This window comes from Sciurus carolinensis, chromosome 6 (assembly GCF_902686445.1).
Source record: "Sciurus carolinensis chromosome 6, mSciCar1.2, whole genome shotgun sequence".
NCBI classification, from domain to species: Eukaryota; Metazoa; Chordata; class Mammalia; order Rodentia; family Sciuridae; genus Sciurus; species Sciurus carolinensis.
This window is the reverse complement of record NC_062218.1, coordinates 77,012,439-77,156,617: the sequence shown is the minus strand read 5'-3', so window position 1 is coordinate 77,156,617 and position 144,179 is coordinate 77,012,439. Positions and strand designations below refer to the sequence as shown.

The 144,179-nt window shown below is 33.4% G+C and overlaps 2 pseudogenes; one reads left to right on the top strand and one right to left on the bottom strand.

The window, feature by feature from the left end:
* Positions 1–31,665: 31,665 nt before the first annotated feature.
* LOC124986332 (ribosome biogenesis protein NSA2 homolog) lies at positions 31,666–32,491 on the bottom strand (annotated as a pseudogene).
* A 6,511-nt stretch (positions 32,492–39,002) lies between these two features.
* LOC124986331 (uncharacterized protein C11orf16-like) lies at positions 39,003–129,785 on the top strand (annotated as a pseudogene).
* Positions 129,786–144,179: the final 14,394 nt, after the last annotated feature.

The following is a 144,179-nucleotide window of genomic DNA, read 5'->3' as shown; positions in this document are numbered from 1 at the left end:
TTAAAGGTTAGCTGAATGAAATTAATATAATTAGATCATGTTCAATAAATTAAGTAAATGAAATGTTTATGTTACAAAATGTTTAAGATTTTGTAGAACACATCTACATGTACCTGTATAAAAATATGAAGACTTTGAGTGTACTCAACCCAAGGAAATGATTTTAAGATTGCAATCATGGAATAGTGTCTCCCCTCAATATGGAAATAGATAAGACAGCCCATTATTAAATTAAGTAATTTGGGAAATTAGTAGGAGCCATATTAATAAAAAACATGTTGTAAACTTAACCACAAATTGACAATGTGAAAAGTACACAAAATGAAAAAGATTAAAACTCTAAAGTTTTAAAATTTAAAGTGAGATTAAGTTAAATAATGTGCAATTCCATTCAATTTGAGTCAGAGTTTAAATTTTGTTTACCACTGGAATCTTGCAAATCTGGTGTCTTTGGACTTTATCATAGAGCTAAAATGGATTAGTTTCAATTTTTTTTTTTATTTCCTCCAACTCCTTTTTAGTCTATCATTTATTACTTTCTATGGTTCCTTTCTTTTCCTTAAAACTGATCATAAGTTATTCATCTTTGGAAATCTCATTGTGTAATCCATATTTTGTTTGGTGAGGTTTTTAAGAAATGTCTTTCAAAGTAAATCAATTATGCAATAATTATAACAATTATTATAACTGAATAATTATTACAATAATAACAACAAAAATATTTAACATTATTGCATGCTTACTTTGTGCCAGAGTTTATATAGATTGTCTCATTAGTTTTCAAACAACTCAATGGCATTCATACTATTTCTATCCCCACCCTATAGATTAGATAACTAAGGCATTAAGATTTTAAACAAATTGCCAATTAACACACAGTTAGGAAATTGTGGGGCCAGGAAATTCAATCCCAGAGGTAAGTCAAGTAATCAATTACTATAATATAAATAATATCCAGACTAAATATAATTAATTTAAGCATATCTAACTATGTAACCATTTTTGAAAAATCATCTTTAAGCTTAAAAAATTGTGTATAACAAAAACATATCAGTTTAGTTTGTTAGAGAAATGAATGAATATGTTTTAAAGCTAGAAATGTAAAGATGTAGTTGAAATTAAAAAGAAAAATGAAGTACAGATGAAGAAAATATCCTTGCAGGTCTTAAGAAGACGAAGGTAAAGACTTTCTATTCAAAAGGATTTAGAGTCAATTGTGGGATAAATTACACTGGAGTATTTTAAATTAAGGCAATTCTATGTTTTTTATATCTTGTGCTATGACATTTACAGAAAAATAAAAATTTTAGTGGCATACTAGCATTTTTACATAAAATAAATACGAAAGCCTAGTTAAGACATAAAAATTCCATGTACCACCAGAGATAAGGGAAGCATATTTAATTCATGTACTTTCAAATATGAGTACCATGGGGACATTTTTATCTGAAAGTACTTTTGTTCTATGATGCATAAGTTTATACATACTCTATTGTGGTTATATCAGCCAATTTAAAAAATTATTCTCTGACCTTAAAGTTTAAACATTTTTCACTTAATTATGCCATTAAAATGAAAAGATTTGTGTTGAATTATAAAAAATTAATAATTATTTTAAGAGTATTGGTAATGCCCCCAGTTTAAATAAGTTTACTATTGGATATTCTAAAACATATGTTTAAAACACACAGAATGTTAAAATGCCAGAATTAAAATTCTGTGGTAAACTTAAGGCAATACAGTATTAAGCAGCTCCACTACACTGCCAGCACCAGAAGGGCTCCATAATGATTTACAATCATGATAATGTTGATGGTGAGGATTTTTTCTTTAAAAAAATTGGTTGCCAAGTGAAACACCAAGAAAATATTCCTAGAGTTTTCTTTTGGTATTTTTCTATTTAGAATTAGTTAATATTCATATTCTTCTTTAATCCTGAAGTCAAGTTTATGCATAAAAAATGATGTACTCTCAAATATTTTCAGTTAAGTATATATAATATGAATAATATAATATATATAATATAAATAATAGAGATAGCAATGAACATGTGTCACACAGAGATGAAATATCATTCTGTTGATAGTTCTCATGTTACTATAACTATAGTACATAGTTACTATAGTTTTTAATAATATTGTAATAATTACTCACTTCAATATTGAAAACAAGCTAAACTGACCTATTAACTGCCCAAAGGAAGCATGCCTCTCCCTGAGCTGTGTTTACTTCATGGGAGTAGAAGTTCACTATTTAAAAATTTACCAGGTTCTTCTCTCTATGGCTCATGAAGACTTTGGCACAATGAGAGCAATAATACTTTTTGACTGTGCTAAAGTTGGGGGAAACTATAAACACTAAACCAGGATGACAGAATAAATATATATATATGTATATATATATATATATATATATATATACAATATATGTATATATATATATATATATATACATATATATATATTTTTTCCCTCTTAAGCTTTAGACAAACAGAACTAATAGAAGAAAGTGGAATCAGCCCAGAAATCAATTTTATTATTCTAATTTAATTGCCCTTTTCCTTGATGGAAATAATAATAGTTTCTGTGAACTATCTGATTATATAACTATGTTAGTAAGTTTTTCATTGATGTGACTGAAATACCTCACAGGGAAGATTTAGAGGAGAAAAAGTTTATTTTGGGCTCATGGCTTCAGGGGTCTCAGTTCATGGTTAGTCAACTGCATTCCTCTGGGCCTGGGTTGAGGCAGAACAACATGATGGAAGAGTATGGCAGAGGAAAGCTTCTAAGTTCATGACAGCTAGGAATCAGAGAGAGAGAGAGACAGAGAGACAGAGAGAGATCCCATTAATTCATTCAAATTATTAATTCACCAAGTGGATTAATACACTGATGATATTATATCTCTCATCATTTCCTGAATGTCTCATCTCTGAATCTTTTTGCATTGGGGATCATGCTTTCACAACATGAGCTTTTCAAGGGACATTTCTAGATCCAAACCACAACATTCTTTCTCTGGTCCCCCAAAGCTTATGCCCATCTCAAAATGCAAAATACATTCAGTTCATTTCCAAGAATCTCCATAATCTTAGCAATTCCAGCATAGCTCCAATTCTCCTTCAAGACCTGAGGAAAACTTTTAGTTGTGAGTCCCTATAAAAATCAAAAGCAACATATAATATATAGTGGCACAGAGTAAGCTTTCCCATTCTAAAAAAAAGGAATAGTGCCATAGAAAGAAGGGATGGGACCAAAGCAAGACCAAAATTCACCCAAACAAATATGATATATGCTTCATGTCAAGCATATGGGACAGATGGTGTTGAGATATGAGCCCCAAAGGACTTGGGCAGGCCTTGCCCTGTGGCCTTACTGGTTGCAGTTCATATGGTTTTTCTCTTGACCTGGATCTGTGCACCTCCTGCAACTTTTATTAATAGACATTACACATTCCTGTCATCTCTTGATTCAGGGGTTTCTCCATTGATATTTCAACTTTACTCTCACAGCTTCATGTATCATCTACTCAGAGACTGTCCACAAGGATTCCAACACTGTGATACCCTGCCTCTCAGGCCTTATTCTGAATTATCAGCAGAAGCCTCCGTAACTCCCTAATTCCAGCATCCTACATTCCTGCATAACTAGTTTCACATAAACAATTCCATGGTCTCCCACTAGCTCTAGGAGTAGCCAGGCCCACTTGGACCTTGGCTTCAAGGGCCTCTTAGTGCCTGAGCAGCAGAGCACAGTGACTAATCCTAGGGGAACAACTTCCTAGGTACCCCTGTGCTAGCAAGTTGCCACTGAGTTGTCTTTTAAATAAATTTTTATTTTTATACTCTTGAGCCTGCCATGATTGTGATTGTGCTGATTCTTGAGATGCTGTTAAGGTATTTTTCCTGTGGTCTCTGTAAAGTTCTTGACTTCTCTTTAATGGTAACAATCTCTTCAGCAACCATATTTTCCTTAGCCCCAGTTTTACAGATGCTTTTTCTCTTGCCAGATAGACACCTAAAAATATTCCCCTCTCTGTTTTTTCTCCTTATTGTCACATAAACATGGTTAAAACCTACAAACCATACCTATGCCATGCTTGAACATTGTGCTGACTTCAAATTGTCTCCTTGTAAGTCCATCACCTTTAAATTCAGGCTCACAGAAAATCTCAGGACATGGATCAAATATAAAAACAAATTCTTTGCCTGAATGTAACACATATGGCCTATAGTCCAATTCCTAGTAGAGCTCTTGTTCCCATCTGAAACCTCATGATCACACTCTTTATTATCCACATTCCTATCTGCATTCTGGTTTTCTGAGATCACATCAGAATTGTTCATTAAGCTCTGCTTACAGGCTGCTCTATTCTGCATCTACAATTTTTTCCAAACTCTTTCCACAAACCACTTCCAAAGACTTCTGAACCACCTGATCAGTTGATTCCATTTCTCAGTACCAATTTTTCTATTAGTTGACTTTTTTATAACTATGACCGAATACCTGGCAAAAACAACTTGGAGTATGAGAAGTTTATTTGTGACTCACTATATCAAAGGTCTCAGTCCATGGTTGTCCAATCTGATGGAACTGAGACTGAAGTGAAGCAGAACATTATGGCAGAAGGATGTGGTTGGTAAATGTAAGTCACTGGGGGAATAATCTGGAATAAATCTGTCCACAGCCTCATCCTCTTCTTATCTACTTCCTGTTTGCCATGAGCTGAGCAGTTTTCCTCCATCATACCCTTCTTCCATCATATCCTGCTTCACTTCAGGTCCAGAACAATGGCTAAACATGGACTGAAACCTCCGAAACTGTCAGCTCCAAATAAACTTTGCCACATCTAAGTTGTTCTCATCAGGTACTGTGATCACAATAATGAAAAGCTAACTGACAGTGCAATCTTCTTTATCTTTACAAATATTTTCCTGATCTCTATATACCATTCTAGTCTCTGAAAACTAATAACCATTTTATTGAATCTCTTTTAAAGGCAGTCTACTTTGTACACAAGCAGGTCATAGATAGTCTGGAGCCATGTGTGTGACTGAGTTCTATCTCTTATGCTATCTGGTATATGTTAATCTTCTCCTCTGTGAGATCCTGTTTCCTCATCTGAAATAGTTATTTATGCCTATTTTGAAAAATTATTGGGAATATGAAACAATGTACTCTTAATTACTGTTATGTATCACTAATCCATGATAGCCACTAAAGTACTAATTGGTATAAACAACACTAGAATTTTTACCAATGACATCTTCTACTAGAATGAAACTAGAAAGCGGGTCCACATTCTATTTTTCTTTGCATTCCCCACAACTTCTAACTCCATGCCTGTACAAGAAGATATACAGTAAACACAATTTGCATGAGTATGTGAACAAATGAAGCATGGAGTATCAGTGTCACTGTTCTACTTTACTTCACCTTTTGATATTTGGAGATTTTTGTAGCAGGTCTATGTGTCATCAAGTTTAAGTAGGCAGAGCAATGACACTGTTCAGGAGGATTCTGACTTATTATAGATATTCGTGTACCCAGTGCACAGTATTCCAGTGTAAAAGACATCTTATTTGAATTATCTCATTGGCTTTTAAAAAAATTATATCACTTCCTAGCATTTAAATTAAAGCTATTTGAACAAAGTTTCTAAAATTGGTTTTACTAAAACTTTCTGGAGGGAAAGGAATTTTACTTGATCTCTAATTTTGAGAAGAATCTTATAGGATGTTTGTTATTTAAGTTATGATTGTATTGAATATTTCTTATAAAGTAAAAGGATGACATATGCAATATCTTGGAAAAGGAGGATTGTCTGTTATCTTCAACCTAAAACAGCTGTATTTCTTTCTCCTCCCTTACTACTTGTCCATCCCTGAAGGGGCTAGCTCAGTGAGAGAGGAGGATCAGTCTCCAGTGGATGAAAGAGAGCAGGCACAAAAGCAATACCACTTCTTCCCTGACTACAGTCTCAGCAGGCCTGAATCTGGGAGTGGCAGAAGGAGAGAAAAGTAGAACTTATAAGTAGATACAGAGGTTTGATTTCTATACAATACTGGAAATCACAAATACTAGCTGTGTTTTGATTCAGTTATTAGACTGTGACTATAGGGTTTTAATTATGTGACCATGAAAAGAAGAGATGTGGAACCTAAGATTCCAATCAACTAACAGGAAAAGACCAACTTAACCAAGAAAAATTTCAAGTGTGGTGGGAAGCAAAAATAATGTTCCCTTTGTGGCTATACCTAGAATCATTCTGTTGATGTATTCTATGTACTGTTTAACATACCCAGACTTGTAAATATTCATATCACAAATGATGGTTTTGATCTTGTACCATTTTTCTTGTGTGATGAATATTTTCTCTATTCTCATTTAGGTTTGTGGTAAATTAAGAGCTATGCTTATTTAGTTTTAGAAATATGTAACCTGATATGATACACAAACAAAATTACAGTATTTATTGGACTCTTGGCCTAGAAATGAACTGATAAACTATCCTTAGGGATGATACTATCTGATGAGTTAATGGATGACATGCTAATGTTAAATAGTTTTTGTTCCCCAGTTATTTTAAAAATTAAAGCTTTTTGGGTGGGAGTCTAAGACTTGAGAGTGGGCTTTTGTGGATACTAGCCCTAAAACAATTTAAGAATTTTGTTAACAACATAGCAAAAATAAACCAAAACACTTAAATATAATAATATTTTTTAATACTGGGAATTGAACCTATGTCCTCATGCATGCTAAGCAAGGGCTCTATCTCTGAGCTGTATCCCCAGCCCATCAAATATGAATCTTAATTTTTGTGTCTTCTTCCTGGTGGTTCTGGGTCTATCTTTTAATAAAGATACAATCTATCCCCCTTTCATGTGAAAGCATTTAATAACTTAGTGAAGAATCATCCTTTCTTTGTCTGCTCATCTAAGTATCATATCATGTTCCCCTACTTCTGGTATGAATGCAGTGCTTTCAAGATTTGCAGTCACATACCTACATGAGGAAACAATGTCTGTTTCACTCTATTATCATTCCTTCTCCCATACCCCTTCCCCTCCTTTTACTCCCCTCTACTTAATATAAGGTAATTCTATTCTTCCCTCTCCCCACTCCCTTATTGTGAATTAGCATCTGAATATCAGGGAAATATTTTGTCTTTGGTTTTTGGGTTTGGCTTATTTTACTTAGCATGATATTCTCTAACTCCATCCATTTACTAGCAAATGCCAGAATTTCATTCTTCCTTAAAACTGAGTAATATATGGTGGAATATATGGAATAAAGAAAATGTGGCATATACACATACATATATCACATTTTCTTTATTCATTCATTTGTCAAAGGGCATCTAGGTTGGTTCATTAGTTTAGCTATTGTGAATTGAGCAGTTTATGTATAATCAGAAAAATGAGAGATTACACCCCATTTATGTACGATCTATTAAAATGTATAAATGCATTCTACTGTCATGTACAACTACTTAGAACAAATAAAAAATAAAAATTAAAAAAAAATTTACTTCATCCTTGGTGTTGCTTCCTGTGTACACTTAACTTATCCACTCTACTTTAAATGATGATATTTATGGTTTAAGATTATTGAGTTTTCTTTTTGACATATGTATTTAATAAATTTCAAATGTATATTCAATGAAGAGATTGACTTGTGATTCCTCAGTGAATTGAAATAATTGCATTTAAAAACAGTACAGCTATTTGATAAGCAGATTAAAAAATAAAGAACTTGGGGAAGAATTCAGGAAGCTGTATGTTTAACTACATGGAGGCATTGCTAGTCTAGCCAGGATATTGGGAAATCATTAAAGAAATGATAGGCTTTTTATATCCATGGGTATGTGTGTATGTATAACTGGAGCTCATAACAATCACCTGCTTCCTAATTACAAGATAAACTCTCCTTTTATGCTGGAGACACAGATACACTTACCAGAGCCTGATTCAGAATTAAGAAATATGAAGAAAGTTATTTTGAAGAGCTTCCTTCATTCCAGAATGTGTCCACTTTTCAGGGCCACATTAGTAGATGCAGAATTCCCGTGTCAGTAAGTGCAAATTCTGACCCTTCAGGCTTGGTGGTGATGGTACCCTTGGCAGCAGTATTAAATCAGGCCAGTTTTCAATGTGGTTGACGTCTTGTTCCTAGAAGCTCATTCTGAAATTCACATCCTGAGGCTGTTTGATCTATTTATTCCCATCCCCCTGTACAGAATTGAAACCTTGAGTCTTAATGGGTTAAACAATGAGCTAGAGGGGTCTTTGTACCATTTGCCTTATGGGACTCTGTCTTGGCTTTATCCTCAAGAATAAAAATAAAATTAAATCTATTTATGCCACATTTATTTTAGAATGAAATACTGACTCAGAATTATCTTATTTTTTGTAATCGTGTATGAATATATGTCTGCATATGTCTCAAATCAGTGGGAGTGAGTTTTCCTTTTGAGTATCTATGTTTTTCTTTATTACAGCTTGGCATCTCTAATCCAAATAATCCAAAATTCAAAATGCTCTCAGTCCCCAAATTTTTTGAGTACTTACATGATGCCACAAGTAGAATTCTCTCTCATGAAATTTTGTTTCACATACAAAATTGTTAAAAATATCATACAAAGTTATCTTCAGGCTATATGTCTAAGGTGTATATGAAACATAAGAGAATTTCATGTTTAGACTGGGATCCCATCCCCAGGATATTGAATTGTGTATATGCAAGTATTTTAAAATTTGAAAGAAATCTGGAACACAAAATAGTTCGGACTCCAAGCATTTTGGAAAAGGGATACTAAACCTGGAAATGAGTATCAATTAATTTCTTAAAAATTAAAGTCTGACTATTAGTATTAAATTAAGAAAAGTTTTGCAAAACATTTTCAAAAAAATATGTTTTACAGTTTATTTAAAAGCTAAGACTTGCTTATCTGCGATGTCAATGTCATTGTCGAAAAACAACTGTTTATAGCAGGATAAAACAAAATAATAGAGTTTTGAAAGCATTTTCAGTATTTATTAAAATCTATCTAATTTTTATTAAACTGATTTATTTTAAAAGATCCACAATCATGTAAAATGCTATAATGCTATCTTAACCCTATAGTTTCTTATTTTGACAGGAAGAAGGGTTCACAATACAAATTACTGACTGAAAATCATAATGTTAATATCAAGAATATATTATATTTTTTCCTTACAGAAGAAAGCCACTGAAAAGCTACATAAGTATTAATAAAATGTCTGAATTCAAAAGCCATGCTGTATTGAACAATTAATGGGTGTTTATAAAATTTCATGTTTGAAGAAAGTTTGCTTTTTCTGCATAGTAAAATTTATGACCAGATATATTCAGCACTGTAATAAACCTGCTTTAAAATTCCTGCACAAAATTGACATTCAACCATGTTCTAACAGTTCAGATACTGGCAAGGTCTACAAAGATGCCACTGGAAAATATATATAGTGCATAATTTTCATTTCTTTGCTGTCAGGGTAACATGTGTGCTTCATATGCTTTAGTGAAGTCTAGCAGTACAAATGTGTCAAAAAATCATAAAAATTTGTCTTCTATGACTAACATATAGGATTTAGGACCCTAGTATTTGGGATATTTATCTCTAAGGAGGAAAAAAGAATTTATTCTTGGACAAATATATATACCTTGTGTTTAACACATTTCCCCTATAGGATTTAATGTAACAAGCTGAAGTTGCCACATTCCTTGCATTGTGTGTGTGTGTGTGTGTGTGTGTGTGTGTGTGTGTGTTTTATTACCCCCACAGTAATAGCCTGAAATTTAACATAAAGCTTTATGCTTAGGGATTTCAAGAATGGTATCAAGCAGGAAAAAAAAAAGTGTATTAATTAAACTTATGACCCAGGAAAGGAAATTATCTTCTTCTAAATTTGTCTTGTAACTACTAAGGTGTTTGCCACAGGAGATAAATGCAACAGATTATATTAGTCTGGATTCTTTTATTGCAGGTGACAGAAAACAAACCCCATTTAGTTGAAATAGAAATTTAGTAACTCCCACAAATGGGAAGTTGACGTTAGAGACTGATAGGACTAAAGTTCTGTCTATTCCTATTATTCCTGTGCTTGTTTCTTCTTTCCTCTGCTGGACTTTATATTTCACACTTTTTTTTCCCATATAGTATGCAGAAAAGCAATAGCTATAAAGTGCTGCCAATCTTGGAAGTCCAGTAGAAAGAGTCTATACTAATAAATGGTGTACTTTCACCGTTTTCTGAATTACAAAGACATCCACAGTCCTGACTTTGATATATTAGAATATGCTACCTTTGCAATTAGACCTCCTTCTAAAACTGGGGCAGAAAGAACACTGAAACCTTATACTACAATTTACAGGACAGATACTTATGAATGATGGGCATAGTGATTATTATCAGTTTTATGTTCAATTTCTTCTTGATCTAATGGTCTTTTGCTGTGGCTCAGATTTCTTACCAAATTTCTCATATATTTTGCCTATGTTATTAAAGGTATGATTAGTAATAAACTATTATTAGTAATAAACTTTATCATTACATACATCTTATTTTGAAATATGTTTGCCTAGATAATCTTTATAAAAAGATCATATGGGTTATTTTTTTTCTTTTCCCCTCCCCCACACCCGTCCATGTACAAATAGAGAAACAACATGTATCCCATTTGTATACAATAAAAAAAAAAGATCATATGGGTTATTAAATAACTCTTTATTTTTTATTTGAATTTTATTTTTTCATAATTTTATTATTGTTCTTTTCCTTTGCTCAGGTTTTTTCTTTCTTGAATCACTTTCAAATTTTATAGTCAGGTCCAGGTAGTTCTTCCTTTTTGAAATACATTTTTTCCAAAATTCTCAATGTAAAGCACACATCTATGGAATGAATAGTATTTATACCCCTGTTTTATTTTTGTTACATGATTAAAGAAGTTTTAATCTGGAGAAAAATGTCACCTATAGTTAACATTAATTTAAGGATGCAACATATATTTTAATTCACATAATTAAAAAATAGCTGCAAAAGTCAAATACAATATTTACAATCCTTCCTGTTTGCATATTTATAAGTTCATTTTGCAGCACTGAATGAGTTACTTTAATGACCTGAGTGTAGGACTATTGAATACGCTCATGATAGCAGTTTTTGATTTTTTAAGGTAATATATAAGTAGGGAGTGAAATAAAGGATTATAAGAAATACAATTCTACTTTTTACTCAGTCATTCCATTCAAATAATGTTTTCAGAAATGAGGTCCCAGAACCATGTGTGTTGGTTCACCATTGTAATCCAGAGAGGCTAAGGCAAGAGCTGTGCAAATTTGAGATCACTTAGCAAGACCCTGTCTCCAAATTCAAAATGAAAAGAAAGACACCCTCGGAAATTCTCATGGTCAAAACAAAAGTTTTTGTGATATCAAGATGTTATTTGCCGAACTCTTCTGTTCACAAGTGTGTTACCCTACTACATGGTAGAGGATAACATCATTGCTCTGAGGCATAAATGTGTACTAATATACTCTTGTCTTTACAAATATTTCTAAAATAGTTAGACTAAGATATTACTTTAGGTACAAATTAAGATAGATATGTTTTCAGAGATTAATTCTTGCTAATCATACCTTGATTTTACTAGTCAGCTTTGATTATACTTGCTTTAATCTCTGTATCATGTCATCTCCCCCAAATAATAATTTTGAAATCTTGTAGTTTTCTTTACACTTATGTAAAAACACTAAAAGTCTACTTTGTTATCTTGTTTTGAAGTATTATAAAAACTTTATTCAAAATTTTTCTAAGTTTATCTAAAATAGTTATTACTTTAGAACTTTTAATATTGTGTTTAAAATAAAAGATTGCAATATATTTGTCTTATATTTTAAAATGGATCATTTACTTAACATAAGAGGTTAGAAGATACACCAGAGAGTTACCTAACTCATGGAGGGAGAAAAAAATTCAGAAGAAACTAGTGAAATTATACACAAGAACTAGAAATATGGTGGAATTTGTATTTTGGGGGGGATTATAGATTCCAAGACATCATCAGTGTATTGTGTCTCATGCAGCAGAATGTTTTTGAATAGTACTATGGTATTGGTTATGATGTGGTGCAATATTGAGATCATATAGAATTTTAAAAATACATTTCAATATTTTAAATATAGACATCATACGATCTTGTTACAGCCTTTCAAACTGGAAATGAACTACTGACGCATTTTAGAGGCTTAGTTATTATATTGTTTTTGCTGAAGAACTGCATGCAGAATTTTTAAAAATCTTGTAGAGTTGACATTGCTCAATCCCTGCTAGATGAGAAGTCAGTAAAAGAAGTCACTGCAGTGCAGTGCCACTTTCCAATGAATCAGTAACTCATTGAGTTAAAGATTCAACTGCAAACATGAAGACTGTATGCTTGTTCCTTCCCTCTCCCTCTCTCTCTCTCCATTGTGTCTTCAAAGGAACACATCTCTAAATGTGGCTAGTCTCCAATATCAATGTCAACTAATCATTAGGTATGACTCTTCATGAAAATGCTTGGTGACAAACACGAAAGGAATTAATAGGTCAAAATGTTAAATAAGCTTTGTGAATCTCATGGTTGATGGTAGCTATGTTTACAACAGTGCAAATGCGATGGTAGGTGAACTGCTGTTGCTTCAGTGGAATTCAAGGTGGTAGCAAGACACTATGCATGCTGCCTTCTCTTCATCTTGGCAGCTCAATCACAGAAAAATAAATCCTGCTTTTCTTAAGAATTTCCCTCATAAGTAAAATAATTCATTTTTAATAGCTAAATTCTTGAGTACAGACTTTTGTATGTTTGACAAAACAGGAAGTATAGAATGTGGTTTGCTACATACCAAAGTACAGTAGTTGTGTTCCAGACAAACCCTTGTTCAATGGAGGTGTGAGCTGGAATAGTAGATACTTTTCTCATGGAACGCAATCTTTTACTTAAAAGAATAGTAAGACAGAGGAACTATGGTTATTTAAACTTAGTCAATAAGCAGATACTTTCTCAAAAATAAATCGTCACTTTGTTAAGAGTGTTAAGAATTTTTCATACCCAAAGGCAAAATATCTACATTAGACCTACTGGTGACTTCTCAAATTTTTTATATGCTTTGGAAATTTCACCACATACAGATGCAACTTTTCCTTCTTCCATTTGGGACTTCTTCATGCATCATTCATCACTGCAATCACCTTTTCCCACCAATGATCACCTCCTTAAGTTCATATAGATTTCAAACTAAGAAAAAGGCACATCCCATCAATAACTTCATCTTTCAGCTTTAATAAAATGGTCAATAATACATGCATGTAAACACAATGACAGTTTTATTCATTATCAATTATAGTTAGTCATGAAATGAGAAAAAGTATAGCAACATTCCTCTGCTGGTAAGTAAGTAAGTGGATCAATATTTGTTTAAATAGGATTTTATATCCTTCAACTATTTTCTCAAACAATAACAATTCTCTAGATCCTAATAACAAAAGAACAACAATGATGATCTTGTTGTTGTCATTATTGGTAGATAAAGCACTTACTTATGAAGTAAAATGCTTTATGATGTATTTTATGAAGGTGCAGACAAGACAAATGACTTGATAGTCGTTCCCTTATTAGTTCTTTCACATCACTGACTCTATAAAAGCAACTGGGGTGGCAGTCACCCAATAGGCATGTGAGTAGAAGTTCCTTCTGCTACCCTCTACCCCTACCCTAGTTAAGCCACAGCAGTCTCAAAAACAAAACAAAACAAAAAATCAAACTAAAAGTCAGAAAACCATAACAATGTGAACTTTTGAGTGATCGATTTAGAAAATGAAGAATATATTCAATATGACACTTAAGATAAATATCAAGAAATGACAAAGTGGGCCTGAGTTTCATTTGACTTCCAGCATTATTTTTACACAGGAGATTACCAAATCCACATATTCCAATTAAATTTAAACTAGATCTACATTTTTTTTTGCAGTCTACTGATTGCAAAAAACTTTACTCATTCTCTAAATACAGATGGTTGAAAACTTTTTTCTTTTTCATATTACTTCAGAACAGCATTTCATTACAGTCACATCTAAAAACTACCTTTTGCTCTTCAGGAAACCTGGAACAGAGTTAAACATTTATGGGAAGGGGAGTTCTAGTTCAGGCTTTATTAATAATTAATACCCATTCATGGGACTAAATGTTTTATTCTACACGTTTTTAATAATAGTAATGAGCAAGGATTGCAAGCAGATTGTTATAGCTGTTCACTTAAGATGTTTCCATTAACTTTAATAATGCTCTAATGCCTATGACACCATCACATTTAGCTATATAGACTGAATTTCTTATGAGAAATCACCTTCGAGGTTTCAGAGATAAAATGAAGCTACATAATTTAATTATATGTTAACATGGTCTTATCTTCACAGTAAAAATATGTTGGTGGTTGACTAGAATGGTGGACTATGGAAATCGTTAGCCAACAATTATGGACATGTGCTATGTGTCTGAAATTTTTTACATTGGCTCATTAAATTTCCACACAGTTTGGATACTTTGTACATCACACATTCCTTAAATCACCCATTATCTGCTCTGTGTCATTTATCATATTATTAATCTTCTTTGACCCAGAGTTTATTTGTTTAAAAATCTGGAGTAATTTGGAATCATCAGGACATGCAATACTGTAATCAATCAGATTAAAGAACCCTCAAAATAGTAATTATGGAGCAATCAGAAAATAATTTTTAAAAGCAAGTATGGTTAGAATTCTATAAGAGATGAAGCAGAATCTAGCTCCCCCCCAATAAAATAGAATATTATTAAACATGATCATTAAAATAAAAATTTGGAAATTATGGGGTAAACAAACAAGTACAAAATATTTCTCCAACACACACAAAAACTATAGGAAATAGGATGTAGAATCATAGAAAAAGACATAAAAAGCATTAGAAATAGGATACAGAAGATGAAAAACCACCCTCATAAATGATGAGAAAATAGCATTAATGAGAATATTGAAAGTCATAAAGCTTAAAATTTTCCCAGAACTAAAGGAAGGAAGATGCATACCTTATATTGGAAAAGTATAACATATGGAAAATAAAATGAACATCAAAATGACTTTTATAAATCAAGTTAGTGAGGATAAGAATTCCAATTGAAAAATGAACCAAAGGCATTGATCAACAACAGAACAAATTATCTTCAATGAACCATTGTCAGTTTCCTCAGTATAAAAGAAAAGAAATTAACTATCAAGTTATTTTTTTCAACTACTTGAAAGGTACAGTATTTATAAGTGTGTTCGAAAGGTGACACTTATTGATTATAAACTTTATTTCATTCTATTTAATAAAATCTTTAAAAAGTCATATAAGAAAAGAATCTGAAATCGAATTTATACACACACACACACACACACACACTCACACACATGCAGTCATGAGTTGCTTAATGATGGGAGACATTCTGAGAAATGGTAGATAATTTTGTCATTGTGCAAACAGGTTTCATTAATATTGAAGATTTTCCCTGGCAAGTAATTTTCCTCTACAATGAGCTTATCTACAGTTTCCAAAATTTCTTCAGCAGCCATCAGATTAACATTCTGAGACTAATCACTCACTTTCACATTATATAATAATAAAGATTCTAGAATCACTAAAATCACCTGGAGTCTGCCATAAGTTCAGTATCTGCTTCTGGTGCAGTCTTTTCTTTCAACACTGCAAACACCATTTTAGCTTTGGCCAAAGTCCTTGGGGTGATGAAAGGGATACATTTCAGGGTCTGGTTTTCAATTTGGGTCATTAAAAGGTTTTCCACATCTGACATAGGCCCTCTTGGATTTGTGTTAGTCTCATCAACTTCAGTGAAGCAGATCCTTCAACAACTTTTGTGATTTTGCCCTTGTTCTTCAAGATGGTAGCTATGGTGGAATGGGACATGTCTGACTGATGAGCAATAACCATCACTGATTTTCCACCTTTATAGTTTTTGAATGATCTATCAAAATGTATATGCATTATACTGTCATGCACAACAAATTAGAACAAATAAAAAATTAAAAATTAAAGAAAACAGTGAAAAAAAGGTGTAGTAGAGTAAATACAAAAATCAGTCATATAGTCAGTTTTTATCATTATCAAGAATTATGTACTATGCATACTTTATATGTGCTCTACTTTTTTATGACTGGTAGCACAGTAGATTTTTTACACCCATGCTACCATAGACAGGTGCATAATATGTTACACTACTAGTATAATGGCAATGATAGGTGATAGATTAGTTTTTCACCTCCTTTGTAATGTTATTGGACTAGCATCATCTGCATAGTCTATCACTGACCATAAATAATATCATTAAGGGGAGGATAACTGCATGTGTGTTCATTATATTTGTACAAAGAGGATTTCAACAAGAAAAGGACTGGTTAAATAGGTAAATTATGGTATGCTGTATCTACAAAACAGAATCAACATTAACTAGGCGTGGTGGCACATGCCTGTATCCCAGTGGCTCAGAAGGCTAAGGCAGGAGGACTGCAAGTTCTTAGCCAGCTTCAGCAACCTAGCAAGGGCCTAAGCAACTTAAAGAGTTGCTAAGGACTGGGAATGTGACTCAGTGCTTGAGGGTTCCTGGGTTCAATCCTGGTACCAAAAATAAAAGGGAGAACCAACATTAAAAACAATTCCAAGAGAATATCCAGTGATAAATAAAATAATCAAGATATACTCTTAAAAGACAGGTTGCAATATATTTATATAATCCCAACTTTTAATCATTTAAAATATGGATTTAGATATGTGAATTTGTGTGTGTATGGCTCTATGTGTGTATATAATAATACATATTCTGCTGAGAAGAAAAGTATAATGAAATGATAAAGTTCAATTGTTCAAATCTTCCTATATTGGCTTTCAGAAAGGACCATATTTAACTTAAAAATTATTTTCCCAATATTTTTATATTTAATTGGAATATTAACAAATGAACAGTTCTAATGTGGACATTTAAAAGATGATGCATGAACATATGCTCTTACTCAGCTATATTGAATTCTTTATAAATAAGAAATATATTTTTCTGGATTAAAATATTACAGCAGAATGCTTTTAATAAAGTCAGAATGGTCTGTGATTAATCATTTTCTTGAGTCTTCACACATTCAGAGTTTATTTCCATTTCTGATTATAAAGACATTTCTTTTCCCTGATTAAAGGAATAGGAAAGAAAAAGGGAAAAAACAGAGGAGGGGGATAAATGGTGAGCTAAAGGACAGATTGAGTGTATGTATTTTAATCTGGCAGTTGTCTTGTGTAATTTTTTTGCCAAAAGACTGCTAATTTCATACAAAAATTTAAATATTGCAGCAGTCACCCAACTTAAACATTTGGCAAATAGTTATTCTATTTTAAAAATAAAAAATATTTCTCAAGCGCTTCTGTTTTCAAAATACTGTCTTACACTATTCTTTATGTTTGTTTGATCATTCTCTTGGAGAAAATCTTTCTTCTCTAAATTTGAGAACACACACATCCATCACAACCATTCGAAATATTTTGGTTTATTGAATTAGATAAAAGTGAAAAGGGCCATCCTTTTCATCTTCCTTTCTTCTTGCCCTCCCCTCTCTCCCTTCCTCCTTCTCTCCCCCTTCCTTCCTTCCTTCCTTCCTTCCTTCCTTCCTTCCTTCCTTCTTTCCTTCTTTCCTTCCTTCCTTCCTTCCTTCCTATTTAATTGAACATATCCACAATGTTTCAAACCACATAGAAGGTATACAAAAAAATAAAATATTATTAGGGTGTATAATATATTTCTAGCAGGAAAACTTGAGAAAAAAATGATAAAGTTATTTTATATTTGCCTCAATTTAACAAAAACAAACTGAAACCCACTTTTCACAGGAACATGGAAGCTCTCACTTTTAGATGTGAATTATCCCAAGGGAATATTTGCTAGATTCACACGGCTTCAGGCACCATGTTCTCAATCCCATGAGTGCCTTTTGTTATTTCTTCTGTCCTCAAACTGACATTAGAGAAAGATTTTTTCTTTTAATGAAAAATGAAGCTGGAGTGTTGAAATTATACAATCTGCTCTGCTCCATTTGACTGCATTACTGTCAAATTTAAAATAGTTTCTAGAATTCCTAAGAAAAATTCTTAAAGTATGACTTCAGAGAATTAATATAGACTAATAGGCATGTTTGTTATTTTTCCATTTAAACAAAGGAACATATCTTTTAATTTAGGAGGAAGGAAAATATTTATGTGAAAGTTTACCAAAACTTGGATTAATTGCAGCCTGAGACATTAGAAGGAGGAAATGATATAGAGATTAACTGTGGGATATTAAAAATGTCAGTTGGATATTTTTTCATTCTCAATCACATGCCCTTTAAAAATATGTAATGTTAAGAAATACACAGGAAATTCCTCCCACCACTGAATGATATTACTTTTGACCAGTTAGCTTATTTTCTAAGAACTCTACATTAAGGCTGCATTTTCACAGACTATGCTAATAATCACAACTGTTTCACCATTACGGATCAAAAGGATCGTTTAATTCACCTTTACTATAAAGCTATCATAACTATCAACAGACTACGAAACTTTGAAAGAAAAATGACTGTGTTATAATCAAATGTATTTAGAAGCAAATGCTGCTTCTTTAAGCCCCAGGGACCCTCAGTTGCATTGGCCTCCCAAGGTTAATAGAAGAACCTTGTAATATGGTCCCTTGGTCATACAGTTTTACAAAATTTGGTAAAAGCAGGACAATGTATTAATCAGGAAGACTGCTCTCTCCTTTTACTCTGACCTTCCCTTCATCATAGTTAGTATTGAGTTAGAGCATTTGTCACTTGGTAAGAGAAAGTAGAATTATAGAAAACATTATTTTTGGCTTAATGAACACATGTAAGTACTTTAAAATCACTTCTGTGTATAGTTCAACTATTTCTAGTTGTTCCAATGGGACCCAAAGGTTTAGGAGGCAGAGGTTAGTCATATGGTGGTATAAACATGTTCTACACACGCAGAACTAAAGGCATGTCAGTATTAGAAGACAAAAAAAAATGTTTAACATGCATGGAGGGAAAAATCTAGACTCTAGAAAAACATTCTAAATCACAACTCATATACAAAAGATAGTTTTAAAAGATTTTCCACAGTGTGATGGCAATTATAAAAACTCAAATAACATTTCCTATAATGAATTTCAATAAACTTTCCTAGACTCTCAATGATAATAAATAAATAATTTATCAAATATTTTAGGAAAAGTAGTGAATTATCTTTCCATCTCTCTATAGAAGAGAAGATGAAGTTGTTTCATATGAAGAAACAAAGAGTTTAGTGCCTAACAATTTTTAAAATGCTTTATAGGAGTAGATTAAGAAGTTATAATTAGTATAAGAAATTGGTGGAATGAGACAGACATCATTACCCTATGTACATGTGTGATTACATGAATGGTATGAATCTACATCGTGTACAACCATAGAAACAAAATGATGTACCCCATTTGTGTACAATGAATCAAAATGCAGTCTGTAAAAAATTAAAAGATCAATAAAAAAAGAAATTATATTATTTGTCTGGATATTTTGAAGTTTGAAATGTTTATCACCTTCTTGCATTTTGTAATTATTTGCAACTTTCATTCTAAATTAATATTTCCTTTTATGCTTAAATTTATATTTTTTTTCCATTTTAAGATTCCTAATTTTAGGAGCTCTGGGCTTTACAAAAACTATATTCTTCCTGAATATCAAGTAGGGAATTTTATTCAAATACTAATTATCAGATTTGGAGGACAATCCAAAATGCTCTAGTGTTTTCAACTTGCACTTCTTGGACGTGGATACATTTAAACAATTCCTCAGATATCACACACAAAGAAGAAAAAAACTCATTGTAAGTCTTTCCTGATGCCCACTTTCACTGAATAGCTACTCAGTTCTCAAGTTCCCTATTGAAAAAAATTCTTCCAAGGCTTAAGAAAGTATGAAAATATTTGTATTAATTTTTAATTGCTACTCTAAAAAATTACCAACCTTAGCAATCTAAAACAAAATGCATTTCTTATCTCAGTTTCTGTGTGTTAGGAAGTGAGAGATATTTTAGATCAACTGGTGGCAAGAGGATGAAATAAATTAAATAACAGGGCTCTTATCTGAAAGCCTTAGGGGGAATCTGCCTCTAAGCTTATTAATGTTGTTGGTAGAATTTAGTTCTGGGTTATAGGACTAGATTCCCCTCTTCTTGGTGACTGGTGACTGGGAGTGGTCCTCAGTTTTTAGAGGCTATCACATTCCTTGACTTCTTATTATAACTTCCTTCTTCAATGCCAGCAATGAGGTGGAATCTTTCTCATATTTAAATCTTTTTAATGTTTTGTTCTCATCTTTCTGTTTTTCCTTTCCACTGTAGCTCACCGATGAACACTTCTGCCTTTCTTTTCTATGTTTAAGGAGTCGTATGATTACAATGGAGAAGCAAATTATTTGTTAGAAAATAAATCATGTATAATCATGTATAATCTATGTATTTTTTAAGGTCAGATGACTAGTAAACTTCATTTCATTTACAAAGTCCCATCACAGAAAGAACCTAAATTTGTGTTTAATTGAAACAAGAAATGGAAGTCTTTTTGGGAAACAAACACGGTTAGAATACTGCTAACCATTGCACTAATAACCCAAAGTTATGATATTAAAATTGGGAAGTGTATTCAACTTGTTGGCTTAGGATCAGACTTCCTTAACAGGACTCCCATAGCACAAGAAATAAAAGCAAGAATCAACAATTGGGATAGATTCAAACTAAAAAGCTTTCTCTCAGCAAAGGAAACTATCAGTAATTTGAAGAGAGAGCCTACAGAGTGGGAGAATATCTTTGCCACTCATACTTTAGATAGAGCGCTAATTTCCAGAATCTATAAAGAACTCAAAAAACTACACCAAGAATACAAATAATCCAATCAACAAATGGGCTAAGGAAATGAACAGACGCTTCACAGAAAAAGATGTACAAGCAATCAACAGATATATGAAAAAATGTTCAACATCTCTAGTAATAAGAGAAATGCAAATCAAAACTACCCTAAGATTCCATTTCACCCCAATTAGAATGGCGATTATCAAGAACACAAGCAACAATAGGTGTTGGTGAGGATTTGGGGAAAAAGGTACACTCATATATTGCTGGTGGGGTTGCAAATTAGTGCAGTCACTCTGGAAAGCAGTGTGGAGATTCCTCAGAAATCCCAGCTATCCCACTCCTTGGCCTATACCCAAAGGACTTAAAATCAGCATATTACAGACATACAGCCACATCAATGTTCATTGCTGCTCAATTCACCATAGCCAGATTGTGGAACCAACCTAGATGCCCTTCAGTTGATGAATGGATAAAGAAACTGTGGTATATATATACAATGGAATATTATTCAGCCATAAAGAATGATAAAATTATGGCATTTGCAGGCAAATGGATGAAATTGGAAAATATAGTGCTAAGTGAGATAAGCCAATCAAAAAACTAAAGGACGAATGATCTCGCTGATAAGCGGATGAGGACATATAATGGGGGGTGTGAGGGGTTAGCGTTAGGGTTAGGGTTAGGTTTAGGATTAGGGTTAAGGAGGGTGGCAAGAATGGAGGAAGGAAGGACTGTATAGAGGAAAAAGAGGGGTGGGAGGGGTGGGGGGGAGGAAAAAATAACAGAATGAATCAAACAACATTACCCTATGTAAATTTATGATTACACAAATGGTATGCCTTGACTCCATGTACAAACAGAGAAACAACATGTATCCCATTTGTTTACAACAACAACAACAAAAAAGAACCACTGAAGTAGTGGAAAAAAAATAAAATTGGGAAGTTTAGAATAAAGTAATTTATCCATAAATTGGGAAGTTTAGAAAAATGTGGCTTATTCAAAGACTTATTCATAATTTTTTCATTATATTAATGCATACTTAAGACTACATTTAAAAAAAATATTGCATTGTTACATCATCTGCTTAGGAAAAAATACATGGAAGCTTATCCAATTTTCACAAGTTGTTATGTTACCCTCTAATCAATAGTATAAACTATTACTGTTTCAATGCTTAAAAAGAATTTGAACTTCAGTTACACTGCTTCTGTCAAAATTGCTATCCAAATGATACTTGAAGGATGGGCAAAGTATTGAGCTCTTTCTTCTGAAGAATCAGTCTTTTCTGGAAAGGAACCCATAGTAAATAGTTAAGACTTTTGTGGTATTTGGTCTCTGTTGCAACCACTGCTTCCTGCCCTTGTAGCATGAAAAACAAGAGGGATCATAGGTAAATGAATGCATATAAAAATGTTCCAATAAAACTTTATTAAGAAAAATAGGTAGTGCACAAGATTTAGTTCATAGAAGGAAAGGGGTCAGGTTAGTGTGCAGATCCTGGTATGGAGATTCGTATCCTATATCTGGGTACTTAATTTTTGTGGCTACCCCAACCACATTACTTTTCAATGCCATACAGAAAGGTCTCCATTCATTTTCCATTGATGGTGACTATAAAAGATGAGACTATATATTTAGAAACCTCATAGCTTTTCCAAAACTTTCACTGTGCGTTATATTGACAATGACCTAAATATATTATCCACATACAAATATCCTTCAAAATTCAGTGTCGGGAATGTGTGTGTGTGTGTGTGTGTGTGTGTGTGTGTGTGTGTGTGTTTTCTCATTTTGAATTAATAAGCTTTACTTTGTCGACTAATAAAATCACATATCCTGTTGTATTTCCTTTGTTTGAATTTAGTTTATAAGCAATCTGGATTCAAAATGGCATATCATGTTTATACTTACATGTGTAAGGTTTTAAGCATATTTATTTCCCCTTATGTTCTTTAAATTTTGTACTAATAGCATTTATGGTTTTAAAATCTTCCTAAAATCCCTGGATATAACTTACAAATAAATATATAAAGTAGATTTTGAATTTAATAATATATAATTGGTCTCCCTGAAATGCAAATATTGGTGCTCATATTTTATGATGTCAACTAGTTACTCTTCTGTATTCTCTGATTAATTAATTTACTGCAAGCCCTAATATTGGTGGAATTTATCTTCTTTGTATTTAAACTTCTACAAAAAGTAAAGGCTATGTCTATGGTGTTATCTCTATTAAATTTTAATAAACTTTATATTGCTTTATATCATATAGGTCAGTTTCTCAACTTGACACTACAACATTGTGGACCAGAAAATTTGCTGAGGCAATCTGCCTTCCACAGATGTTAGCAGCATCTCTATGTTTAGCAGCATCTTTAGCCTCTGCCCACTAGATGCCAGCAGCACCCTCACTAACTTATGACAACCAAAATATCTCTAGAAATTTAAAAGTCCTCTTGGGGGGCTAGTTGGAAACTATGAATTCATACAGGAAAATGCATGAACTATGAATTAGCAACATGGTTAAATATCCATACTGTAATGGACCAGTTCAATGAATGATCAACACAAATCAAGAAACACACCACTGCCAGCATACCTTAGAGTCCCTCCTGCCCCTCCCATCTCTACCTACCCAAAAGGTCAATGCTTTTATGACTTTTAAGGCTGTGGACGGGGTTTCTGTTCTGCACTGTGTATAAGTGGATTTACACAGAATTTACTTTTGTTACTCTTGATCAACAGTACTCTTACAAGATTCATTCACGTTGATCTAACAATAATTCTTCCATTTTTACTGCCATATAACATAATTTGTTGATTCATTTAAATATTGAGGAATATTTTGGTCTTGTTTAGTTTTATTTGTGAGAATGCTTTAGTCCAATGAAATTTCTTCTAATTCAGATTTCCAGTTTGTGTCATTTTTCTCAAAGATTGAATTTTAAGGAATTCGTACATTTTTCTTTTATTTTCCAATGTATTTTTTCAAAATATTATCTTTCTGCCTTTTTATTACTGTGCAATCTATAATTATTCCCCCCCTTGCTGATAATAGGAAATTGTACTTTTTACACACCCCTTGAACCACTGTGCAAGTGATTATCATTTTACATTACTCTTTTCAAAATAACTTTTGCTTTGGTTGATTCCCACTAAAATACATTCAGTATTAATATGATTAATTCATTCTCTTGTTTTGATAGGATTCATTCATTCTCTTATTAATTTTTCTTTTGATATTTTTTTCTGACTTCACCTCATATATGTGTATATGCTTTATCCATCTGTATTTCACTGCCTTTCAACCTTATTTTTAAAAATGTTTCATGATATGCTTTTAAAGTTTATAAACTTTCATTTAGATCCAGATGTAGCTTTGTTCTACAACTTTGTTATCTCATATTTCATCAAGATTCTCATTAAATTGCTATCATTACTTTTTTTAAACATTTTGTACTTGAGTATATTTACAAATATTTAGAAGCATCCTAATATTTTATCATTTTTTACCTTACTTTACCAAAAATATGAATATATATGAATGAATTTCTTTGAATTTTGATGACTTTTTATAGACTAACATATTGTGAATTTTGGGCAAAATTTGATGTGAAGTTGTTTAATAACAGGTTCTACAAATTGCTGTACAATTGTAAATAAGGTCAGATTATTTAATTCTGTGCATAGGTGCAATTTGTGCTTGTTAACACATTTTTGTTTTGTTTTGGAAGAAGTTTGAATGTTTTCTACCTTGGTTATGAATTTGTCTATTACTCTTTCTAATTTTGACTTTTTAAAATATATTTTTAGTCATGTCATTAATTACATATATACTAGAATGGTTTTATTTGCATGATGAATTGTTCTTTCAATCATTATGAAATTACTATCTTAACATCTGGTAATGCTCTTAAGTTTACTTTTTTATGACATTAACATATTAGCAAGAGTTTTCTTTAGATTTTTTTTTATATTCTCATTTCAGTGCTTTTTCATCCTTACATTTAGTGTTTATCTGTTAAAACATAATTAGACTTTTTATTTTAATTCAGTCAGAACATTTTGTCATTTAATTAATGTATTTGTCATTTATATTTAATGTAATTATTAATGTATTTGCATTTATACCATAATCCCACTATTTATTTTCCATTTGTCCATCTAGTTATAGTTGCTTTTCTTTCTCTCTTTAGCTTAGCTTAAGTAATTTTTATTATTTTTTCTCTTCTCAACATATTACTTATACATTATTTTCACATGTTAAAACATTTATCAATTATTTATTATTATCTACTATAAAGTAATAATACTGTTTATCCGAGATTATATTGAAATTAGAATACATTAACTCTACTTACTGCCATTTCAATATTTTATTGTTGTTTTCATGGATTTTAATTCTTCATATACTTTGAACTTAAGATAATATTAAAAGTATTATTTTGTACAGTCAATATCCACTGCACCCATATATTTACATTCTTCATTGTCATTTTTTCTGAATTTATGTGTTTCTATTTGGAAGAATTTTCCTGCTACTTGAAAATTTTCATGTGGATTTTCTGCTGACAACTTCTCTCAATTTTTGTTTGACAATATCTTTTTTTAAATTTTATGTTCCAAGGATAGTTTCACTAGGTATAGAATTCTAGTTTGACAATCATTTTCCTTTAGTTCCTTAAAGATGGTGTTCCTTTGATTCCTGGCCCCTATCATTTCTATGGAGAGGTCAACTAACTGTTACAGTCTTACTGGTGCTCCTTTACAGATAACAGGTCATTTTCCCTCCAGGTTCTTTGGTTGTTCCACTTTTTCTTAATTTCTTCAAATCTTGTTCCTTAAGCCACTTTGAATCCTACCTTGTGTTTCCAGTTCCTGAGACTGATAACACACACACACACACACACACACACGTGCGCGTGCACACACACACACACACACACACACACACGAATTAGCAAATACCTCTGGAGAAATACCACTCTCAAAAGGCCAGCACTTAAAAAAAAATGATTTCTTTCTGTCTGGATTTATTAATCCAGTAGCGCTAGTTGCCTTAGGAGTTTGTACTTTGTACGTGTCTTTTTAAATTTATTTTATCTAGATATTTGGTTGCATTGGTTAAAAAAAAATGTGTTTCCTCAACATTTCTGGCACTTAAAACTTAAATTTAAAAAGTATTATAGATTAAAAAATAGATAAAATTTTCTCTTTTATTTCTTGATGTCATTTACAAGTTTAGGAACTTAAACTATCAGTGGGTGATGATGCAAAGTTCATTGGGAATTACAGTTCTTGCTACATCAATAAACCTTAGGACCTGTATTAATCATATAACTCCAAGTTTTGAAGTCAACAAATGCATCATTGAATACCAGTGGCTTAAGACAACAAGGTGTTTCCTTTTCTTTCTTTTTTAATTTTTTAAAAACTTTTATTTTTACAGACTGCATTTTGATTCATTGTACACAAATGAGGTACAGCTTTTACTTTCTCTGGTTGTACACGATGTACGTTCATACCATTCGTGTAATCACACATGTATATAGGGTAATGACGTCTGTCTCATTCCACTATCTTTCCTTCTCCCACCCCTCTCCCCCAATTTCCCTCTACACAATCCAAAGTTCCTCCATTCTTTTTTTACTCCCCGTACTCCCCTGGTATATATCATCATCCACTTTTTCCCACCATGTTAAGTCCATTACATGTTGGTAGACCCTCCAGGACAACTGCTTCAAGATATTACTAGAATGTAGGTCACTGTATGTTGCGATGGTACCAAGTACTCACAGAAATTCCAGGCCCCTCAAAGTAGGTGATAACACAGGGTGAATCACTCTAACTCTCTTTCCAATTTTTCTGTGCAGCTTTCAATCCATTAGTCAGAACTAGGTACATAGCCCTGGGCTAACTGCAAGGCATGCTAGAAAACATTGAGTGAACACAGAATATTTTGTGACCATTGGTATCTATGCTATAGTAATCACTTGTGATATACAGAGAAGAACTGCAAAATACATTAATTGCATCAATCATCTGCATAAAAAATATTACAATGAGGATAGGGACTTTATGAATACTGAAAATAATCAGTGGAAATTCTAATGAATCAGATAAAACAAGATAAATCTGATCATTTATATTGGAGGAAATATTATCAAACAAAAAAAAACTAAGAAGAATGTCAAGTCATTGTTTTCTAAAATGTTGCTGGGATTATGGATTAAGAATTTACAATATAATGTATCCTTAGAAATATTTTGTTCAATAGTAAGTAATTCTTAGAAAAATGGTTAATGGAATCCCTTGTTCTTCACTTTTTCCAACAATCTTTTATAAGATAGTGAGACATTGTGGCATTTTTGATGTTTCTGTAAAGAGAATATTGAATCAGAGTAGAATGCAAATTGAGAAAATGGCATTGAGTTGCTGGTAGTCTTCAGATTGACTCTGAGAAAAACAACATGGAAAACTACTAGTCTAATGGAATATTAAAAAATATTTGTGAGGACAATAAGGAAGTAAATTCTTTTTTATTCAGTTTTTTATGTAACAAGCTGCAGGTGTTGCTAAGTAGCCAGAAACATGCCACTCACTAAATGATATCAATGCATGTTTTCAAAGAGGAAGTAAATGATAATAATGAATTTAATCATCAATTCATTGCAGTCACGTTGTTTGTAAATGAAGAAAATGCTTAGTTATTGGTAGGCAGGGTTTGTAACTTGTGTTCTAAACATTTTTAAAAAATTAGTGGTAATTCCACACTAATTTACTCATATTGGCACCATAATTTCCCTTGTGAATGAATAGGAGAATGATTTCCTAACTTTTTTTTTCTTTTTTTGATGCTGGGGAATTGAACCCAAGGGCAATTTACCACTAACTGAAATCCAGTTTTGTTTTGTTTTGTTTTGTTTTTAAAGACAGAGTCTTACTAAGTTGCCTGAGAATCTCACTAAATTGCTGAGGCTAAAGGCTAAAGTAGAACTCACCTGCCTCAGCCTCCTGAGTCGCTATGATTATAGGTTATGTGCCATGACACCCAGCTTCATCTCAACTCTTGATTTAGGGAAATTTATTTTGAATTACGATAGAGTAAAATTATCTAAAGCATGTATAAATAAAATATATGCCCTTTGCAACAATAATATATTCTAGCCTAAATCTGTTGGATTGGTTCCATGCTTTTATTTCTATATCATAGAGCAGGGTGGATTTTCATCTCTCAGCAAAGGAATGGGGTTTATAATATCCTATATCTTAAACCAAAGTTCTTTAATGAGTACATTTTTAAGGCACAGAGAGATCTTTTCAGAGAAACTTAAATTGAATAACTTGGTTATTCAATCATTTTATTTAATTTTCTATTAAGTAGCAAAAAGCATTAATTGCAGGCGCATAAGCTGGTTGAGAGAATATTGCTTCTTACAAAGGTATTTTAAAATTATGCCTTTAGAAAAATCTTTGAAACACTACATACAAATTTATACAAATAGACTATTTGCCAAACATATGTGTGTGTATATATATATGTACATATACATATATATTGTATTCATGTAAAACCAAGGGCAAGCATAACTTACACTTGAAATGAAGTTAGTATGTATGTGTTAAAAAAAATAAATATATATACACATATATATATGATCAGACTTACTAACAAAGTAATAGTTGAATGATTATTTCTTTGCAAAGTCTGTACTATGTTATCTGTATGTAGGTTTATAAATACACATTTTTAACTCCTAAAATAAATTTACAAATGCTAAGTGTAATATGATGTGTAAACCTTCTAACATATTATATTATGAAAACTGAATACCTTTTTAGAACTTACAAAAATAAATCTCTTGTTAAACATGAGACTGGCACCTAAAATGTAAAGGGATAATCAGGGTCATAATTGAAAGAGTGTAATAAAAGTGTCATGTCATTTTTCATATCATAATATAGGTTCCCTGTATACTCTACTCCCACAAATACATAAAACCAGAGTTGGCTCAGAATGTTCTACCATTCCTTAATTGTTACTCTGGTCACATTTCCCACCCTTAATCCTATTCTTTGAATCTTTAAAAAAAATCTGCTGAACACTAATTATTTAACCTTGCCTCCTACCTACTTTCCCTCTTTATTCTGAGGTTTCTTAAGGGCTATAATGAGCTGTCCCCACACAAACAGGCCAAATTAGTGGATAATTACTGCTGGGCCTGTGAATGTTCTCACTCCTCCTTTCTTACAGTTTCACAACATTACCAGAATGGTCTGTCGCCTCCCTACCAATTAGGAACAATTACTACTTTATAACATTAGTGGTGGCAGGCTTATTATGCTGGGGGATATGTAAAAGTAAGATGGGGTTGGGGAGAAAGGCATGGCCAAAAGGGGTCATTGTCATTTGAGGAGCTTCAGTGCTTTATACTAATAGTTTTCCCAGTATTACAGCTGCAAAGGTTTATATTAACTCTATTAGATGAAAGTGAGCATCATATGTACCCAAGGTTGTGTTTTTCTTCTTTTGCACAGAATAATATCTCATTTTGATGGCTTCCATTTTCAAAATAGTGGAAATGGTTCTGTATCAATCTGGGAAGAAAAAAGGTATATTTAGTTTTTTGTTTCTTAGTAAAGATGACTTTTATTTATTTATTTATTTTTGGTTGAGTATTTTTTTTTTATTCCTGGCATCTGCATTTAGTTTCCTAAGATACATCAAGGATGTCATTGAAAAGGAAGGTACTGTGACCCAGAAGATTAGCAAATATTCCATTCTAATTTGTATTTAAATAGGAGAGTTTAGGTCAAGATAAATCTATGTCAAATATTCAGAATGAAGCATTTTTAAAGATTTTAAGATGATTACATGTCAACTTTTCACTTTCTGTGGGTCTAATAGACTCATTCACCTTAGTTTCTCTATTCTGAAATTATTTTTTTCTAATGGAAGTTTTATTAATTATGTGAGAATTTTTGTGAGGATAGGAGTGATGCTTCTTTTGGAGGAATATGAATGAAGTCAGGGTGTCCCATGCCAGTAAAAAGTCTTAGTTGATGTTATATAGGGATGATTTATTTACTTAGAACTTATTTTAGGAATTCATTAAAGAGTGAAGCATAATAATGAATCTGGCCTTACTGTTTTTTTGGCTCCTGCTAGAGTCCCTATTGCATAGCCACAGAATACAATCCTAATGCTTTTCCTTAGATGGTATCTTAATTAGTCTAACAAGAAACTATTCTGGTTACCATTGATGGGAAAAAATGTTCACATGGAGTTGGTAACCAATGATGCCAATAGTGTCAGGTGCATCATTATTGATTTTGTTATTAAAATTATTATTACTAATATTATTATTATGGAATAAAGACACTAGCTTTGTCAAACTTAGGATTGCCATTTTGTTTGAGTGAAGAGAATGGAAAAATGAACTTCATAAAGTAAAATAAAGGTTAGATGGAAAGATTGGTTAAGAAGTCATTAAAAATGAGGATAAAAATGTAAGTATATTGAGGTAAAAGAATATAGAGTGGACTCATTCTCTCAGTTAATTAGATAGTAAAGATTATCTCTCATTTAGAAAATTGCAACAGACATTCTTGAAGAAAAAGAAAAAGTAGTATAAAGGATCTACTATTGATTGACAAGCAACTTAAAATACCAAATCAATATTAACTCTTTTTTTCTGGAACTAATTGACAATTCAGTTGTTCAATAACAACGTCAAAGAAAATAGTATGTTCTTTATAATGCATAATGAATAATTAGTAGATCAACTGCAGTTTTTATATTTTGATTGTGTCTGAACACATCAAATGCCCATGATCACAATATTGTCTCTTTAAATAGAACCAAAGTTTGATTGAGTCAAGAGTTCATTATGATGGAGTTAGTAAACAAGTTGTATACTTTATGCCATATGAAATAATGATAATAAATACGACAAGAAAAATACAAATTTCAGCCAGAAGAATCACAGGATTGGTTTTATAAATGACAAGGTTTTGGTGTCTTGGCCAAATATCAATATAATGCATTTGATTTTGCAAAGTTAGGCATATTTTATTGTGAAAATTCTGGACTAGTAACCATTGTAGGTTACCAAAAACTATCTTACTAACCTTTAAAATACAAGGTTAAATTTGGAGACATGTTTAAAAAAAATAAAAAGCAGAAAATTTCAAATTAAAAAACCACATTTTTTTACCTTAGAAAGTGCAATATCTATTATTTATGGCAACTTATTGTCTTAGCGACTCAAGTCTTTTTTGCCACCAACATGTGTTATTTCATCACTTTCTTAATTTAAAAATATTTAAAGCATCTACTGGAAAGAAATACCTACTTATAATCACACAAAGACCTGTACATATTCATAGTAACTTTAATTATAATAGCTCAAAATGGAAAATGACTCAAACATCCTTCAGTGTGTTGATTAAACAAACCACAGTACATCCATCTCATGGGATTTTACTCGACAATAAAAAGGATCTATTCTTTTTTAAAAGTTTTTTAAAAACAGTTTTATGAATAGTTCTCAATGAATGCAGATATGTAAGGCTGTTTGGTAGGATTTGGACACATCCTAATGGTGGTTTTCTTCATTGCTTTGTAGTCTTCATAGGCATGTACAACTGCTGTCAAACCAGTAAGACTGCATTTATGGCTCCATCATTTTCAGGATTGTTGGTAACCTGGGCATATTTCTCCCAAATAACTTTGCTTCCTTGTGTCATAAGGCCCAACTAACTCATATTGTACCTTTGATAAAAACACCCAAAGTTGTATATAGTGGGCATGAGGAATTGTTTTTCACACCAAGTATTGTAAGACAGAAGGTAGCTTTCAGTTCAGAATGTGTTACATGGACCTTCTTGAAACATAAGCCCATTGGCCTAATGAATGTTTCATGTTTAGTTGGTTTGCTCTGCTCATAAAGCCATCTCCAACAAAGAAGACTTTAGTACCCATTGTCTTCCCATGCCTTCTTTTTTCTCTTTCCTGATCAAATCACTTTTAATACCTGTTTGTCTGTAGGCAGGAACTTTGGGAACGGGTTTTCCCATTTTCCTGCTTTCTCTTTTCATTTTTGTTTAATGTGGTTGGAAAGTACCTTTGCTTGGATTTGTCCCTCTCTGTCTAGGAGGTAGGGAGGTAATGCCACCTGTGGAGTTTTTTCTTCTTTCCTTTGATGTTTCTCTTTTCATGTATCTTGATAGTCTTTTTCATTTTTTTTTTCTTCTTTGAATGTTCATGAGCCTCCTAACTTTCCTTCTTTCTCTTTTTCTCATTGTAATCAAAACCATATCCACGTAATTTATGGTGTAATTCAGTATGTTCATTTGTAATATGGTGATAGCCATAGCCTGGTATTCTCCAAGGTGGGTAGAAGCTCTCAATTTTCCAGTAATAAAGACCCACTAAAAAAGAATCTATTCTTGATATATTATACAAATTTTGATGCATCTAAAGAGAATTCCATTAAATGAAAAAATCCAATCTCAAATGGTTAACTCTTATATGATTCTATTTGTATCACATTAATGACATGACAAAATTATGGAGATGAACAGGATATTGGTTGCCAAGAATTGAGAAGGTTTACAGAGAAAGATAAGGCCATGGTCATGAAACAGTAGTGCAAAGTTCAAAAACTGTTCTGTATCTTTACTATGGTGATGATCATGGAAATCTACAAATGGGTATAATTTCAAAGAATCAAATCCATAAAAATTTGGTGAGATCTGAATAAGGTCAATTTATTTCATTGATACCAATTTGCTAGTTGTGATATTATGCTATTGTTATTCAAAATATTACCACAGAATGGTGCACAGAATTTTTTCTGCAATATTTCTTACAAATGTATATAAATCTTAAAATTATCTAAAAAAATAGACAAAGATACTGTTCATATCCAAGTGAGAAAGAGATCAGTTCTAGCTGAGAGACTGGAAAAGAGTAACAGAGGATGTAGTATTTGAGTGAGTCACAGAAATTGAGTATCATCTTTTCAAGTGATCTCTCAGATGGAGATATTAATGAATGAACTATTTCTAATGAAATGCTTTGACTTATTCTCTTCTCTTTACCTGCAATAGGGATAAAGAAACTGTGGCATATATATATAAAATGGAATATTACTCAGTCATAAAGAATGATAAAATTATGGCATTTGCAAGCAAATGGACGAAATTGGAGAATATCATGCTAAGTGAGATAAGCCAATCTCAAAAAACCAAAGGAAGAATGATCTCGCTGATAAGTGGATGATGATACATAATGGGGCGTGGGAGGGGTTAGTTTTAGGGTTAGAGTGAGGGTTAGGGAGGGGGGCAAGAATGGGGAAGGAAGGACTGTATAGAGGGAAAAGAGGGAAGGGAGGGGTGGGGGGAAGGAGAAAAAATAACAGAATGAATCAACCAACATCACCCTATGTAAACGTATGATTACACAAATGGTATGCCTTTACTCTATGTACAAACAGAGAAAGAACATGTATCCCATTTGTTCACAATAAAAAAAAAAGAAATAGTTCATTCATTATTTTAATGAATATTTACTGAGAATTACCAGATATCTGGTACTTTGTATAGGATTTGGGAATAAAAACTAAACAAAAGCATATATTCATGGAAATAATTTTCTGTATCTATGGTGTATATTAGTGGAAAGTATATCTTCCTGTTCTTATTATTGTAGAGATATATGTCAAAAATCATTATTATGGATAATAATCCAGAAAGGTATCATTTAAGAGAATTTCAATCAGTTATACAGTAAAATTTCAGGAGAAAGGAAGTGATAAATCTAATTCTGATGATTTAAATGATACATGGTATAAAAATTAAAGTTAGGGGCTGGGGATGTAGCTCAGTGACAGAGTGCTTGGTTAGCATATGGGATGCCCTGGGTTTGATAAATGTCAGAAGTTTATGCTATTGGCACACAATTTATATCAGGAACTGAACTAAATTCTGTATTCAATGCTAAGCAGTGAGTGCATACCTGTTGCAAAACTAATTTTCTAGTAGATGGAAAAAAATACAAAGAGCATGTAGATAAATTAGATAATTGCTGAATGTGATAGCGTTTGCAAGGAAAACTACACTGAATAATGTGCTAGAGTAATTGATGGTAGTGTTCAATAAAGCACTAGGGTAACCAGATGAAACTTCTCAGAACAAACTACCTTTTAACTAAAATTTGGGAAAAAAAGTAGTCAGCCATTGGAAATGGACTAGGAAGACATTCTAGCCTGAATTAAAGCAAATGTCAAGGCCTAAAGTAGAAAACCCCTTGGCATATTAGAATAGAATACAGGCTTCTGTCCAGCATAGTGAGGAAGTGGGAGAGAGATACAGGATGAAGTTAAAGAGGGGTAAGCAGGGACAAATTTTGTAAAGTATTTTCTATCTTGGTAAGAGTTTGATTTTTTTTTAATTTAAGTAAGAGGAAATAACTTATAGGTAAATTATGTAATATTTTCTCTTATTAAAATTGTTTTGGGGGCTGGAGTTGTAGCTCATTGGTAGAGTACATAAAAATAAATAAGTAAAATTAAGGTACTGTGTTCACCTACAACTAAAAAATATTTTTTTAAAAATTATTTTGAGCCAATAAAAAAAATTGCCCTGGCTTTTTTTTAATGGAATCAAATTAGAAGGGTCAAGAAGGAAAATGGAAATTTCAGTGAATTCAACAATACCCTGATGAGAGGAGAAGAAAGGTAGTGATGATGATGTAGAGAGAAATGGAAACCTCTAGATATATTTGGAATTAGCATTAACAGGGTTTGTTGGTGGCTTGTGGGCTTGGAATGACAAAGGAAGTGAGGAGTCAAAGATGGCGTCAGAATTTTTGGCTAAAGTAACAAAATGAGAGTTCATTTTGTTTCTAAGATATAGGGGGTGATGGAGGAGGAGCCTGCTTTGAGTAATTTAGTATTGGAAATTCAAACATTTAAATTGAGTAGGCAATTGGATACATTAGAAGTCAAGAGAGATTGGGAGTAAAGTTTGATAGTCATCAGCATAGAATGACTCTTAAAGGGTCCTGAGCTTGTAAGGAGAGAGTGTGGATAAAGAACAAAAGAGACTCCAGGTAGAAGTTGGTTAGAAAAGAAAGAAAACAGAGAATGTAGAATACTAGATGGAAAATCCAGATGGTAAGAGATCAGAGATGCCAAGAGAGGAAGGAGAAGCCAAGGAGAACATAACAGTTGTGAAATATCAAGTAAAATAGGGATGCAGAAGTGTTACTTTTTTTGATAAAATGGAAGCCACTTTTTATTTTGATGACATAATTTCAGAATGATAGAGACAACAGAAACAAGATTCTGAGAACTGAACAATCAATAGGAGATGAAGAAGTAGAATATGTACTTCAAAGAGGAACAGAAAAATGGACCAATTTTAAGTAACACATAGGACTTTTGATATAAATTTTTAAAATAAATGCAAGATATGATGATGCCAGAAGAGAAGAGATAAATAAAATAAAGGATGGAATCTATAAAGCGTAAGTAGAAAAAAGAATGGTTCTTTACATTCTATTAGGAATGGATGTAACATTTAGTGAGACAGATCTTTGATATTTTTGATGAAGCTTGAATCAAACAGCAGTTAGAAGTAAAGAGATGGGATCACCAAGAGTTAAAAAATAGAAGAAAATATGAAATAACACAATGAGTGGGGTAGTGAAGTTAGTAAGGAAAAGAAAATAAGTAAATTATGTAATATTCTGTGTTATTAAAAATTGCTCTGAACTAATAAAAAAATTGCCCTGACTTTCCTAATGGAATCAAATTAGAGGATGCAAGAAGAAAAATAGAAATGGAAGCCTCTTATTCTGTGTGGAATTAGAATTAACAGGGTTTGCTGGTGATCTGTTCTTCATGTCCATTTCAGCATTACAGTCATGAATATGACCAGTCAACTTGGAGTCATTTTCTCTCAGTTATGGTTAGTGGGAGGATATGCACTGTGAGATTAGATGTTAAAGGGAGGATAAAAAGCAAAGCAGGTGAAAATATTTACCTCAAATAATTATAATAGTAATAAATACAACTTCATAAGATGAGACAGAAAGGGACTAATAGAGAAAGACAAAATCCTAGGGTCAATGATTTGGAGACCTTAATGTGTTGCAATAAGGTTACGTGATACGAAAGGATAAGAGCAATCACAGAAAACAGAAATGAAAAATTTTCAAGTGTGGCAAATTGCTGTTGCTGACAAATCTAAGTGATCTTGGAAGAGAGTTCAGGGCAGTTCTTGAGATGTCCTTGGACCCACCCAGTTTCCCCCTTTTTTGACTGTAGTTCTCCAGAATAAATGTATTATGGGCAGGGAATGCATCATCTTATGATAAGAGGGGAGGTGGCTGGAATAGGCTAAGTTATGTTCTAGATCCTTTCCCTTCCCCAAAAGGACATCTTTCAACACTTTGACCCAGTGTGTAATGTGACCCCAGCGTGTAACCCAGGATGGACTGCCTTTCAGAGTTCCTCATCTGCTGTACAAATGGGTATGCACAAGCAGCTCTCTTGGGGCCTGACTCACAATGCATCTTAGGCTTTTTGCTGTTTTCCACCTATTTGTTAGTAATACATCAGCTTCATGTATCATGTTGTATATGAATATATTATTTCACTGGATTCAGATGAATTTAACCAGTGCACAGTGAATTCATCTCCTAGAGAACATCTGAGATATGAATATAGGAAAAGATTACAGTACAGTCAAATATCAAGTAGCCAAGAGGTACTTTGTTTATTCATAAACAAAATTAGCATAAAGGAATATAACACAACCATGTAAAATGGGAATCTTACAAGATTTTGTGTTGCTGAGCTTCTAAAGCCTTATCTTAAAACCCAGTTGTTTGGTCCAATTTGAATAAACATTGTTAAACTGATAAATATGGAATAAGGAAGCACTTGTTCCTACTGTAATATTTTCTGAGGCCCCTGCCTTGTTCTATAAGCTCTGCTCTCTTTTCTCCTTGACAAATACAAGTGCAATGAAGTCCATTAGGGAGCCTAAACTTACAGAATAAATTCTCTCTACTTAATTTTTCATCTCTACACCATCACGAGTTTTCTGATGTGCCCTACTTGCTTGTTTGTTGCTCCTCATAGTGAGATATATTTTCATATATAAAACACACAATTTTATTTCCCCTAACATTTCCAAAAGACTTGCTCCTTTTCAACTTGATCATTAATCCTTACAGTATCTAGTACCTAGATGTACAGAGGAAAGACCATGTGAAGGTATAGGGAGAAGATGGCCCTATCTAGTCAAGGAGAGGATACTCAAAGGAAACCTGCCCTGCTGATACTTTTATCTCAAAAAGAGATAAAAGAGATAAAAGTAACTACTAACTTATAGAATTGTGAAAAAATGAATTTTTGTTTATTTTTAAGCCACTCACTTGTGATCCTTGGTAATTGCAGTCCAAGGAAACTTATGTACTTCCCTTGTCTCTAAATGACCACAACCATTGGCATTAGGAAGGCAGCCAGAATACAAAACGGGGAAGCTAGAGTCAAAGTGTCATCAGTCAAGGGATCTTGCATTATGAGGGTGAAATGAAGGTGAAGGACTGCAGAGGAGAATGCTGATCACATCAGAGGCCGGGTAGACAGTTATCTCTCAGGATCATGTCATTCCCCTCCTCTGGTACCATGAGGCTACTACAGAGTCCCCCAGAATGCAAACATAGTTAGGATGGGGGAAGGCCATGATTGGTTGATGCATTCCATGACCCTAGAGGAATGACAATTTGATATAGTTGATAACTTAAATAGAGGTACTTTGAATTAGGCAGAGGGAAGTGAAAAGAGTAGAGGAGGTATGAAGGTAGGAAGGATAGTAGAATGCATCTGACATTATTACCCTATGTACATATATGACTATATGACTGTTGTGGTTCTACATCATGTACGACCAGAAGAATGAGAAGCTATACTCCATTTATATGATGTGTCAAAATGCATTCTACTGTCATGTGTAACTAATTAGAACAACAACAACAACAACAAAACCATACAAATCTTTCATTATTCAGAGCTGTAACCTGAAATTTTGAGATATGTTAGCTTGATTTTGAAGATCAGAGCCACTTTGGAACTAAAAACCACAAGGTACTATGACCAGCTGGACTTCATTGCTGAGGTACAAGAAGAGAGGTTGAGGCCAAGATTCTCTGATAGCACAGGCTCTATAACTACAGAATTTGGGCCCCATTCCTGATCACAGAAACCATGCTTCACTTATAGGGCAACATATAAACTCTACAATCTCAGCACAAGGGCCCTTTTCCCAGAGTCTGATATTTAGTGTGGCTATATCCTTAACTGCCTAGAATCCGATGGACGATAAGGTCTGAACACTGTATGACTCTCGAGTTTCCTGTTCATGAACACTGTTTCCAGCCTGTATGCAGTTGGTTAGGTTATATCTCCTCATATATTTGTCTCTCCTCCCCTACTACCCTGATGATTACTTGAAGCATACCTGGACTTACTGTGGAGTTTGGAGACTAAATCTAGGGCAGCCCTAGTGCTGTCCTACAGCCATTCATTTCCTCCACCCGGGCTGTACTCCGGTGAGCAGTTTCTGGTTCAATCTCAAGATTCCTCTAGCTTCCTATTCTGCTCATAGTGATTTGATATTTAGTTTGTCTCATGACTTTTTCAGTATAATTCTCTGCACAAAATCCTGCATATGAAACCTTTGTATAAGATAGTAGTTTTCCCATGAAAAATTTCTAATTCAAATGGGAAGGACTTGGGACTAAAGAAAGGGTGGAATTTCTTCTGGTTTGGGGAAAGCATGAAGTGTGAAAGAGGAGTCCAAAAACAAATGTAGCTAAGAATGGACATCCCTTTAATCCTGCTTGACGTGAGAAGATCTGCTTTGGGAAAAGTAGCTCCAACAAGGCTGACCTCAGGCTGCCAACACATGACAACATGTCATCCCTGAGTGAAGTCACAGAGGAAGGTAAACTGCTCATGACTTCACTCCCTTTGTCGTGTGACCTTAAGCACACTGCCATACAGAAATTCAAAGCATTAAATGATGGAGAACAATGATTGCTAAGGTAAATTTTATGTTCTACACATGGTCTTTCTCATCAGAAATTTATGAGGTCTGCATTATATTAGTTGGCATTACATTATGATTCTAAGTAAGCACAGCAAGAATTCAAAACCTTAGAAATATTAGGCATTATGCCCAAATATTTCCCAGCAAATGCCCACCAGGGTCGTGGCATGGATTTAGTTTCCCTGATTCTAATCCCACATTCTTAACTCCTGTGTTACACTGCCACCCAAGGAAAGCGACAATGAACCTCAATTTTCACATCTACAGAGTTGGGGGTGGGAGATCGGACCTTAAGTGCTCTAGCATTTCTAGCACTACCATGTTATCGTTTTCCAGAAGATTTACAAGCTACATTATTCCCATTTAAAACACCTGCAAAAGCACTATTTGTAGACTTGCCATATGTTTTCAGCAGAAAGCTTACACTTATTTCCCTGTGGAGTAATGTGCTAAGAACTTTCTTTTTTGTAGGTTGGTGTTTATGATGAAGTATTTCATATAATTTTATGTTTTTAATATGTCACATTAAATCTTGGGAAAATCATGGATAAAAAGAGAACAAATAGGTTTGTAAGTGGACTAAATCTAATTGCCTTCTGTTCTAGTTTTGCACACGCCTAAGAAGAAAACTATGATTTTTACAATGCATAAGGGTCTACAAATATTTTCAAGCATTGAAATTATTCATGTTAGTGATTATTATAGCACTTCAGACTGAAATCAAATTCACCAAAGTTTGAAAAAATAGATTTGTAAATAATTTCAGTCCTATGAAAATATGTTTTTCCAATATTTACAACACTTTAATAGCAGTTTTATTTTTAGGTTCCTTTTAAAAATCTAAATCAAATATTTAGAGAATCACAAATGTTATTTGTTTTAAATGCCTTTACTAGTTCTTTGGAATTCTTCCCTCTCTATATCTGAAATTTTCTGTATAAGAAAAAATTGGATATGGAGGTAGATAGATTCATGGATGCTAAACTTTGTCTTTGTTATTCCTGGTCAATGCTTTTAAATTGGTCATAGATACTAGTACACTGAGGAGTTATAAGCTCATCGAGTGAAGTAATCCTACTCCATGAAACCATTTAATCCTACTCCATGAAATCATGCTATCTATCTGTTCATGCTTAGGTAATGACAAAAGTACTCTAATAACTTTTAATAATGAAGAAACAAACTCTCAGTACATTGAGAACCAGTGCTGGGTAATAGAAAGGCTTTATATCTGCACTGTTCAATAAAGTAGTTATTGAAATGATTATTCAATAAAGTTATTGGGCACTTGAAATCTGGCTAGTATCACTTTTGAACTCGATTTTTAATCTTATTCAACTTTAGTTATTTTGAATTTTAATTTAAATAATTGTATGTGGCGAGTAGCTACCATATTGCCTAGCACAGGTTTAGACATGTGATTGTCAAAACTTTTAAGTGGAACAATGGTGGCCAGGAGCTCTGGAACAGTGAAAATGGGAAAATATTTTTTCAAAAGATACAAACTTTCACACTTCCATAGGGATTTATTGTATAGTGACCCCTGTCCCCTCCGACAGGGAATATATTCCAAGACCCCTGAGGAGGCCTGAAACCTATATATAATGTTTTTTTTTCTTACATACATACCACCATATTAAAAATTTGGCATGGTAGAGATTAAGCAAACAAATAATAATGGAACAATTATAATCATGTACTGTAATAAATTTATATGAATGTGGCCTCTTTCTCAAAAGAGTAAAGACAAATATTGTTTTCAAAACATGGTGGGTAAGAAACTGTGTAAAATGAAATGACAGGTAGTTGAGGACTAATATACAGCATGGTGGCTATGGTTAATAATTCTGTACTGTTTACATGCAATTTCATGAGTGAAGATTTTTAAGTGTAGACACACACAGTGGTAACTGTGGGCCATGAGGGATGTGTTGCTTGCCCTTTGTAATCAGTACACAGTGTATATGTATAGTGAGTTAACATGTTATACTCCTTGAATGTATACAGTACTTATTTGTCAGTTGAATACTTTTTAATAAAAATACTGTCCCATTTACCCCATGGGGCCCTTTGAGATTGCAGTCCTGAGGCAAGCATGCAGGATGCAGTTGACCTCCCATTTAGCTCAGTAAGGTGGCCAGATTCAACCATCTTCACACATCATCAAGGGACCCACCTTCAGAGGCGTTAGGCTGAGGTGGAGCCGGGGAGAAGTACATGAAGGAGGAGAGGCAAAATAGAGCACCTGTTACCTCTGACAGTGAGCAATGCTTCTAATAGATTCTTCTGAGTTTGTTGATTAGAGTTGCCTCCTTAGAGTGCTGCTGAAAAGTTTCTATGGTGTTCTCGTGAGAGAAAACTGGGTTTATTTCAGCCAGTTACTTGTGTTCCTTCTCTTTTCCTTTGTAATCCAGTTGTCATCCCTTTCTAGTCTTTTTTGGGGCATCACCTTGCCTCTCCAGATTGTCTTCTTGTAGAGGACTCGAACTGGTTCTGAACCTTTCACCTACTTCACTGTGGTCCATGAGAAACAGGCATGTGCTCTCTTTCCTTGTAAAACATGGCTAGTGCCTAATGCAACCCAGGCCACTCTGTTCTATTTTCTTACTTCTGATTTATGAGCAACACTCATGTATCCTTGTCCTTATCTCAAATGGAAATGCAGAAAGTTTCCAAAGTTACTGTTTTCCCCCAGTGCCCCCCAAACACTTATTCCCACAGATGAGTATGCATTCTTCTCATATATATGTATGTTAAAGCATGGAATCAGCTCCAGGATCTGATCACCTCAGACTCCAAGGATCACAAGTCAAACTCTTCCAGCATGAGGGAGAGGACATCTGACCTCTGCTGTGGTTGGCAAGGTTGGGAGTTACTTCAAATTGACAGTTCCTTGACAGAACTCTCCTGATAACGTCCCATGCCTTTATTATTGGGCTCTTTGCTTCTTCATAGGTTGGAGGTGACGAGTCAACTCATCTAAGGAACTAGGCCACTTCCTTAGCAAATGATCCAGTTATTTTCTTTGTAAGGTTGGAGCAATGACACAAAGCCTTCAGCTGCAACTGGAAGAGAGAAGGTCCCGTTTAAAATACTTATATATGCAGTCACATCAGACACTCTTTATTCTTAGTATTTCATAGAAGTTATTTCATATCAACCCTATATGGTATATTATTAGTATACCCAATTTAAAAGTGAGGAAACTAGGTAAACTAAATTAGTTAACTTGCTACAATTACCTAGGTTAGGAAAAGTGGCAGGTCTAGGATTAAATATCTAAAAACCAAGTGTTTCTTTCTCTTCATTCACTCTCTTGTACTACCTTTCCCAGGTCAATTACTTTAAGTATCAATTTCTAAATCTGCAAGGAGTAAGACTGAGAGTGTATATGCATATACACACATATACACTCATACATTTTTATACAATTCATAGTTATTCCTCCTATAATTCTGTATATTTTAAATTCTACTGCTTCTTAGAATCAATATGCATACCTGCTGTAATAAAGTAGTACCTTCATTTTCCAAAACTACCATTAAAGAATTAATGTTATATTTAACATTTTGGTGTCTTAGAATCCAATACAGAGAAGATAATTGAGTCACTCAGAAAAATTTATTAATACCAGTGCACATGGACCCATCCCTAATGCAGAAAGCTATCAAGGATCATCTAACAGGTAAACAGTCTTATAAGAGTTAATAGCTCATTGTATATATTCTTAGGATTTGAGTTATAAACAAAACCGTGAAAACCTTGAAAGTTTTTTTTTTTTTTTTTTTTACACATCGCACCTTTGAAAATATAGTTTTGAGAATTTGAAAGGGAAAAAATTAAAACAAGTTTTTACAGAGTATAAGTAATTTGTCTTCCTCATTAATCTATTGATTAATTTTGCTAGTCAGTCAATGGTCCTAAACACTATGTAAGGGGAAAGAAGGTTCAAACTCCTTAAAAGGTCTGTCTGAAAATTGATGTTTGACCAGGAGAGATAGATGTGAACACCTCTTACATTTTTCATATTTATTTTAATTTTACCCTAGATACAGTTACCAGTTCATTAATTTTACTTTAACTAGCTGACTTTAAGAATGTAAGAAATGCAGAAACCTCTTTACTTTAAATGCATGTGTACTGTTGCTACAAGAAAAATAAATCTACATGCAAGTACTTAAATGTTGATACTATAAACATGTCAGGATGCATGAAGTTGATTTCACATCTCTATCATGAGCACATCATGTTCTATGGGTATGATAAATTTATTAGGTGCATGCATATAGAACTTTATAAGTGAAATAATGAAGTGCCTCATTTTACATATGAGACCTAAGGAAGTTATGTGATTCTCTTGAGTGCCTTTGCCAGTTGGTAGGAAAGCCAAAACTGATGCATTTAGAAGTCCTTTTTAGAGAGAGCATTTTGAGATGTCCAAGAACATAAATGATTTTTAGTTTCTGGAATACTTTCCATCTATAGCCTATATCACTTAATCATTTATATTTTCTTTTCTTTTCTTTTTTTTTTTTTTTTTTTGGAAGTGATGGATGTTTATTACCTGGATATGGTGATTGTAAGAGGAATGTATACATATGTCCAAACTCACAAAATTTCGTATACTAATTAGTTGCAGAGTTGTTTTGTTTTGTTTTTTGGTACTGGAGATTGAACCTAGTGGTGCTTAACCACTGATCTGCATCCCCAGCCCTGTTTTACATTTTATTTAGAGTCGGGGCTCACTGAGTTGCTTAATGCCTCACTAAGTTGCTGAGGCTGGCCCTGAACTCGTGATCCTAACGCCTCTGCCTCCCAAGCTGCTGGAATTACAGGCAGGTGCAGTATTTTGACCTCAATAAACCTGGGAAATAATATAGAAATTCCACTTACACTAATAACTAGAAAGATACAAAGCAATAGTGAGTTGGGATATACACAAAAATGTTCATTGTGCTTTTGTTTAAAATAGGTACCATGAAATAAAGCCAAGTCTCATCAAAAGTGGATTGTTTGAGTACATGAGGATGGGACTGTACAATTCTTTGCCATGCACTCTCATGAAGGTCATGGATTTCAAGGTGTTTGTGTTGGTTTGCTAGGGCTGCCATAATGAGGTTCCATCAACCAGGAGGCTTAAAAGAACAGAAACCTGCCATCACTCTGTTCTGAAGTCTGGAAGTCTGACATCATGCAGGGTCTGCTCTCTTTGCATTCTGTAGGGGGTCCCCCCATCCTTGCCTCTTCCAGTTCTGGGTGATCCCCAGTAATCCTGGGTGTTCCTTGGCTTGTCATTGTGTCATCCCACCATCTTCACATGGCATGTGTGTCTCTGCCTCCAGTGTGTCTCTCTCCTCTTCTCAAAAGGAAATAAATCATACTGGATTAAGGGCCCAGTCTAGCCCACTTTGACTTTATCTCAACTAATTATGTTGCATTGACCTTATTTTCAAGGAAGTTCCCATGCTTAGGTACTGAGGCTTAGGACTTCAGTGTTATCTTTTTGGGGAACACAATTTGATGCATAAGAGCATGGAAAGAGACCTATGACAGCTAGGCATGGTAACATACCCTGCAACCCCTGGTACTCCAGAGACTGAGGCAGGAGGATGGCAAATTAGAGGACAGCCTCAGCAACCTAGTGAGACCCTGTCTTAAAACAAAATAATGTAAAATAAAATGCTGGGGACATACCCCAGTGGAAAAGCATTTACCTAGCATGCATGAGATTCTTGGTTCTACCCCGACTACTCCTCCCACCAATAAAAAGATAGAATAAAAAGATAGTTATGAAATATTCTTCAGTAGAAAGAACTAGACAGAAGATACTATCTTGGACTGGGGATGTAGTTCCAGTGGTGGAGTGCTAACCTTGCATGTTCATAGCCCTGGGTTTGATCCCAGGTTCCACTTGAAATTATTTTTGTTGTTTGCGAAGACATCTTTTTTTAGGACCAGGGATTGAATCCAAGGGTGCTTAACCACTGAGCCTCATTCCCATCCCTTTTAAAATTTATTTATTTATTTATTTTTCACATTTTCTTATTTGTTCTAATCAGTCGTACGTGACAGTAGATAGAATGCATTTGTGCACTTTGATGTAGCAAACATAAATGGGGGTACAATTTCTCATTTTTCTGAGTGTACATGAATATTCACATCGGCCATGCAGTCATATATCTACAAAGGTAATAATGTCTGTTTCATTCTACTGTTTTTCCTACCCGCACTTCCCTCTACATAATCTAAAGTAACTCCATTTTTCCCTAGCACCCCCTCTTTATTTTAAGGAATTAGCATCTGCATATGAGAGAAAACATTTGGCCTTTGGTTTTTTGGGATTGGTTTGTTTCACTTAGCATTATATTCTCCAACTCCATCCATTTCCTGGCAAATGCCATAATTTCATTCTTTTTTGAACCTAAGTAATATTACATTGTATATATATTTCACATTTTCTTTATCCTTGAAGGGCACCTATGTTGGTTCCATAGTTTACCTACTGTGAATTGAGCTTCTATAAACATTGACATATCCACTTCACTGTAGTATGTTGATTTTAAATCCTTTGGGTATAAACCGAGGAGTGTGATGACTAGGTCAAATGTTGGTTCTATTCCACGTTTTCTGAGGAATCTTCATGCTACTTTTTATAGTGGTTGCACCAATTTGCAGTTCCACCAGAAATGTATGAGTGTATCTTTTCCCTCACATCCTTGCCAATATATATTGTTGCCTGCATTCTTGATGATTACCATTCTGACTGGAGTGAGATGAAATCTTAGTTTTAATTTGCATTTCTCTAATTGCTAGAGATGTTGAACATTTTTTCACATATTTGTTGATCAGTTGTATTTCTTCTTCTGTGAAGTGTCTGTTCAGTTCCTTAGCCCATTTATTGATTGGGTTATTTAGGGTTTTTTGGTGTTAAGTTTTCCGAGTTCTTTATATACCCTAGAAATTAATGCTTTATCTGAGGTACATGTGGTAAAGATTTTCTCCCAATCTGTAGGTTCTCTCTTCACATTATTTATTGTTTCTTTTGCTGAGAAGAAGCTTTTTATTTTGAATTCATCCCATTTATTGATTCTTGATTTTACTTCTTGTACTTTAGGGATCTTATTAAGGAAGTCAGATTCTAGACCGATATGGTGAAGATTTGGGACTACTTTTTCTTCTAATAGTCTCAGGGTCTCTGTTCTAGTGCCTAAGTCTTTGATCCACATTGTGTTGAGTTTCATACATGGTGAAAGATAGAGGTTTAATTTCATTTTGTTACATGAGGTTTACCATTTTTTCCAGCACCATTTGCTTTCCCCCAGAGAATGTTTTTGGCACCTTTGTCTAGTATAAGATAACTGTATTTGTGTAGGTTTGTCTCTGTGTCTTCTGTTCTTTTCCATTGGTCTATGTGCCTGTTTTGGTACCAATACCATGCTGTTTTTGTTACTATAGCTCTGTAGTATAGTATAATGTCTGGTATTATTATGCTTCCTGCTTCACTTTTCTTGCTAAGGATTTTTTTTGGTTATTCTGGGTCTCCTATTTTTCCAAGTGAATTTCATGATTGCTTTTTCTAGTTTTATGAAGAATGCATGGGAATTTTAATCAGATTTGCATAAAATTTGTATAATGCTTTTGGTAATATGGCCATTTTGACAAGATTAATTCTGCCTATCCAGGACCATGGGAGGTCTTTCTATCTTCTAAGTTCTTCTTCAATTTCTTTCTTTAGTGTTCTGTAATTTTCATTGTAGAGGTCTATCTTATATTTTCTTTTAGCAGAACATAAGTAATTAGCACAGCCAAACCACACAAATCAATTTGGTAGTCAACATAAGTTGTATCCTATGAGTAAATATGATTGATCATATTTGTAAATAAACATCTATGCACCTTAGCTGCTTCCACATGGGGGTTACATGATCAGCAACACAATAAATAATAACTTTTCCTCACAGTCTTATCTCCTCCCTTCCAGTCCAACTGATATTTGTCTTAACCTCAATTTTTCTCATATCTTGGTCGAATCAAACCCCAGCTTTCATCCAGTGACCTAACCTCTGATAACACACTATTAGGAGATCATTTCACACATTCTGCAAAGTGATTCCATTTCTCCCATGCAAAAAGTTACCATGGCTATGTAGAGGTGTGGACCTTCATCATCCCTACATATCTCTTCTCCTTGAGTTTTGCTGCAGAGATAATTCATTCTATTTAATGAATGGCAAGTGAGGGATTATCATAATTTTACCCATGACTTATTGGCTAGTTGTCTAATTTTCTTTCTATTCAAAGAAAAATGTAAAACATGTGCTCAGTATACAGAGAAGTTGTCTACTGAGATAGGGAGATGTTCTGCAGCCGAGAAGACAGAGGAAATAAAAAAGTTGATGAGAATTTCACTTGCTCCATATCATAAAATTATTTATTAAAAACTTACTAAAGATAAAATATACTGGAATCTAGAATTTCACAATGTAGTTTCCTCTTAAAAGTAATTGTAATTTTTAGAATTTTAAAATGGTTGGTTTTTGGAAATACCACACTCCAAATTCATACATTTAATGTTTTTCCATCTGATAAAGAATGAGTATCTCTGGGTGGCAGGAACTGGAAATATGAAGAGGAATAAGAAAGAGACACTGACCTCAGGAGGGTCACTGTATAAAAGAAATAATGCAGGATAAAACTATAGCTCTGTCTCTATGATTTGATGAATTTAAATTTTCTATTATTTATCATAGAACTGGAGAAATTTAAAACTGAGAAAGTCCTCACAGGTAATCTATTATACTGACCACTTCATGTTACAAATATGTGTCCCAGAAATTAAAATTTCAGTTTTATAGTTATTAAATTTCTTCCACATGACAAACACAAAGAGCAGAGAATTTCATACATCTTGCTTTATTAATTTTCATCATTTCAAAACATGGAATCAGTGCTGTGCCAAAAGGAAGATTTGGGATTACTTTTTCTTCTAGTATGCTAGAAGAAAAAGGAGCACAGGAAACCATCTTCCCTAGGTTTTCAGAGTGTGGGATTTTTACTGGTGAAGATGCATTGAAACTGAATCTGGAGGGTTGAGTAGGAATTTTCATCAAAGAAAAAAAGGTGATCATGATATTTCGGGTTGAAAAAAATAACAAATGTAGAAAATCCAGAGGTAATGAGACCTTGTGAGTCAGAGAAACTTACAGATGTTGCTTACTTTGATAATGTAGGGGCTCCTGTGATGGGATAGAGATATCAGTAGGGCTCATGTTGTTCTGGGAAATGAAGGTCTAGCAGAAGTGTCAAAGCAAGGGGGTGACAGGTCCATATTTCTTTCAAATTTTCACTTTATAAAGTGAATGGAAGGGAGAGAACGTGGAGGGAAGAGAGACACACTGCAAGTAACTGCAGTCTCCAAGTGAATGATGACAGGGTCCTAAGCATGATTAGTGAGAGTGAGGATGAGGAAAAAAGACAGGATTTCACAGCTCCTTAGGAGGTTAAATTGGAAGTACTTGGTAGCTGAAGGGAAGTATCATGTGTGGAAAAGTGCGGAAAGGATAACTCCAGATGTCTTACTTGTTTAGGTAATCGGGGGCGATGCAGGTTTTAAAAAGACAGGAGGTTGTCTACTAGATGATAGTGTAAATTTGAACAAAATGTAGAACATCCAAGAAATATGGAAGAGGCAATTAATTAAATGGCTCTAAATCTCAGGAGAGATTTGTGCTGACCTGTCTGGAACACTCATCTCAGATATCTAATCTCATCCAACACCTATTCATTGTTTAAAATTTAAATCACGTATTACTCCCTTTTATGCCTGGGTTAACTTTATCTCATGTTTACCATAGCAACGATGTTAGTCACACCTTTTACTACATTTTTCAATTATTTATTTTCTTTTTAAAAAGTTAATATGCATTTTTCCCCCCATTTTATTCAATCCCTTGAAGATAGTAACATGCTTGCTCTCTTAGGCCATCCTAAGTGTTTAGGCATCCTAACATGTCTAGATGCATGATAGGCAAACACAACAAATGCTTGTTAGATTGAAACTTTACTGAGTAAAGCAAAGATTTGTTTAGTGATGTAAGTAATAGAATTTAGGTTGGAGCCAGATTGTTCAGGGCCTTATATGCTAATTCAAGGGTTTGGATTTATCGTTTTCATTTTGACTACCATGCTAATTGTTAATGTGTAAAGGGGTTATTTTACAATGATTTATGTGCATTTTACTGGACATTTATTCCTATACTCATGAATGTCAGATATGAATTATGTGTAACCTTGAAAGTTACCATGTTACATATTTGAATGGATAATGATAAGACAAGGCACTGGATTTCATCTTCTTTTGCTAAGCTAATGTCACCTTTCTTCAGTGTCTTCAATAATGGTGCAGAAAGGAAAGAGTTTTAATTCTTGTTTGCTACTCTGAAAATTGGGCTGTATTTTGGATTAGCAAATTAATTTATGCACACACATATATATAAAACTTCTAAACTATTAAACTAATAAATATGTCCTACTCGATATGTAAAATCCTGTTATCTTTTGATCTTACATTAGATTTCATATGTTTAAACTTGGTTTAACATGCACATACCTATTTCAGATAGGTCCCTTAATCAGAAGTAAACTGTACTCCTCTAATAAAATCTTCACCAAAAGCACTAATTATAATGATTACTTATCAAACTTAGAACAGATGTGTTTTAAAAGATCCACTCCACGGTTTTGTTTGAAAAATTCTGTTAATTTTATTCTAAGTAAGGCAAGGGTTTACAATTCTAATTGAGAAATTCACAATGATTATGAGCTAATTTGATAGATTGCCAAATGAATATTAATTTTGATACTTGTGAAATGTATTATTTCCATGTTTAATTGAAGGAATGATAACAGACCATTGTAGCAATCCCATTATTGCAAGTAGTATGCATCGTGAATTAATCACATGGATGATAATAACTTGTTACTATCTAAAGCTCCATTTTGATATGTAAAACTCCTAACAAAGTGATTTTATTTCTAGCATCCCTAAAATAAAAAGAAAATGTAGTAGTCTATTTTAAATATTGAAATAGTCATCGTTGTTTATATAAACTATACAGAAATGTAAATATAGACAATAGTATCTTAAGAGTTTTATTATCATAATTTCTCAAATCATTTTCAGACTTATTTTAAATATGAAAGTTGGTTAATACAAGTGCTATGACATGCTACAGCTGTCTAAAACAGTGGCACCTGGCCACACTGAAATGTGGTTGGATCTGCTGAGTCACTACATTTATAATTTTACTTAATTTTAAACATATGATTTTATTAGTTACCTCTGGCTAGTGATTACGCCATTGGACAGCACAAATTCATAGATTTACAACCATATTTCCAAAATGTATGAAAGTTATCTTCATTGCATTTGTTTTACATAACACTTTTGAGCTTATTTTAAACATAAAACTTCTAAATTTTTCCAAGTAATATTATGTTTTCAAACTTAAGTAGTGACAGTATTCATTTTTTAGATTTTACTTCTATAAAACAGCCTACAGCATTATTGTTCTTAACTGGGATCAGCACCTAAAAGATAAAACTTTGATATATAATCTTTATATTTGTGTTAATCCCTTTTTAGCAGCATTAAAAGACCAATTACTGTTTATGTTTAGTATGCTCATTTCTTAATATTTAAAGACTTTCTCAAGCTTGCTAATTGTCAAGATTAAATACTAGGCTCTTAACTTCTCACTCTTTTTTGCTGGAGTAAACTAACGGTGACCTGGAACAGACTGAAAATTCCTCCAAAAAGAAAACTGAATAAATTCCTACAAAACTAAAGAATACTGTCAACTCCTTCTGCTACCTAGAAAGAGGCACAACGTATTTTGATGCTGCACTCCACAAAATAATGCCTGGTTATCCTCTGGAGTTATCAGGACCTGAACCCCAATGTATGCATAAGGGTGAAAAGGTCTGTTCTTGATATTTTGTTAGGATGAAATAATATCCAAATTATTCACCCTTTAAAATTATTTCAAAAGTAGACTCATTCTTTTGCAGCAATACAGGCAAGAGTATGTGACAGTCTGGATGTGGTGAGAAAGATAAGACTTCTAAATACCAAATCATTATAATTCTCTGAGGTAGTGATATCTGGGACAATTTACATACACATACTTGAATAGTGCTTAAAATTACTGCCTGATTCTGTTACACCTTTTCTTAAGAGGCTTCAATTAGGGCTGGGGAGATAGCTCAGCTGGTAGAGTGCTTGCCTTATAAGCACAAGGCCCTGAGTTCGATCCCAAGTACCACACACAAAAAAAAAAAAAAAAAAAAAAAGGCTTCAATTACCAGTTCTCCATGTCCTTGTACAAGGATCTTCAGAACCTTTGAACATGAAATTCTGGTTAGGAAAAGACTACCAAAAGGATACCCATATGTATATTTATCTCTAAATTTTAGACATTTAGTTACAAAATGTATAAACTATATTTTAAGTTATATTTGTTTATCATATGACTTTTGTGTTTGGAGAAAAATGCTTTTCCAACCTCTTTCATTTTCCTCTTCAACAGTTTATCATTTTCACAATTCATTTTGGGGGATCACTGTCTTAGAGAATGAAGTTGAAACATTGCTTCCCTATTTTCTAGTACCAGAATTAGGGCTTTTCCCCTTCTTTCCTACTAATTTTCTACTACTGATTTCCAAGGTCTCTCCACTGTGCCAGATAGTTTCAAATGCTTTTTGTTTGAGTTGAATTTCTTTTATGTAGTTTTTACCCCAACATTTTAATTATAAAAACATCTTTAATAAAAGATGTAAATAGAAAAAATATTGATAATCCTCAACAAGTTAATTTCATCACAAATATAATTTGAGTGGTGTATAAAGCCTCCTTCACTACCAGTATGGAAGTATTTGAAGTTGTAAACATGCTCTGAACCTTTAAAAAGTTTTTGTCAATATTTATTCCTTCTCGTCCAACAATCCTTTCTCTCCTTTGATTTTTCTTCCTCTTTCATTTTTAATTCTGATGTATGTATATTTACTTCCTCAAAATTTAAAAATCAGTGTTCTAATGGTGCATATACAAGGCAAGAGAAATTAAATTCCAAGTAGATTGGCTTGGCATGTTCTCACATCATAGAGTCACAAAAATTTATACAATGGCTAGGGAAAATAATATGCTAAAATCTGAGAATACTAGGATGTAAACACTGTATTGTAGGTTGTGTTGATTATTATGTGATAGTTGTGGTTAGAACAAGAAATGTGAGTAATTGTTAGGTTTCAGTGATTGAAACTAGAAGATAAAAACAACAGATTAGCACTTTAGAAATAATAAAAATCCCTAGGTAGACTGCTTCTAGGGTCTATGAATGGGGTGGGAACACCAAAAAGTATGTCAGTGTCTTCATGTAGAAGAATTTTTTTCTCATTTTTGCTCTTTAAAAGTTAAGCACTTAAAGGAAATACTTCGACTATGAAGAGTGATACATGACAACAAATTTAGATTTCATATTACTGAATTCATTAAACTCACTTTGTTTCTATTTAATGATGTTTGACAAGCATTAGTAATTTTCCTTAAAACTAGTAGCATAATTTTATTGAAAATTTTACATGTTGATTTACTATGTGAGGTATTGTTTAAATTAAGGCTTCTACAGGCTTCTTTTATTCAAACACACACAACTTAATATCAGTACCTAGGAAAATAGATCTATCCAGTTCCTCTGTTTATTTCTGTTCAAATTCTGTAACATTCCACCGTGTTATTTCCTCAGTTTCAAACTTACTCTCACCTGCTTCAGTTCCAAATTCATTTCTGTCCAACGGCTCCCTCCCGGTGCTTCACAGTGCAGCCAGTGTCCACTTTGCTGACTTCTCTGATCATTGCATGCCGGAGGTATTTACTCTCCTGTGAGTTAGTCTGACACTCACCATATATTATTTTGACATTACACCCCAGCATTTAGTGGAATGCCTGTCACACAGAAAATCATATGTATTTGGGGAATCAATGAGTGAACGAATACATAGAATATTCATATGGTGTTCATTAGGGTTTGTACTGTCTATTTCCTCATGGTTACAGACAGATATTTTGACCATTCTTTTACAATAAAACTAGACGGAGGACAAGGATTATTCCTGTATACTTTTCAATCATTGTGTTCCTCACTTCGCCAGGATAAAAGAAGTACAAACAAACTAGTTAAATTGAATTATATCCACTCATCTCACTCTGTAATGAAGTAATTAGGGCTGAGGGATTCCAAAGTCAGTTAAAAATATTTTGAGTCCAGAATATTTCCTGAGCCCTGGTTCAGCTCCCATTTACTTATTCAAAAAAGAGTTATGAATTCTTACCTTCTGCCTACCATTTTCAAAATTGAAATTATTGAAGTCTATGTAGGTAGTAATTTAATTTCCTCTTTATTATCAATCCACAGTCTGCATTAACTCTCCTAAGTTAAAGTAAGCATTGTAGGAAGATATATTCAGTATCCTATTCAGCACAATGAAAAAATTTATTTGGGATAATTAGTTTTAATATTTCAGAATTAAAAAAATTCTTAATGAAGCTTATATTACATAAATCTGAGTCAGATGAAACTTTATTAAAGTTTATTTTAATTATGAAATTTATTGTAATATCAATTTTTCCTTAAAATAATAATTTTAAAGGGTAAAAGAAATAGATCCTAGCAACTTTTTAAAGAGAATATATCTGTTAATAAAGTTTCTCTCTAGATCTTTTTGAGAAAATGTGTCTCTTAAAGTGATGATTAATTTAGGTGGTAACAATTAATAAACTAAACATTGAAAAGTGGCAGAGACCTTAAAAATGTCAAGGAAACAGTGGGAAACTTTATCCCTTTTATGGTTTGGATGTGAGGTGTCCCCCAAGAAGGTTCAGATTTTAAAAATGATTGTGTTGTGAGAGTCTCAATCCAAATCACTGAATTAATCCCCTGAAAGGGATTCATTGAGAAATAATTGAAGTGGTAAGGTGGGACTGGAGGATGTGGGCAGTAGGGTGTGGTTTTGGTGTATATATTTGTATCTGAAAAGTGGAGTCTCTCTCTACTTCCTGAGGATGTGAGCGCTTCCTTCTGCCACGCTCTTCCGCCATGATGTTCTGCCTCATCTCAAACCCCAAGGAATGGGACAGCCCTTCTATGGACTAAGACCCCTGAAACTGTGAGCCCTCAAATAAACTTTTCCTCCTCTATAGTTGTACTGGTCAGGTCATTTAGTCAGCAGCAAAAAAGCTGACTAAAACAATCCCTCAAAGAAATGAGGAGGATCTGTCGCAGAGTGGTAACATCTGGATAGGGATTCAAAGGGAAGAAGGTTTGGTCTAAATGTCCTAACACAGGCTCCAGATTTGATGTTTGGGTACCCACCAATTATCTTTTTGCAACACAGTGAATCCTTGAGAATAATGTACAGTTCTTACTCATCTGCACATTTGCAATATCAGGCTCTAAACAAATAAATATGGGATGAAAGATTGAATGGACAATAATATTCAATAGCATAAAGTTTTCATTTCCATAGGATCAGTTTAATTTAGTCTGTATATGCTCAACCTAATGAGTACATTTAAGTAACATTAAAAGTAAATGATGTTTATTGTGTCAACTTCAAATGCAGAGTATAAGCATAACATAACATTATACTATGTGAGCATACATGTTATACTAGAATTTTGACCTAAGATAATGTTCTTGTGGTTGTTGTATCACCATCTTATAAATATTTGAATTATTTGTTCAGATTAAAATAAGGGTAAAATATGGGTAATAGTTCTATATGTATACTTTAGATTTGTGTTTGAACATGTTGCCATATTCCTTAGACAAATAAAATCCAAAGTAGTTTAAAGTAAGAATCACTACCAGAAAAATAAAATAAAACAACAAAACATGGGTGTAAAAAAGGAAAGGCGATATTTTGGAGGTAAATCTTTCAGGGTTTCCCCAAAGGAGAACCAAATGGATTGGTCTAACAATGATAAATCAAAATACAGACTAATAGTCCTCTTATTAGAATCGTGGTGAGACAAGTAATGTTACTCATGAAGCACACTTTAAACAGGACTGGGTAAAGAACTTAAATAAACCTCAGGAACTACAAGTTATGTGAGAAAATTTCTATCTCAGTTATTCTGTTCGTTACCTTTGAATGTCCCCTCCTTTTCAACATAGGCTCATATTATTTTCCAACATATTATGTTTCAACTACTAACAGCATTTACATATTTAAGGAGATGCATATAGCTAGAAGTATCCAAATTGAACTATTGGTCTTAAGTGACCAATAAAAGCCTTTTACCTATCACTGAAAGCTATAAATAATGTGCAAAATCATCCAGGTTTAGACAAGTCTCAGAAAGTTGTTATCCAGCTACTTTTGCCTATAAACAAAAAGTGAAAGAAAGAAAAAGAAAGAAAGAAAGAAAGAAACTCCTTCAAACACTGCATTAACACAACTTGTCCTCTTCTTAAATAATTTTTATTTAGAAATCTATTAAAAGCCAGAAAAAATGCAGTGGAAAAATTTTAGTGAATTCAGATCCAATCTCTTTTAATTTCCCCTGCTATAATCTTCCATCCTGGAACCACTGGTAATTATTCTAGATGTATTGGACATTCTGTTATAATTTTTAAATCAACTACTATATGCACAGCTAGGCAAACTGGGGTTTGGAGGGGGCATAGAAATCTATATTACATGGAGTAATATATACATATATTATTGATATGTATTGCATGGAATTCTAAGTTTCTATATATTGATATACATTACATGAAATTCTAAGTTTATGAGTTCCTTAATTTTTTTTCTTCAACTTCCCTGTCAATGCTTTTATTATAATTTAATGTGAATTCAGATAATTCCTTTAACAAATGAGCATGTCGATTTTAAACTTATGAAATACCAGGGATTTGGCATCTATACAGGAGCCTCTCTGCTGCTGGTTTACTTCCCTGCCTTAATCAGTCCACCTCCATCAACAAGCCTTTTTAGAGAGTCAGTGACCCATCCATAGGTGCACTCAAGCTGCATGCAGCACTATTGTTTAACACTGTGAAATCCTGCCTGCCAGACGGTACCATAGGGAAATGGCATCACTGGCAGGTGGCTGGTTTTCCTTGATGTTTCGATACCTATTTCTGGCAAAGATGCTTTCCCCTTCTGATTTTGCTACTCCCTCTCCCTTACAAAAAGCTGTCTTCCCAAGAGCCTTCCCCTAGTGTCAGGGACCAGAGTTCATTTCTGTCAGTTCTCAGGTTGATAGCCCATCACAGAGTAATGTCCAAACATGGGGAATTGTGATAATTAAACTTCTTTTTTTCTTTGCACAGAATAACTAATTGTAAAAATTGGCAGTCTGCCTGCCATTTGAAAGTGAAGAAAACATCTTGTTTTAACATCTGAGCAGGGATTTTTTTTTGTAATCTGTAAACAATTGGACCATATGTAGTGTGATGGGAAACATGAAGGCTGTGATGGAACATCATTGAGGAACCTTGTGTTTAATCACTGTTCTTTGATTCACTGAAATAGAAATTAGCTTTTAAGTTCTGGGTTTTATCATGTTTTAAAGAGACCATTTTCCTTAAAATATCAGACAGCATTAACAATTTACCAAGTCATAACTGAGAGAGAGGCAAAGGCATTCTGATTTTTTTTAAATGTAAATGTGTTTTTAAGACACCTAAACAGGTAACAGATGTAGCCGTGGGCTTTCATAGCCTTTGTTTTGGCCTGCAGTCACTTCTATGACACAAAGACTCTCCACACAATATGGTTCCACTCTGAGAAGGTGAATTTCTTTTCTAAATAAATTCTGTTGTTGAAACTGAAGCCAAACAAACAAACAAACAACAACAATACAAAAAAATCCCACCACTGATTAAGTTAAAATCTTAAACTAGATGATGGTACTCTCTGCTAATTCCACTCTTCCCCATGTTATTGTGCACAGCGTGGACAAGCTAGTGGATATTTTTAAAGGTAATCAGGAGATAACTTGAAGTTTTCTTACCTTGTGAAGGATTCTTACATATCAAGACTAAATTTCTTTGTATTTAGTTGATAACTTAAAGGAAAACAAAATGACCAAGAGAATTTTGAAATGATCCCTGAAAGCACCCAGAAACCACTCCCAACAGGGGAACTTACGCAAGAGATCTTATTAAGCAGACAGGCAGAGTGTCTCCCTGAAGGGTGATAGAGAGAGAGAGAAAATGAGAGAGAGAGAGAGAGAGAGAGAGAGAGAGAGAGAGAGAGGTGGGGGGAGGGAGAGAGAGCACAAGAGAGAGTGAGAGAGAGAGTGAAAGCCAGGAGGAGAGAGAAAATGGCAGGGGAGCCATTCTTAAGTAGTGGAATTTTGCGGGCTAATAACATCGGACCAATGGCTGGCGAGGAGGTTCAGCGGGCTAACAGTCTGGACCAATGACTGACTAGGAGGTTTGTGGGCTTGCAATCTGGGTTGTAAAGTGGTGTAGGGGAGAGAGAATAATGGGGGCAGCAAAAGCAGATTACTTATGCCAGTAATCACAATGGCAGCAATCCCTAGCACCTACGAAGACAGGCACAGAGTTAGGTTCTCTGGCTGTCTTGACGTTGTGTGTTTGGGTTCTCAGAAACTAATTTTATCTTATTGTGCCTTGATGTACTTCTCTCAAAAATTAGTTAAATCAGATAATTGATCTTAAAAGGCAGCAGGAATAAGAGGAAAATCAGAATCATCTGAAGAACTTTTGCAAAACACTGTTGGGGAGAATGTCTCCTTCAACCTCCAGCTTCTCTACCTTCCTGTTGGCAATCCAGTATTGCCAGTTGGAAGTATGTCCTCCTGGAGAACACTGGCCTGATAACTCTCAAGAATAGCCTGTTGGACTCTATTGAAGATTAAAAAGCATCTCATTTTTGGATGTACTGAATCTCATATTTTTCACTCTAGGCCCCAGCTGTTTTTGACTTGATAAAGTTTGGATTGTTTTATTTTCAATAATTTTAAGATTTTTTTTGTGTGTGTGTGTCACTATCCCACATTAAATTTAAGTAGGAAGAACACATGTACCGACATTCTGCCGTAAATTCCTTTATGCCTCAACTGTCTCCCAACTTCAGTCTATTTTGGAAAACTGTACTTACAGGTCTCAGTCAGCAAGCTGAAAATGACAAAGGAGCCCTCCACTTCTCTGCTGTAAAAGTTGTACTTACCTTGTTTTCATGAAACCAACCTCCGTTTCCAAGGAAACAAGAACAAAAAGGCAGTTGGCAGCTAGCATCTGGGACTTAGAAGAACTCTCACATGTCAATTTCAACTGCTGGCTGCCGGCTCAAACCTAAAAAATGTGGGGTATTAAAATCACCTTCAGACTTTTAACACAGAAAAGAATATTAAACAAGTACTTTTTTATTCTTAATTTAAAAATAATTGAGCTTAATAGAAAACCATTTAAAATACCCTGGAAAGAATATAACAAATCAAATGCCTTTTAATTGTTAGAAATAATACAAATTCAAGGTTTATTTTAAAACAGTTGGAACATGTATTTTAGGAATATTTTCTTAAATTTACATCATTCCTTTTTTTCCCATTCTCTGTTTTTTACTTTAATTATGTTGACTTCTTCCTTTTTATTGCTTTCTTTCTTGTAACTTCTAACTACTACTACTACTACTACTACTACTGCTACTACTAATATTGCTACTACAAATTTTCCTCCCTCCTCCTCCTTTTCCTCTTCCTCCTCTCCTCCTCCTCTTCCTTCTCCTTCTTCTTCTTCTTCTCCCCCTTCCTCCTCCTCCTTCTTCTTCTCTCATGTGAAAATTTACTTTTTGCAAAAAATATACCTCTTCATGTGCAAAAGATATGTTTTGTTTTACCCACAAAGTTTTGCAGTCTTTTTTCTTAATTAATCTAATACATTGATGTTTTCTCTTAAAGGTAAAATTTTGTGATTTTAAGCTAGATACCCACATGACACTGTCTTCCTCTTTTCAGTAGTTACTGTTTGCTTTGCATGGTTATGTACTTAATAGTTCTTTACCGTCCTTACCATTCCATATAGTTTACTGGCCTTTTCGCTTCATTGTTCCTAGATTCATTTTAGCTTATGGGACTCCTGCTAGAAGATGAACCTGGATGGAATGCAAGATTTGCACAGGGAAGCAGTGAGAGCTAAGATAGAGATATACATATTTTTTAAATTGAAAGCAGAAACTTATGGAAATACATTAGTCATTTAGACATCCCTAGAAATTGATTAAATTATTGTTGTTTCAAACTGATTCTTAAAAATCTTGGGTTATATTATTTTAAATTATTATGTTATTTGATTAACATCTTGAAGTTAAAAATGTTTTAGAAATCCCCTCCTTGACTGTTGTCATTTAATAGTATATCAGTGACTTTGAACTTCAAGACATGTGTGGATAGACATTAATTGATGATGTATTGTGGAAATTATGCAGTAATTTGTCACATTTGTAATGTGAACTTAGTACTTTTTTTACTGGTAGTCTATTTTCAATGGGTTATATATAAATGAAAACTGTATACTTCTGGAAATTGTTTCCATGTCAGATTTTGTATTAGATAATCCTTTCTTTTCCCCAAAATAAAACTATAGGAAATATCAAGGTAAATTTATGAAAGAACATTTTTATTGTAACTTCTCCTAATTTCTCTATCCCCAAATATGTATTTATGAAATTCTTGATTTTTTTCTTTACTTGGTACAGCATCCTAAAAATATATTTTTCATGTATGAATTCAGATATTGTTTAATATTTTCCCTTTTAGGGAGTTAGGCAAAAAGGATTCTCATGTTTAGTACCTATTACTATTCTAAGAGAAAAAAATTTCACAAGAAGAGAAATTATTAGTACTTACTTGAAGACCATAATAAGGCTATGCAACTGATAGTTTATAAATAATTGATGCATTAAAAATGATAAAATTGATCTGCCATGTTTGAGAAACATCTAAAGTAGGAAAAATATGGCAAAATATTCTTCAAAATTTGGCCAAATTATAAGTTGAAATCGAATCTCAACATTATTGTTTTAGTTTTAATGTAGTTAAGATGTAATTCAGATAACATAAAGTCATCATTTAAAATGTACTCTTGATATTTTAGAATATTCACAACATTGTACAACCTGAACCACTAAGAGGAACATTTTTCTCATCCAAAGAGGAAGACTCACACCCCATACCATTACCAGCTACTATCCATCCTTTCCCTCCATTCTCTGGCAATGGCATACATACTCTGACTTTATAGATTCACCTATTCTAGACACTTTGTATAAATAGTACCCTATAACATGTGACCTCTGTATTTGATATGTTTGAGGGTCATCCATGTTGCAGCACATATCAGTACTTCGTTCCTTTTTATTTTCCTTAATATTACATTGAATAAATATAACACATTTTAGTTATTCATTTATCAGTTAATGGAAATTTTCTCTTAGTTCTATTCATTGGCAATTAGAAATAATGCTGCAATGAACATTAATGTGTATTGTGTGTATAAACATATGTTTTGACTTTCTTGGGTATATACATAGGAGTGAAATTGCTAAGGCCATATGGTGATTCCAAAATATTATTTTAACTAAAATAATACAATGTCTTTATGATGTTGAGAATGAGGCAGAAGGCAAAAGAATATAGAATATTGTTCATAAAAGTTATTTTTAGGAACTCATCGTCAACAACAAGAATAAGCAAATACATAAGTCAAGTGTATTTGTTGTTAGTAGAGTGATGTTTCTGTTTGTGTTTTTGCTTTTATTTCTGTGAAATTTTAGTAACAAAGAATTTAGTGTGACATATTACTCAGATATCAAACATGTTAATTCTGTACTAAATTTCAAGAAAATATACAAGTGTAGCCTGCAAACATCTAGATGAATTAGAAATGAGGATAGAGTGAAACCCTGTAATCATTACATAAAGACAGTCTCTAACTTACAATTACTTGTCTAATGATTTTTTAAAACTTTTTGATGGTGCAAAAGCAGTCACATTCAGTAGAAAACATGCTCCAGAATTTAAAACTTGATCTTTCTTGGGCTAGTGATAAACATTAAAATATTCTCTTGCTTTCTGCAGATGGTAAGCAGCAGTAGTGAGCCAGGGTTGCCAGTCACGTGATCATGAGGGTACACAACCTAGGCTCCTCAGTGTGCTGTGCTGACAAGTGCAATGTTCAGCAAGTTAGGTACATTAAAGGGCACTTTCAGTCACTTTTAAGCCATTTTTAACTTATTATATTCCTTTTTGGATACAAACCATTGTAAGTCAAGGAGCATCTATATTAATATCTGAAGCCACAAAATCCCTCTATGTTCTACAATTCTTTTTTAACATGCCTATTTAATATTAAGTGCTTCACATTTACCCATTTCATTGAAAGAATGATTTTAGCCTCATCTCTTTACACATTTGCATAATTTTCTGAGAAAATTACGACATGTACCTGAGAGTGGAATTTCAGATCTACTAATCATTTTCTTTAGATTGTTCTCTTTTGTTCTTGCTTCTGTTTATTTCTGTGTGTTTTAATATGTATTTTAAAGCATATATATAATAAACACACATATGTACATATTCCACACATGTATGTGTATGTGTGTGCTTGTGTGCATATATTCTCCCTTTTTTTAATTAGGAAAACTTTTTTATATGAGTATGTTTATTCTGTGATGATATTTACCTGTGCTCAAAAATTAACTTCCATTTTTACAAAAAAAATTGCAATTCTTTAATGGTACTATATGCACTTTACCACCAAGATCCATCCCCAGTCCTTTTTATTTTATTTTGAGACAGAATCTTCATAGGTTGCCCAGACTGGCCTTGAACTTTCTATCCTCCTGCCTCAGCCTCCTGAATTACTGGGATTACAGGCATGGGCTACCATGTCCAGTTAAATTGCAATTTTTTACAAAAATATTATTCTCATTTAATTTTCCATTCTTGAAAAGTGATGGCAATAAAGTCACACGTAAATCATCAGTTCAACTGGATCTTTCTTATCTTTTCTAATGAACTTTTACTAAACATTTCTTATTATCATTTATTTTGCAAAATATGTATTAATGAAAGAAGTTAAAATAACAGACTTTTTTTTGGCAAGGCTGATAATCAAGCCCAACTCCTCACATATGCTGGGCCAGTACTACTGAGCTGTATCCCCAACCTAGATGCTATATTTTAAAAACAGAAACAAAAAGTAGGTGTATAGATTATCTAATGCTATGTCAACCTCTGAGAAAGAACAGCCTTCTTTCAAAAAATTTGTTTCTCCATGTTCATCATTGTCTTTTTTTCCCCCTGATAATGCTCATTCTTTCTCCAATGTCTCCCACTGTCTTTCACTTACACATTCCTTTCCAATCATCCAATGACCCTTCAACATGCTTTCCTGTTTAAATACTTTTTCAGCTGGTCAAATTCAGATCACTTAATCTTTCTTACTCATCATCTTACTAATATTTACTGAGTTCTTAATATGTCCTTGACACTTTGGGAGGAATTTCAGAATACAGAACAAACATAGAGTATTCCCAAAAGTCCAAAATGTCTTTCTATAAATGTAGTATTTCTATAAATGTAGTATTACCAAAATGGGAGAAAATACAGATGCAATATATATAATAAGAAAAATGAGAAATTACACTCGACTTATGTATGATCAATCAAAATGTATAAATGCATTCTACTGCCATGTACAACAAATTATAATAAATCAAAAAATTTTTAAAAATACATTACCATATGTACATGTATGAATACACGAATGGTATGAATCTACATTGTGCACAACCATAGAAATGAAAAGATGTACCCCATTTGTGTACAATGAATCAAAATGCAATCTTTAAAAATAAAATAATAATTTTTAAAATTTTTTAAAAATAAAAAGTAAAAATATAAAGACATGAAACATGAGTTTCTAAAGATAAATAAGTGATATATATGAACTTGATCAAAACAAGGCTATTTCATGGAAGAAGGGTAAAATCAGATTAGTAAATCTTAAGAAGGTGTCTGTCTTTACCTGTCTTACGATATATCTTTGGAGATGTTCTGTTTTACTAAATTTTGTCAACTAAAACCTCATCAAGGGTTAAGGGCACTGAAAAACCAAAAAACATAGAGAAAGAAGAGGAGGTTACTGAAGTGGGAGGAGAACATCTAACATAAGTTAACCCATTATGGAGTGTAAGACATTCCAATGGCTACAAAACGTTTCTGTAAGATTTGAGTTATATTGGTAACAAAATATTTGAACAGTCAGTATTCCAAATGATGTGAATTTAACCTTGACCATTATACAGATCAAGCTCTTAAATTTTAAGTCAATGGAAAAGAAGAGGTGAAGTAGCCCAAAGTCTAAGAAGAATGTGTTGTATGGATACAAGCACAAGCACTGTGAAAGAGCAAGGAAGAGTTGCAAAACAAATAAGTGAGTTTGAAGAAAAGACTGGAGCAAGAAAATCAGGCAAAAAAGAACTGATGAGTTTCTGGAAGGCCAGTTAATATTGTACCTAATGAGTTCAAATTTTAAACTGTATTCAATCATGAAGCTTTCCTTGGATCCTGATAATCAAATAAGTGGCATGTGAAACATCCAATACAAGAATGGATATGCAGAAGGCTATTTTATATAAACCATTGCAAATTATAATATGACAGAAACATGAGAGACAGATTTGGAGCTCATCTATGAAGAAGTATTAATTGAATCATGTTAGGTGCCTTCATAAAGCTTGAGTCTGCTAAGTTTTCTTATCTTTCCATGCATGTTCAAGTCTTATTAAACTGCCTGGATTCCTGCAGTAACAATCTGATGCCATCTTTATCTTTAGAATATGTACTACTTTTGTCTTTCAAATGCTCACTAAATAGAAGTTTAGAGACAGGTATCTACACTGTTTAATATGGGGAGTTCATATCTATGTAATTCCAGTATTCCCATTTTAAAGATCCTTGATGGAGCACCACAAAACACTTTTTGTTGTATATCACTTAATCTTGCTATAATGAGTGTGATAGGGATGACCATTTTTTTGAGGTCTGAGAAATCAAGTGTCTTGTTCAGTCACACAGTTTATTCAAGCACAGTGAAAACTAGAACTAAGGTAATAACTCTGAATTTTTCAATGCAGAAGGTTCCCTACACTACTTGAGTGCTTGGATGAGCCCAATACATAGTGGGAATGGAACATTCCTCTCTTGAGAGAATGTTAGAGAGATGTGCATGCAATAGGCAAAACTAGCATGGAGAGGAGGATTTCCCACCCCAAAATCATGAACAAAGACAGGAAAACACTTTCATACTTACAAATTTTAATGATATATTATCTGTTGCTTACTTTCTGTGCCTAAGGACTAGTGTATGTCATATATATTTCTCATTAAATCTCCCAATAACTTTGTGGCAAAATAAAGTATGAGATCACTCATATTTTATGCTTTATCATTTTAAGATATAATTTTATCTTAATAGATTTTCTGAAGAGCAAAACAATTCCAAATTAACTTAATATTATCCAACTTAACTAAAAAATTGTGTAAAAAAAGTGTATCTTAAAACATCAACATATGACTATTATGACATATTTATAACCCAGTAATGTGTATGTATATAACTATGTATACACACATACATACGAAAGCATCATATTTGCTCATTAGAACATTAATTCACTTTGAGATAAAGTCATTAAGAAGGTAAGGGATTATTGCTGACTGGTGATTTCAGGCTGGTTTTAAATTTAATTCAGCAAATAGTTCCCATTGCTTTAATCCAGACACATTCTGGTTTGTCTTCTGTCTATTATACAAGGAACTAGCTAACCCTGAATAACTATTTATGAGAGATCAGAGGAGAAAGCAGAAAAAAGAAACTAAAAAGTGCTTAGTTATACTATTTTGATATAAACAACTTTCAAGTGTTTCTGGTGAAAAGAATTATTTGAAATTCAAAGTACTTTCATAATTCCATTTTAGACATCAGTTTGAAACACAGATCTCACCAAATCTTTAGTTTCAGTAATGCAAACTTGTAAAATTGACTGATTTGAACCATACCTATATTCTGCCCATCAGATGTTGAAGGTGCTAATGAACTGTGAAATGACCAAAGGCAGACCACCAGAGGAAAAGAAGAGAAGTCATAGACCCTGGTCACTAAATAACAGGAAATTTAACTATCTTAAGCATCTATCTAGTACACGTATTTTCTATCGAAATTTGTTAGAAATGTAGCTCAAATCTATTTTCTTAGGCTCTGAAGGCTAGGTTCATTTCATTGACCATAGCTGAAAACATCTTCCTCAATGTGGGGATTTAGAGTGGAAAATATGGACATTTTTTCCATGAAACAAGATCATTATTTATTATAAGAAGTAGAAGTGTATTTTGCAAGTAATCATATTCCAAATTACAGAAAATATCTCTACATGGGTGTATATCTATTCTGTACTGAGGTTACAGATACTTAGGCCAACTCTTTTCTTAAACACACAAAACTTTTTATAGTATTAATTTTTATTATTTTCTGTGATCCTATTGATACACATAGAAATTTTAGTAGAGTTATTGATCCATGATTGATTTCAAAGTTTATCAGTTTGTGTTTGGAAAATAAAATTTAAATTTGTTGGTATACATGTGTGTCAGTAAGCACACATGTGCGTGAGTACAGGTGTGTGTGTGTGTGAGTAGATTTTATTATGATACCTAGAACCACTGAAGTCAAAAGAAAGGAACCTGGTAAATTGTTTAAAATTTTTACTCTATATAATAAATGTAAATATGGATATTTTAAAAGGAGCCTTTGGCAGGGAGTTATTTCTTTCTATTTTATTGATTCAGGAATCATTCACATGAAACTAAAACTTACAATTTTGGGATAAAATTCTGATGCTGATAAACTACTTTGCAACATTCTGTTCTGATTGTTCCCCATTCTGATTCTGGTTTTCAGTTGCTTTTATTTATTTATTTTTTATTTTGCTCTCAAACAGAACCACTGATTTTTTGTTTGTTTCTGCATGTCTTCATCATTTTGCACCCTATGAAAAATAAAATAAAAGAAGGACATGTACTCTTCTCATTTTGTTTATAAGATTTCAAGGGTTTTTTTTTTATCTTAACTATTTGAAAATAATTTACATTATTCTTTATTAGGATCTTTAGTAGTAAAAGAAATAGAACATGCAAATTAAATTGTAGATGATCTAAATATTCTAGTCTGATATTGCAGATGTTTGTTATTGTAGGAATACAAGAAAATAATTTCATCAACTGCTGCAAAAAATTTCAGAAACCTAATGTTATGAGCTTTATTTCAATAGTCCAGAAACTCACTTTTAAATAGTAATGTTTTATTTGTGTTATTGATGCCATGTAAAAAATGATATTTATTTTTAAATGTATTCCTGTTAAATTCTTATCCTAAGTTATTGTTTTTTCTCCAAACTTTCCAGGGAATCTGTTCTTTCCCCCTGTCCAACAGTCTAAATATTGGCTGGTTTATTGTAGCACTAGTCACTGGAATTTTTTTTCCCTTTTAGTTCTGTTAATATTACCTTACCACACTATACTATACTCTTTCACTTTCCTTAGCTTTGATATTTCTTCCTTTCTTTGGAATATTATCTTATTAGTAGCTATACTATAAACAATCCCTTCAAATTAAAGCATGTTCCCCACCTAGGCATTTTTGTATTGTTATTATTATTACTACTTCCACTACTGTGTATCTGTTCCCATTCTTGCTGTCATTTCAATGAAGTGGAGGACTGTCAAACCCATCTATGAGACCAAAGATGTGTACCTTTGTGTGATTTGCCTCCCTGGCCATATCTAATTTTCCTTGAAACTTGGGCATGTGTTATATTCAGGTGAGTTTCATGTGAGTGCACGGTCTGTAAGATTGCATATACTTAGGGCTTGAGGATGCCCTTTTGGAATACACATCACCCCAAAGGGATGAGTTAGAGAGCACAAAGTTAAGAGATTAATGCAGAATACAAAAAGGAAATGGAATGAATAGTGAACTAATGATTCTGCAGTTCCTGTGGGTACTGATGTTTCATTTCATTTATGAAGACTGCTATCTTCACTAACAAATATTGCATTGCATTTTTTTTATTGTAAACAAATGGGATACATGTTGTTTCTCTGTTTGTACATAAAGGCATACCATTTGTGTAATCATAAATTTACATAGGGTGATGTTGGTTGATTCATTCTGTTATTTTTCCCTTCCCCCCACCCCTCCCATCTCTCTTTTCCCTCTATACAGTCCTTCCTTCCCCCATTCTTGCCCCCCTCCCTAACCCTCACTCTAACCCTAAAACTAACCCCTCCCACGCCCCATTATGTATCATCATCCACTTATCAGCGAGATCATTCTTCCTTTGGTTTTTTGAGATTGGCTTATCTCACTTAGCATGATATTCTCCAATTTCATCCATTTGCCTGCAAATGCCATAATTTTATCATTCTTTAAGGCTGAGTAATATTCCATTGTATATATATGAGGACCCCGGTATTTTATTTTATTAATTTTATTAATTTTATTAATTTGTTTCATGTAAGCTACTTCACAATGACTTCTGTTTCTGCACACATTCAGAATTTAATTTTATTTTTATAACTTGTGAGTCATCTGGTTTTAAATTTCTCCTTGAACATTTCCAAAGTTTTATGAAAAACTTGATTTTTTACGAGGGATTATTTTAGGGGTGATGAAACTTTTCTTTGTCTTAATTATTGTCTAAACTCAGAGAACTATACACTACAAGGAGTGAATTTTAGTTTACCTAAAAAGTGTAAGTTTTAATGATACTGAATATACTACTGTATACTTTTTTAATGTCTATATCTTATATCTGAGAGGCCAAAGAAATATGAAGTCAGAATTATCAAAGTCTATTTTTTGCTTTAGAATATAAGATTCATAAAGACAGGTGAATTTTCTTATGTTTTATCCTGATATCTACTACCTTATAAGTACTGAAGAAATGTTCAAAGAATGAATGAATGAATTATTAAACATTATTAGGTTCATAATTATGCTCACAAATATTAAATGCTTGATTTCATCGTTTAAAATATTAAACACAATTTTGAAGAATGTATACAGTTTAGCATACATTGCAAGCTATAAAGATATACAGTAGATATAGATATGAGTGTCCATTTATTTATTGACTGATCTTAAAGATGCTAACCATGACTGACTTCACAATGTGGTTTAGAAAACCACTCCTGGGGCTGGGGTTGTAGTGCAGTGGTAGAGTGCTTGCCTAGCATGTGTGAGGCACTATGGTTCTCAGCACTGCATATAAATAAATAAAATAAAAGTCTATCAGCAACTAAAAACGTATATACATAAATTTTAAAAAAAGAAAACTACTCTTACCAATTTATATTTTTTCATCATAATTTCCTTGCTACATATTCAATGTGTATTAACATATTAACCAGCTCTTACAACATGCATCAGATAATGCACTTCTCCTAAGGAACTGGAATAAGACGGGATGTCAGGTTCATGCTTCAGAAATCTTGATAGTACAAGTTAATGTTCATCTAAGTAGGAATCCAGTCCTACTCACTTATGTAATATTCGTGTGCCATCTTATTTATACCCCACCATGAAGATACAAAATATCTTGATGAAAAGTCAGAATGATTGATTTAGACATACATTATGTGTCAGTTCTAGATTATAAATTATAGTGTGAATTATAAGTGTCAGTTCTAGATTCAAATCTTTCTTTTAACTGTAAACTGTCAATTTTTGCTGCTCTCCATGGTCAGGCAATGCATGATCTGTCCCCAAAATCATTCTAATATGAAGGCATTCGCTCAATATGCCTCTGGCTATAATCTATTTCTTTTGTTAAAAGTGTTTCATTTTAAGATTAGCCCTTCCAGGAAGACTTCATGTTTCCTCAGTCTAGGTTCTTATTTCACTTATTTTTTAGTTTAATCACACACTGCATTACATGCAATAAATGCCTACCACATGTAGGAGAAACTATTCTCTGTGAATGCATAGATAGACTGCTAATTCATTTGTTAAGGAATCATTTCATTGGTTTGCCTTGGTTTCCCAGCTTTAGGCCCTGATTACAGATATTAATATGGAGGTTTACATTTCTTTTAATACACTTCATTTCTATTAGAACTTTTAGGTTCATAACAAAATTGAGTGGAAAATGCAGAGTTCCTCTTTCCTCCCACCTCCTTCCACCCACCACAAGTATGACCTCCTCCATCCACACGCTCCATCAGGGTGGGATATTTGTTATAACTCCTGAACCTACGCTGACATATCCTTATCACTTAGCCTATAGTGTACCCTGACTTCACTCTGTTTGTTATATATTCTATGGGTTTGGACAAATCTATAATACTGCCTTAGTCAATAAGTCAATAGTTACATGTTATTTGAAACATATCAGAGTATAGACAGAAATAGCACTTCAACCCTCAACGTATAGTGAATGGGTATGATTCTGAACAAGAAGAAAGAGAAGATGCAAATCAGTCAGAAAGCTTACAATATGAACTATTTAAGGAGCAACTGTGCTGGACCTCTAGTATTTTCTTTGACTCTGATATCTGATATGTGAATATCAAGATTCATGGATATGCACTCTCAGGGACGACACTGTATGTCAGCCAGCTTTACCAGTATACTAACTTCTTGGCTTCCACCTGAGTTAGTAAGGTCATTTATTTTTGTATGTTAAATATAAAAAGAAAAAAAAAACCCTAAGTCTCAGCAAAGATGCCTCAATTAATTTAAAATGCACAGTAATGGGCTCTAAAATAACAACTACATTTTAACCACTAAGTTCATTAAACATTTTCCCAAACTCATAACCATTATTTTGCTTAGTCAGATGTTTTCTCAAAGGAGAGTTCATTCATTTTAACTGCTTAAAGTACATGATGAATGAAGCAATTTGCTTTTTTATTTACATTTTACCACTGATAATATTTTATTAAAAATATCATCACAGAAGAGCTCACTGTGACTTTAATCAGTTCTCCCTTTCTATAACAATGCTTTGTTTTACATTGAAAAGTTTGGAGTTATATTTGTGAATGATACAGAATAAGATATTCCTGAAAATTATTAGAATGCCGTGTTAAAAATGCATTTAAGTCCATTGCTTAGTACAAATATAAGCACAAATACAAATTAGAAAACTCTCTCAAATAATAATCATTTTTTCAGAGGTAACCAAGAAATATAGTATTTAGAATAAAGAGAAATTGTACTGTATTTGAAAGAGTTATGACAGTGATTTTTTTTATTTATTTAAAGTTTATTTGAGAGAAGATAAATTGCAACTGACCATCTGAGACCTCTAAAGCACTTTTCAAGTATTACTCTTATTTACAATTCTAAAATAACAATAACCTTACATTTTCTTCTTTTCATTCAGTAGTGTTCACAAAACAGGTTCATATTGGGACTTACCTCCTAATCCCTTAATACTAACATCAATTTTTGTTACCACCCACAACACTCATAAAATCTGGAAAATACACATTTTGTTATTACTTGCAAATAATTGAAATAATAGTTAAGTGACTAACTAAAAAAAGAAAAAACAGGCTATTATGAATGGAATATTCTTAAGCTACATTTTGGATACTGCTCATATTAGATTTTTTTATATATTACCCTCAACTTCCTATTAATTTGAATATATTGAGATGACTTCTTGAATTTTTCCAGGTAAATAATTTTTTCACATATATTACCTGTCATTTGTTTAAATTCTCTTACTGAATGGGGTAAGCCTTTAAGTACAACCTAAAAACTTTGAAGTGGGTAGCCCTCTTTTTTTTCTGCATTTAATGGTAATCCTTATATTGTATCTTAACTAAAAATAATGCATGCTGGAGATTTGGTGAATAACTTATAAGTCAACAAAATTTTCTTTGTACTTCTAGTTTGCTAAGAATTATTTTTCACTTAAAGAATAAGTATTGTGTTTTGTCGACTTCTTTTGTAAGATTTTATTAAGGTGATTATAATTGTTCTTTAATCTGTTTGAGCGTATTAATAAATTTTCTTATATTTACTGAGATAATGCCATCATAATACCATAATTGTTATCCTTTTAATAAACAATAGTATCAGTTTAATAGTGTATTTCAATTGATAATATTACATCAAGGATTTTTATATCTGTCTTCACATGAAATTACCTTTTCTTGAGTATTTTTCTTGCTTAGCTTTTAAATTAACATTATTATATTTTTACAAAATTTTCTGAATTATTTAAGACTTTCTGTCTCTGTCTTTCTCTAGCTCTTTGTCTCTCTCATTCTTTGCTCTAGAAAATTACTGAGTAGAGAATTATTTGTTCATTGACATTTTGGGTAAAACTAAACCACTGGGCTTGGCGTCATTGATAGGTATATATCTTTGACTGCTATGTATTATTGTCTATTATTATTGACCTATTAGAATTTGTATTCCTTGAGTCTGAGAATTTCAGGTTTCCTAGAAAGCAATTCATTCTTCTTTATGTTCAAATGTATTTACATAAAGTTATAATATAAAGTTGTGCTCATTAGTCTTTTAGTTTTTGAAATCTCTGAACCTATAAACACTCCTTTATTCCCTAGATCACTTATTTAGACTTCCCAGAACTTCATCTTGTTTAATGATCTTTTCAGAGAATTACCTTTGAATTTTATTGATAAATTCTAACTGTATTCTGTGTCTATTTTATATAACAAATTTATTTGAATTTATTTTACTATTTTTCTAGATGTGTTATTATAAAACAATTAAAATAAACTTTAGCTTTTAAATATTTTCAAAATTATAAATATTCTCTATGCCCTGCTTGTCCACACATCACAAGTTTTCAATCATAATATTCTCAATTATCAGTTATTTCCAAATATTTATAATTTTAGTTTTAATTTTCTGTATAATTCTCAAATTATTTAATTTTCCCCCTTAACATGGAAATAATTGTGAGATACAGATCCAAGATTTTTTGCTAATTACTAATTTTGTTACTTATGATTATTGAATTCAATAGTTGATTCCCAACTTTTGAACCTATTAAGATTTCCTTGCAATATACAGAAATCCAAACATGTGAAATGTCAATGTATTGGAGGAAAATATATATACCTGTTGAGTACAATTCTATTTATTTTCTATTACCTATTAGGTTTAGATTATTAATTGTTCTGACTTACATACTTCATATATTTTACTTTTAAGATCATAAATTTCTATGTAGGATTTTCATTTTTAATTTGTAGTCCCATCACATTTAAGTTTTATGTTGTGAAGATACTATTAGGGTATTAATTTTTTTTTATTTCCATATATTCTTGATGGGTTGCGACATAAATATGAAGTGTGCATCTTTATTAATTTTTATTAATTTGTCTATATTTTACTTTTTTAAGAAATTGATATTACTGTATGATATTTTGTGCAGCATGCATATGAATCTTTTTGTGATACTTTACCGCGTTCTGATCCTTTTTTGCTTTGAAGTAGGATAATTATGCAGTTAGACTATTCTAGTTTTTCCATGGTAACTGCTTTTGTTTTTACCTATTACTATTATGGCACAACCCAAACATTAATTTATAAAACATGTAGTTGATTCTATGTTTATATGCGTTATATTTGGTATTAGTAAGAGTTCTCCAGAGAAATACCAATAAGGGGTGTGTGTGTGTATGTATGTATGTGTGTGTGTGTGGGGAGAGAGAGAGAGAGAGAGAGACAGACAGACAGACAGACAGACAGTAAAGGAACTAGTTCATATAACTACAAATGCTGAGAAATCTCAAGATCAGCTGTTGTCAATCTGGAGACAAGCTGATGTTTCAGGTTGAGTCTGAAGGCTGGAAAAAAACAGCATCCCATTTCAAAGCAATCAGGTGGGAGGATTTGTCTTTTACCTATACAAGGATTAGACTTTATTTCCTGTTCATGCCTTTATCTGACAGATTCAGGGTATATATCCCTTGAATGTTCATTAATTCTTTTTTATATACTGAGTCACTTTAAATATGTAAAATACTATTGACAAAGTTGTTGAACATTTGAATGGTCATAGGTGTTAAGAAAACATTGATAACAGACTTTCAGTATCTGGTGTTCAGTCACTGAATGGATTTTCCTTACAGTGGTCGCTCATTTTTGAAACATATAGAGAGATATAATTTGACAAAGATAATTGTATTTAACACTTTATTAAGCTTTTAATAGGTAACATAGTCTATGACTTATATAGTCATAAATTTCTAAATTATTTATGTATGTGTCTAAATCAGACAGATGATACAACCTCATCCCACACAGACTAAATAAACACACTATTGTTTAAGGAGACTTTCATGTGTTTGTAAATCTCTTAATATGCTTGTTTCATTTACATGGACCCCAAATTAATCTCAAGGAATTCGGTATATCATATACTACCTCTCTAAAATCTCAGGAATATAATTACAGCACCTACCTCAAGAACTAAAGGTTATATTGTCTAATGAAAAGTATGAAACACTGAAGAATTACATTCATGAATTTACACTCATTTCATTGATGAAAAGGTGGTTAAAACTAGTTGTATACAAGAAAAACTAAATGGATAAGACATAAAAATATGTTCACATCTAAAAAATTTTCTCAAACCTATGTAAAATTTGCAGTGAGGTTATCTCCGCCATCTAATTACACACCATGTAGAGAGTAATGCATAAGAAAGAAAAGAAGAGGGAGGAAGGGACACTGATTTCTTAACCCATTGGGTCAAAATTAACAAATATTGCTTCCACTCATATTTTCATTGGCACGAAATAAGTACATAACCAAGGTTTTGAAGGCAAAATTCTGTCTCCCATGCCTAGATGGACACATTCATTGACTATATTATATTACATAGCAAAAGGACCTAGGCATGATTAATTTAGGACCTTCATGTGGTGAGATTATACTGGATTACCCAGGTAAACCCTATCTAATCACATAGGTCCTTAAAATAGGAGAACATTTCTGGCTGTGGTCAGAGAGAGATGTGATGATAGACAAGAGATGGGAAACTGAAATGCTGCCTGTTTTGAAGATGAAGGAAGAGGGTCACAAACTGAGAAATATAGGAAGCCTGCAGCAGTTGGGAAAAACACAGAAACAGATTCTCACCTAGGGTCTCAAAAAAAGAAGAGAGTAAGGGCTGAGGAGATAGCTCAGTCGGTAGAATGCTTGCCTTGCAAACACAAGGCCCTGGGTTCCATCCCCAGCACCAAAAAAAAAAAAAAAAAAAAAAAGAAGAGAGCACACTTCGACTTTTTTTCCCATATAATTATTTTTTTACTTTAAAAATTTTTTTTTATTTTTACAGATGTATCCCAACTATTTTTAAAGACTGCATTTTGATTCATTGTACACAAATGGGGTACAACTTTTCATTTCTATGGTTGTGCACGATGTAGATTTATATCATTTGTGTAATCATACATGAACATAGGGTAGTGATGTCTGTCTCATTCCACCATTTTTCATACCCATTCATTTCTCCTATTGTAATCTAAAGTTCCTCCATTGTTCTCTCACCCCCCACCCCCACACCCCCAATATATATCATCATCCACTTATCAGGGAAAACATTTGGCCTTTGGTTTTTTGGGGTTGGCTTATTTCACTTAGCATAATTTTCTTCAATTCCATCCATTTATCTGCAAATACCATAATATTATTATTCTTTGTGGCTGAGTAATATTCTGTTGTGCATATATACCACATTTTCTTTATCCATTCATCTGTTGAAGGGCATCTAGGTTGGTTCCACAATCTAGCTATTGTGAATTGAGCTGATATCAACATTAATGTTGCTGTGTTACTGTATTATGCTAATTTTAAGTCCTTTGGGTATAAACTGAGGAGTGGGGTAACTGGGTCAAAAGGTGGGTTCATCCCAAGTTAGAGAATTCTCCACACTGCCATAGAGTGGTTGCACCAATTTGTAACTCCACCAGTAATGTAAAAGTGTGCCTTTTCCCTCACATCTATGCCAACATCTATTATTGTTTGTGGTCTTGATAATAGCCATTCTAACTGGAGTAGGATGAAATCTTAGAGTTGTTTTAATTTGCATTTCTTTAATTACTAGAGATGTTGAACACTTTTTCATATATTTATTAATCGCCTGTATGTCTTCTTCTGTAAAGTTTCTGTCCAGTTCCTTGGCCCATTTATTGATTGGGTTCTTTGTATTTTTGGTGTAAAGTTTTGTCAGTTCTTTATAAATTTTGGAGATAAGTGCTCTATCTGAAGTGCGTGTGGAAAAGATTTTCTCCCAGTCTGTAGACTCTCTTTTCACGTTATTGGTTGTATCCTTTGCTGAGAAAAAACTTTATAATTTGAGTTCATCTCATTTATTGATTCTTGCTTTGATTTCTTGTGTTTGGGGAGTCTTGTTAAGGAAGTCTGATTCTAAGTCAACATAATGAAGATTCAGGCCTACTTCGTCTTCTAGTAGGTGCAGGGTCTCTGGTCTAATTCCTAAGTACTTGATCCATTTGGGTTGAGTTTTGTGCAAGGTGAGAGATAGAGGTTTAATTTCATTTTACTGCATATGGATTTCCAGTTTTCCCAGCATCATTTGTTGAACAGGTGTTTTTTGTCCATTTTGATTCATTGTACACAAATGGGGTACAACTATTGTTTCTCTGGTTGTACAGAAAGTAGAGTCATACCATTTGCATAATTATACATGTACATAGGGTAATGATGTTTGTCCCATTATATGATTTTTTCCTTCCCCTCAGCCCTGCCCTCCCCTCATTTTCCTCTATACAATTCATCCTTCCTCCATTCTTGCCTCCCTCCCATCCCCTGTTATGTATCATCTATCTCAGTGAACCACTAAAAGAACTGTATTGTAATAATCTTATAGTGCTTTATCATACTGTTTAAAGTAATTTGTTACAACAGCAATAGAAAACTAAAATAACAGATATTCTCAGTCTTAGTACTACTGTTATTTTGGGTTAGAAAGTTTTTGTTGTAAGCACCTATCCTGTGAATTTTATCAGTATCCCTAATGTAGACCCATAGGTGCCAGTTACAACCACCTTCTCCCTTCTTGTGACAATTTAAATCTTTCCAGGAATTAGCAAATATCTTTGGGGATCAAAATCACCCAAGATTAAGACCCATTAATATAACCAAATGTATGTGCGTTGGTTAGGGAGGGGTAAGGGGAGGATTTCGTGGCCAGCTGGTCACACTTGACTTTACAAAAACCCTATACTATGGAAGGATCATGAACAGGACTTTCTACAGCTGCTGCAAATGTGGTCAACAGATAGCTTTCAGCCACCAGTCCTTTTCTAGGGATTGTATGTCCTGCAGAGAAATGCTGTGCTTAAGGTTGTGCCTATCTGGGCACTCTTCAATCCCATGGCTGTACAAAGTATTAAAGGTTGGTTATTTGGACTTTTAAAAAATCTTTTCCAAGGTGGTCCCCAAAGCAATTTGAAAAGCATAATTTCATCTGGATCCACTGTTAAGCAAATTCCCTTAAAAGCATTTTGTTCTAGAACAAGATTCTTCAAGTGCAGTCTTTAGACCAGGCACATTAGTATTACCTGAAAACATACAAATACAAAGTCTTTGAGCCCCATTTACTGATTCAAAAACTCTAGAGGTAGAGCCAGCCACGTGTCTGAACATGCCCACCAGATATTTTTAATGTTGATAAAAGTTTGAGAATCGCTAGAGTAAGCTGGAGTTAACTATTGTAGCTTCAACTACTTCTGTAAAACTAGTGAACCATATGAATATTTCTAAGACTGAGACATATGGGAATCTTTTTAATAAGAATTTAGATCTGACCTTCTGATAAATTAATTCCTTATTGTCCTTCTAAGAAATACAGTGTTTAAGAATGTGGCATGCCTAGGTTGACCAAGAGCTGCCACTTAGTGGTAAAACTACAAATAACTAACACAATTTCATTAGTCAAATACATCCCCAGATAAGTGGTTTGAATTGGGGGATGTTCTTGTGCTTTATAGATACACTGATATCTAGGAATTCAAGAGCCTTATTTTCTAAACGTTTAGTCATGGCAGCAGGTGAAGATGAATGGATAGATTTAGGGAGTTCAATATAATATCAGCACATAAAAATCTCAGCAGAAAAAAAGACAAATGGGAAATTAAATTATTAGTAGTATCAACATTAGTGTTTACCCAATTGGCATTTTTAAAGTCCCAAAATGTGTCATATATAAAATTTAAAAAAAATGTTTTAAAAATGTCCTGTGGATTAATTTTCACTCTTTATCTTCTATAAAAATAGCCACTAAAGATAACACTAAAATAATACAATGTCTAATGAAGAAAATTTGATCTAGTTTTGATCTTATTCACTTGGAGGTATTTTCAGATAGTAGAGCAGTTCCTAACCTTCTGACCTACATTACATTAAAAAGAACATTCAACACTGTTTTCTCCACTAATGCAAGTTTATCAAAGTCAAACTGATAGAATTGTAATTTTTAAAAATGTAGACTACTCAAGAAGTGTGTGGAAAAGAGCATAAATTTAGGGTGGGAGGAAGGTCAAGTTCCAATTCTGTTTTATGGACAAGTCAATCTAACATAGTAACCCTCTAAAAGCTCTACTGTGAAATAAAGATAACATTATCTATTTTATAATAAATAAATGTCCACAAAAGGTAATAAATATTAGTTTACATCTGTAATAATATTGAAAATTGAGATCATCGATTCCCAAATGCAGTAAACAAACTGATCTATATTTCTCATTTCAGTCTAAATATTCCTCTTTCTTCCAAAGAAGTGGCTCAGAAATCCAAGCTACTGAAGCCAGAATTGGGACAGGAAGTGTAGAAATAGGGGATTGGGTCAAATGGAGGAAATGGAGGCCATATGAAAGTCCTCTGCCTCTGGAAGTTGGAGACTGCCCCTGGGAGAATGGAATGTCAAGGATCTTCGGAGCTCATTGATTACTAAATTTACCTGCCCTTATCAAGAACTGCAGGCAAGGAGCTGCTAATTAATGCCCCTTGGACCCTTACCTGCCTGAATCATTTTGGCCCTCTCCCTGCCCCTGCTTCTCACCTGCAAAACTGGACCTAGTCACATAGGCAAGAAGGAGAGAAAAGTGGAGAGAGAAGTGGAGAACAAAAGAGACCTTAACCTATAAAAGATGTAGGACATGTGTGCTCACTTCTTAGGATTCTACAACACCAGCCATGACCCCCTTCTCCCTCCTGGGAGAAGTCTGTGTTATTACTACTTTTAAATAAAACCTGCTTAATATGCTTCCCTGATATGCTTCTCTAGGTTCAAACTTCAACATTAGAGGAAGCAGAACTCCTCACCAGTAAATGGCGGTATCACTACTACCACCCTAATATGGCCACACTTGTGTCTATCTGGCAAAAATAGAGAAAGACTTCAGATTATGGCCACAATGTGGTTGTATACCTCATCCTAAAGTGACACAAGTCATCAGTTTATTCCACATCACTTTGATCAAAACTAGTTACAACACAGTGCAGACAGAGTATACGAAATGCCTCTGGCTTGATCGCCAAAGCAGGGTTGGAGGGAGTCAGTTCACCATCGCTGCCCCAATTTAGCAGCCCCCTTTCCCCATTTTCCTATTTTTAGTTTTCTTAGTGGCGAAATGAGAATGTTGTATTGAACAGTTTCAAAATTAAAATCCTGTGTTTTATTAAATAATCCTCTTGTTATTTTCTCTCATTTTCTAATTTTCATTCTTCCTTATCAGTCCTAAGGCCAGAGTTTATACTTCTTCTCAGGATATTCCTGGAAGCTAAATATCCATTAACCTATACAGAAACATCAGAAGGCAGTCAAAAATATTACATATTATTACTGAATATATATATTTTCTTAGGATCAATAAGAACTAAAGTTATTTTTTTGTTTGAAGTTGAGGATCGATCCAGGGCCTCAAGCACACTAAACTAGTACTCTAAAACTGAAATAGCCCCAGCACCGACCTAAGTTTATTTTAGAATAAACAGCACTTATTTTTAAAGATGAGTTTTAATTAGATAAATACTAGTGTTTATTGAGAAATTATTTTTGGAGAGCAGAGTGAATTTTGTTAAGATTCTTATTTCAAAACAAGTAAATAACCACTTGGTCCAAATGATGAGCCCTAACCAAAACATTCATTTTGTAGCAGAAACAGAAAGGGAATCAGCTAGAAGACAGTATCATACATTTCTGAGCAATCTACATTATGTAGTTTGTAAGCACGTTAGATTTATTTTTCTAAAATAAATAAGTAAAATAATTTAAAAGATAAATTTAGGAGAAAGTTGAAGTGTATTGGAACTGGATACTTAAAAAATTTAAATTGAAAGCTTTGAAGTTAGGTTTTGCTTAGTATTTTCTCAAGAACTTATGGTAGAATAGGCTGGAAAAATATTCAAACCTGCTAAGGAAAACATTAAAATTAGGCAAATTAAAGTCAATATCTGAATATATTTTCTGCCAGTAATTAATTATAGTATTTTGTCAAACACAAAAATATCAACATGCCAAATCTTCAAGAAAAATAAGATTCAAACACTATTTATATCTATTTCTGGAATCTGGGTCCAAGTAATTAGCTGTGGGAAAACCACGTACACATACATACACACACACACACACACACACACACACACACTCTCACAGCACCAATACATAAATTACATTCAGGGTAAACCATGCCAAATAAAGATGAAGAGTGATCTGAACAAGAATTCCAACAATAAATGAAAATCGCATGAGGTAATAAGATTTAAAAGGTCTTAACAGTTCCACATGGGAGTTAAATACAGCATCTGTAGCATGAAGGAGTATAATTATTTATATATAAATGGTCTGATTACACACAAAGATACCATAAGTAAATTTCTACATTATGCTGCAAATGTCATGCAAGAAATACAACTGTCTGATTGATATGCAAAATGTTTGCCAGGATGGTGACAGCCAAAGTAAGTTCAAAGTCACAGGAAATGTTGTCATCAGCCTAGTGTAAAAATGTACAATTACTTGCAATTCTCTTTCTGTTTAAAGGTGACTACTACTATCTTTTCCCTAGGCTACTTGTTCACTGTACCTTATTATCATTACAAAGTATAAAAATGGATTAGCTTTTCCATATTGTGTTCATATTGGGAAGGGCATGTTTGAGACAGCTCACTGACAAGGTTTTTGAAAAAAGCATTTATTCCTCCACTAAAAATTACTAGGCAGCTTGTTTTTGAGAATAAAAATCTCTAAATATATGCTTGCAAATTCCTCTTTCCTGATAATTCATTTAATATAAAGAAATCAGAGAGAAGTGAGCAGTATCTAATTAATATCTTCTAATGCCCAACTAATGTCAAGCATGACTCCAATTTATAACTGAACTATATTTTTACATTGAAAAATTCAATTACATTTACTGACAGACTTTGAAATGCCACATTATTTATATTGGCAAACTTTGCAGGCTCACAGTATATTTATTAACATTCTTTCCACAGAATAAAACATATATACAATACAGATCACTGCATTCTTCATTTTTTAATCTTTCAAAGTGATATGTATATCTACCAGAGCAGCAAGGGGCTGCATCCGCCTAAGAGAGCCAAAAGACCAAATAGAGGCAGACGTTAATGTGCCCTTCCTTTTAATTCTCCAGGCAAAGCAAGGTAACCTTGACATTTCACTATCCTCTCTGGTTTCTGCTTCCATTTCTCATTCTCTTTCTCTAGTGCCTCCCCCTCAGCCCCTCCCCAGTCCATTCCTGTTCCTACATGCATGCAGAACAACCACAGGGCCTCCGTGCACACATCAACAATTTTGAGCTGTGAAGAGGTTCAATTGCCACATTGGTGACTCAGTTGCAATGCACAAATCATTTACTAGGATAGCTTGAGGACATGACAATGACAGAGAGACATCTGTTGGGTAGGTGGGAGGGGAAAAAAGGGGGTTATTCACAGCTGGTGCATTAGTCCTGCTAGCCACTAGGCCACCACAGTGTCCTAGTCCTCCAGCTTCCTTCCCCCTCTTTCTGCATGCGCCCTGCTGTCAGCTGCCAAAAGATATCTGTTCTCACCCTTTGCTGAATGAAAAGGTGCTAATGCATGACTTCAGGATATGTCAGAACATACAGTACTTACAAGTGTTTGGAGATGCAGCCAACCTGACCAAGAGGAAAAGAAATGAATAACTGAAGAGCGATTTTCTTGCAAAGGAGAGGGAAAAAATAGTCAATCGCTATTCCTTTTTTTTTTTTTTTTTTTTAACTGTACGTGGGGTAGGGGCTAGGGTGATTTGGAGGGGAACTTTCTTAGCCATCTCTCCATTGCTCTCTTGGTACAGGGTATCTGATCTTTTTTGCAATCCTTAATACCTAAGAAAAAAGATTTCCTGAAAAGTGGTTTCAATCTATTTTTCTGCAAGCTGATTTTAGCAAATGTATCAATTGGCATAAAAATTAAATAATTATTTGAACACTCCAGGAATACTAGTTTACATTTTACCCTTCTCTCTTTTTTTTAACTTTTCTAAGAAGGGAGAGATGGAATTACAGAAAAGAACTGAAAGAGACATTCCACTCTGCCTGTGATAGTTATGATCAGATGACCCACTGTTATATATTGCATAAATACTTATCTCTTCTTAGACAACACCCAGTATATTGAACCATTCACTCACCTTTAAGAAAAAGTCATTCCCCTTTGAAATGGTGAAACCTGGACCATTCCTTTAACATCCAGAATCCACATCCAAATCTTCAGGCCGATTTTTTAAAATCTGAAAATCCAGGTGAGAGTGAAGATTTATTCAAACAACCTAAGTTACAATGCTGAATCCTCGTTATGAACAATGACAAATATGCTACTAGGAGAGCAATTTTTCACACAAAAAAGTCACAGATCTAAAATGCAAAACACAATTTATAAAACCATATGTGGCGTAAGTGAGATGATTTTTTTTATTGGGCAACAACGCCTGCCAATGCCAGCACCACAGCAAGAAATATCCTGGAAAGTCTACGCTCTCAGTCCTTGACAGACAATTCTGAATCATAATCTCAAATTACTTACTAGTTTTTGCCAATTCTCATAATATTCTTATAGCTCAGGTGATAGAAAAAAAATAAGTCTGAAGAATTTAAATGAGAAGTCAAATCAAGCAGATTAACTGAGATCAGATTATTTCTTTTAAATGATATTACATAGTCATCTATTTTAAATTTTCTAGGAAAAAGTGAAATTGTCTCATCAGAAATTATAAGCCTGACATTAAAAAATCTTGTAAGAGTTAAACTGTAACCTTAAAGAAGTATAATATTGGGTATAGAATGCCATGTTTTAATTCTGTATTTAAAAAATTAAAGTAAGACCATCAAATTTATTCAGTTTTGTTTTGATTTGCTTTCTAATACTTATTTCTAATTCATTGGGAATTTTAAATTTCTGTATAACTTTTCATATCTAAAGTGATAATAAATGTGGTGCTATTGTGCATCTATATATTATGCAAAACTACAATTAACTCATGTAAAGAAATGTGGACCTGTTAGGAGGATTTATATAAACTAGAAAAATAGATATTTTAATAATTTGGATGTAATATGAAATTGGCAAAATTGATGGTTGCTATTATTATTTTTAGAAATTTCTCAGAAATGCATTTTCCACAAAACTTATACCTTAAATAATGACTAATTTTAACCTTATTTTTAGTTAAATTTATTTTTAACTTTTTAACTGTTACATGAAAAAATTAAAATTGTATTTATTAATAGAGGAAGGTGATTTTTGATACATGTATATTATATCATATAATGTTTAGATCAAGTTAAAAATATCTATCTCCTCCAACATTTTTTAACAGTGAAAATACTTCCTTCCAGGTTTTTAAAATATATAGTTCATTATTGTTATCTATAGCTGTTCTACTGTACAATAGCATATCAGAACTTCTTGCTGCAAAGTAAACTGTACCTGCCCATTGATCATCCTCCCACACCTCCTACTTTCCCTAACCTCTGACAACTACCATTCTACTCTGAAATTCTACAAGATCAACATTTTTAGGTTGCACATATGAATAAGATCATATAACACTTGTCTTTTTGTGCCTGGTTTGTTTTGCTTACTATTAACACTCTCTAGTTACATCCATGTTTGCCTTATGACATGCCTTAATTCTTTTGTAGGGTTGAATAGTATTCCAAAATGCATATATTCCACATTTTCTTTATCCACTCATCAGTTGATGGCCACTCAGGTTGTTCCATTTCTAGTGGAACATTTCTTGTGTCTGGAGCTGTAATAAATGTGGAAGAGCATATATCTTGAACATATTGATTGCATTTCCTTTGAGTATATACTCAGTAGTAAGATTGTGGAATTTACGACAGTTCTGTTTTGTTTTTTTTTTTTACTTTTGAAGAAACTCTATACTGTTTCACATAATGTTTATACTAATTCATATTCCCATTAATAATGTACATGGGTTCCCTATTCTCCATATCCATGTAAGCACCTGTTGTTTTCTTTTCTTCATTTTGTATTTTCAATAATAGCAATTCTAACTGGCGTGTGGTGATGATCTCACTGTATTTTTGATTTGCATTTCCCTCATGATTAGTTATCCTTTTTGGCCATTTACATGTGTTCTTTTAGGAAATGTCTATTTAGGTCTGTTGTCTATATTAATCAGATTATTTATGTACTTATTTATTGGTTTTTATTGAATTGTTTCAATTCTTTACATTTTTGGATATTTAAAAAAACTTGAATGCCCTCACCACCAGACTTTAAAATACCCTACAAAGCTTTAGTAACCAAAACATCATGGCATTAACACAAAAACAAACAGAGAAATCAGTGCAACAAAATAGAAAGTCTAGAAATCAGTCCACACATGTATAGCCAACTGATTTTTTTTTTTTTTTTACAAAGATAACGAGACTACAAAATGGGGAAAGGACAGTTTCTTCAATAAATAGTTCTGAGAAAATCATGTCCACATGTCAAGGAATGATATAGATCCCAATCTCTCGCCAGTTACAAAAATCAGCTCAAAATGAAGTAAAGACTTAAGTATGTAAAGTAAAGACTTAAGTATGTAAAGTAAAGACTTAGAGGAAATGCTTCAGGACTGTGGATCATACAAGGATTTTAAAAAAAAGAAGACTGAGACTACAAACAATAAAAGTAATAATAGAGAAATGGGGTTACATCACATACAAATAGCTTCTACTTAGTAAAGAAAGCAAGTAAGAGTGAAGAGACAAACTAAAAAATGGGAGAAAATACTTGCTAACTATGCAACCGGTAAGGGGGTAATATCCTGAAAGCTTAATGATCTTGTCATTTTTTAAAAATTCCTCTTTGTATAGCAAAGGTGCTCAATTCCCATGCCTTATAAGAATTGGATGATACAGCCTCATAGTTATTTTTATCAATATAATTTTGAGAATATTCAAATGAATCAAAGTAATCACTGAAACAATGTAATTGGAATATACATAAACAAACCAGAATGAAAATTTTGCTAATTACCTTCAGCGGGTTATATTGGAGAAAAAAACAGAGTATTACAAAAAGAATACAAAACAAAAAAATGGGGCACACCTTAGTGTAACAATTGTACAGTCAGACATTTGAAGTGAAATGATATACGGTCAACACTTCTAGCACTGTTTTTATCCAACTTATTACACAAAAAATGTAGAATATTTATTCATTCATCCATTTATTAACTCATCTTCTATGAGTATTGTTTCTTGATCAAACAAAAGTGTACTACTTCCTACTACTGGAAAAGGAGATTACTGGAAACATAAAGCTGAAAACCATTGCATAAGAGGCATTAACAGAATTTTAAACATCATTGCTGAGTAAGAAAGCCAAGAGAGTGTTTTCAGGTATGACAGTTTTGCTTGATCCTTTAGAACATGTGCCATACCAAAAAACTCTAAGGAAAATCGGCCCCCTCAATAGGCCTTGCTGGAGCGGGGTGAGCCAAGCTAGTCATGTGACCACACTCTTTCTCCTGAGGCACAAATGCTTAGACTAAATGGTAATATGAATTGATCTGGTAAATTCTGGGAAGTATAAGGTCAAATGAACACTTTGTGAGAGAGAACTGAAAAAGGGCTTCCCACAAATTCATTGAGTACAAGTCATAATGATCTATGAATAAACTAAAACTAAGGGACAACTGGAACCGTGAGATGGAGAAAATAAACGGACTAACGGGAGATGAAACTACTTGGTACAGGAAAGGGAAGACACATAGAGGTGAACCCTAAGAGATTATCAGGACACAACTAGAGATGACCTGTTAGTGTGATGATTCATGATCATGTACTGAGGTCCGTCAAGAAGCCCTGGACCCAGCCCCAGTTATGGTGATTCCTGGTCATCTTAGGTTTTATTTTTGTTTATTTATTTGTTTATTTATTTATTTATTCATTTATTCATTCATCGTTTGTTTAAATTTTTTTGTCTTTTCTATAGGACCTCCAGCAATTCTAGATAATGTGGCAATATTTCTTCATATCTTTTGTAAACTCCTCTTTTGAACAAACTAATAAGTCCTACCTCCTCATATCTAAAAGAACCTCATTAAAACACCTGTTAAAATAGATAGCACAGCTGTTGTATACATTAACTTTGAATGATCTTCTAATTCTCCTTTTTATCTCCATCTCACTAGATGTTCATTAGGTTTTTTGCTTATTTATTATTATTATTATTATTATTATTATTATTATTATTTTTGCAGTACTAGGGATTGAACCTAGGACTTTGGATTATGCTATGCAAGACATCTGCCCCTCAGCTATAACCCTAGTCTTAGATAGTCACTTTCTTTTCTATGAAAGATGATGTGCAGTTCTTACAACTCCTTCACATAATGGATTATGCCTTCAAATTTTCCCTGTGTTCAGTGACAGGATAGGAAAACTGTTCCACCTTTAGTCATTAAGGAAGGGCTTTTCTGCTGCAAAGCAAGCTGACACTTTCTTTTCCCTTCCTGTACACTTTCTCCTCTTGATCTTTTTATCTAAACCATTCATTCTCCTTGCTCACAGTCAACCTGATTTCCTTTTTATATGCAACCTTCAAGTTAACTAAGAACGAAACTAATTAATTAGCATGCTTGATTTTCAATCTTTAGTGTCTTCCAACGAAATATAACTGGCATTGATATATGAAGAGGTAGATATATTAACCATCTCTATGTGCTGTTGAATCCTTTTATATTAATTACCACTCTACCTTATGTTTTATTCATATATGAAAATTGTTTGCATTAGCACATATTTCCCAATAAAATTATAAATAATGAAGGACAGAAATGCCTTATTATGCCAAGCAAAACCTATTGCTACATTAACTTCCTTTAGTTGCAAAGTTAGTAGTTAATAGCAACAGTTATGACACTAGCTCTTTCAAAGATGTAAAGTATGTACTAAGAAAATTCAAAATGTTTTTGCAATAGCACGAAATTTCAGATTTTGATTTGCAATTCTGAAAGATGATCACTGGCCCTCCAACAAAAGGTTTTGGAGTTTGTGACTGTAATACCAGGAAATAAATTACAGAGAACATCATTTAGAACATAGATAATTTATAGATAAGAGTTTACAAACTAACATAATGTAGAAATGTCAATGATCAAGCTATATTTTTCCTTTTTTTGTGTGAGAATATAACTATGAAATCTCCAAAATTCAGAACTTTAGAACCAAAGGTAAGTTCTTGAATATTTTTCCTTTTTAGAGAAAAAAGACCAGCACTTTTACAATCTTGACATTTTCACACCTTATATAAAGCGCACACTATGTGCTTTTATATAAATTCTGATTGACAAATTAATGTAACGGTCTTGTTCTCTGCCTTTCAGTATGAAGTATAAATCCTGTAGTTATCCAAAGGTAATACCTCACCATTATTGAGTCTTTCTGTGGTATGTTACAGCAACAGAAGTAAGACTTAATGTCTTTGATCCATTTTGAGTGACTTTTATACAGGGTGAGAGCTAGAAGGCTAGTTTGAATCTTTTGCAAATGGATATCTAGTTTTCCTAGCATCATTTTTTGAATAAACCTTCTTTCCTCATGGGTTTGTTTTTGGTGCTTTTCAAGAATCAGTTGACTGTTGATGTGTGGGTTTATTTCCATTGTGTCCCATTGGTCAATGTGTTTGTCTTTATGCTAGTACCATGCTATTTTTGTTACTAAGTCTCTGTAGCATGTTTTGATATCAGGTTTTGTGAAGCCTCCAGCATTGCTCTTTTGCTCAGAATTTCTTTGGCTATTCAGTATTACCCTCCTGAGAATTTTAGAGTTTGTTTTTCCTAGTTCTGTGAAGAATGTCTTTGATATTTTGATAGATATTTCATTGAATTTGTAGATCACTTTGAGTATAACTGTCATTTTAAAGATATTGATTGTCTAATTCATGAACATGTGTTTTTTTCCCTACTTTCTAGTGACTTCAATTTCTTTATTCATTGTCTTATACTTTTAATTATACAGGTCTTTCACATTCTAAGTTAGGTCTATTCCTAGGTGGTCTACATATTTATTTTGTGAATATCAGAATTACTTTCTTTGAAAAATTGTTTTGGATGTGTACAAATGTCATAATACTACTGACTTGCATATGTTAATTCTGAATCCTGCTACTTTACTGAATTTGTCAGGTCTAAAAGTCTTTTGGTGGACTCTGGAGATTTTTATATATCATCAGCATATAGGGATAATTTGACTTCCTCCTTTCCTCTTTGTATACCTAATATTTATTTCTTCTTCCAAATTGCTTCAACTGGAAGTCATACTACTATGTATTGAATAGGAGTGGTAAGATCTTGCCACTGACCTTACAGAAAATGTCAGTTTTTTCCCCATAGGGAATGATGTTGATTGTGATTGTAATATATAAACTTTACTATTTTGCTTATGGTTCTAGTATAGCTGATTCATTTAGAGCTTTTACCATATAAGGATGTTGAATTTTATCAAAGGCATTTTCTGTATCTATTGAAACTATAATGTTATTTTTGTCTTTGATTCTACTATTTGCTGTATCACATTTACTGATTTGCATGTAATGAATGATCTTTGCATACCCTGGAGTGAAGCCAATTTATCATGGTATAAGTTCTTTTTAATGTGATATTGAATTTAATTTGCAAGTAAGTGTTTCTTTTGTATTTTTTTTTTTTTTGTTGTTGTTGTTGTTGTTTTTGTTTTTGGTACTTGTGGTTGATTCCAGGAGTGCTTAACCACTGAGTAACATCCCTAGTCCTTTTTTATATTTTATTTAGATACAGGGTCTTGCTAAGTTGCTTTAAGCCCTTACTCAGTTGCTGAGGCTGGCTTTGAACTTGTGATCCTCCTGCCTCAGCCTCCCGAGCCTCTGGGATTACAGGCATGTGCCACCATGCCCAGCTTTGCAAATATTTATTGAGAATTTTTGTATCTATGTTCATTGGGGATATTGGTCTTTTCTCTCCCTCTTTCTTTCTCTCTCTCTCTCTCTCTTTTCATTTTTTTTTTGTTTGTTTGTTTTATCATGTTTTGGTAGGAGGATAATATTGGATTTGTAGAATGAGTTTGGAAGATTTCTGTTCCTTTCTATTTGTTGAATAATTTGAGGAATATTGGTGTTAGTCTTCCTTAAAAGCCTAATAAAATACAGAAGTGAATCCATAGATCCTAGGATATTCTTCGTTGGGAGGCTTTTAAATACAGATTTAATTTTATTACTTGTTTTTGATCGATTTAAGTTTTTAACATTCTCTTGGTTCAATTTTGTTAGGTCACATGTGCCCAGAAATTGGTCCTTTTTTCTAGATTTTCCAATTTATTAGTATATGTTTCTTCAAAATATTTCTTAATTCTTTGCATTTCAGTGATGTCTGCTGTGATGTTTATCTCCTTTTTAATTCATTTCGCTTGTATCTTATTATTTATTTCCCACTAGTTTCAGTTTTGTTTGTTTGCTTGTTTCCTAAGACCTTGAGTTGCATCATTAGGTTATTTTTATCTCACTTTTATGAGGTTACCTATTGCTATAAACTTTCCTCTTAGTACTGCTTTTGCTATATTTCCATTTTCATTTAATTCAAGGAATTTTTAAATTTCCCATCTGAATTCAACAACCCACTGTTCATTTACTAGTGTATAGCTCAAACTTCTTTTGTTTGTAAAAATTTCTGCAAGTTTTTTTTTGTATTGATATGAGTTTCATTACACTGTGATAAAATAAGATGCAAGAGATGTTTTCAATTTTTTATAATCTGTTAAGATTTTCTTTGTGGCCTAATATATTTTCTATTTAGAGAAAAGTTCCATGTTCCAATGAAAGAACATGTATCCTGCAGCTATTGGAAGGAATAATCTGTAATTTTCAGTTAAGCCAGTTTGATCCATATAGTAATTTGTTTATTCTTTAATTGAGTTTTTTGGTCTACATGTTATATTTATTGGTAAGAATGGTATATTGAAGTCATCCACTATTATTTTATTGGGGCCTATTTCTCTTTCTAGTAGTATTTGCTTCATAAAATGGGGTGTTCTCTCATTTGCATGTATGTATATATCACCAAATAAATATAACTTTCAATTTTAAAAAATTTTATATGTGTATATGTTTTACATATATATTTTAAATACATATAAGATATAAACTTTTGTATTTTGTATTTTATTTGGAGATTGGGCTTCATTAAATTCTCGAGTCTGGCCTCAGATTTTCAATACTCCTACCTCAGATTCCCAAGTTGCTAGAATTATAGGCATGTGTCACTGAAATCAGCTAGGATGTGTATTTTGTATTCTTGATGAACTGTTTCCTTGACCAATATATAGCAACTTTCTTTGTCTCTTCTGACTTATTTTGGCTTAAAATTTATTTTTCAGGTGTGAGTATAGCCACTTCTGCTTGCTTTCAGATTCCATTTGCTTGGAATATTTTCCATTATTTACTTTAAGTCAGGGATTTTTGTTGGTATTCTGGTTTTTTTGTTGTTGTTGTTTTTGTACCAGGTATTGAACACAGGGACAGGTAACCACTGTCCCACATACCCAGGCGTTTTTATTTTTTATTTTTGAGAGGGGATTTTGCTAAGTTGCTGAGGGTCTTGCTAAATTGCTGTGGCTGACATTGAATTCATGATCCTCCTGCTTCAGCCTCTCAAGCCTCTACAATTACAGACATGTGCCACTATGCCTGGCTAGTCATATTTTATTTTTGTAGGTGAGGTGAGTTTCTTTCAAGAAGCATACTTTCTGGTACTGTTTTTCTAATCCATTTTGTCAGTCTGCATCTTCTAATTGAAGAATTAAGATCATTTACATTCATGGTTATTATTAAAAGGTATGTACTTCTTCCTGTCTTTTTTGTTATTCTGCTTGTTTTGAATATTCTATGTTCATGTCTTGCTCTTATTCATCTTATGAATATGATGATTTACTTTTCTGAAAATATTTCTTATGATTTAGAAACTAAGTGTCCCTCAAGAGCTCACATGCGAGACAATGCAAGAACATTCAGAGGTGCAATGATTGGATTATGAGAGCCTTAATCCAAATATCAAATTAATCCCCTGATAGGGATTAACTAGATGGTAAATGTTGGCAGGTAGGGTGTGTCTGAAACAAGTGGTTCCGTAGGGTCATGGCTTTGGGGTTTCTATTTTGTGGTTGTTGAAAGAGGTATATGCTTTCTGATATGATGTCTTGAACCATTTCCATATACCACACTTTTCTGCCAAAATGTTCTGCCTTATCTTGAGCCCCAGGAATGGAGCCAGCTGTCTATGGACTGAGACCTTCAAAACTGAGGTGCCAAATAAACTTTTCCTCCTCTAAAATTGTTCTTGTCAAGTCTTTTAGTCACAGCAGTGAAAATGCTGACCAAAATAATGTTTGATTCTTTCATATTTCTCATTTGTGTGTTTACTCTTCCAGGAGAATTTCTTTCTTTCATGTAGTTTTATCATTGCTATCTTTCCTCTTCTAGGTATAAAGGTTCTTTTAAATATATTCTATAATGCTGGTTTGGTTTCATGAATTCCCTGTCTATGTTTATCTTGGAAGGTCTTTATTCTATTGGGAAGGATATTGTTGTTTGGTCGGCAGTTATTTTTTTCATGGCTTGGTATATATCATTTGTGTTCTTTTGATCTTTAGAATTTCTGTAGAGAAAGAAATTTTAGTTGAATGATTTTAATATTCCTTTACATTATTTATATAATTTACATTAAATTATATAAATGTATACAAATGTAAATGTAAATCATAGGTTCCTAACCTTCGACCTGTAACTCTTGGCCCTCATCTATTCTGATTATGCATAAGTTGGTTCTTTTAATGGTGTTCCAGAGATCTTGTATGTTTTGTTCATTCTTTTTTTCTTTTTTTAACTTTCTGAATGTGATTTCATTCGACTTCTCTTTAAACTGACATTTTTGTTTCACTTTATTTATTGTATTTGCAAGGCTCTCGGTTATTTTTAGTATAACTTATTTAACTTGACATTTTCAAGATTTCTTTTATAATTTCTCCAAATATCTATTCCTTCATTGAATTTCTCATTCATACCCTTCATTTTCTTCCTTAATTCATTCAATTGTGTATCTGTATTCTCCTCAAATTCATCAAAGTTTTATAAAATAATTATTTTGAAGTCTTTGTTCAGCATTGTCTTCATTTTGATAACCTGGGAATATGTATGGAATTATAAAGATTACAAGATGTCATATTGCCCTGTTTTTTAATCTATATTTATTGTGATTATAGGCTAAGGTTTGTTCATCTCTTCCACTTTAATGTGGGTGCCTTCTTAAAAGATGACTCAATTGGACTTCATAGGGTATACCCCCTAGTGCTTCTTTGGCTTTAATTAGTGGGTTTGAAATAATACATACTGTATTTGGAACCTGAGCAACCCCTTTTCTCTGTAGGTCATGGAACAATTGGGGCTGTCTGGTAATTTATGATGTGGTATAGACAGCGTATATAGGGAGTACTCTCTCTGGTTAGTTTTATGAGAGGTGTGGAAGCTCCAACTAAGTGGTGGGAGTTTCCATGAGCACTACTGATTTTGGCACTATTACTTGAAAATGATTCCAATTTACCATTTCAATCATGGTGAAAGGCCTAAAGATTTTATTCTCTATTTAGTCACTAATGTAGATCCTGGTAATTCACATGGAGAGATGAGGGTTCAGAGGTCTCCCTTAGTGACACTTCCATCCACTCTTGTCAGTGATAGCTGATCTGATAGAATATGGGTTCAAGCTATGCTGAGGAGTTTGTGTGGTGTCCACAGAGGTGTGATATTGCTGTTACTGTGGGGCTGATTGTCTAGGAGTCCCTCAGTTTGGCATCCTTGTGAATGTATCATTGGATGGAGTTTTTTGTTCTCTACAATCTTTTGTTTTTTAATATATTTTTTAGTTGTAGGTAGATGTAATACCTTTATTTTATTTTTATGTGGTGCTGAGGATCAAATCCAGGGCCTTACACATCTAAGTGAGCGCTCCACCACAGTCAAGTTCTCCACAATCTTTAGTTGAATGGGAACTAAATTGTCACTGGAGGATTCTTCTCAGCAGGCCTGGGAGTGTGTGTACTCAGTGGCACAACTCATACTTTATGTGCTCCAAGTCTCAGGATCAATTGCAAAAAGTAAAATAGCAACATAAGCAACAACAATAATGATAAGAAAGGAGAGGAAAGAAGATATGGAACAAAATTAAAAGATAAACAAATTAAAAGAGAATCAAGAATTTTTTCCAGAGGTATAAATAATTAAACAACAGGCAGTAACAAAAAGTACAACAGAGAAAGTAAAAGATGTAGAAGATAATAAAAAGATTTTTAAAAAAGTAAAGATATGTAGGTGTTCAGAGACGAGTTTGCTGAGGGTGAGGACGGACGATGCCTACCCTTACCCAGCACGCTTACCCAGGCATCGGAGATCGAGCTCTGAAGGCACAGATCTAATTTTATTTAGGGTTGCACAGGACATACATAGACACATTATCCAATCAGGTTAACACGCTTGTTAAAGTATAACAGAGTCAGCCTATAGGTGAACTATACCTCGAGGGTCCAGGTAGTGTAAACAAACCAAGCATGACTAAGCAATTCTGTCCAGCAACAGGTCTGAGACAAAGGACTTGGGGAATGGAAAGCTCCAGCACTCGGCATGAGGCAAGGCAGCGCGGACGAGCTCACATCACAGCTTTCTGGAATGCATGTCAGAAGGAGGCCTCCCCTCAGCTCAAACTCAGGCTCAGTAACTGCAGAGACCTTCATTCCATGGCGAGTCTTTACCATTACCTCAGTTTCTCTGTTCAGACTGTTTGGCGTACTTAGAACATGGTGTCAGTGACTGCTGTCAGATAAGCTTGAGGAATGTTCCCTACAAAGATAACAGGAGAAAACAAAAAAGGAGAAAAAAGAAGAAAGAAAAAAATAACTAGTTTTGTGCCCAAAGGCTCGAGACCCCACAAGGACCACCAGAGACCACGATCAATGCAAGCAGCAAAGAGTCATTTATTAGCAAGTTCAAACCTGGTCCTCTGCGTCCTTAACCAGTGACGCTAAGAGAGGCCCCGAGCCCTCGTTAGCAGGGTTTTTATAATGAAAGGCAAGCAGTTTTACAGTGTTCTTTTAATTGGTTAACATTTGAACAGCTAAACATTAGTCCTCCTCTGGTTGGGTCCGGCCAATCTATTTGATTCTCATTGGGTCCTGCCAGAACTGAACCGTCCTAGTGGAAGAAGGGAGGAGGGAAGGGGTGAACTATGCAGGAGATGAGTCGGGGCTAAGCCCCGTTCCGTCCTTGACGGATAAGGTCTCCAGGCAACCGCACATTCCTTGGACAAATATCTCTTAACAACCTTGGTAAGCACAGGAGCCCAGTAGTCCTGTTTGTCCTTGAGACAGTTAGCAGCACAGATACCACCCTGCTCTCAACACTAGAAGGGTTAAATAAGCCAGTCACCAGAGCACACTTGTAATCCCAGTGACTCAGGAGGCTGAGGCAGGAGGATCACAAGTTCAAAACCAGTCTCAGCAATTTATCAAGGCCCTGTCTCAAAGTAAAAAATAAAAATGGGCTGGGGATGTGGCTCCGTGGTTAAGCACCCTGGGTTCGATCCCTGGTAATCAAAACAACAAAAAGAGAGAAAGATAAAGAGAAATGAAAAGGGAAAAAAATAGAGTGATGGCTAGAAGTTATTTACTCCCTAATTCTCTAATTCTTTTCATTGTGGTGCTTACCAGATGAGTGACAGAAGTAATTTTTTTCTGCAGCATTTTACAGTTCCTCCCAGCTGCTTTGCATGTGGGAAAGAGATTATATGGAACGTGGAGTTCACCAGGCCACAGTTTTCTCCATAGTCTCTTAGGATAAGCACCTGAGTGTAGAGTTTAAGTTTGCACTGCATCACTTTAATAGGTTAGCCCCAAATGCTGAACTCACTAAGCAGTTTCTTTCCAGAGCAAGACAAACACTGGGGTGCATCCTTGTGTTCCACTGTAGGTGGAGAGAGGCAACAAGCCTGTGAAGATCTGTGCAGGGAAGAGAGATGGAAATTTCTCTGCTATTTGCCTCCTACTAACCTGGAGTACCCAAAGTTAGATCAAATATACCTATAGACCCAAAGTTAGATCAAATAGACCTATAAAATCATAGGTCTGTTTTTTCCCTTAGGTTCTAATAGCAGATCCCCTGAACCACCAATTTTATAGAAAGCACCTTCTGCCCTAATACTATCCATTTGCAGTCCAACCTCCCCACTGCATACGATTCTCAGTACATTTGTGGTAGTCTTTCCTCTCAGTTGAAACCATTTCTTGGGATGACAACCCACTGAGCAACTGCAGAAAAGAGGCCACGGGCTCTTGGAGATAAAAAATGTAGGGTCTTCTGATAAGACCTTTCTCAAGATGATTTCCACTTATAGCACTATGTGCATACTCTGAAAAATAGAAAACTTCTTGTCCAGTGCCAGCTTGCTATATAGATTTTATGTCTCTTGTTTGTTTAGACTATGTTTGCAAAGTGATAGATGCTGTGCTCATGGAGATCAAAGAGACTTATTCTCTTTCACCTATATTTTGGTATAGTACTTCCCCTCCCCTGCTATGCTGCTGAGTGCTTGATGTTGGGGCATTCTTACTATTCTAATATCTAATATTTCTGAGTTTCTCCTGTTCACTGATTACTACTGAACTCTACTGCTTTTCTATGTCCCTCTGACTCATTGTACAGTTATATAGTTATTGTTCAGGTTGTATCTTTTGGAGAAGTAGGCAAGCACTGAGTGCCTCTAATCAGTCATCTTCTCTTGTGCTCTGCACTATGTTGATACTGAAATTTAGTTTAATCAACTGACCTTACTTCTTAAGGTTAGTTTTCCCTTGGGGTTTTAAATACCAAGTGTATTTCCTATTCATGGCAAAAATGGATCAAAAGAAAACAGTAAAAGACTAGCTTGACTAGGTAGACCCAGATTGTGATAGAAACCTAGCTGTCCTCTCTGGACTTTGAATAAATAACTTTTTTTTTTTTAAATCTTCAAAAAAATTATTTGTTCCTTTTAGATATAGATGACAATAGAGTATTGAATATTATATATTCATGGACTATAACTTATTCTAATTAGGATCTCCTTCTTATGGTTGTACATGATGCAGAGTTTCACTGGTCCTGTATTCATATATGAGCATAGGAAAGTTATGTCTGACTCATTCTACTGCCTCTCCTATTCCAATCTTCCTTCCCTTGTCTTCTTTCCCCTGTGTCTAATTCACTGAAATTCTATTCTTCTGATCCCCCACCTTGTTGTGTGTTAGCATCTGCATATCATATCAGAAAACATTCAATCTTTGTTTTGTTAGGATTGGCTTATTTCATTTAGCATGATAGTCTCCAAATCTGTCCGTTTTGAGTAAATAACTCTTTGGGGGAAACTCAATAAATATTGTAAAGTGTTTTGAAACAATAAGGGGCATGTAAAGAGAAGGCAAGGCATTATCTGATGCAAATGTGAATGGATCATGATCCATGCACATAATTGGATTTAGATGTGTGCAAACAGAGCTAATGGGTATGGCACAAGAGACTAGCAAGGGAAGCATGACTGTAAAAATGATGAAATTCTATGACATTGATCATTTTTCTATTTCACAATTCTAGAGTAGCTGTAATAGGTGAACAAATGTGGATTTTCCTGCAAATATTGAGGATGGTGCCCTTCACATTCTATGATATTCTAAAACTACAGAGAAACATATCAAGTCATTGAAAAATTCTAGAAAATATCAGATATTTTATTTAACTACTTCAGTTTTCCTTTATTGATTATTTCTTATTTGCAATTGGAAGAATGAGTTAACTCTCATCCTTTCAAGAATAAAAGCCACTATGCCAAAAATTAAGTGACAAAAGGCAAATAGGCAAAAAATCTAATTTCAATACTGACAGAAATACAGAAAAGTATCAATAATTTTTATTTATTTATTTATTTATTTTGTGTGTTGCTGGTAATTGAACCCAGGACCTTGTGCTTGTTAGGCAAGCACTCCACCAACTGAGCCATATCCCCAGCCCATCAATAAATATTTTTTAATTTTAAAATACTTTGAATTAGAGTATACTTTGGATTAGAGAGGAATACATTTGGTAAAACTGATTTTTTTTATGAATGATTTTAGCTTTTAAGTAGGAGGAACAAATTAATTTCTAACTTAAGAGACTGATGATTTTATGGCATATTTACAAAGGAAAACTATGAACAAGGTGTATAAAATTTGATTTTTGAATAATTGTTCATAATGAGGATTGGGTAATACTGTCCATTCTGAAGACACATGCGATTTGGATTGGGACTCTGCCTCACATAATAATCAAAATTAAAAATGTATGTTTATTAAATACATTATTAAGTTGTATACAAATTTTAAAAAATCTAATAAATAAATGGGTCATCTCACAAACTGAAAATATTTTGTTGTACAGGATAGTCTATTATACTGAAAACAGTAGATTTTGATGATTCTTATGAATAGTTTAGATGCTAAGGTAGTTTACACATTTTATTTTCAACTGAAAAGTATGGAAGAAAAAAGCTCACTGGAGCATGAGTTCCCGATAATACATTTACCAAATACAAACTCACAAAGTGTAAATAAACAAATAAAAAAGTATGTGTGGGAGTGCGACAAGTGAAATGAAAAATTTCAATAGACGTTAAAGTCCTCAATATAGAATTGTATTAAGATTTGATATTGACAAATATCCATTATATCCACTGATAACAAGTTCTCAAGACCAGGGTCTTATGTGTTTAGTCCTTATAGAGTCTCATAGACCATTTTGCTGACCATAGTCATTCAATATATATTTACTAAATAAATTTTAGGTTGTATTCAAATTTGGTTACTTTAATCTTGTTAGAAATAAATGGGTCATCCCATAGACTGAAAATCATTAGTTTTACAGGATAATGTATTATAATATAGCCTATGGCATTTTTTTTAGTTTAATACTCTTTTATTGCATTAGGTTTTTTGTGTATGTTTTTCATGTCAATAGACACATTTTTGCAACAAAACACTTTCATTGGCATTTTGTAACAATAAATTTCATAAAAAAGCATTCTTATAAAGTGCTAATTTATTTAGGCTACAACTGGAGTAATTATCTATGAATGGTTTCTATGCAAGAAGATTGAATTATTTGTATTAATTATTTGTAATCAGGTATTGGTGAAGGGTAAAAGGAACCTGGAATAATTTAAGTGAAGACTGAAACCCTACTTAACAGTAAGTTAAAATCAATGAAGAAAGTGGTAAGTCATTTTTAAAATTTTATGGCCGAGAAAAAAGAATAATAGGACTATTCTTAACAGAATATTCTGGATATGAGATTTATATTTCTGATTACATCACAAATTGCTGGCAAAACAAATCCTGAAATTAATGTGTGGATAATTCATAATAAAGACTTTGATGCTTTGTTATTATAGTAGCAGTCTTCTTTCATGTTATATTTAATGAAAATTTGCCCCTTTTATCTAAAGCTGTGAGGCTAAAGTACCAGTCTATCATTACTGACTTGGCAAGGAAATTACAGCGAGATGAAACTTCTTTTCCAGGTCTGTCTTTCAATTATCATGGTTCAGCATGGGGTACTCGCTGCCTGCACCTAGAAGCTCCAACTAGGCCTTGAGTCTATACTCTCCCCACTGCAGCTACTTCCTGCACTGGTCTATTCATACCCCTGAGCATCAATGCACTGCTTGTGCAGAACACAGCCAGTCCACTCCCTGTGAAAAGTTGTGCAGCCACTGGTAAGCTGCACTATTCCTGTGGTACCCACACTTTTTTCAAAAAAATCTAAAGTGCAGCGTTGGGATAAAGGGATTCCCCAAGTCCTTAGCTCCTTTCTTGTATTCTTCTAAATGTGGATAGCAACTGTCTTTTCAATCTGCTGCATCTGGGTCCCCTGAAATCCTTTATTCTCTCTCTCTCAGTAGTTAACCAACTTGTACCAGTAAATAATTCTTTATATTAAATTGACCCTGTTGTGAAAACCATTGTAGTTTCAACCACCTGATTGGACGCTGACTGATCTAAACATTTAATAACTGGCTCAGGTTTGCTAAAACTTTCTGTGATGTATCTCAATTTATTGATGGAGTTCAAACTATATTTTGTTGTATCTTTATTGATCTATCTGATCTGATGAATTACATGACAATGTTTAATTAGCAATACTTGTCTGTGCAAAAGTCATAGAAACAGGGAGTATCAGAATTAAAAAAAAACTTCTATAATTTGATTTCATTATATCATCCTGAGCATATATGGAATGCAAAAACGCTATTGCTATTTAAAACGTGGCTATCGTTTCTACAGCACCCATCCTTACTTACCCACCAACTATTGGTCAAATTCTTTCTTTGGAACCAACATTTGGAGTCTCTTATTCACAGTATACATAGAAAATGATTACTTTCTGCTTGCTACCTTAGCAGAATAATTGGAACAAATACATTTTAAGACTCACTCCAAGTGGTTCATTTGCAAGTATAAGTAAGTTGCTCGATGGATTTGGAAGTGTATCTTTTGTATGGCCAACTGTTCTTTTCTTAAAGTTAGTAAAGTTTCACAACTTTGAGGTTTGTGAAAAGGGAAAACTGTAATTTTAGCAGACAGTGTTGTTCTTAGGCGTGGACAAACTTGGGTTCTTGCCCAGCCTCCCAACTGTAGGATTGTGCTTCTCTAAAGCTTGCCAGGGCCTCTGTTTTCTGCTAATAGACCACAAGTTTTCTTGTGCGTTTTCTATTGTAAAGGATGATAAAAACAGATTCTTACAGAAAACTCAGTAGAAATGTACACTGCTTATACCAGAAACACTGAAAAAAAAATTCTTATTTTAGTATTCATGGCATTTTTCTTTTTTTTTCTTTTTGTCTTTTTGGCAGAAAACAGAAGCACAGGCTGGCTCGGCTGGCACCTCAGCTCAAAAAAAAAAAAAAAAAAAATGGAAAGAAAGAAAGAAAAAGAAAAATCAGAAGAATCAAAAGAAAGGAAATCGAGGCACAGATGCCAGATGGTGCCAATCATTCTCAAAGCCTCCACGATGAAAGGTTCGATTTAATACTCAGGGACTGAGCAGTATCCCTTTGATGAAAGGTTTTCTTTAAAGACCACTTCTTCATTTTAGGTTAGAGAAAGGAGACAGGTTGGGAAAGACTTTTCGAAAAAAAAAAAAAAAAAAAAAAGGTTAAGTCATCCAGAAGGAAAAGAACTTCATGGGGAAAAAAAACAAAAAACAAAAAACAAACAACAACAACAACAACAAAATAAATTTTTAAAAAAAGGAAAAAAATCAGGTAATCTGAAATTCTGTGGATAATTACTCTAAGTGAATGGTGGAAAAATATTTCTGGTCTAAGACCATTTTTTTATTCTTTTAGGTAGATTTCCAGCAAAGTATCTATGAAAATAACAGCTGTATTAGGCAATTTGAATAATTAACACTTCAAAAAGTTTAAAATACCTAAAGACCAGAGTAGACTATCGTAATCATTATTGATGTCTTATCATAGAAGTAAAATATATATCAATGAGTCCCAGATAATTATGTGAAAGGAATACTTGGCCTACTTAACACCCTTGAATAGTATTGAATGAAAGATTTTTGTCATGACTCTCAAAATATTTGCATTCAATTTCAAAATAATAGCAAGCAAGCACCAAAGCAGAGTATATCTCTTTATAAACATTTACTAAATTATTACAAAACAGTAAAATTGGGGCTTACTTATTAGTAAGTTAGCAACTGTATCAGCCATAATAATACAATAAATTATTGTCAGTAATATTTGATTTCTATAGAGCAGGTACGCCTTTTCAACTTTAGGAGCCTCTTGAAATCTGTCATTTCTGAGAATCAGAATGGATTTGTGATTTTCTACAAGTTCTCCAAAGAGATAGCTTTCTTTTTGAGGAAAGTTTTCAGGGCAGATTAGAAAACATTAAAGAGGACTGCTAGGAAAAATGATGTTGAATGTAAGTGAATCATAGGCTTTATGAACATATTCAATTTATTTAAAATATCCTTCATCTAGATACCTTTCCATCCTCTACCATACATACTTCATCTGAGTCTAGCACTGAAAAACAGTGTTCTCCTCCTTCACATACCTTCCCCAGCATCTAGCCCTCAGGATGTCCACTTTAGCCTTTAGAAGGATATGTTTCCCTCTAAAATTCCCATCTAAAAGCACCTGTTCAGTCAGTCCGGTTTCTATTGGTGTTTGTTAAATTGCAGTGATAGCTGTGATACAAGCTTCCCTGACTAAATCCATCCTACTGACTTAGTATTGCTGATTTTCATGTTCTCAGAGGTACAGTGAAGATAATTTACCTACAATCATGTTTCTTATCAAGGGAATATCAAACTCAGGAGGATAACAAGAGAGATTTGGGTAGAGTAAGGATCTTCTATCAATATTAAATTGCAGTTTCCCTAGTATCTGTTGGGGATTTGTTCCAGGATCCTACAAATACCAAGATTCTCAAAAGCTCAAGTTTCTTATATGAAATGGCATAGTATTCCACATAGCTTATGTAGCCCTCCTATACATTTTGATTCCTCTTTAGATTACTTACAATGACTAATGTAAATGTGAGTGTTTTTTATTGTTTAGGGAATGATAATAAAATAAAAAATATATAACTTTGAGATTTTTTTTCCTTTATTTCTTGGTTTCCTTTCCTTTAATATTGTCAATCCATGGTTGGTTGAATCTGAGGATGTGGAGCCTTTAGATACAGATATCTAACTGTGTATCACTCTGGGTCATACCTCATATATATGAGAGCAATATAGGTGGCATAAACTAGGGAGGATGGATTAAGGAGATTGTGGTAAACCACAAAACTAAAACTATTTCATTTCAATCAATCATTACCATACAGAATTAAGAAAAAGTATTAAATTAAAAGATATTGCTATTTATTAAAAAAAAGTCAGAAGTCTGTATTCCCTAGTGATTCTCCCAATTTTTAATGTTGACTTATTTTAGAATTAACCAGTTGAAAATTGATCAAAATATATCTGAAGACTGAATACCATAATTTTGTTTAGGAAAAGAGGTCAACATGAAAGACACTTCTGGGAAAAGGTTAAGGATATGAGCATTGAATGTAAGATGGGTCAATTAAATGAAGAGCATAAAGAAAGACCTCCAAAGTCCCCCAGAGGAAAATAGATTAGGTTTGCGTCACCACAGTGCTATTCAGTAACAAAGCAGTTGGCAATATTTAGGAACTTAACAGGTCTCAAAAAAATTTAAAAACAAATGGCTAATTAAGAATTAATATTTTATTATTATTTTATTATATTATTATATTATTATTTTATTATTATAAAACTTTTATAATAAATAATGATTAAATAGATTACAATATTTTATTAAAAACCAAAGAACTTTTATACACACTATCCACTCACCTAAAGGTTTCTACATGATTTAGAACTAGTAAAAAGAGAAGAAAAGGTTTTCTGTTTGTTCTTGTTGCCTAATTGTTTTTTATAGCATCAACAGAGAGGAACTAACAGGTCAGTTTTACTCTTCACAGGTACTTGTATGGCACCAAGGCATACAATGAAGATGTCCTTCTTACAATATTGCTTTTCATCTTGACACTTTTTTCTGTTATCAAATTAAAGTTTACATTTGTTAATCTAATTTCTATAGTAATACTTACTAAAGAGGCAATAGATGGAAAGGTTGAGGTAAAGCCAAAAGGGTGAAATACAGAGATCATAGAAACAGTATGAACACATTATCCAATATGAGACAAGAAAATGGATTATTTAATGTCACTGTCTATTAACCTAGCAGTTAAAATAGGACCAAAATATACATAAAAATGAAATAAAACAATTAGGTAACACTTTAAATGGTTCATTATTATTAATTCATTTAGTATTCATTGTAACTGTGCTGGCCATAATGAATTCATTTGATATTAATGGGAACGTTCAGCAGCAATTTCATTATAATGCAGTTTTAATTCATGTGCCATTAAAGTAAAGCAATGCCAAAATTTATATTTATTTTTTGAATACTGTACATGATCACTAATTTTTAGAAGCATTATGACTCTAATTGTATTTCTTTAAATTGGGGCAAATAGCCCAGATTTAAGACACATTGCAATGTCTGCTTTGTACACTAATAATGTTAAAGTTGATGGAGGTTCATGTAACTACAATGTTCTACCACATTTGAAAAATACAGAGGTTAATGGTTACTATATTTGTCGCATGTCAATATTTACTAATATTTAACTGTTTCATGCTACTGAAATTTTTTAACAGATTGCCATTAATATTACAAAAACTAAGGTGTTTTGGACTTTATATCTTTCACTTTTGTGAAAAGTTAAGGCTAAATTATATACATTGGGCATTTTATGGGAACAAACAGATTTTAATCATTTCTAAAAATATTTCATTCATACCAAAAATTATTATAAAAATTTAATATTTTTTGTGAATGGCACTAGATTATTTATGAGAGATATTGGGGAAAACCTATAGAGAATTTCTCTCTAGATTTGCAACCATAAGGTTTTAATTAAGAACTTCAAAATGGCAGCAAAAATGTATACTCAGTAGCATATTTACGATTACTTTCTCCAGGGGCAACTTGTAAACAATTTTGCTTAACTGCATGAGAACTAATGACAACAGACAAAAAACTAAAATCCACAGGCCAATTAATAGGCCCACTAAAAGATCACTGGACACTTAAGGCAGTAATTCAGCTAGGCATCAAAAAATAGCTGACCTACAAATTCCCTATTTGAAATTTTGTGCATTAATAAATTGTTCACAGGCTAGATAGCCTAAAGATATATGTGTGTACAATTTGCTCTTTTATTCATTATTGTGGAAATAATTAATTGGAATAGTTATTTTAAAATGACAATAGAAACTTTGTTCTCTCTCTAAACTCCACTACAAATTAAAAATTGTTTAGAAGCAGCTTTTATAAATTAGCATTGCTATTTTTTTACTGCTGAAAATAAATCATAAAAATTAATTAATAAATGTCTCATGAAAATGTAAAGTAATTCGTTAAGCTATTACAAGCTAATAATATTTTAAAGGATTTATCCTACTTTTTTCATTCTTTCTTTTTCAGTTTTCTTTTTTTCTCTCCTTTTTTGATATGATACAATGTAGCCCAGAGTTTTCCTCAAACTCCTGGACTCAAGGGATCATCCCATTTAGCCTCCAGTAGCTGGGACTGCAAGTGTGTACCGCCATACCCAGCACACCTTACTATCTGAAATAGTTAAAATATTAGTCTAAATATGTGAAATAGAAGCTTTAAGACACAGACTGTAAGGGAATCAGAATAATTATCTCTTAAAGAAAAACCAAGAATGTCCATGTTTGTTCAGCTTGCTGTGTGGGGGAAGTTTCTGCACCATATATGGGAAGGACAATCAAATGGGGCTCAGCCAGCCCTCTGAGTTGAGGACATAAACCTTATAATTCAGAGTCAAGGTAGTCAGACTTCACAGAGCAAAATACTATTCATGAGACAATTGGAGAGAGACACAGAAAGAAAGAGATGGACAAAAAAAAAAAAAAAAAAAAAAAAAAAGAGCCAGAGACAGACCCAAAAATCTACCTAGGGAGGGTCCCTGTGAACCTTCACTTGAATATCAACCAGTATATCTGTGTGAAAAAACTACTCAAGAAAGGAAAAACAATTCAGTTTCAGTGAGCTGTGGAATGATTTAAATGTATGAAGTTGGAGTCCCAGAGGAAGGAGAAGGGAGAGAAATTAAAAACATATATATATTTAAATCATTATGAAAATTAAGGAATATTATAAATCCATGGATATGAGCAGTTCAATGAACACAAGAAAGATATGAAGGAAACCATACAAAGGAAAATGATTGTCATATTTATTAAAGTCAATGATAAAGGGTAATTCTTAAAAGTAATAATAAGAAAGATATACCGAGGGACAGCAGATTTTTGTTACAAAAAATGAAAGCTAGAAGAGAGTGGAGAATATGCTTAAAGTACTATAACAAAACAAAACACTATGGACCCCAAATTTATACCCAGCTAAATACATTTCAGAAACAAAAGGAAAATACTCAGATATACAAAATATTTTAAAACTATTTAGCTTCTACTATGTAAAATTTTAAAGAAGATATTTTAGTAAATATTTTAGAAAATAATGGTATATTAAATCTAGTAATATTATAGACTCAGAAAATCAAGGGTCGAATATTTTCTCTCATGTGGAAACAGCAAAATAAAGGAAAGATGGCAATGTAGGGGCAGGGAAGATCTGATAAAATAAACATAGGGAAGGTTAGAAGAATAGAAGGAGGAGAGGGAGGGAGGAAGGAAAGGAAAAGGGAAGAAATATGGAATAATTTTAGCACAATTATTATATATTACATATATGTAGAAAGTAATAGTCCAAAATATTCCTCAGAAAACTTGCAATGGAACCACCATTTGACCAACTATCCCACTCCTCAGTTTATACCCAAAGGACTTAAAATCAGTATACTACAGTGAAGCAGCCACATCAATCTTTATAGCAGCTCCATTCACAATAGCTAAACTATGGAATCAACCTTGGTTCCTTCAACAGATGAATGGATAAAGAAAATGTAGTGCATATACACAATGGAATATTACTCAGCCTTAAAGAAGAATGAAATTATGGCATTAGATGAAAAATGGATGGAACTGGAGAATATTATGCTGAGTGAATAAGCCAATTCCAAAAAAAAAAAAAAAAAGCAAAAAGAGGCCAAATGTTTTCTCTGCTATGTGGATGCTAATTTACAATGGTGGTGGGGGAAGGGGAAACTATACACAACTGGTATGATTCTATATCATGTACAATCAGAAGAATGAAAAATTATACCCCATTTATGTATGATGTGTCAAAATGCATTCTATTGTCATGTCTAACTAATTAGAACAAACAAAATATTTCAGTGAAGTAAATAAATAATTGCATGAAAGGAGATCAATAGAGTAGAGGAATGAGTATAAGGGGAGGGAGGAGGAGAGGGAAGGAGAAAATGGGGATTGAAATAAAATCCCTTACATGTATGATTTTGTTTAGTGAACCCAACAACTATGTAAGACTATACTACTCTAAATCTACTTATACAAACCTATAAATAACATTTGCATTTGAATGTATGTAAATATATGTAAACATTTTTATCTTATTTTTAACTTTTTAAAAGATAATAGACTCTTGGTCTGGGGTTTTGGCTCAGTAGTAGAGCACTTGCCTAGCATATGTGAGGCACTGGGTTTCATTCTCAGCACCACATAAAAATAAATACATAAAATAAAGGCCCAATCACAACTAAAAAAATTTAAAAGAAAAAAATGATAACAGACTCTTAAAGCAAAAACACTCAAGTACCTTTGAAATTTACAGGACTATAGAATAAAGAAATGTCCATGATAGCACTAAAGATAGGAGCTGGTAAATGGAAGTACATTACTTTAAAAGAACAAGAAAAGGGTTATAGCTAGTTGTTTTAGTCATTTTTATTCTCTGCTATGACTAAAGGATCCAACCAGAACAATTGTAAAGGAGGAAAGGTTTATTTGAGGACTCACGGTTACAGAAGTCTCAGTCCATAGAAGACCTGCTCCATTCCCTGGGGTTGAAGAAAAGGCTGAACATCATGGTGGAAGAGTGTGGCAAAGGGAAACAGCTCACATTGTGATCAGGAAGCAGAGAGAGTCTCCACTCAACAGATACAAACGTATAGCCATGCCCACCTCCTCCAGCTACACCCTACCACTTCGGTTAACACTCAGTTGATCCCTATCAGGGGATTAAATCACAGATTGGTTAAAACTTTCACAACCCAATGATTTCTCCTCTGAACCTTCTTGCATTGTGTCACACATGAGCTTTTGGGGGACACCTCATATCCAAACCATAACACTAATAATTTAACAAAGGATATAAAGTGGAATCATACAAAATAATGAACAGAATGATGAAAAAAAGAAGTTAATAAATAACAAAAGCATGAGAAAATAATAGACAAATATTAAGCTGGTAGATTTAATCTCAACTAATATCAATAATTATATTAACTATAAGTTGCCCAAAGAACCCAACTAAAAGGCAGATATTTTCAGATTTTGTTAAAGAAAACCCACCAACATTGCTGAATAGATTAAAAGTAAAATTACATAAAATAATATTCTATGCTAACACAAAGAAGCTGGAGTGGCAATATAAATGATACAAAAGACAGAATTCAATGCAGAGAACATTACCAAATGGGAAAGGGTCAATTTATTAAGAGCTCACAAAATTATGTTTATCCACTTGTCGAGATTCCAGATACACGAGGAAAAATCTGATAACTCTTCAATATATCTGAGAAAATCTAAATCTTTAGGAACCATACAATATATAATTTGGAGATGATTTTTTTTTTTGGTACTGCAGATTGAATTTAGGGGCACTCGACCACTGAGTCACATTCACAGCCCTATTTTTTATTCTATTGTTGTTTAGAGATAGGGTGTCACTGAATTGCCTAGTGTATTGCCATTGCTGAGGCTAGCTTTGAACTTGTGATCCTCCTGTCTCAGTCTCCCGAGCTACTGGGAATACAGGTGTGGGCCAACACCCGACTTGGAGATGATTTTTTTTTTGTAGTTAATGCTCATATGGCAAAATAAAATGACCTCAAGTTTATTACCTCGGTTTCCACTTGGGGAAACTGAACAGGGGGTACAGGTGGGGAAAGGAGAGAGTCAGAGAGAGAGTTGGGGGGAGGGAAGGGAGAGAAATTGAATGAAATACAAAGTATTCAAAAGAAAGGAGGCAATAGAGATGAAAGTGGAAATAAGATTAAACTTTAGAGAAAAGTAAAGAAACTGCTAAATTTGGTTCTTTGGGAAGATCTCTAAAATTTATAAATCTCAAAAATAAAACTCATAAAGCTGAGTACAGTGGCATATGTCTATAATTTCAGTAGCTCAGGAGGCTGAGACAGGAGGATCACAAGTTCAAAGCCAGACTTGGCGAAAGCGAGGTGCTAAGCAATTCAGTGAGACCCTGTCTCTAAACAAAATACAAAATAGGACTGGGGTTGCGGCTTAGCGATTGAGCACCCCTGAGTTCAATCCCCAGTACCTTCCCTGCCCACCCCCCCAACAAAAGAGACTTATCAAGGTAAAAGAAGACAAATTACCAATAATATGAAGGAAAGATATGACATACCTTGAGACCTGAACAATATTAAAAGACAGGGAGATATTATGAACACCATAAGCAACTCTATGCTGTGATGTGTTGGATGGAAATGTATCAATTCCACAAAAACTTCTTCAGAAAATTTAAAATGATGCCAGCATTACCCTAGTGCCAGCACCAAGCAAAAACATTAGAAAAAAGGAGAGTGATCACAAACCTGCTTCATGAAAATAGATGCAAAATTTATGATGAACTTTTAATAGCACTAAAAAGACTAATACTATTCCAATAATGCAAAACTGATTCAACATTCCAAGTCAATCAATGTAATATACTCTATTAGAAGTTAAAACAGGTGAGCAAAGTTGAACCCCAAAATCTATTCCTCTGAAAAAAATCTCTTCTCTGAGAAAACCACAGAGTAGAAAGTAGCATTGTTAAGTGATGAAACTTGAAGTCTGCAGCTAATCCTATAGTTAATGGTAAACAATCAAATACTTCACAGGATCACGACAAGGTAAAGGTGCAGACTAGCAGCAATTATATTAAACATTCAGTTCTTTACAAACATTTCCCCATTAGCTATTAATGACTATATTAAATTTTAAGTGCTAGTGATGAAAAAATTTGAACTAGCTAAACTAAAAGTCATTTTTTCTTGAGTAAAATGAATGTGAAGTATTATTGTTGTTGTATATTTCTGTGTACAACAATTGAGATAAGAGTCCTCAAATCTGCCCTAAATCAGCTATGTTTATGTATTTAATCCCAGGATTTAGCACAAGGATGGGAACAAAAGCAGGATGGAGCAGGCTTAGCAGCTGTTATATGATTATCAATGATTTTCCATTGTCAGTAGGATGATAATGGTAAGAAGTATCTTTCCTTTCCTCCATTTCCACTTCCAGTCCTATTGTTACAGATTATGGTAGAAATACTATTCCAGACTTAACATAACTGAAACAGGGCAATTTATTCCATCCTTTCTCAATTCAACTTGACTTCCTTTCTCAAAAAATGGCACTACCATGTGTACAATTTGTTCCTACTGTCCATCCAATTCATTGCTCAAACCCCATACTTGAAAGTTACCTCTCATTCTTTTTATTTCCTTCACCTCTGATATTTTGTGCAATAGTAAGTACTGTCTTCAAATTAACAAATTTGCAGAAATTAGCTTGGAATCCAATTAGTTTTTACTGTGTCTTAAGCCTAGGCCTTGATACTACCATCTTTTGCCTGGACTAATCAGCAGTTCTCTCTTATTTCCAAGAAATTTATATGTGGCTAATAAGAACAATTTCTAGTAGCAAGCTACAGTGATTTTAAATCATGGATTGGTTCATATTATGTAGTTGGTTAAAAACCATAATGGCGGTCAACAAGTGGAGACACCTCTGACCACTAGCAGGGAATATACACCACCTGAGGGTCACCAACCCTAGAGAGGCAGCTTCTTTGTGGAGCTCTGCATTATCAACCTCCTCCAAGACTTCAGGCTACTGAAGGATAAGAGGGGATATACTAGCAATCTTCAGGGACATTATAAGTTGAGAGAGGAAATCTGCAATACCTTAATGACCCACTGACTCCTGAACAATATGAGAAAACAAGGGAAGAAAATGCCCCAAACAAATCTAGATGTTACATCAATAGAATCCAATGACAGCATGGCAGAAGAAATGACAGAAAGGGAGTTCAGAATGTACATAATTAAAATGATTAGGGAAGCAAACGATGAGATGAAAGAGCAAATGCAGGCATTGAACGATCGCACCAATCAACAGTTAACAGAGCAAATTCAGGAAGCAAAAGATCATTTCAATAAAAAGTTAGAGATATTGAAAAAAAACCAAACAGAAATCCTTTAAATGAAGGAAACAATAAACCAAATTAAGAACTCCATAGAAAGCATAACCAATAGGATAGAACAGCTGGAAGACAGAACTTCAGATATTGAAGACAAAATATTTAACCTCGAAAACAAAGTTGAACAAACAAAGAAGATGGTAAGAAATCATGAACAGAATCTCCAAGAACTATGGGATATCATGAAAAGACCAAATTTGAGAATTATTGGGATTGAGGAAGGCTTAGAGAAATAAACCAAAGGAATGAACAATCTATTTGAAGAAATAATATCAGAAAATTTCCCAAATCTGAAGAATGAAATAGAAAATCAAGTCCAAGAGGCTTATAGGACTCCAAATACACAAAATTACAACAGACCCACACCAAGTCACATTATAATGAAAATACCTAACATACAAAATAAAGACAGAATTTTAAAGGCTGTGAGAGAAAAGAACCAAATTACATTCAGAGGGAAGCCAATACGGATATCAGCAGATTTTTCAATTCAGACCCTAAAAGCTAGAAGGGCCTGGAACAACATTTTTCAAGCTCTGAAAGAAAATGGATGCCAACCAAGAATCTTATACCCAGCAAAACTTACCTTCAAATTTGACAATGAAATAAAATCATTCCATGATAAACAAAAGCTAAAAGAATTTACAAAAAGAAAGCCAGCATTACAGAACATTCTCAGCAAAATATTTCATGAGGAAGAGATGAAAAACAAAGAAGCAAATCAGCAAAGGGAGGAATTATCCTAAAGGAACTGTCAAATAAAGGAGGAACCAAGATGTGTCAAAATTTTTAAATATGAACCAAATGACCGGGAATACAAATCATATCTCAATAATAACCCTGAATGTTAATGGCCTGAATTCATCAATCAAAAGACATAGACTGGCAGATTGGATTAAAAAGAAAGATCCAACAATATGTTGCCTGCAAGAGACTCACCTCATAGAAAGAGATACCCATAGACTAAAGGTGAAAAGATGGGGAAAAACATACCATGCACATGGACTCAGCAAAAAAGCTGGAGTATCCATCCTCATTTCAGATAATGTGGACTTCAAGCCAATGTTAGTCAGAAGGGATAAAGAAGGACATTTCATACTGCTTAAGGGAAGCATAAATCAGCAAGATATAACAATCATAAACATCTATGCCCCAAACAGTGTCTCATCCATGTATGTTAAACAAATCCTTCTCAATTTTAGAAACCAAATAGACCATAACACAATAATACTAGGTGATTTTAACATGCCTCTTTCACCACTGGACAGATCTTCCAAACAAAAATTGAACAAAGAAACCATAGATCTCAATAACACATCAATAATTCAGACTTAACAGACATTTATAGAATATACCATCCAACCAAGAGCGAGTACACTTTCTTCTCAGCAGCACATGGATCCTTCTCTAAAATAGACCATATATTATGCCACAAAGCTAATGTCAGCAAATACAAGAAGATAGAGACACTACCTTGTATTCTATCAGATCATAATGGATTGAAGTTAGAAATAAATGAAAGAGTAAAAAACAGAAACTACTCCAACACCTGGAGATTAAACAATATGCTACTATATGATGAATGGATAACAGAAGATATTAGGAAGGAAATTAAAAAATTCTTAGAGGTAAACGAGAACAAAGAAACATCATATCAAAATCTCTGGGACACTATGAAAGCAGTACTTAGAGGAAGATTTATTTCATGGAGCGCATTTAATAAAAGAAGTAAAACTCAAAAAATAAATGACCTAACACTACAGCTCAAAACCCTAGAAAAAGAAGAACAGACCAACACCAAAAGTAGTAGAAGACAGGAAATAGTTAAACTGAGAGCTGAAATCAACGAAATGGAAACGAAAGAAACAATACAAAAAATTGACAAAATAAACAGTTGGTTCTTCGAAAAAATAAACAAAATTGATAAACCTTTAGCCACACTAACAAAGAGAAGACGAGAGAAAACCCAAATTACTAAAATTCAGAATGAACAAGGAAATATCACAACAGACATCAGTGAAATACAAAACATAATTAGAAGCTATTTTGAAAATCTATACTCCAACAAAATAGAAAATTTTGAAGACATCAACAGGTTTCTAGAGACATATGAATTGCCTAAACTGAACGAGGGGGACATACACAATTTAAATAGACCAATTTCAAGTAATGAAATAGAAGAAGTCATCAAAAGCCTTCCAACAAAGAAAAGTCCAGGACCAGATGGGTTCTCAGCCGAGTTCTACAAAACTTTTAAAGAAGAGCTCATTCCAATACTTCTCAAAGTATTCCAGAAAATAGAAGAGGAGGGAACTCTCCCAAACTCATTCTATGAAGCCAATATTACCCTGATTCCTAAACCAGACAGAGACACATCAAGGAAAGAAAATTTCAGACCAATATCCTTAATGAACATCGATGCAAAAATTCTCAACAAAATTTTAGCAAACCACATACAAAAATATCTTAAAAAGATAGTGCACCACGATCAAGTGGGTTTTATCCCAGGGATGCAAGGTTGGTTCAACATCAGGAAATCAATAAATGTAATTCACCATATCAATAGACTTAAAGTCAAGAATCACATGATTATTTCGATAGATGCAGAAAAAGCATTTGATAAAATACAGCACCCCTTCATGCTCAAAACACTAGAAAAAATAGGGATAGTGGGAACATTCCTTAACATTGTAAAGGCCATCTACGCTAAACCCATGGCTAATATCATTCTAAATGCTGAAAAACTGAATGCATTCCCTCTAAAAACTGGAACAAGGTAGGGATGCCCTCTTTCACCACTTCTATTCAATATCATCCTTGAAACTCTAGCCAGAGCAATTAGACAGACCAAAGAAATTAAAGGGATACAAATAGGAAAAGAAGAACTCAAACTATCCCTATTTGCTGATGATATGATTGTATACTTAGAGGAACCAGAAAATTCCACCAGAAAACTTTTAGATCTCATAAGTGAATTCAGGAAAGTAGCGGGATATAAGATCAATGCACATAAATCTAAGGCATTTTTATACATAAGCAATGAATCTTCAGAAAGAGAAATTAGGAAAACTACCCATTCACAATAGCTTCAAAAAAAATAAAGTATTTGGGAATCAATCTCACAAAAGAGGTGAAAGACCTCTACAATGAGAACTACAGAACACTAAAGAAAGAAATTCAAGAACACCTTAGAAGATGGAAAGATCTCCCATGTTCTTGGATAGGAAGAATTAATATTGTCAAAATGGCCAGACTACCAAAAGTGTTATTATTCAATGCAATTCCAATTAAAATCCCAATGATGTACCTTACAGAAATAGAGCAAGCAATTATGAAATTCATCTGGAAGAATAAAAAACCCAGAATAGCTAAAGCAATCCTTGGCAGAAAGAGTGAAGCAGGGGGTATCGCAATACCAGATCTTCAACTCTACTACAAAGCAATAGTAACAAAAATGGCATGGTATTGGTACCAAAATAGAAAGGTGGATCAATGGTACAGAATAGAGGATACGGACAAAAACCCAAATAAATACAATTTTCTCATACTAGACAAAGGGGCCAAAAATATGCAATGGAAAAAGATAGCCTCTTCAACAAATGGTGCTGGGAGAATTGGAAATCCATATGCAACAGAATGAAACTAAACCCATATCTCTCACCATGCACAAAACTAAACTCAAAATGGATTAAGGATCTCGGAATCAGACCAGAGACCTTGCATCTTATAGAAGAAAAAGTAGGCCCAGAGCTTCAACATGTCGGCTTACGACCAGACCTCCTCAACAGGACTCCCATAGCACAAGAAATAAAAGCAAGAATTAATAACTGGGATAGATTCAAACTAAAAAACTTTCTCTCAGCAAAGGAAACTATCAGCAATGCGAAGAAAGAGCCTACAGAGTGGGAGAAAATCTTTGCCAATCATACTTCAGATAGAGCGCTAATCTCCAGAATCTATAAAGAACTCAAAAAACTCTACACCAAGAATGTAAATAATCCAATTGACAAATGGGCTAAAGAAATGAATAGACACTTCACAGAAGAAGATATACAAGCAATCAACAAACATATGGAAAAATGTTCAACATCTCTAGTAATAAGAGAAATGCAAATCAAAACCACCCTAAGATTCCATCTCACCCCAATTAGAATGGCAATTATCAAGAATACAAGCAACAACAGGTGTTGGTGAGGATGTGGGGAGAAAGGTACACTCTTACATTGCTGGTGGGGCTGCAAATTAGTGCAGCCACTCTGGAAAGCAGTGTGGAGATTCCTTAGAAAACTTGGAATGGAACCACCATTTGACCCAGCTATCCCACTCCTTGGCCTATACCCAAAGGACTTAAAATCAGCATATTACAGAGATACAGCCACATCAATGTTCATAGCTGCTCAGTTCACAATAGCCAGATTGTGGAACCAACCTAGATGTCCTTCAATTGATGAATGGATAAAGAAAATGTGGTATATATATATACAATGGAATATTACTCAGCCATAAAGAATGATAAAATTATGGCATTTGCAGACAAATGGATGAAACTGGAGAATATCATGCTAAGTGAGATAAGCCAATCTCAAAAACCAAAGGAAGAATGATATCGCTAATAAGTGGATGATGACACATAACGGGGGGTGGGAAGGGTTAGTGTTGGGGTTGGAGTTGGGTTTAGGGAGGGGGGCAGGAATGGAGGAAGGAAGGACTGTATAGAGGGAGGGGAGGGGTGGAAGGGGTGGGGGGGAAGGGAAAAAATGGCAGAAAGAATCAAACAACATTACCCTATGTAAATTTATGATTACACAAATGGTATGCCTTTACTCCATGTACAGAGAAACAACATGTATCCTATTTGTTTACAATAAAAAAAAAAAAAAAAAAACCATAATGGCTTCCCATTTCTACCAGAAAAAACTTTAAACTTCAGGATGGGTCGTAATACTGTACATGATTTAAACTTGTTCCTGTTTCTTAGTTTTCATGTTTCTGTTCCTTTACCCATTACCCATCCACATAGACTTGCTTTCTGTTTTAAAACGTGTGCTTTTCCCTATTTCATACTCTGTATGTTTTATCTCTATTCTGCTTAGAAAGTTCTCTGTGCTTCCATCCTGGTCTGATTTAGGACCACTTCCATGACACTTTTCTTGAATAACCTGACTAAAGCAGAATCTCCCACTCAAACTACCTCTCCCTGTGATATTATCACTGTCCCCCCAGCATTTAATGTTTGCCTCTCTCTCCTTAATACTACTGAAATGCAAAATCTCAATCTCTCTTCTCCAACAGTCTATTTTCAGCACCTAGATCAGTGATTGGCATTTAGTAAACTCCCTATAATGAGTGAACAATAAGTCCTGAACAAATGAGTGAGTGACTTAGTAAAATGCCTATTTACTATTGGCCATTATTGTATCATTTATCAACTTGGATTGAAATGTATTGGTGACACAACAAACTATTTGAATCTTGTTTTGATGATTTCTTTTATTTTTTTTTTCACTTTTCATACAGTTTTCTGTGATGGATTAACCTCTATGAGGTCAGTGTTGGCTCTTGATTATTGATCTTCAGGCAGGATCTACACTTTTATAACACCTCAAGAATAAGGGTCAGTGGGACAGTTCTCTAGACAAATCAAATAAAATTGATTTGTATCTTTCACCCTCCTTTTAGAAAATGTAGTTTAATGATTTCATATTTTATGCACATATATTGACTATTCATTACATGAAGCTGATACTTTATAACTTGAAAATTATAGAAGTCCAAACATCATTTGTGTAAGATGTCTTTGTGTTCTGTTTGCAAAAGATAAAGCACACTGGCATGAAGGTGAGTTACCCCACTCTACCATGATAGTTTGGCAACTACTGAAATGAGGTAACAAATGAGTTAGAAAACAGATAAACCTCCAATTAAGGACATTTAAATGTAATCTCACATATAGCTATACAATATGAAGGCAATTTATTAAGAAAAATCTAAATAATTGCACTGTGCCTCCTCTTAGGGGAATACTATTTCAAAGGAATGGATGATCAGCCTAGAGCTGCATTTCCCAATGTGCAAATATTAATAGGTATGACTAGGGCATAGAGCTCAAGGCCCAAAATAAAAAGTTTCTAATTACCAAAGCACATGGCTTCTAAGCTTCAGAGCTATACTTTAAAAAGTCCTGAAGTCAAAAAGTCCTAAAAAAGTCACTACCTTGCATTTGTCCCTCTTCCTTCATTCTCTATCCCTTTACTGGGTCTACTGCTATAGGAAACAAAATTGACATTGATCTTCAATATGTCTCCTGCATTCAAGGTCAATTATCACAAAATATAAATTGACACATTTTGGTAGGAGTCTTCTGATGTAAAGTTTAAAAGGTTATATTAAAGATACCAAATAATTCATTTCCTTAGCAAACATCTTGTAGTCCATTTGTCTGGGGAGTTCTAAGTAAAATTGTATGTTTGAGTGGACCTGACAATTGTGTCCCTTGTCTGTTTCCAGATGGAAGTGGATTAACTTTCCATGTAGATACGTATTGTGATCTGGCAATTACCAGTATAGTAGGCATCACTTTCCTATTTCTTCTTTTAAAATAAACATTTTATCTGTTTATAAAAGAGAGGAATCCTCTCCTTCACCCTAGTCTGAAGAAAACTTTAATCACTGTGCTATTAAAAACTCTACCAATGATATGTACTTTTAAAATGTAAACGTGTTTCTCACTGATAACATTTAGAAAAAGTATAAAATTGTTGTTGAATCCCAGTCATAATGTATGTTCAACAACCATGGTTACAAGTATGAAATGAATGAGAAAATAGCCCTTTTCATTCTTTAAGAAATACATATGCTCAAATTTTAAAATTTTATCTATAATAATAAAAATACTATAAATATTAATGTTTTTTCATCAAATATGTAGTAGCAATGATTGTAAAGATAACTTAAGCTAAATGAAAAGGTTAACTCTTGGAGGATTAATATCAGGTAAAATTTAAAGAGAATAATATGGTATGTACATTTATTTCAGAGAAGTATGATAAACTGATCAAAAATGTTCCCAGCCATAAAATATATGTTATTTTAAGGTAATATTTTGTGAGAAAGTGAAATGAAAAATACAAGTTCTAGGAGAATTCTCAGAATTCTTAGGAATTATGCAACATTTCCAACTGTAATGAAGAGTTGTCTTCATATATTTAAGTAGATGATTTTCAGTATCAAATTGCTATAATATTTATATCCTGAAGGATACTTTAGGGTCAGAATATAGCAACTTTCTTTCAAAATGTTGATATTTTAAATTTTCTTGAAATTATATCTCTTGTAACTATTTAAACATCATGAACTTTTTATTTGTCAACTTAAAAATATGTGAGTTAATATATGTTATTTTTCAGTTCCTCTGGAGATATAAGCAAAGTATCTGAAAAGATACTTTTTTTTTTGAAAGATTGTGTTTTGAATTCACAATTCCTTTCTCTATTGGTAAATATTTAAAGAAACACATGAGACTCAATATTGCATTTATTCTAGAAATATCATTGACAGTTCACTTGATCATATGATACAAAGCTCTGTTGAAAATTTTTTTCAGTGTATGTGTCAAAAATATCTGGAAATTTTCTGTAGCACTATTTGTTAATTAGTAGATTATTTCACTTGTAGTTTGCATAGTGTGATTGTAAATCAGATGCAACACTAATTTTCTACTGTGTTAATGTTACACAAACTTTTTCTTATTTTTGTAAATGAGGATAATATGATGAATATTTAGATACTTCAATATAAAGATAATAATTTTTTGAAAATATGGCATTTTAGAATATCAGTGCAAATTTTTCATTCTGGAGCGATGACAGCAGGATCATAGAATAGGAAGGCTAAGATCTTCTTTTCTCCCACAGAGGCAATGATTCAACAATACACAGACCAGTTCCTCTGTGAGAAATTCCCATAACAGTTATTAGGTTCCTGCAGGACAGGCAATGCTTTATTCATTGAAGATTTTGGCAGAATTCATGGCACCCTCTTCACCATAGGTCCTTCCCTAAGAACAGCTACACATAATTGAGTAAAAGCTTCCAGCTCTAGGTTTTTACTTAAACATGAAAGGAAAGACTGGATCATCTTTTCCACTGTCTGATTTCAGGAAACATTCCTAGGGACTGATTACTACCTGACCTGTTTTTTAGTTACCCAGTATACACTAGATCCCAAGGAACTTCTGAAAACCAAAAAGAGCTGCTCAGCACATTACTGCTTTAGGGGATCTGTAGTTCAGCTGACAAACACTAGAGGGAACAAAAGAACATGAGTGCATAGAAAAAAGAAACCAGAAACTGTTCTAATTAGGAATATACATACAGAGTTCCAGAAAAGAGACACTCAACAGGAAAGACCCCAAATCCTTAGCCATTTAGACTGGAAAATACCTTTTGCTTGTAGCTATAACACAGAGAGATGACTACTTCTTCATATTTGTGGATTCCAACACAAAGTTTGGAAAGAAACATGAAGAAACAGGGAAAAGTGGTCCAATCAAAGGCACAAATTAAATTTCCAGAAAATTACCAAAATCAAATGGGGTTTATGGATTGCCTGACAAATAATTCTAAATTGCCATCATAAAGATCATACAACCATAGAAATGAAAAGTTGTACCCCATTTGTGTACAATTAATCAAAATGCAATCTATAAAAATTAAAATTAAAATAAAAAATAAAAAAGCTCAGAAAAATTATGCCTGAGCAAAATGAGAATTTTAAACAGAATATATATATATATATATATATATATATATATGTATGTATATATGAATCAAACTGAAATTTTGGAAATGAAAATATAATAACCATCCTGAAAAATCCACTGGACATTTCAACAATAAACATAATCAAGCAGAAGAAAGAATCAGTGAACTAAAAGGGCATTTAAAATTATCCAATAATGGAGAAAACAGAATGAAAAAGAGTAAGGAAACCTAAAGGATTCATGGGACACTACAAAGTAGACCAATGTATGTATTATAAGAGTAACAGAAAAGGAATAGAGACAAAAAATAACAACTTATTTAAAGGAATAATGGCCAAAACTTTCTAAATCTAGGGCAAGAAATGTGCATTACAAACTAAGAAGTACAAAGATTTCAAATAAAATGAATCTTAATAAGTACATGACAAGACAGGTAATAATCAGTGCCAAAGACAAGAGCAAATTCTTTAAAGCGCCAAGAAAAATGTGACTCATCCATACAAGGGAGCTCCTATGCTACTATGTATAAACTTATCACAAAAATTTTCAATACCAGAAAGGATTAAGATGATCTGTTTGCAATGATAAATGAAAAATATCTCAAATTAAGAATACTATTTACAACAAAACTGTCCTTTAAAACTTATGCACAGACAAGTCTTTCCAAGAAAAATGAAAGCTATGGAAATTCAACACTAGACCTAAATAACAAGAAGTGTTCATTCAAGTTGAAATGAAGAGACACTAAATATAAGAAAGCATGTAAGTGTATAAAATATACTAATAAAATTACTTATGTGTGTGTATTTGTTTGATTTTGAAATGAAGTTCCAGAATGGTATCAATCTGCTGGGCTCAAGTGATCCTCCTGCCTCAGCTTCCCAAATAGCAGGATTACAGACATATGGAAAAAAGGAGAGAGAAGAATGCAGAATGATGTTATCCTGCAATGGTGATGCCTAAACCACTTAAAGTTCTGATATAGAAGTTAAAAGACAAAGGTAGAATAACTAAGTATATTAATAGTTATCTAAGTATATTAATAGTTATGCAACATAAAAAGGTATGATTTGTGATTTCAGTGGTCTATAACATACCAGTAGAAGAGGAATGAAAGTACAGAATTTTAATATTCAATTGACGTTAGGTTTTTGTCATCTTAAAGTTTAACATTTGTAAGATACTTTAAGGCCCCATAAGTGGCAAAAAGAAAATACCTATTGATGATATCAAAAAGGTAAGAAAGTAATCAAAGTAGGTCACTATAAAATTAGTGAAGCAAAACAGATAGCAAGAGAGTAAAATAAAGACTTTCCAAAAAAAAAAAAAAAAAACTTACAAAACAAAAAGAAAATAACTAACAAAGTGGAAATAAAAAATGCTTCCCTATAATTATTTTAAATATAAATGGATTGAACTTACCAGTCACAAAACAGAGTGGCAGAATGGATTTAAAATTCAAAGGCCCTGCTATTTCCAGGAGACTTATTTTACCTTTAAACATATACATAAGCTGAAAGTAAAAGAATAAAAAGAGGATGTTCCATGCAAATATGTAACCAAAAGAGACTAAAGATAGTCATGCTTATATCATGCAATACAGACTTTATGGCAAAAGCTTTCATGTAAGAAAAAGAAGAACATCATATAATGATGAAAGGAATAATTCACTAGGATGATGACAATTATAAATATATATGCACACTACCTCAAAGCACCTGAGTTTATGAAGTAAATAGAGAACTAGAATAGAGAAATAGAAAGGCACACCATAATACTAAGAATAGAGTTACTTTATATTAGGTAGAAGGGAGTGAAGGGAAGGGAAGAGTATGGGGGTAGGAAGGATAGTAGAGTGAAACAGACATTAATACCTCAGGTACATATATGACTGCATGACTGATGTGATCCAGCAATATGTATAATCAGAAAAATGAGAGATTATACTACATTGATGTGTAATCTATCAAAATGTATAAGTACATTTTACTGCCATGTACAACAAATTAGAATAAATAAAAAAATTAAGAAAAAGAATAATTTTACTGATTGATAGAACGTCCAGAAAGAAGACCAATATGGAGATGAAAAACTTGAAAAACACTACAAACATTAGGGATCTAACATCTGGAGTATACCACCTAACATGGTTTGAATACACTCTTCATAGTACACATAGAACATTATCCATAATAGATAACACATTAGGTCACAGCACAAATCAGTAGGATTTAAATCATACTAAGTGCTTTTTTTTTTCCCCAAACATAATAAAATAAACCTAGAAATTACCAGGAAAAGGAAGATTGGAAAATTCACAAATTAAACAACATATATTAACGGGTCCAAAAAGTCAAAAGGAAAACTAGGAAACATTGAGACAAAGAGAAATAAAACACAACATACCAAAGCATAAGTAATTCTGTAAAAGCAGTACTAAAGGAGAAGCTTAGAGTAATAAAGACATACATTTAGGAAAAAATGGAAGACCTCAAAGAAACAACATAACTATATACCTCAAGGAATGAGAAAAATAAAACTAAGCCTACAATTATCAGAAGGAAGAAAAAAATAAATAAAATTTAAAAAGTATAGGAAAATATCTAGAAAACAGTTTTTCAAAAGAACAAAATTTGCAAATCTTTAGCTAGATTTATTAGAAAGAGAAATTTTTCAATGAAAATCAATGAGGAAGAAGGAAACAGTAAAAAATGATGAAATTAAAAGAACTTCAGCAGGGCACAGGCTTGTAATCCCAGAGGATCAGGACTCTGAGGCAGAAGGATCCCGAATTCAAAGCCAGACTAAACAACCTAGCGAGGCCCTAAGCAACTTAGAAAGAACTTGTCTCAAACTTTAAAAAATAAATAAATAAACAAATAGAAGTGCTGGGAATGTGGCTCAGTACTTAAGTATCCTTGGGTTCCATCCCGGTACAAAATACACAAAGAAACTTAAGAATAAAATTTATCAAAGATGTTAAATACTTTGATGCTGAAGGCTGTAATATATTGCTGAATAAAATGAAAGATGATGCAAGAAATAGAACAACCTCCTGTGTTCATGGGTTTGAAGATATATTAATAATATTTCCATTAATTTTCCAACATGACCTCTAGTACATATTTTGCATAAACAAAAAATAATCTTAAAATGCGTATGGAGTCATAAAGAACTCCAAGCAGCAAAAACAATCTTAAAAAAGAACTGAACTGAAAGATTTATACTTTTTGTTTCAAAACATATTAAAACAATCATAGCAGTCAGATTATGGCACTTTCATGAAGATAGACAGAAAAATCAGTTAAGAAGAGCAAAGACCTCAGAAATAAATCCATGCCTACTCAGTCAACTGATGTTTGGTAAAAATGCCAAAACTGGAATAGGGAAAGGATAGTCTCTTCAAAAAAGGGTGTTGGAAAACTTTGATATCTACACGAAAAAAAGAAAAAATGAAAGATAGTAAAGAAAATGGACCTTTTTCTTTCACCATACCCCATAAATAAAAAATGAATGAAAAACTTAAGTGCAACACTGAAAACTATAAAATTACTGGATCATAGGGATAAACCTCTTTGATACTGGTCTTGGCAAAGATTCTTTGCTTTTTGATATGACTTTGAAAACACAGAAGATAAAAACAAAGATAGACAAGTTAGCCTAAGTTAAAATAAAAACTTCTGCACAGGATAGTGAATCATTAGCAGAATGAAGAGGAAATTTGCTAAGTGGAGAAAACAATTGCAAACCATATTTCTGACAAGGGGTCAATATCTAAAACATCTAAAGAACTCTTACAACTCAACAGGAAAGAAACCCAATATCCCAAGTAAAGAAAGGGCAAAGGATTGAATAGATATTCTTTTAAAAAATAAATGCGGATGACCAATAGGTAAATGGAAAGATGCTCAACTTTACAAATCTTGAAGGAAATGCAAATCGAAACCACAGTGAATTGTCAACTCACAATTATTAGGCTTGGCATTATCAAAGCAAATGGAAATAAGTGTTACCTAGAATGAGAAGAAAATGGAGCCCTCGTGCAGTGCTGGTAGAAACATACTTAACATCCAACAAACCTCCTTCTAAATATTAATCCAAAAGAATTAAATTAAGATTTCTAAGAGGTATGTGAACTTCCGTTTTTATTGCAGCATTATCTATAATAGCCAAAAATAGAAACAACCTAAAAGTTCATACAAAGATGACTGGGTCAAGGAATTGTTATGTATTCATTCTTGGAGGGAGTATTATTCAGCTACTGAAGAACAAGGAAATCCTGTTCCAAGCTACCACATGAACAAATTGTGAGGACATTATGCTAAGGGAATTAATCCTGTCACAGATAAATTTTGCATGATTAGATTTACACACGTTATTTTTTAATAGTCAAACTAAGGGAAGCAGAAAGTAAGATGGTAGTTTTTAGGGGCTGGGGATGGCGTAATATGGAGTGGCTATTCAATCAATAAATATTTTCAGTCATGAATAATTAAAAAAGTTCTAGAGATTTGCTGTACAGTGCTATGCATACAATCAACAGTATTGTACCATATATTTAAAATTTGTTAATAAGTTAGATCTCACATTATTTGTTTATTATCATAATTGGACACAAAAATACCAGTACCCAGAAATACTAGTTTATATACCTTTTTATAACTCTATTTTTATAATGAAGGTCCAAGTCATGAGGAACATGAAGTAAGACAAAAAAATCTCCAGGATTTGTTGGGTTATTTTCTGATTCCTGAAGCCACTTAAATAATAGCACACATCAAAAGCCTAGGACCACAATAAATAAAAGTTGGACCACACCTTCTCATTCATTATTTTTCAGTAACACGGGCTGGTTTTCAGTTCCTGGCCTTGGAATGTCTGTATGCAATCCCTTCTGCCTGGAAAGCCCTGATCCCCATTCCTGGCTTTTGCTCCTTCATCTGGCCCAGTTTCAGTTTAAGTGTGGTAGATTAAAAAAGAAAAAAAAAAAATCTATGTTTCTTTACTCTGTTACTTTTTTATTTGTTGTCCTCCTCCTTTTCCTTCTCCTCCTCTTCCTCCTCCTCCTCCTCCTCCTCCTCCTCCTCCTCTTCCTCCTCCTCTTCCTCCTCCTCCTCGTTCTCTTCATACATTTCTGAATTACAACACATGAAACAAAGCATTGCTTTTCAAAGTTCAGTGTGAAAAAGAATTCCTTGGAGTTCTTGTTATAATACACATTCTGATTTTGTGGGTCTTGGATAAAGTTCCTAATTTTGCTTTACTCAAAAGCTCTAAGTGGAGGCTGATGTTGCTGGCCTATTGGTCTAAAAGGCACAAGTTGAGTACAGGAATCTAGTGTACAGAAATGAATAAATAAGGTCACATGGACTGAATTAGTGAGAATTAATAAATGGAAAAAGTGATACTGTTAGCAATTCTAACTTCAAAGATATAACAGGGAAAGTTGATAACTTTAGTTATTATTATACCTATTAATTCTTTATTCGTAACACAATCTTGGCCAAGATTTTTTCAATTAACAGCTTGGATGCTGTGCAGTTACCAAGCAATAAGTGCTTCTGCTGATAATTCAACAGAGTTATCTTTATAATATCTTGAATAGAAGGACATTTGGAGGAACTATATGGTGTTTGTGTTGCTCTCTCAAATCAGGAGGTACCCTGAACTGATCACAGTATTGGCAAAAAATAAAATTTACTTTAAAAGTGAAGAAGGCTCACTCCCATATCTAGCTTCACAATAAAATAGTTTGTTAAAGTGAATATTGCCTAAACAAATATCTTCTGGATAAATAAGAGAATAAACACCTATTGTGTGCCAGAAAATGGTTTTGGTTAAAAATATGCAGGATAATAGAGTACAGATTTTGACTTTCACAAGGTTTAATAGTCAAAAGAAAACATCAATAAAATAAACCCATTCAAGGAATCATAGGAAGAGAAGAATTTACCTGTGACTGGAAAGTCAGGAACTTGTGAAAGAAACTACATTTAATTTGTATTTTAAGAATGACTCTTAGGGCTGGGAGTTTAGATCAGTAGTGGAGTGCTTACCTACCATGCACAAGACTCACAGCACTGCCAAAAAAAAAAAAAAAAACCGAAACCAAAAATGAATGACTCAAAGTCATTCTTTATTTTTTTAACCATTTTATAATTCTTTATTCATTCATTAATCTATACAGAAGATTTTTTTTGTTTGTTTAAAAAAAAATGAAACAAAGTCATTCTTAAAAATGCCTGCACAAATTTTTGAAATGTGATTCCAGAGAGAGAAAAAAATGTGTTAAAACACAAAGCAAAACCATGAAGACCATGGTATAATACAAAACTAAAAATCTGATGACTGCAGGAGTCCTTTGCAAAAGATTGGTGAGGCTCAGGGCACTAAGAATCTTTTGGTTCACATGAAGGGTTTTGAACTTTGTGGGCAAATCTGCAGTTCTCAGGTTGTTTCTCTGTAGCACATATTACCAGAGATATTTACATACTTGACACAACCCCATTGGCAGAACCTGATGACAATGATTCTTTTCGCTCTATCCATTTTGCTTCTTTTGTACATGATGTAAGAACTCAGATAAAAATAAGCAAGTGATTTATTAGCTTTTATTCTACCAAACTGATTTAGTTAATTCAATCATTCACAAAATTTTTGTGAGATTCCTCTGAACCTAACACATCACATCACTTTGCCATTAACATAATGGTGGACCAGAGCAGCTGCTGGATAGAAGAGAAAGATCCACTAAATGTTCTAGGCAAGACTGTGCATGAACACATTGCTTAAAGGAAAGGGCGCTTCAGTGACTGTGAGGAATGTGAATTGGAGAGTTGAGGGAACACAGTAAGGTCTTTCACATGCTGATTCTCAGCACAGGTGGGACACACTTCCCTGGAGTGACATGGCAGACAACTGGAATTGATTAGTTCAATCCCTATTCCCAATTATATTCACTTTTTCCTTTTTCCACTATAGTGGATGAAAAAAAAAAAAAAAAAACTTGCTTGTCTTTCCTTTGATGAATGGTTGACATGTGATCAGGTCAATATGAACATTAGTTCACTCAAGGCTTCTGGGAGGGTCTTCCTGACTAAAGGGACATAACCTTGGTACTTACCTCACCTTTTGCTTCTGTATTAAATAAGGGACTGAGAGTAGTTTAACCACTTTCCATATGTAATTTCTAAGAAAATTTCAGCCAGTGGATCACTGAGCTCTTTATAGCAATACTTCCCCAGGATTTTCATGTTAAAAATTAAATGAAAATTCTATTTATGAGAGCCATTACATGTTAAATTCTTCATCCCTTGCATATAATGCATAGTGTGCCTGATAATCAAAGTGGAACTTTTATAAACCATATGCAACTTACATGTGTGGGTGTTATTCAGTATAGTCCTTCTCCATTCCAGCCAAGTATCCCCTCATTGAGACCATTTAGTGATCCACTTTACTGATTAGAGTACATCTTCTGCTATAACAGGGGTAGGTAAAAAAATTAAGAAATACCTTAGTACAGGTTTAGAGATGTGGCACAGGGTAGTACACTTGCCTAGCACCTGTGATACCATGGGTTCTATTCCTAGAACCACACACAAATAAATAATAATAACTTACTGTAAAATTACTAGCATAGTTCAGATAAAGTTGAAAAAGGACAACCTGTGGCAATAACTGTGAGGATATGTCCATAAAGATTTTAGAGTTATTTCTTGTAGTTTTAGAGGTTTAAAAATTTGCTCTTAAATATTTTAATTGAAATACCTTCTCCTGGATCAAAACAAGAATAAATTTATGTTCTATTAATAAAGAAATGAAAAGTAGAACTCATTTTTCCAGATTAATCATACAATATAACTTTACCATGAATTGAATTAATAGAAGAATTTTAAAAATAGTGCACTATTATGTGATCATAATCCAGCATTCTATAATTCACAAGCCTGACGCAGATGTCAGAATATACACAATAGCACTTGTCATTGACCTCTGAAATATTTATTGAAGCACATACATTCTACAGAGCAAGTTAATAAAATAAGTATACTAATGTTTATGAAAGTAGACAATCCATGTAAGATATATTCTATTTTGTCCATAGTATCTCCTCTCTCCATTTTCAAAAGTGGGTTGATAAAAGTGTTTTCATTTGGCAGAGAAGGTGCTCCATCAGTAGGGAATGCAAAACAAATAATGATAAAAAACTCAAAAAAGTTATGGAAAATAAATTTATTGCTACTGTGATTTGTCTTTTAACACCTGTTCAATATATTCTTCAAGGTACGTCAATGGGCTTTACCTGTTCATGGCTTTTGAACTACTTTCCATATTTTAAAAAACTTAACTTTTTTTTCTCACTAAACTTCCATACCTTTTCCCCACTTTCACAGCCTTCAGATTACACCTCTCCCCCACCCCAAAAGGATTATCACTTAAACTTTATCTCATGCTCATTCTCTAGAAAATTTAAACTAAATCAATTAGTACAAATTTTGGCATGGAATTTCCCTCATGAGGTCTTAAGAAAAAAAATGGCTATACATTTTCACCTTAATTCAAGGCAGTTTTAAAGAAACTATTATCTTATAGTCATAGGGAAGAGTATTTTGAAAATCAAGCATAGAATCTGATTTTTAGTGTGATCAAATTGCACAGGAAACCAAATACCATCTCTGAAATATTTCTGTGTCAAGTCAAAGCCTTGATAAGAACAAAGAGAAACCTAGGACTAGACACAGGGACATTAATAGACTGCATTGAGTTAGTCTATTAATCATATCATTTCTTCCTTGAATATTTGTTGGAAATCGCCAGCAAAACAGAGTTCAATGACTAAGATGTTAATTATAATCCCTAGGATTATTACCAAGAAATAACTAAAAAATAACATACAAAATAGTTTTAAACCAAAAAATGTTATTCTTTTCTTTTTTTGTGGTGCTGGGAATTGAACCCAGGGTCTTGTGCTTGCAAGACCTAGCCCCTCAAAACATGTTATTATTAGGTACACATAAGTATATTTTCTAATTTTAGGAGGTTCAATCAATCAAAAACATAATAATTATAAACATCTATACCTTATCAAAAGAGCTCAAAATTGCGTGAAACAAAAGTTGACATAATTGAAGAATACAGACAACAATGATAGTTCATATTACAGTTTCTCACTTTCAATAATAGCAAGAATAGGCAAAAGATCACATGGTAATAAAAGATGTGAATAACACAATAAACCAATTAGAACTAATAGTTATCAATCAAATACTCCAGTTAAGAATAGTGGCATACACATTTCTATTAAGTGTGCATATACAATTTTCAAGAATAAAATATAGAGACTGGGGCCGTAGCTCAGTGGCAGAGCACTTGCTAGCATGAGTGAGGCACTGGATTTGATCCTTAGCACCACATAAAAATAAACAAATAAAATAAAGGCATTCTGTTCATTTACAAATGCAAAAAAAAATTAAATAGAATAAAACATAGATTAGGTCATAAAAATACAACAAATTTCAAGTGTTGAAATTACATAAAGAATGTGTATAATTAAGAAAATAATGGAACATAAGTAGAAATCAATAATGGAAGGAAATTTAAGAAATCTACACTGTAGTGAGGGCTGTCCTATGGCCACAATCACTCTTTGCTCATGTGGGCCTCACAGATGAACAATCAACAATCCCCAGGAGGTTTTGGACACATGAGCACATTTGTAGTGTTGGGAGGAGGAAACAATGCAGAGAACCAAAGTTATTCCTGGCCAAATGTTTGGTTGTATGAAAGAAAAATGTAGAAGAAGGAAAAAAAAAAGGAAAGAAAGAACAAAAGAAAGAAAGAAAGAAACAGCAGAACCTGATAAACAAGAGTTGCCCAGGGAAAGAACTAGAGGAAGAAAAACAAACCCACTGCCATCTTATCTCCACTTCAATCAGCTCTAAGTAGCACCTTCCCCTGAAGGGTCTTCACTGTTGCAGAGAAGCAGAGGATCCTGCTTGTTAAATTTGATGTTTCACTTGTAATATGCCCAGACCTGGCACCCATAAGCAGAGTGTGGTCTTAAAAGAAGATGTCATTCAGCTCTCACCATTCATGGACTACTCACTGAGACATGGGGACAAGGTGTTGGTCCTCTGAGAGCCAGAATGATAGCAATATGACCTGGGCACTGTTCTCTTAGGCTTGGAGAATAGCCATCTCCAAAGAACATCAAAGAAAGAAGAAATCACTGTTCACTTCTGGAATGGCAAGACAGTTAAAGTGCCTCCAGGTGGGGTAAGTTGGGTGCCCCTACCGTCTGGAAAAAGGCAGTGGAGAGGTTATACTGACCTTCAGGGAGGATCCCAAACCCACTTGTTGCTCTCTGCTGGGGTCAGTCACTGAATGTACCATCAGCTGGCTGCCTCTGGATGCTTCTTTCCTTTGCCCTCTGTGCCACCCCAATGCTTGCTGCCAGTTGCTGTGCCAGGACTGACTCTGCTGCTGCTCTTAATGGGCCCCACTAACCTAACTAGGATGGCCTGTAACTAGGGTCTCAGAAGTCACAGCCTGGGAACTCCTAGAGGTAGAGCTGAAGCCTACAGCACAGCTTTTGCCTCTACAGGGCTCTAAATGTCCTGAAGAGGTGGCAGTAGGCTCATGAACCCATGGTTGTTTCATCCTCTTCCTCTTCCTCTGTGAAGAAGATTTGGAGAAGGAGCTGGAGAAGGGTTTTCCCCAGAGATTGATGGTGAACAGCACAGTAGACACTGACTCCATCCTTCCTGAGAAGTCATGGAGCAAAGTGGCCCATGAGTGGACATATTGGAGGAGGAATAGGACTGCACTGCATCCTGGGAAACCAGAAACAAGAAGTTACAACATCTAGAAAGAAGAGAAGAACTACAAAAAGGAGAGGACAAACTGCAGGAGTGAGACTACCAGCAAGATGACCCTGAAAGCAACCAATGGGAAGCCACCACAGATCCTGCCAGAAGAAGCAGAACACAGAAAACTGAGTCAGGGAATTGGGACATAGTCAAGGTACAAGAATTCCCCTCAAATTTCTTTGGTCTGTCTAATTGCTCTGGCTAGAGTTTCAAGGACGATATTGAATAGAAGTGGTGAAAGAGGGCATCCCTGCCTTGTTCCAGTTTTTAGAGGGAATACTTTCAGTTTTTCACCATTTAGAATGATATTAGCCATGGACTTAGCGTAGATGGCCTTTACAATGTTAAGGAATGTTCCCACTATCCCTATTTTTTCTAGTGTTTTGAGCATGAAGAGGTGCTGTATTTTATCAAATGCTTTTTCTGCATCTATCGAAATAATCATGTGATTCTTGACTTTAAGTCTATTGATATGGTGAATTACATTTATTGATTTCCTGATGTTGAACCAACCTTGCATCCCTGGGATAAAACCCACTTGATCATGGTGTACTATCTTTTTAATATGTTTTTGTACAGGACTCCCATAGCACAAGAAATAAAAGCAAGAATTAATAACTGGGATAGATTCAAACTAAAAAGCTTTCTCTCAGCAAAGGAAACTATCAGCAATGCGAAGAAAGAGCCTACAGAGTGGGAGAAAATCTTTGCCAATCATACTTCAGATAGAGCACTAATCTCCAGAATCCATAAAGAACTCAAAAAATTCTACACCAAGAATGCAAATAATCCAATTGACAAATGGGCTAAGGAAATGAATAGACACTTCACAGAAGAAGATCTACAAGCAATCAACAAACATATGGAAAAATGTTCAACATCTCTAGTAATAAGAGAAATGCAAATCAAAACCACCCTAAGATTCCATCTCACCCCAATTAGAATGGCGGTTATCAAGAATACAAGCAACAACAGGTGTTGGCGAGGATGTGGGGAGAAAGGTACACTCATACATTGCTGGTGGGGCTGCAAATTAGTGCAGCCACTCTGGAAAGCAGAGTGGAGATTCCTTAGAAAACTTGGAATGGAACCACCATTTGACCCAGCTATCCCACTCCTTGGCCTATACCCAAAGGACTTAAAATCAGCATATTACAGAGATACAGCCACATCGATGTTCATAGCTGCTCAGTTCACAATAGCCAGATTGTGGAACCAACCTAGATGTCCTTCAATTGATGAATGGATAAACTAACTGTGGTATATATATACAATGGAATATTACTCAGCCATAAAGAATGATAAAATTATGGCATTTGCAGGCAAATGGATGAAACTGGAGAATATCATGCTAAGTGAGATAAGCCAATCTCAAAAAACCAAAGGAAGAATGATATCGCTAATAAATGGATGATGACACATAATGGGGGGTGGGAGGGGTTAGTGTTAGGGTTAGAGATAGGTTTAGGGAGGGGGTCAAGAATGGAGGAAGTAAGGACTGTATAGAGGGAAAAGAGGGGTGGGAGGGGTGGAGGGGAAGGGAAAAAAATAACAGAATGAATCAAACAACATTACCCTATGTAAATTTATGATTACACAAATGGTATGCCTTTACGCCATGTACAAACAGAGAAACAACATGTATCCCATTTGTTTACAATAATAAAAAAAAAAAGAATTCCCCTCAAACTAAAAGCCCTGGGTGTCTAGGAAGTTAAAGGATGATGATGATAAATACTTGAGGAGTGGTTTTGAAAAGAGGCTGACTAGGCCTTCTTCACCAGAAGAAGGTAGAACACAGGTTGCAGGTGAGAGTGAAGCAGCAACATCTCCATTTAGACCTCCCTGAAGATTGAGGAGCAGGAAGGCATCAACCATGAGGGGCAGAGGAACTGGTGGGCCTGTCTGATGGCACTACTTGGGGATACTTCTTCCACAAAAACCACAGGGTATAGTTACCCTGCTTTGGGCAAATGTGTCCGTAGCATCTCCGTTGTCTTTTCTTAAATCCTCAGTTGTTCATGGGGAGCATTGCATTGTGTTTGACCTCTTTTTAATGCCAATTAAAATGATTTCTCTAAAAAAAAAAAGAAGAAATCTACACTGTAGAATTAAATGACATATTTTCAAACAGCAGTAGGCTAAAAAGAAATCACAAGAGAAATGAGAAAATACTTCAGAATAATTTAAATTGTATACATGTCATAACCAAAAATTTGATATGCAAATAAACCAGTCTTATAGGGAAATTTATATTTATGGATACCTTCATTTAAAAAGACAAAGTTACCAAATCAATATTATAATCTTTCACCATTAGAAACTAGTTAAAGAGCAAACTAAAATTATAGAAAGCAGAAAGAAAAAAAAAATAAATATTAAAGCAGAAAATGGCATAAAAAAAAACTATAGAGAAAATCAACAAAACCAAAATTTGACTGAAAAAAATCATCAAAATAGCAAATGTCTAGATAGACTAAAAAAAGATGACTAAAATCACTAATATGAAGAACATAAGAAGGCATAATATTAGAAAAAACAATAATAAAATGATTTTAGAGTAATACTATCAAGAATTATATGTCAATAATTTGGAAATTCTAAATAAAATAGGCAAATTCCTAGAAATACATATTGCTGATGTTGATTCATGAATAAACAGAAAAATATAAATATATAAATGTAATAGGTCTAGAGATTATATAAATAACTGAAAATGTGTCAAAAAAAAAAAAAAAACTAGGGACAGATAGTTTTACTGGTGAATTCCACCACCCATTTAATTATGAATTAACACAGTTCTTTACAAACTCTTCTAAAATGGAGAAGAGAAGATAAAACTTTACACTTCATTTTATGAAGCCAGTGTTAGCCAGACCAAGACAGGACAAGAAATCACATGCCATTTCAGTCCTTAATAGATACAGATGCAAACATTCTCAACACGATTTTTGTGAATTAAAAAGAGTTTATATAGCATGACCAAACAGGCTTTATTCAAAGAACACGTTTGATTCAACATACAAAATCTATCAATGTAAAATACCATATTAACAGAATAAAGAACATATTCTACATGATCATTTGAATAGTTGCAGAAAAACATTTGACAGAATCTAACACATTTTCATGAAAAAAATACTCATCTAGCTAGAATCACAGCTACCATACTGAATGGTAAAAGGCTAAGTTTTCTAAGGCAAAGATGCTTGCTCACTACTCATATTCGACTTTGTAATGGAGGTTCTCGTCTCAAAAATTTCACAAGAAAAAATAATTAAGAAACTTCTAAATTAGAAAGAAAGCCATAATTTTCTTTGTATCAATAGGTATCATAATCTTGTATATAAGAAAAATTTCAAGTAATGCAAAAAATATTATTAATGCTAATAAATAGATTAATCAGTATTGTAAGATGTAAGTATTGTGTTGAAATGTATTCTATACACCAGTAATGCATGACACAAAAAATTAAATTAAGAAGACAATATTCCTAATACTATTAAAACTAAATTATTTGAACATACATTTAATAAAATAAATGAAACAGGTTGTACACTAACAACTACAAAATATGACTGAAAGAAATTTTTAAAAGACCTGAATAAGTGAAATGGAACCCCATGTTCATAGACTGAAAGACCCATTTAGATGGAAATACTTCAAAAATTCATCTACAGATTCTCAACAGAATCCTATCAAATTCTAGATGCAGTTTTTTTTTTGTAGAAATTGACATGCTGAGGATCAAATTCATACAGAAATAAAAGAGACCAAAACAATCCTGACAAAGAGCAAAACTAAAATACACATGCTTCTCAATATCAAAATTTACTGTAAGACTATGAAAATCAAGGCTGTTTGGTACTAGCATAGAAATAGGTACATAGATCCATGCAAGAGAATTGAGAGTGCATTAATAAGCTCATATATTCATGGTCAATAGAATTTTTTTATTTTTTGTTTTAATTTGTACATGACAGTATAATGCATTTATTACATTTTGATAGATCATACATAAATGGAGTATAATTTCTCACTTTTCTGGTTATACATATTGTAAGATCATATTGGTCAACAGAATTTTGACAAGGATGCCAACACAATTCAATAAGGAAAAAATAGGTTGTTTTCATTTTTTTATTTTTTAAAAAAAATTTGACCAATGGTGCTGAAGATAACTAGATATCCACATGTGAAGGAATTTTCAATATTTCTTTATATTTTATGTAAATAATTAAAATAGATTAAAGACCTAAAAGAGTTAATACTAAAAAACTCTTAGAAGAAAACAATGTCAATTTTCATTATATAAAATATTAGATATGACCCCAAAGCACAAGCAACAAAAAGAAAAAAAAAAAAAAAAAACAGAAAAATTGGGCTTTATCAAACCTACAAACATTTTTTTTTCTTTGGAATAATATCAAAATAGTGAAATGACAACCTATATTATGGGAAAAAAGTTTGCGAATCATGGATCCATTAAGGATCCTCTATCCAGAATATATAAGAACTATTAGATAGAACTCAAAAGTAAAATGCAAACAAACAAAACAAAACAAAACAAAACCCTCAGGGCTGGGATTGTGGCTCAGTGGTAGTACCCTTGCCTAACAAGTGTGAGACCTTGGGTTTGATCCTCAGCACCACATAAAAATAAGATAAAGGTATTGTGTCCACCTACAACTAAAATATGTATCTTAAAAAAAACTCTTAAAAGTAGGCAAAAGATTTGATCAGAAAATATTCAGAAGAAGTACAAATGAACAATATACTGTACATCATAGGTTATTAGAAAAATTCAAGTTCAAACCATAATAGGAACCCCTGCACACTTACTAAAGTGTTTATAATTAAAGGGACAGATCCTAACAAAGATTGGTAAAGATTTTGAGAAACATGAGCCCTTATACCTTGCTGATCAGAATGTAAAATAGTGCAGCTACTTTCAATTGTTTGGCAGTTCCTCAAAAAGTTAAACATAAAATGCCATTCGATGCAGGAATTCTATTTCTATGTATATATCCAAGAGAACTAAAAACACATGTGCACCTACAATTTCATTCGAATGTTCATAGCAGCATTATTCATAAGACAAAAAGTGGAAACAACCCAAATGTCTATAAACTGATGAAAGCATAAGTAAAAGACAGCATATCACATGACAGAATATTATTCAACCAAAAGAAAAAAATAAAAAAGAATGCAATACTGAGTCTTCCTACCACATGTATAAACCTTTAAAACATACTGAAAGAAGTCAGATACAAAAGGTTATATATTGCATCATTATTTTGTAATGAAATGTTCGAAATGGGCAAATGCGTAGATACAGAAAGTCAATCATAGATTTAAATGACTTTAGAGATGGGAATGACTCCACAAAAGGTATAGGGTTTCTTTTGGGGAGTGATAAAATATTCTTGAATTTGAGGGTCGAAACAAGAATACTACCTTGAATATACTGAAAATCACTGAATTGTGAACTTCTAAATGGTAAATATTTTAATATTCAAATTACATCTCAAATTTTAAAATAAACACTGCAGCCATCACATCTATCACTAAAAATGTCAACAAGAGTGTTACTATGGGTAATTTTGGAGATGTGCTGAATCATGGGGCCATTTGAAGTTAAAGCAATAGGGGAAATCAAATACTGCATAGCTGTAGGTAAAAATAATTCACTTCTCTTTGATAACCAGCTGTCATTCTTGAATAAGAAAAGAATTGATCCTCTTCATTTACCCTGTGTAACTTCTTGGGTCTGATATTATTATTCAGCAAAACAAAATAACCATTTATTACATGCTGAGGGACATTATATGAATATAACATGATTCTATGATTCAATAACCTCACATACAAGAAGTTAAGGCAGATGTTGTTTAAAACATGAACATTCTATATCCTTATAGATTTATGTATTAATTTTACCACTCTCCAATTTATAGCAAAGATCTTAAGTCAGACACCAGGTAAGAAAGGGGTTGATAATCTGGAAGTATATAAGCATTCCAGCACTGGAGAGTTTCAGTAACAGATTATCTCTTAAACTCCCAGCATGGAAGAGAAATAGATTATCAAAGAAATTTTGCAGTAATCAATTTTTAGATATCTTGTGATAACTATGTTGATGTGGAGACTGGGATAGTGGAGAAAAGACTTGCAATTCTGGAGATCAGGGGGAGAATTACAGTCATTAGGAATACAGCAAAGATAAAAATGATCCTTCAAAAAATGGGTGTACCAGGCCAGAAAGCAAGGGAATGAGTCTAATATAGGAAAGCAAGAGGGTGACACAGCTATTTAAATCTGCATGCATTGTCAAAATAAGCCCAGTATTAAATCCAATTCTCTTATGCTACTCTTGTGGAGCTCCATGAGGAATCACGTCTTATTCACCCCTTATTAATCCCACATCAAGTGAGAGTCTTAGCACATAACAGACACTCAATAAATATTTACCAAATAAGTGAAGAATGAATGGAATGACCCCAGCTGGGATAACTAGAGGTATACAAGGGCAGAAAGCTAAGTCAACCTTGATACTTGACTATCTTTATGAAGTCAGGCCTTTTAATGACATTAATAGCTTTCATGAGGTCAATAAACATAGTGTGGAAAATTATTCCTTAATTTCTGCAATTTACTACCAAGAATCAAGTCATTCAATTACACTTCAATGTGGCCTCAGGCTTCACTGTAATTCTAGAAGCATAGTTAACAAAGAGTTTTCAAAGCTAATGCAAGCAATATGGGCAGGATTCCTCCTTCAATAAGATATTCTAAATACTGCTTACCTACATGCACAGACTATTTTAAAAAATGGCATATGAAAGGGTTTGCTGTGCAAAAGTCAAATCCATCTGGTCATGTCAAGTTCCTTTCATTTTCAAAATTATGGTTATTGTCAATAGTTAAATACTTGACTATTTATTGAAGTACTTCTAGCACATTGATAGTGTTAGCTATATTCTGAAAATATAAGGCCCACAGATGTTTCCTTAGTTATGCTTCCTACTTAAAGTAGATGAGATGATCTGGCTCATGTTTGACTGCACTTAGCAGTTTATCTGAATTTTAGGATCACAGTATAATTTTTATTATGTATTTCCTCTTTGAATTGCAAGATTCGTAGACAGAGTTAAAAAGCATTACTTGAATATTGGTTAAATCACTCCTTGATATTTTTTTCAACTGATCATACTGATATAGGAAAAATCCATGGTAGTTATGGCTACTGAGAAAACTATATCCTGGTATCAATTTACTGTGTAATACCCATAATAAACAGGAGATAATAAAGTTATGATTACTATAATTCTCAGTAAGAATTTATTCCACCAATAAAATATTTAAAGACCAGGAAATTGAATAATTCTATGATATATTAAAATTAGTCCTACATTGAAAATTGCCATGTATTCATTCAACAAATTTGTGCTGCCTACTAAGTGGCAAGCACTCCCTGGCATATATAGGAAGAGGAGAAACAGTGAGCATATTAACCTGAATGGTTTATTTTCAACACTGTTTAAGTTCTGTCGAACATTATGGATGTTAAGAACATGATGAAAATATTTTGGAAGAAACACTGAAATAAAAATCAGACTTCATCATGTTTTACAGTCGTAACAATATTTTACAAAGCATGTTGATAAATAATCAGTCATTTAAGTATTTTCTTTTTAAATTTCATACTCCCTGATCCATCAACCAACAATGCCAGGAACTTTCTGGGCACCACCTCACCTACGCCTAGGCTTGTTCCTCTTCATATTAGGACCTGGGTGATAGCTTTGCTCAAAATCAAGTACAGTTGCCCAAAATCTAGTATCACGAACACTAGACTTACTTTTTGTGACAGGGCATGTTATCTCAGATGCAGTCATACTATCATCTGCTATCAGCTCTTTAAGTTTTCCATCTATATTATTTGTCCATTAACAAATTCAGAATCCCCTGAACTGAAATCACTCAATTCAAAAGCAGTTTATGAGTGTATATATTTTATATAAGTGTATGATACCATGAATACAAAAGAACTCTTAAATTTAATAATATTTTTAAAAGTTGAATTTGTTTGATTATGTTAATTTGTTTTCAATACTCACAATTTTCCTAATATTTTGAATTTGTATGAAATGGTAGGTTTATATAACAAGGTAGCAAGTTCATAACAAAGAGCTCTAAACCAAGAGTTGGGAGTGCAGACTTTTATAAAATTGAGTCTCTTTATTTCTCTGGACTTTTTCCAAAGGAATGGAACTTGATGTATATTCACTGTCTTCCAATCTTAGAATCTGATAATAGGTTAAGATGTAACAGTTACTTCCTTTAGGTTAGAAACTTTCAATCAGCACCCACAGAACAGAATTAGCATTGACTTTTGGTGCTTTTCCTTTTGATGTGATGAAAACTATTGTTAAGACACATTTTCTTGTTTATTTCAAATGCATATTTCAAAATTGAGTTTTTCTGACTGTTCAGATATTCAGAGGGCTTCAATAACTTGAGGGCTGTGCAATTCTACTGGAACTGCCTTGTAGTGACCAATATTTCCATGTGTATCTTTTTGAGGACTTTACAATAAGCTAGTTTTCCATTATCATTAAAACTGATTGCAAAACCAAAGTTTAATTTGAAACAGGGAACACTCATCATGTTGGCTTTCCTTATTATAGTTTATATAATCATCCTTGAATAATCTTTCAGTAGTGACTGGATAGAACACGAAGTCTAACCATGAGGTTTGAAAGTTCAGTAGTATAGGGGGAATGCCATCATATTCACTCTGATGTAGAAAGAGAGTCACAGAGTTTGTAAGAACATTCTAAAGAGAATTTTCTCAAGGATTCTTAAGTTTCTTAAGGATTCGTACAACTGGATTTATATAACTATATAAGAGAAGCTATTGTAAAAAGCAATTCAAAAGGCTCAGGACAATTACCTGATTCATATCAATGGGAGGTAGAATTAAATCAGAGAACTTAGTGCAAGATTCACCTTAATGCAGAAATCATGTAGTCTTCTCCCTCCTACTCCGAAGATTGCTGTGATATCTACATTTACCTCAAATGAGTATCACTTCCTCCAAAATACCTAGGCATATAAGATTTGGTAACTGAATTATTTGCCAGTGTTTACATTCTGGTATTTGCCATATGTGATAAAGTGCTTAGAATGCCCACCACGATCCCCCTGCCTATAAAGTGCAGTGTCAAAAATTACTGACTGACATTTCTGCCTCTACCTTCAGATAAAATTGTGCATACTTTTCCTCCTTATTTCTTCCAATTGAGAAGAGGTGAAATACCAGCACTTACATCACCTCATCGTGTTTGGGGCCTGACTGCCTCTTTAAAATATAAACTTCCTAATCCAGAAAAGAGATTGTGCTGTCTTTCTTTGTATTCCAAACCTAGCTCAACAATTGGCACTTGGCAGGCACTCAACTAAGGTTTACGAATCTCTTTATAAATGGGAAAACTGAGGCTGAGAGGAAATCAAGTACTTTATATAAAGTCATTCAGTTTATTTGCTGGCAGAACTGTGAGTCCTCACTCTTGTAAGTCTATTAATCTTTCTACAGTACCACAACACAGAAGGCAGTGCAGTTGGTCTATGTACATTCCAGTTATTTCAATTATTCCTTGGTCTTCCACCTGCTCTAAAACAATATCCTGAACAGACTTGCTCCTTAAACTCCTGAAAACCAAACCCTGCAGACATCCAATAATACACTACATTTGTCCTCACTCTATACTTTTCCTCAATTGCACATTTTGGAATCTTTCCTATGTTTTTAAAGCTAAATAATCTCCGCGTTCTAATTACCTGAGTGTCTGCCTGATGACTGTAGCCACATAATTCCAAAGCAGCCAGCAAACAAAATTTCACTTACCATGTATTTTATCTTTATGGATACACAGTGCGATTATGCCTCTAAAGAGGTAATGCTCCAGAAATATTAGGTATGCTCATATGAGATCCATGAGCCATTTCAGATAAAAAGAAAGTACTACTTTATGGAACTCAAACCAGTTCATTAACTTTGCATTGCATAAAACTATCAGGTTAGGATTTTTAATTGAATAGGCTTGAACTTTCTTGGTGGCTATTTCTTCTCTTGTATATTAGAATCTAACCCTATTGCCTCTGAGGATACAAATAAGCATATACATATACAAACACTCCACTTAATTAAAGCCAGAAAACCCATTCACTCAATTACTTAGCATGAAGAAAGCACACTTTTGAAAAAAACCACCAACTTTTGCTACTTTAGAAAGGCAACTTAACAAATATTAGAAACTCTCTCTCTCTTCTGCTCTCTGTAAATATAGAGATGTGACAACATTTTCATGTGCAAACACTTCCAATGCCTCAACATGATTTTAAACCAAACTCGTAGTGTATATAATCAGAAATCTTTCTCATTTAAAATAAATTGAAAGTATTAAAGAAAATCTCTTGAATTTTATTTTTAATTTTTTCTGGATTTTAATATTACAACCTGTTGGATAGTGATCATTGAAGACATTTCTAAAACACTTTACATGACTTATTTCAATGCTAATGAAAACATTATAACTACTAGTGCCTCCAAACACAAATGAGGAAATCGAGGCACACAGAAGTTAGTTTTCACAGCTAGTAATGGTAGATAGTAACGATAGAGCACAAACTTGAATCAAGGAAATTCTGCTGGCAAAGTCTAAGCATTTAATCATAGAACTATAAAAATCTATTCAACAAAACAAATGAAATCTCTGTATTTGATGTGAAGATAGAGTCACCCAGATATTCTCAAGTATCTGTGATTAATCAAGGTGTCTTATCATTGTTCCAAAGTACTCTTTCAAGGATTTACAATCATATTGGATATTTTATGACATTCCCCCCCCCAAAAAAAAACTTTAGGCTGCTATGGATTGGTTTGCTCATAATTATGTGTGATAAACTTCTTTTTGAAACTAAACTATCTCTATTATTGTTCATTGATCTAACTTTAATGATTCAATTATTGTTTTTTAATTTCTTCAGTATTTTAATGCCATCAAACTTTAGAAATCTCCCCTGAATTATTTGAAAAATAGTAGTCTCACTGTATGAATAAACCAAATAGCTTACAACTTTAGTAGAAGTTAAAGCTACATAGTAAAGTTGTTAAGTCACCTTTAGGAATTTGCACTTCATCATTCAAGGCTTAAAGTAGATAGATGGTGATCCTATCATGTTTTAGGAATTGAAACCAGAAAGAAATGAATGAATGAAGTAGAAATAACCACTTAATATTAAAGAAAAAAGCTTGCATAAACAAAAACTCATATGGATTTTTGTTACAGACTTAATGATAATCAAAGCAAGAATACACTTTATCAATAAAAGACTAATATGTGTTCAACATTAGTATTTTGAAAGGTTATGATATATAGTATAAAATCCTCATGAATGAGTCCAAGACATTACAAATGTAGGCAAGGGTATGGAGAAAAGCAAACCCTGTACACTATTGGTGGGAATATAGATTGGAATAGTCATTATGGAAAACACTGTGGAGGGTCCCAAAAAATTGAAAACAGAACTATTATATGATCCAGGATACAGGTATATATTCAAAGGAAATGAAATCAGCATATCAACATAACACCTGTGCCCTCATGTTTTGCAGCACTATTCACTAGTCAAGATATGGAATCAAGGTAGAGACCCATCAACAGATGAATGCATTAAAAAAATGTGGCATATATACAATATTCAGTCTTAAAAAAGAATGAAATCATATCATTTGCAGCAAAATGAATGGAACTGGAACACATTATCAAGTGAAATAAACCAGATAAGGAAAGACAAATGCTTTGTGTTCTCTCTCATATGTGGAAGGTTAAAAAAAAAAAGTTAATATGAATGCAGAACAGACTGAATTACTAAAGGATGGAAAGGGGAGAGGAGAGGGGATGTAGGGAGTTTGATTAACAGGTAAAAAAAGTTAATTAAATGAAAGGAATGAGTTATAGTATCCCACAGTAAAGTGGGGTGACTCTACTTCACCCTACTCTATATTTTATGAAGAACTAGAAGAGAGAAGGTCAAAGTCTCCAACCATAAAGAAGTGATAAGGAGAAGGAAATGCTTCTTACCCTGATTTGATCAGTACATGCTGTACACATGAGTTGAAATATCATACTCTACCCTGTGGTTATGCATACTTACTACATATTAATTGAAAATTTAGAAAAGATACTAGGCATGGTGGCACACTCCTGAAATCTCAAGGACTCAGAAGACAGAGGCAGAAGGATCACCAGTTTAATGTTAGTCTCAGCAATTTAGTGAGACCCTGTCTTAAAAATAAAAATGACCTAGCAATGCATCTTAGTGCTAAAGCACACCTGGGTTCAATCCCCAGTACCAAAAACAAACACTTTTTTAAATTAAACTAGAACTGTCACATGATCTATCATTCTCACTTCTGTTTATATATTCATATCCATAGGAAATGAAATTATTATCTCAAAGAGCTATCTGCAACCACATGTTCATTGCAACATTTTTCACAATAGCCAAGATAAACAGTCAACTTAGGAGTCCATTGACAGATGAATGAATAAAGGAACGGTGGTGCATGTATGTAATGGAATATTTTTCCACCATAAAATAAGGAAATCCTGTTGTTTATAATCATATGGATGAACAAGAGAATATTATACTAAGTGAAACAAGTCACAGAAAAACAAATACTTATGATCCCACTCATGGAATCAGAAAAAGTTAAATACAGGAGCAGATAATAAAATGCTAGTTGATATGGATATAGGATGCAGGGTGGAGAAAATGGGAAGATGTGGGTCAAAGGGTTAGATTTTCAGTTATTAGATGAACAATTTCTGGAGATATAATGTATATCATAAGCAGTTATGGATGTGTTAATTCGATTGCAAGTCATTATAAAATACATATGTACATCAAATTATCACATTTTATAACATTAATATATTCAGTCTTTGTCAATTAAATGTTTTAAGACAAAACTGAAATAGACATGAATAAATATTTCAGCTATAAAGTGAAAGCTATTTATAAAAACTGCATATATGACATACCTCATCTGAAATAAATGTTATCTAGATTAGACATTACTATGGTTCCTGTGGCCAGAAAAATTGTTAACTTTTCTGTGTTTCTTATTGATGTATACTAATTTTATAGTTTAATTTAAAATATTTTCCTGATGGTCTGCAGAATAATTCACACATAAGCACAGTTACCATAACTTTTTTTTTACAGACTGTATTTTGATTCATTGTACACAAATGGGGTACATCATTTTGTTTGTATGGTCATGCATGATGTATATTCATACCATTCATGTAACCATAACTTTTTGACCATAACTTTTTGACCTTCTCAGTCATGACCATGAATTCTGTTCATCACCTGAGTCTTAATCACTCCTTACTAGTAAGCTGTTCACTTGGAACTCTGTTTTTCAGTTTTTTGATGTCATGTTCTCTGTAGATCATTTGTCTACTTGGTCTTAATTATGCTATGAAAATTTCTCAGGAATTTTCTCAAAAATACTAGGAGTTAAAGTGAAAAAATCAAGAGCCAAATTCTAATGGATAAGAATTAACTGTCTACTGTGATGGAACTTTCCTATATTTATATTATGATCACATAGACCTTAGAAATATGTGAAAACAATGCAAGCAACCAGGAACCATATCATTTTCCTCTATAACTGATCAAAAATTGCTATTGCATAGCAATCTGATTCTATGATTACCAATGACAGATTAAAGCAATAATTCTTTCTCTGAAAATAAGCAAGTCATTATGTTAATTCTCAGCATGTTATTAAAATATAGGCACCTGTTTAAATATTTTGAGTCCATTTAACTGCTAATGAGGAAAAGCTATCAAAGTAAAATGATGCTTCCCAAATGTCTGAGAGATGCAAGCACTGGAAGATGGAAAAACAAAAGACAGGGAAAAGATGAACAGAAAGATGAAAAAAAATGAAATAAGGCAAAATGAGTGTAAAAATCAAGGAAAGAAAGAGAACAAAACGAATTAAAGAAAATTAGAATGATGAAAAATATTGATATTAACAAATAAATTCTGGTACATTAATTTGGACTATTTACAATTACACTTGTGTGAATTTTTTAAAATGGTAAATTTTCCCCTAAATATCCTTGCATAGGTTCATATTTCAGATAGAATGAGGTTAAAGAAATAGTGAACCTACCTTAATTTTTGTCTATTTTAAAAATTCATAATAACAAGGCTGAGTGTGGTGTTGCAGTCCTGTAATCCATACTCAGGAGGCTGAGCAAAAGGCTCACTTGAGCCAAGTAGTTCAAAACCAGCCTGAACTAATAAATAAATCCATATTAATAAATCCATAGTAATGTATTAGGGTAATGCAGAGACATATTCATGTTGCTTTCTCTTATCCATTTTAGTACCCAAAACTTTCTCACTTATTATTTTAAGTCACCTGAGTATGAGTAAAATGGATCCAAATTTTT